Source organism: Rutidosis leptorrhynchoides, chromosome 5 (genome assembly GCF_046630445.1).
Source record: "Rutidosis leptorrhynchoides isolate AG116_Rl617_1_P2 chromosome 5, CSIRO_AGI_Rlap_v1, whole genome shotgun sequence".
Lineage (NCBI taxonomy): Eukaryota > Viridiplantae > Streptophyta > Magnoliopsida > Asterales > Asteraceae > Rutidosis > Rutidosis leptorrhynchoides.
In genome coordinates this window covers 338,963,503-339,107,681 of record NC_092337.1, presented here as the reverse complement: position 1 = coordinate 339,107,681, position 144,179 = coordinate 338,963,503, and the positions used below count along the sequence as shown (strand labels likewise).

General features: G+C 35.6%; 4 protein-coding genes and 3 long non-coding RNA genes across 7 annotated transcripts in view; 6 read left to right on the top strand and 1 right to left on the bottom strand.

Annotated features, from left to right (window-relative positions):
• The window catches only part of LOC139849606 (uncharacterized), a 3,769-nt gene extending 1,207 nt beyond the window's left edge, over positions 1 to 2,562 (bottom strand). Inside the window, exons 1-2 of the mRNA XM_071839242.1 lie at positions 353 to 2,562; positions 1 to 145 (exon numbers count right to left, since the gene is read on the bottom strand). The exon at positions 1 to 145 is cut by the window's left edge and continues 161 nt beyond it. Coding sequence (XP_071695343.1) covers positions 1 to 145; positions 353 to 2,562 — 2,355 coding nt within the window. The remainder of the gene's footprint in view (positions 146 to 352) is intronic.
• Positions 2,563 to 7,350: 4,788 nt separating this feature from the next.
• On the top strand, positions 7,351 to 9,521 carry LOC139849605 (uncharacterized). Its single transcript, XM_071839241.1, has 9 exons — positions 7,351 to 7,525; positions 7,613 to 7,690; positions 7,777 to 8,015; positions 8,091 to 8,294; positions 8,377 to 8,472; positions 8,549 to 8,644; positions 8,779 to 9,018; positions 9,179 to 9,421; positions 9,504 to 9,521. The coding sequence occupies exons 1-9, from the start codon at positions 7,351 to 7,353 to the stop codon at positions 9,519 to 9,521; spliced, it is 1,389 nt and encodes a 462-aa protein (XP_071695342.1).
• A 2,988-nt stretch (positions 9,522 to 12,509) lies between these two features.
• On the top strand, positions 12,510 to 14,874 carry LOC139847020 (U4/U6 small nuclear ribonucleoprotein Prp31 homolog). The gene is made up of 4 exons (XM_071836620.1): positions 12,510 to 12,683; positions 12,988 to 13,994; positions 14,120 to 14,191; positions 14,591 to 14,874. The coding sequence occupies exons 1-4, from the start codon at positions 12,681 to 12,683 to the stop codon at positions 14,673 to 14,675; spliced, it is 1,167 nt and encodes a 388-aa protein (XP_071692721.1). The 5' UTR covers positions 12,510 to 12,680; the 3' UTR covers positions 14,676 to 14,874.
• A 45,842-nt stretch (positions 14,875 to 60,716) lies between these two features.
• LOC139849604 (probable ubiquitin-conjugating enzyme E2 23) lies at positions 60,717 to 81,003 on the top strand. The gene is made up of 16 exons (XM_071839240.1): positions 60,717 to 60,851; positions 66,220 to 66,323; positions 66,696 to 66,836; positions 67,011 to 67,096; positions 67,212 to 67,289; positions 67,729 to 67,852; positions 68,054 to 68,182; positions 68,298 to 69,594; positions 69,916 to 70,059; positions 70,159 to 70,371; positions 78,325 to 78,394; positions 78,460 to 78,599; positions 79,024 to 79,335; positions 80,382 to 80,641; positions 80,738 to 80,775; positions 80,876 to 81,003. Exons 1-16 carry the CDS (start codon positions 60,717 to 60,719, stop codon positions 80,887 to 80,889), a joined length of 3,285 nt encoding a protein of 1,094 aa, XP_071695341.1. The 3' UTR covers positions 80,890 to 81,003.
• Positions 81,004 to 92,950: 11,947 nt separating this feature from the next.
• LOC139846545 (uncharacterized) lies at positions 92,951 to 94,253 on the top strand. The gene is made up of 3 exons (XR_011759087.1): positions 92,951 to 93,070; positions 93,240 to 93,421; positions 93,610 to 94,253. It is a non-coding gene; the product is annotated as an uncharacterized lncRNA (long non-coding RNA).
• An 11,531-nt stretch (positions 94,254 to 105,784) lies between these two features.
• LOC139847571 (uncharacterized) lies at positions 105,785 to 106,325 on the top strand. The gene is made up of 3 exons (XR_011759578.1): positions 105,785 to 105,963; positions 106,060 to 106,097; positions 106,198 to 106,325. It is a non-coding gene; the product is annotated as an uncharacterized lncRNA (long non-coding RNA).
• A 21,140-nt stretch (positions 106,326 to 127,465) lies between these two features.
• Positions 127,466 to 128,767, top strand: LOC139846543 (uncharacterized). Its single transcript, XR_011759086.1, has 3 exons — positions 127,466 to 127,585; positions 127,755 to 127,936; positions 128,125 to 128,767. It is a non-coding gene; the product is annotated as an uncharacterized lncRNA (long non-coding RNA).
• Positions 128,768 to 144,179: the final 15,412 nt, after the last annotated feature.

Genomic DNA, 144,179 nt, shown 5'->3' with positions numbered 1-144,179 from the left:
ACTTTTCTTGTTATGTATAGTCTCGACATTGTCAGCGAAGTATAATGAACAAAATGACAAACACTCATCAGCTAGATATCCTTCTGATATTGAACCCTCCGGTTTGCTCCTGTTTCGCACATAAGATTTTAATGTGGCTAAATACCTGAAGTAAAACCAATTATGAAGATCAAATTCCATGAACCTACTTAATTAAACAATTTACTACAATATTTCTGTTATACAGCCGATATCTTAAACATGTTATATTGTGTGTGAGTTTCCCTTAAAAAGACACAAAATAAATTAAAAACAGCATGTCATATTTTGTACAATTTACTTAACTTAAATGTGGCCAGATGTAATTTACTACCTCTCAATTGGATACATCCAACGATAATGCACTGGTCCTCCAATTCTAGCCTCATACGCAAGGTGAACAGAAAGATGAACCATTACGTCAAAGAATGATGGTGGAAAAATCCTCTCCATATCGCAAAGTATTTTTCCAATATCATTTTCCATTTGAACCAATTCAGTTGGATCGAGAACTTTACAGCATAAGCGTCTATAGTAACGACACAACTTGATCACAACAGAGCGGACATGCTTAGGTAGACTATTTCGTATGTAAATTGGAAGCAACTGTTGCATCAAAATATGATTGTCGTGACTTTTTAGGCCACCAATTTTAGGTGGGTTGAGTTGAACGCATCTTGAAATATTAGCTGAATAACCATCAGGAACTTTCACTGCTTTAAGCATCCGACAAAATCTATCTTTTTCTTTTTTATTCATTGAGAAACACGCAGGTGGCAAATACACTTTGTTGTTTTCTAGAACTTCGGGATGTAGTTCCTTTCGAATTCCCATTTCTTCTAAATCATAACGCCCATTTAAATGATCTTTTGTCTTTCCATCTAAATTCATTAATGTTCCAATGACACTATCACATACATTTTTCTCAATATGCATTACATCTAGATTATGTCGTATCAAGTTGTCTTTCCAGTACGGTAATTTGAAGAATATACTTCTCTTCTTCCAATTATACGGCAATACTGGGTTGTCCTTGACTAGTTTCCCAAATTTAATTTCAATACCATTCAGCTCATTGAGAACATCTGACCCTATCAAGCAGGTTGGTTTACCCTCCAACTCTTCTGTGCCATCAAAATAATTTTTATCCTTCCGATACGCATGCCTCTTTGACAACAATCGACGATGTCCCATAAAAACAAATTTCCTACTACGTTTCAACCGAATCGATTTTGTACGCTTATGGCAGGATGGACATGCAAGTTTACCTTTAGTGCTCCATCCAGATAAGTTGGCATAAGCCGAAAAGTCACTTATTGTCCATACCATACCCGCACGCATTTGAAAATTACTATTTGTTGATGAATCGTATGTCTCTACTCCATGATCCCACGGCAACTTTAGCTCATCCACTAGAGGTTCCAAATATACGTCTATATTATTCCCTGGCGCAGATGGTCCTGGTATTAGTAGAGTAAGCATGAAATAGGGTTTTTTCATGCACATCCAAGGAGGTAGATTATAGGGAATCAATACAACATGCCATGTACTATGGGAATTACTCATATTTCCAAAAGGGTTAAACCCGTCACTCGCTAAACCAAGCCTGACATTACGGGATTCCTTTGCAAATTCAGGATAATTATGATCAAATGTTTGCCAAGCTGGTGAATCTGCAGGATGTCTTAGTTTACCATCTTTCGTGCGACCCTCTTCGTGCCACCTCATTGAGGCAGCAGCTTCAGATGACATATATAACCTTTGCAAACGCGGGATGAGAGGAAAGTAACGCAAAACCTTTGCTGGGACCTTATTATGATCATTGGCTGTTAAGTTTTCCTCATCATCAGAATCATCTTCACTTGTTTTATACCGTGACGTGTGACATACGACACACTCCGTTTTATCCTTGTTTTCTTTCCAATACAACATACAATCGTTAGGGCATGCATCGATTTTTTCATAACCTAGTCCTAAATCTCTTATTAACTTCCGTAGATCATACAATGACTTAGGTATGGCTGCTTCCAGGAAGGCTTCTCTTAAAGTATCAAGGATCATGCTGAAACCCTTGTCATTACATTTGCCAATACACTTGCTATGAAATAGTCTAACTACGAAAGAAAGAACAGAGAACTTTTTACATCCAGGGTATAGTGCTTGCTTTGCACTCTCCAATCCTTTATAAAACTTTTTGGCACTTTTGTTTGGTAAGCCATGATCTTCAGTTTCGAGTATGTTATCATCAAACCAATGATGGGTGTCAGACACCAATCCTATCATGTCATCTTCTGCATCTTCCATAGGAATGTCACATGGTTCGCTGATCGGAGTTTTAATTGTATAGCCTTTAAAAAAACCATCACATAGTAGATGTGTTCTAGCATCATACCGTCCAACCCAATTTAGATTAACACACTTATTGCATGGGCATGCTATCTCACCATTTACACCCTCCTTTTTAAATATATAATCAATAAACTTATCAAGACCTTTCTTATATGCAGATGAATTTCTCGGGCTCCACATCCAATTTGTGTCCATCCTGGATGAAACAATGCTATCATCATCTAATTTATATAAAAATATTGTACATATATTAAAAACGTAATTCTTCTTAAAAATTCAACCTAATATTGATGGGGTTCATCAATTATTACCAAAATTATAGAAGTAAAGAACGACCGAATTATCCTATGGATATTGAAATCAGAATGCGTAAGATCATGAAACACATGAAATTATTAACAAAATTAGTCACGGAAAAGTACCTGTTCAATATGTAGTCGCGATATACAATTGTCAGTTTAACAGGATTGAAGAAACTTGAAGTTTGCAGAGGATACTATAGAAGAAAGTAGAAAACAAGGAGAAGATATGGTCAATAAAACACAATAAATGACGCTAACAAGTAGTTTTATTTGTTTTAGAAACCATAATTATGTCCGTTTATATTAATATATTACACTTACAGTTAATACTCTTTTTTAATTTTGATTTACATAAACTATACTGTATTAATTGATATGATAAAATCATATAGTTTATATAATCATTTACAAATCATAATAATTGCTATATAATTATAATATATAAACTATATTTAGTTTATATTTTAATATTAATAAAATGTAATAATTTTATCAAATTATTTAATTTATATAAAATATATGATATGATAATATCATATATTCACTATTTAATAACATTATTGTTTCTTAAATTTCTAATGTTATTGGGTTATTATTATTTTTTGATTTCTAGTAAATATATGATATGATTGATATGAAATGATCGAAGATATCGATGTCACCAAATATGAAAGGGTTTGTGTTTGTCATAGGCCATCCAGTTGTCGATTTGAACTAAATGATGAACGAATGCCCTCATATTCGTTTGGCTCTCGTTTAGAGCTAATTCGCAAACCTAACTAGTTCTTATGCTTTCCAATGTTGAATGAAGATATCAAATCCCCTCCATGAGAAACTTCATAACTTAAAGAACGCTACCTAAACTATCAGATGAACACGTAATCATCGGAACAACCGGCCATAACAACCAGTTGCCTAGATGTCAACGATGTTTCATATCCATCACCCATACAAAATTTTCATATTACTGCTTTCTCGATCGCTGGTAGATTGACCCATATCGATCCTCATACATACATACATACATACATACATACAAACATACATACATACATACATACATACATACATATACATACTGTGTATCTGTGTATGTATGTACATATATATGTATATATATAGATCGTATGTATGTGTGTATATATGTATGTATGTGTGTATATATGTATATATGTATATATGTATATATGTATGTGTGTATATAATGTATGTATCTATGTATGTATGTTTGTGTATGCATAGAAACATACATACATAGATACACACATACACCCATAACCCCATAACGAATGCCCTCATCTTCGTTTGGCTCTCGTTAGAGCTAATTAGCATACCAAACTATTTCTTAGGCTTTCCAATGTTGAATGAAGATATCAAACCCCCTCCATGAGAAACTTCATAGCTTAAAGAACGCTACGTACCTAAACTATCAGATGAACACGTAATCATCGGAACAACCGGCCATAACAACCAGTTGCCTAGATGTCAACGATGTTTCATATCCATCACCCCTACAAAATTTTCATATTACTAATTTCTCGATCGCTGGTAGATTGACCCATATCGATCCTCATACATACATACATACATACATAGACACATATTGTGTATCTGTGTATGTACGTGTACATATGTATATATAGATCGTATGTATGTGTGTATATATATGTATGTATGTGTGTATATAATGTATGTATCTATGTATGTATATGTGTGTATGCATACAAACATACATACATAGATACACACATACACCCATAACCCCATAACGAATGCCCTCATCTTCGTTTGGCTCTCGTTAGAGCTAATTAGCAAACCTAATTAGTTCTTAGGCTTTCTAATGTTGAATGAAGATATCAAACCCCCCCCCCCCCCCATGAGAAACTTCATAGCTTAAAGAACGCTATCTAAACTACCGGATGAACACGTAATCAGCAGAACAGTCGATCAAACATAACGACTAAAAATCCGGTTGCCTACATGTCAACGCTATTTCATATCCATCACCCCTACAAAATTTTCATAAGTACTTCTATCTCGATCGCTGGTAGATTGACCCATATTGATCCTCGATACATACATACATCAATGTGTATCTGTGTATGTATGTGTGTATATATGTATGTATGTGTGTATGTGTGTTTGTGTGTCTATAATTAATGTATGTATGTATGTGTATGCATACATACATAGAAACATACACACATACACCCATACATACATACATAAATAGTTGCATACATACTTACATACATATATACATATAGATCATACACACATACCTACATACGTATATATACATGTATGCATGCATGCATACATACATACATACATACATACATGCATACATACATACATACATACATACATACATACATACATACGTACATACATACATACATACATACATACATACATACATACATACATACATAGTATTGTAGGGTCAAACACAAGTACTGGCTAGCTAGTGTCCCTAATCCCACTAGCCCGAAACTTTAGTCGTTTACCAAACTCCAACTGAATTTCGAACACTATCAAACAATCGTAGAAACCTCGATTAACTTCAATGAATGTACAAGATCATTGCGATCCATCCGGCCATACTATCTAAGTTAACATTGCAAATAGGTCACCACTAAACATCTGGTATATATTGTTAGACAACCATCTACCATAACTCGACCCCTAATTTGACCGCATTCTGGCTATCCTATACCCTTCAATTCAAACCAATTCCTTTATTGATTGATCGAGCTCTACCCCGGCCTAACCTCTTATCCGGCATACACATTTGTATACCAAAACTTTTTCGTTAGTCATTCCATTTTGATATGATTCATCTAATATCTATGGAACAAATGCGTATGCATAATATTAGTTATAATTCTATTATATCGTCTATGTATCAAATTCTGTCATATCATAAGATACATATTATATATAATTATTAGTAGCATTATTATTATTAATAATATAATTTTATTATTCTAGTCGAATATAAATGTTATCTAATACATATATATTATACAATTCGTAACCTATGTTAAAACAAAAAATCGTATCAATACTTATTACAATTATTATATTAGTCATTATAGTATGCATAGTATAAGTTTTTAATTAAATTAGATAACAAGGTCAAAATAAATTTAATATTCAATAATATTGGTTATACAAGGTAAATATATATATTGTATTTATATAATGATAATAATCTCTATAATTATGGGATATACCCATCATCCGATATACACGCCTCTAACACGTACATCTCTAGCGCCAACAGTTACAACCCAAAATTTTTGAAGCAGGAATTTTTGATCCGAAATTTTTAGATCGCCATTTTGCTTCCCACCAATCCTTTTTTCCCAAAATTTTGAACGTCATTATGCTTCCCACCAATAAACCGATCAATATGTTAACTCTTTTTTGTACTTCTATTGGAGAAGCCCTAGTATCACACATAATATTTTTTCGCAGCAAGGTCATTGAGTTTTTAAAATCAATCGGAGAAAAGGTAATTACTTTGGATCTTGACTTTGTAAATCTGTGATGTTGTTGTAGCATACGGTTTTCATATACTGCAATCAAAGTTAATATTCTGTTTCATACTATGGTGATAACATATTGTTTACGTATTCTATTATCGCGATTATGAAACTGAAACTGATCGATAATGATATGCTCATTTAGTTGTAATAGTTTATGAGATTTATTCTAATATACTTATAGATTTAGGTACATCATCATGTTTACATTCATGTATGTTATATTTTAATCTTTATAAGACAAATAAATGTTTGCTGTCATCGCCATGATTACTAGAAATAGATTTAGGTTTCCAACATGATTGTCTTGTTTTTGTTGTCTTTTACTTGTAACGTCATCGCCATGATTACGCTGATCATCCTTATGGTCTTCTAAACTTATCATTATTCTGTCAGGTAGAAGTAATCAAGGTCATATATCAATGGAACCTGTCAACGCATATGAAAATGAAAGAAATATGACGATGCAGAAGAACACAGAAGTCTTTCAATCCTATGGTCTGCCAAATCTTCTTAATTCTCTGCATACAAAAAAATCTAGAAACAAGCAAACGAAAGCTAAATCAACCCTCAGGTTGATAGATGAGGATGATGATTACATGCCGGATGAGTTGCTTGACAATGATGGTGAGGATAATTGTGTTGAAGCAGATGTAACAACTTCAAAGGTGTATGAAAAGGTAAAAAGAAATTATTCTGACACATTTTATTTCATTATATTTATTTAACAAACTGTTACTTCTTGCAGAAACAGCAAAAAAATTACATTACACCAATGTCGCTAACTAGGGTGGCTAACTTAAGGAAGAAACGTGTGAGTTCTACGACTATGAACCACAATGAGATAGTTACAAAATCTAAAAAGAAAAAGTCACCGATGGCTAGTACAAGGGGTGCACTAACTCGTATGTCACAACAGTCTAGGAAATGCAAGAAGAGAGTTGGTACAACACTGCAAATAGATTCACCAGAACAGCTGAAAGCGACAGGTAGAGTCACCAATGGTGGGTTGATCGTTATTCTATGTTGTGGCAGTCTTATTTTTCAACAAGTTTATTTCTAACATCGACTGATTATTAATCCTAGTTTTAATTTACTATTATGTATAACCTTCTTCACTAACATACGAGATGACTATAGAAGAACGAACTGGCGACTTCAATGCTGACATCGATATTCATGATACCGAGATGGTGTACCCAGATGACCATGAAGTTAATTCTCAAAAAGAATTGGATCATGACACAGAGATTGATCGGGAGCTGAACGCAGACCGTGAATTTACTCAACCTGAGCATGACCAACGTAAAGTTTCTATATTTGCAACACCATTTTTTTGTTTTGTCAATCCTATATACCAACTTTGATAATGACTTTTGTGATAAAAAGCAGAAGAAGATCAAGAAGATCAAGATGGGGAACTTGTCCCAACTGAACAAGAAACTCAAAATGATGTGGATAGTGGATCAGGTATTCTAGTGAATTTGGTTTTATCTGTGTTTAGTTAATGAATTTGATTACACCAAATAAAAATTTATTCACGTTATGTCTTTCAGCGACAACTAAACGATGTGTGCCAAGAGGACGAACTCAAATGAAAAAAACATGGGAACGAACAGAGTTGGAGCGAATAGTTATCGTAGTAAATGAATTTGGACAACCTGTTAATAAAAAAAGTTGTGAGCTTACCCACTTCATGGGTGTGTTAGCTAGGAGTGGGAAGGAATGTCCTCTTTACAAACGTTGGCATAAAGTTCGTAAATCAACAAAGAGGGATTTGCTTGCTACCATAAAGGTCTATACATAAAAAGTGGATGTCATTGATATTTTTTATGTTTTACTAAACTGACAGTTTATATTTAATTTGTAGTCAAAATTTGACATTCGTGGAGATGCTGATAAGTGGATCCTTCAATCTATTGGAAAAAAGGTCAAGAGCTGGAGGAATAGACTTAAGAAGCTTCACTATGATCAAAGTAAATCACGCCGCGAACAATTAAGAGCCAGGCCTAAGGTAGTCCAAAAAAAACACTGGAAAAGGCTTGTTGACTTGTGGAATTGTGACGCATCAAAGGTATGATCCTGTCTCCATATTAAAACAACATTATATTACATTATTGTTTATCTCATTATAATATTTCATTTTCCTAAATTAGAAAATGAGTGATGAAAATAAAAGAAATCGGCAAAAAAGGTCCTTGCACCCATTGATCGGCAAAAAGAGTTATGCACAAATTCGTGAGGAACTGAAGGTATGTTTATTACAAATGCAAATGTTATTATAGTACTATTTTTTTTTTGTTACTCATTTTCTTTTTGTTACAACAGATACAATTGGGAAGAGAGCCGAGTAGGGTGGACATTTTTGAGCGGTCTTTCTCGAAAGCTGACATCACAAACAATTTTGAAGCTGTAAGACAGCTTGTAAGTTACATAATTACTAAACTGAATGTGCTGGCAGAATGATAACTATTTTTGCTTAAATGTAATCATTATTTTATGGCCTCTCTACACGTGGTTTACCGTGGGGATTCTAATGATCATTTTTCTGTTTACAGGAACAAATGAAAGAACTTGCCAAGGAATTACTAGAAGGTTCACTCGATGAGCCTGGACCAGATGATATCTATGCACAAGTCAGGGGTACAGCTAAACATGGACAAGCAGAAATGTATGGGCTCGGTGTTCGTGTATCAGATGTATGGGGTGAAGTCAGGAGTCGTGCCGCTATATGCCAAGAGAACGTCAAGTTGAGAGCAGAACTCCAGGAGTATAAAGAACGTGAAAAACAAAAGAATGTTATCACAGATAACTCCGTTGTTAATCCTCATACATAAACAAATACTGGCATAATCACCAATACGCCACTACAGGTATATTTCTATTGAGTTACTATTGTTATTATCCTCGTTAAAATATTTATTGTTGAATAATTAATAGTTGGAAAGTTAACAATAGGTTGGCAAAGAAGTCCACCTAAAGAGCATTAATAATCCAACCCTGATTGTCGCAAAAGGCAGGCTTCGTAGTTTAGACCCACTAACAGTGGTTGGAGGAGTAGAGATTGGTACAGGCTGGGCTGAAGTACATGTTCAAGTTGCAATAAAAAGTGATGAAACAGTGATAAGACCATTTGAACTTGTTACTACAATGATAGAGGCTACCGGTGTGGCTATTGCGTGGCCAACTTCTTTACTCTCGGTATGCCATTGTTAAATTGTTGATGTAATTCGGTTTAATAACTTTGAATGCTTATGCTTATACATTAATTATTTGTTTGTAGGTTGTGCCACTGGATTAAGCTCGCATGATTGGCAGGGACTAATGCTTGATGACGTTGCTGATTTTTTTTTAAATGTTCAGTTACTTTTCTGTTGGATGTTTTTTGAGTGTGATACTTATTTATCCTTTGTTAAGTTTGCAACAATATTATGTTATCTGGTTTGAATTTTATTAATGGATATTATTAATTGCATGTCCATGTTCATTAAAGAAAGCATAAATATAAATATAATAAATCCATATAGAAATATATAATAAATATAATGAATATAAATATAAATATAAATATAAATATAAATATAAATATAAATATAAATATAAATATAAATATAAATATAAATATAAATATAAATATATATTCCATTGGGATCATTGTGATGATAAGCAAATGATAGAATATTATTTTAGGACCCTTTTTGGATCTATTAAAAAATGTATTCGTCAACATCAGTGCCATTACACGGCTATTACATATTACATTTTATTGGACCCTTTTTGGGTGTACTAATTCCTTCTAAGTATCATGGTTATGACATATTAATTACAAAAAATATTTTAGGACCCTTTCTAGAGGTACTATATTAGTCACATTAGTTCATGGTTTCCTATTGATATCATGGCCATTAATTGATATCTATATTGGGACCCATATCGGACTAAATAAAGTGTCCCAATAATGTTTTTTTGGACCATTTTCCTTCGTAATAAAGGGTGCCAATATGTTTTTATGGACCATTGTCCATCGTAATAAAGGGTCCTAATTAGTCACATTAGTTTAGGGTTTCATAATGATATCATGGCCATTACAGGATACCTATATTGGGACCCTTATCGGTTGTAATATAGGGTCCCAAAAATGTTTTTGCGACCAATTGCCTTCATAATAAAGGGTCCTAATATGTTTTTAAGGACCAGTGCCCATCGTAAAAAAAGGGTCCCATTTAGTTTTTAAGACCTTCAATAAAGCGTCCAAAAATGTTTTTGGGACCTTTAAAAAAGGTTCCCAAAACCCCATTTCTAACGTAGATCGACACATGATTGGACCTTTCTAGGAGTCCTTAGAGGTCATTTTTTTCTGGTACCCTTTTTACCATTTAGGTACGGCTTATCTAGCAACCAACATTCAAAGGGTGCCAAAAGCAAAAGGGTACCAAACAGGCACCTAATGGGAAGCTTTTGGGGGTGCCGTAAGGTCATATTTGTTGTAGTGACAGTAGCTGAGTTCGACACCATGCGCAATCCTTGCGCATAATATCGAACTGTGGGGACTTAATGATACGTATACCCGATTAGCTCGTGTAGCGCATCACACTTACACCATGTGTGCATAGCCCTTGCGCTATGGCACTCTAGGCGCAAGAAAATGAGCGCTGGGTAAGGCCAGAGCGCACTTAATAGAGCCAATGTGTCCTGTACGAACCACGATTCCTACGGCAAAGTAGAAGGTACAGACAACTTGTACAAAAGCTAAAAGTACAGTCCCTGGTCCCCTCCTTCATACGATAAGATAACACAGACAAGAAAGTAGCAAAGAACATGTGGCACCAATGAGCAAAGAGCAATGTAGCTATAAATAAAGGAGTCGAACCAAAGGGCAAGATCCATGATCCATTGGGATTCACACCTATACTATTTTTAGTATTAAGATACGAACTAACTGCGTTGATTACAAAGCGCCATTCTACCCGCGCTACCGGACTCACAACACTTCACTAGACACGATCTACAGGTAACGTTCTATGAACATAAATCTTACAACCCAGCGCGAGCCATCGCAAACTGGGCAACCCGTCGATGGCGGGTCTATGTTTAACCACCCCTGCTGAGATCCTCATTTCGTAAGGGGTTATTCACGGTACTCCGGACTGGAGAATTAAACTCAATTGACCCTTAATTTCCCCCTCATTGATGTCAAACATGAACCGAACCCGACACATTTATTCTATGCTTGATCAATTGGTTTTCAAAATATTCTTAGTTAATGCTAGTGGTGTTTAGTTTTATTAGGTGACTTTTATTACTAAAGGATTTTAAGTGATTATAATCTAAGCATAATTTCAATAGCTTTCTCATGATTCAACTTGATCTTGTAATTCGATGCTTATGTGAGTATCCAAAGTGTAACTCGATTAAGGTTTGGTGGTGATATTAAACGTCTAATAGTTCAACAACAAATGTGATAACAATTGGGATAAAAAGGGCAATCCAAGCATAATGGTGGATTAGACAAGTGGACACTTCTTATTACTTGATTTCTATTTCGATATTTAGTTATTTGCTTGTTAGTGCAAGTTTTAGTTGTTAGTCAAAATCAATCAAAACCTCCCAATCAAACCTAGAACGATTATTAAGTTCGATATTCAATGAACCTAATCTCTTGGGACGAACTTGAATTGAATGCTTACATGCAAAGTGCTATGTTGATCGGGTCCTAGTTGCTCGTTAGTTGTGTGTGCTTATTGTGGTATTTGAATCTAGTTTATAATTAAGAGCTTTTGGTACACGCCATCAGGTGTCGTTAAGATAGCCGGAAGCGGATGGGTAGCGATATGCTTAATGAATTTCTATGACGTCGCTGATAATTCAAAAGGCTTATTCACTTTGTCGCCACGCATCATAGCATATAGTTCGAAAGCATGACGTTAGACTCGAACGACCAAAACACATACATTCATTAGAAAGTCCTTGGAGGTTAATCAACGTAAAATGTGTTAAAAAGAGGGCAAGTTATGTAATTTGTATGTTTTGCGCTATGCGTGACGTGTGGTGTTAGACGCACGTCATCATCAACCTACACAAATATTAATTTACATTTTTAACTTATACCGCCACATCGTAGTCATAAGAGAAGAGGAGAAGGTGAAGAAAAATAGAAAATAAAAAATAAAAATAAAAAAGGGAAAAAGAAAAAGAAAAAACAAACGCGCATCTTTAGAAGATACTAGGTATTTTAGGTATTTATTTATTTGCCTTGGTTTGGTTTTCGTTCAGAAAAAAAAAAAAAAAAAAAAAAAAAAAAAAAAACTGCGAGTAAAAAGAAAGAATAGGGGAAAAAGGTTATTCGCTGGTCTTCGTAATCCTCTAATCGCCGTCAATTATCATAGCCGGGGGGACGATTCAGGGCCGTTATTCCGTCGATAACTCCGTTACCCATCGAATTAGAATTTGGCTGTAGTATATGGTGAGTTTTTTTGGTTGGTATTTTTAATTTGAAGTATGTAATATATAGTAATTCGTTATCGTTAATTAACACCAAGCCCTAGCTAGTAGTTTTGATCAGAAAAACCTGAAATTGTTGTGATTTAAATTGGATATTTAATTAATTTGAAGCGCTTATGGTTTAGGGTTATTTTGTTTAGTTAATTTTGTCATTTCCAAATTCGGAAAAAAGAGTATATGTGTACAAACTTATATTGATTATAGTGACTAGAATCTGTTTAGTGTTTGGAACTTGGATAACCAGTGATGTTCATGTTTTTTTTCAGGAAAATATGAAAGATTCGTTTCATTTGGACAATGATAATGAAAACTTGGATGGGGATACTGAGCACATGGAAGAGGATGTTATGCCTGATATAGAAACTCGGGTCTCAGAGTTGGAAAAAACACAGAGATATAAAGATATAATGAAGAAAGTTGAGGATGCTCTTAAGAAGAAGGGGTCAGACGATCCAGAGTACAACCAGCTGATTGTGGAGTGTAATGCATTGTCAGTTGACATAGAAAATGAGATTGTCATTATCCATAATTCCATTCGTGATAAATACCGGCTCAAGTTTCCTGAGCTCGAGTCTCTTGTGGACCACCCGATTGATTATGCACGTGTGGTTAAGAAGATTGGGAATGAAATTGAAATAAACCCTGTAGATCTTGAAGGGCTGTTGCCTTCGGCTATTATTATGGTTATATCTGTTACAGCATCAACTACAAGTGGCAAACCACTTCCTGAGGATGTTTTTGAAAAGACCATTGAGGGATGTGATCGAGCTCTTACTCTTGATGAATCAAAGAAGAAAGTTGTTGATTTCTTTGAAAGTAGGATGGGGTACATTGCACCTAATCTTTCCGCCATTGTTGGGAATGCAGTTGCTGCAAAACTGATTGTGACAGCTGGTGGAGGTGGTCTATCATCACTAGCAAAGATGCCAGCTTCTAGTGTTCGGCTTTTGGGGGCAAAAAAGAAGAATTTGGCCGGTTTTTCTACTGCTACATTTCAATTTCGTGTCGGTTACATTGAGGAAACAGAGGTTTTTCAGACTACACCTCCTGCTCTCAAGATGCGTGCGTGTCGGCTGCTGGCAGCAAAGTCAACTCTTGCAGCACGTGTTGACTCAATAAGAGGTGATCCATCAGGAAGTCAAGGAAGAAGGTATCGTGAAGAAATTCGTAACAAGATTGAAATGTGGCAAAAGCAACCCAAACCACTCCGTGTCCGTGATTCTGAACCTAAGAAGAAAAGAGGTGGTCGCCGTCTTCGTAAAATGATGGAGAGGTATATGCACCTCACCACTGAGTAACCTTTTTTTTTTTTTTTCTTTTCTTTTTGTGGGAAGCTATATTAATGTGTTTTTGTTTTTAATTAATGTTTTTTTCTTTTTTTTCTGCTTGTTTTATCAGACATGCTATTACAGACATGCGGAAACTCGCTAATACAATGCACTTTGGGATACCTCAAGAAAGCTCCCTTGGGTAAGTAATTTGTTTGTTTCATCCACGTACGTTATTTTCTTCTTAGAGTTTTGGATGCACGCTTGCACTTGTCTTCAGAATACAACATCCTATCACACATTACTTTATCATTGCTTAATTGAACGAACTGAACATGAGACATAATAAATTTATTATTATAATAATTAAATAAAATAGAATAAAAAGCATGTAACTTGGTTGCGTTGCGGTTGTACACATACCACACATATTTAGCAACCTGTGACATTCAGTTCAATTTCGTCTAACGATTATTTACTTTTTCTTTTTTTGGGAGTATTTGGTGACTTAGTAGTCGGATAATTAACACCATAGTTTCGCAAACATTTGTTGATTTATAGTTTTGCCACCACATCAGATGACTTAAGTTTATACTTGCAGAAGCTTTATTGGGGAGCTAGATGAGAAGTTTGATGCAGGCTTGGATTTGTCAGCTCATCCTCTCAAGCCTATTATTACTCACTAATGAACCCCTACCACATGCGATGCTTCTTAATTTAAAGGTTGTCTGTTTCGATCTACCTTATCTACTCGTACCTGTGGCTTTTTTTTTTTTTTTTTTTTTTTTTAGCTTTTCATCGAATGTTGTCGATCCCATCTTTCTAGATCTTTTCATGAATTTATTTATGATGAATGTAATAATAATAATTGTAATCTTTTCTTAATCTTTGTCATCTCTTAATAGGTGTCACTTTCGAATTATCTATCTATATCTATCTTATCTTATAAATGGCTCATTTGAGTCTCTTACACTTTTAAACTAACCGAGTTATAACTTATTATTACTCACAATTATTAAGATTGCATTTATGTAATTTTTTTCTTTTGTCTCACAAAATGTAAATCTATTTCAAACATATTTTTATTTTCTTATGAGAAACAAACTTACCTGTTATCTAACCTTGTTCTCAAAATAAATAAACTTCACTTTACCTATTTCACCAACACTATTTCCGGTTATAAAAATATCATCAACATAGACTAACAACATTATTATCATACCTTCAACATCCCGCCTTTTTCCGTCAACTTTTCCTTTTAACTATTTTAAACTCCGTTATATGTTTATAACATCTCCCGTTAATACGCGTTCCAATTATCTTGTTTAGGTAATTTAACGCACCCGATTGCAAGTTGAGGGACTAGTTTTGCCAAGAGGCTAAAGATTCCCCCCCCCCCCCCCCCCCCTTCTACAAACTAATTATGCACCACTCAGTATGCTTGCTCCCAACAAGACTTTTGGCGAAAGCATCAGCCACTTTTTCGGTTTAAATAACACCGGGTTTTATTTTTTTTCTTTTGTCTCACAAAATGTAAATCTATTTCAAACATATTTTTATTTTCTTATGAGAAACAAACTTACCTGTTATCTAACCTTGTTCTCAAAATAAATAAACTTCACTTTACCTATTTCACCAACACTATTTCCGGTTATAAAAATATCATCAACATAGACTAACAACATTATTATCATACCTTCAACATCCCGCCTTTTTCCGTCAACTTTTCCTTTTAACTATTTTAAACTCCGTTATATGTTTATAACATCTCCCGTTAATACGCGTTCCAATTATCTTGTTTAGGTAATTTAACGCACCCGATTGCAAGTTGAGGGACTAGTTTTGCCAAGAGGCTAAAGATTTGACTAGGTCAACTAGTCAAACCTTCAACCTCATCCACTCATCATTTTCTCATTTTCTTTTCTCTTTTCTTCTTCTACTTTCACATTTTCTTTCAATTCACCACATCAAGGAATCATCATCCATTTAAATTCTAGCAAGCTTCAATTCAAACAAAATACATATTTGGAATCCTTGCAACATCCTCTTCGATTCCATACCGATTTCATCAATTTTGGGTAACTTTCTAAAATCACTAATTTTATGTGTTCTTGAGATTTTTGAGTTAAAAGGTTGTTGATTAGTGTCTATGGCTCAAGTCTAGTATGATTATGTGATTTGTATGCTTGTTCTTGCTATTTTGATGTAACTAGTTCATATTGAAAGATAACATGCTTAATCTTGAGATTTGAGTGTTTATATGTTGTTAGATGCTAAGACTTCATGTTTTAATTATGTTCCTAGTGTTACTAGCTTCATTTTGATGTAAAGTTTGATTAAGGAAACCTCCTAAACTTGATTATGAAATTTGGTGAATTTAGTTTAGGGTTTGAGGAACTTAAAATGAATCTTAGATGCATTGAATTCTTGCCATGTTGTTTTGTTTGTGTTTAGTTGTATTGTATGCTTGATTATCTTCAAAACGGCGTATTACACATGTGCATTAATTTCCCGAATCATAATATGGCATTTATGAACTTGGAGTAATAAATGATGAGCATTAATGGTGTTTTTGATATGAGCTTGTTTGGTTTTGATTGAGTAAATGCGTTTAGTTATTCTCCTTGTCAAATTACCTTTCTAATGATATATGATATGCGTTTTAAGTGTTTTCGGTGCATGAGATGTGTTAAATTGTATTTTGGTTCGTGACTTGGACCATTTTTCTGCAAACTGCATGTTTCCCAGGTATTGCGCGCCGCGCATATACCCGCGCGCCGCGCAGAATTAGAAATCCCAGATGTTTGCCTTCGTGGTTAAGTTCTGACCAGGATTTACACTTGGGTGCGCGCCGCGCAACCCATAGCGCGCCGCGCATACTGCCCAGCTCATTTTGTCTTTGTTTTTCCTGTCACAAAAATGTTTCCTGCTTAACTATAACCCCGTTTACCATGAAACTTGACTATTACGCTCGTATATGACTTCTCATCATGAGAAAATTGTCGGACACCCGACCCGACCCCGTTGACTTTGACCGAGTTTGACTTTTTGTCAAACTTAACCAAGCGTTTATATGATCGTTCTAACATGTTTAACTACTTGTAACGTGCATGAAACTTGACAAATTGTTTTACATGCTATATATAATCGAGTCATATTGAGCCATAGGACTAATTGAACATCTTTGACCCCTCGTGACTATCGTTATTGATACAACCTATTTGTTTAGGTCGAGACTAGCACTGTTCTTTGCACGTTTACTTGTCAAAGTACTATTACACTCTTGCAATCAAAGGTGAGATCATAGCCCACTCTTCAAACACTTTTATACTTTAAAAACCGTGGGATGAGAAAACATATACAATACATACTTACATATACTTTTCATACTTTAATGTTTTGAATACTATACAAAAGCAAAGATACATACGAGTTAGAACGAAAAGCCTCAAGTCCAATTATCATTAGTTACACTTGTAGGGTGTAAGCGAGAAATTATGTTGTGTGGCCATGCGGGTTTAACGAACCCTCATTCGAAGGAATGAAACGTTCTTTCAATGTATAGTGTAGGTTCTAACACTATTATGCAGAGGTAAGATTCAGTTAAGCTTGATAATTGGGTGCTCGTGATACAAACACATCCTTTGAGATGTATACGCTTGATAAACGATTTATACTAAACCTTGTGATACAAATATACTTTATGCATACAACTATGATTTCACCAACGTTTTCGTTGACAGATTCTCTATGTTTTCTCAGGTCCTTGAACTTAGGTGATGCATGCTTCCGCACATACTTTTTGATACTTGTATTGGATGTCGAGTATATTGCATACGTGGAGCGTCTTTTGGCTACTTTAAATTGTGTCGCATGTGTTTCATACAAACTTTAAACATTGTTATGTACTCGTTATGGGAACTTCTTTTGTAAACCTTGAAACATCCTTAATTATGAAATGAATGCGACATATTTTTCGGTCAAACCTTGTTATAAAGACCTATGACCATGTAATGGGACCATACGTAGATGACGCCGTCATTTGACGATTTGTCGGGGTCGCTACAAGTGGTATCAGAGCTTTGGTTTTAGGGATTTAGAGTTCATTGGTGTCGACCCCGAGTCATAGGGTATATTGGTGAGTCTAGACTACAACCGGCATATAGACTTGACATAGGAATTACTTGACTACTTGTGCATTTATACTCGAACTCTCTTACTCGTATCTACTCTTATTCTATCTTACTCTTGCGTTGTATAATTTAATTGACACGCCACCTTGACTATATGTAGTAATGTCGAATGCACATATGAATTAGGGTAATATAATTTCCGGGATTATATTACGGTGACTCATATGAACATGCCGACATCATGACATAAAGAATTTAAGGCGAGTCAAGGATAATTTTCTCTCTATCTTTATTCCATATCACGGTTAGTATTATTTAGAATACTAACCAACGGTATTCTTTTGTTTTGAAGGAACAATGCCTCCTCGCCGTGTACGACGCAATGAAACACCCGAACAAGCCTTACAACGCATGATAGCCACCGCCGTGGATGCGGCCATGGCCGGTCACTCGTCTAACAACAACAATAACAACAACCACAACAACAATAACCAAGGAGCCGGTAACTCTAGCGAAGGGTGCTCCTACAAAGCTTTCATGGGGTGCAAACCCCACACTTATGATGGAACCGAGGGACCGGTTGTGCTTACTCGTTGGTTTGAACAAACCGAGGCCGTCTTTAGCATAAGCGGTTGTCGGGATCAAGACAAGGTCAAATACTCCACCCACACGTTCTTCGGGGTTGCTCTAACATGGTGGAACACCTATGTTCAATCGGTGGGTACCGATGAAGCTCATGCCCTTTCTTGGGCCGATTTGAAAGAAAAGATGGTTGTTGAATACTTCCCGCACGAAGAAACCCGAAAGCTCGAGCAAGAGCTAAGAGCTTTGAAGGCGGTCGGGAACGATCTCAAGGCTTATAATCTACGCTTCGCCGAACTATCCTTGATGTGTCCAAATCTCGTTAACCCCGAATCTCAAAGGGTTGAGCTTTACATGCACGGTCTTCCAAAAAGCATCAAACAAGGGGTGATGTCATCCAAACCCACTACTCATCAAGCCGCTATGAATATGGCCCGCCAATTAATCGAAACGGTTGACGAAATCGTAGTGCCGGCTCCTAAGGCCGAGGACAAGTCGGGTGGCAACAAAAGTAAATGGGAAGCCACTCCATCAACCAACTACAACAACAACACCTCCACCAAGAAGCCTTACAACAACGACAGCAAGAAGGGTTATGCCGGATCTTTACCGTTTTGCAACAAGTGCCACAAACATCATTTGGGTGAGTGTGGAAGGCCATATTGCGTCAAGTGTCAAAAGAGTGGCCATTCGGCCCATGAATGTAGAAACACCGCTCCCGTTGCTCAAAAGGGACCCAATGCACCAAGACCGGGTGTTTGTTATGAATGTGGCCAACCGGGTCACTATAGAAATGCATGCCCAAAGAAGAAAGCCAACCCCAACAACCGAGGCCGAGCCTTCAACATCAACACCGAGGAAGCCCGGGATGACAATGAATTAGTCACGGGTACGTTTCTTCTCAACAATTCTTATGTTACTTGCTTATTCGATTCGGGTGCCGATAAATGTTTCGTGTCTAAGACTTTGGCTCCTACTCTTTGCACTCCACCACACCCCTTAGATACTACTTATTCCATCGAAGTGGCCGACGAAAAACTCTTAAGTGCCGACACATATTACCGGGGGTGTACTTTAAACATTTTGGGTAATGAATTTGAAATTGACTTGATACCCATGGAACTAGGGAGTTTTGATGTAATAATCGGTATGAATTGGATGGTCAAAAATAAATCTCACATTCTTTGCGATCTTCACGCAATCCGAATTCCTATCGAGAATGGTGAACCATTGATTGTCTATGGCGACAAGAATTGCACCGGACTCAATCTCGTTTCGTGCCTTAAAGTTCGAAAGCTACTTCGCAAGGGTTGTTTCGCGATTCTTGCCCACGTTACGAAAGTCAAGGCCGACGAGAAGCGCATCGATGATGTGCCGATTGTTAGTGACTTTTCTGATGTATTTCCCGACGAATTACCGGGTCTTCCACCTCATCGACCGGTTGAATTTCAAATCGATCTTATTCCGGGGGCCGCACCCGTAGCGCATGCACCATATAGACTCGCTCCACCCGAATTGCAAGAATTGCAAAGTCAACTCCAAGAACTACTTGACCGTGGTTTTATCCAACCTAGCCATTCACCATGGGGCGCTCCGATTTTGTTCGTTAAGAAGAAAGACGGATCCCTACGAATGTGCATTGATTATCGTGAACTAAACAAATTGACGGTCAAGAACCGGTATCCTCTTCCTCGCATCGATGACCTCTTCGATCAACTGCAAGGGTCTTGTGTATATTCGAAAATCGATCTCCGTTCGGGTTATCATCAACTAAGGGTTAAGGGGGAAGATGTCTCCAAAACCGCGTTCCGGACTCGTTATGGTAGTTATGAATTTCTCGTCATGCCTTTTGGTCTCACTAACGCACCGGCGGTGTTTATGGATCTCATGAACCGCGTGTGCAAACCGTACCTCGACAAATTCATTATCGTGTTCATCGATGACATTTTGGTCTACTCTAAAAGCGAAGAGGAGCACAAAGAACATCTCCGACTCGTGCTTGAACTCTTAAGAAAAGAACAACTCTATGCCAAGTTCTCCAAGTGTGAATTTTGGTTGAAGGAAGTTCAATTCCTCGGTCACGTTGTAAGTGATCAAGGCATTAAAGTCGATCCCGCGAAAATCGAAGCCATTAGTAAATGGGAGACTCCTACTACTCCCACTCAAATTCGTCAATTCTTGGGTCTCGCCGGATACTATCATAAATTCATCAAGGATTTCTCCTTAATCGCTCGTCCTTTAACCGCGTTAACTCACAAGGACCGAAAGTTCATTTGGACATCCGAACAAGAAACCGCATTCCAAATCTTGAAAACTAAGCTAACCACCGCTCCTATCTTGTCACTTCCCGAAGGCAATGATGATTTTGTTGTATATTGCGATGCCTCGAAAAACGGTTATGGGTGTGTACTAATGCAACGAAAGAAAGTCATTGCTTATGCCTCTCGACAACTCAAGGTTCACGAACGAAACTACACGACACATGATCTTGAACTCGGTGCCGTCATCTTTGCACTTAAGTTATGGAGACATCATCTTCTTGGTACCAAGAGTACTATCTTTACCGATCACAAAAGTCTCCAACATATCTTCGATCAAAAGCAACTAAACATGAGACAATGAAGGTGGATTGAGACCTTGAACGATTACAATTGTGAACTTCGTTACCACCCCGGAAAGGCTAATGTAGTGGCCGATGCCCTAAGTCGAAAGGAAAGAACGGTACCTCTTCGCGTCCGAGCATTAAACATCATCATCCACTCCAACCTTAATAGCCAAATTCGTGTAGCCCAAGAGGAGGCTCTTAAGGACAACCACATCGGACGTGAACTTTTAAACATCCTCGTCTCTCGATTCGAAGTTAAGGAGAATGGACTTCGATATTACGCCGGAAGAATTTGGGTGCCTAGATATGGCGATTTACGAAACCTCATCCTAGACGAAGCCCACAAATCATGATACTCGATTCATCCCGGCGCCAATAAGATGTACCATGACCTTAAAGAACAATATTGGTGGCCGAACATCAAAAAGGAAGTTGCTAGATACGTTGCCAAATGTTTGACTTGCGCTAAAGTCAAAGCCGAACACCAAAGACCGTCCGGGTTACTCCAACAACCCGAGATCCCGCAATGGAAGTGGGAAAGGATCACGATGGATTTTATCACCAAACTACCGAAAACGTCGGGCGGTTATGATACTATTTGGGTCATTGTCGATCGCCTCACCAAATCCGCGCACTTTCTCGCCATGAAAGAAACCGACAAAATGGAGAAACTTGCACGACTTTACATTAAGGAGATTGTAGCCCGACACGGTGTACCTTTATTGATTATCTCCGACCGAGATGGCCGTTTCGTTTCTAGATTTTGGCGTACGTTGCAAGAAGCGTTGGGAACGCGTTTAGACATGAGTACCGCATATCATCCTGAAACCGATGGGCAAAGTGAACGTACGATACAAACTTTGGAGGATATGTTACGAGCTTGCGTTGTTGACTTTGGAAAAGCTTGGGACAAGCACTTACCTCTCGCCGAATTCTCTTACAACAATAGTTATCATGCGAGTATCCAGGCCGCACCTTTTGAAGCGTTATATGGTCGAAAATGTCGCTCTCCTCTTTGTTGGGCCGAAGTGGGTGACGTGCAAATTTCCGGGCCCGAACTCATTCACGAAACCACCGAGAAGATTCTTCAAATCCGAGATAGGCTTCGGACGGCCCGGAGTCGTCAAAAATGCTATACCGACAAAAGACGCAAAGACCTCGAATTTCAAGTCGGTGACCGCGTCATGTTAAAAGTCGCACCTTGAAAAGGTGTCATCCGTTTTGGGAAACGTGGGAAACTAAATCCGCGGTATGTTGGTCCTTTCGAAATCTTAGAGCGTGTTGGAACCGTTGCGTATCGTTTGGACCTTCCGCCTCAACTAAGCTCCGTCCATCCTACATTTCATGTATCTAACTTGAAGAAATGTCTTGCCGAGCCCGATATCGTCGTTCCTCTCGAGGAACTTACCATTAATGACAAACTCCATTTTGTGGAGGAACCGGTCGAAATTGTGGACTACGTCGAGAAGGAATTAAAACAAAGCCGGATCCCGATTGTTAAGGTCCGATGGAACGCCAAAAGAGGACCCGAGTTTACTTGGGAAAGGGAAGATCAAATGCGAAGGAAATACCCTCATCTATTCCCGGTTCCGGAATCGTCGGATTCCGAGGAGGAAACAACGACTACTACGCCTACCTAAATTTCGGGACGAAATTTCTTTTAAGGTGTATGATGTGTGAAAAGTGTCGTATAAAATTGTCTTGTAAATAATATGGAAAAATACCGATTTAAGATTGCTACACACTAACGGGCAGTGTACCCGATCGTGTAGTAGTATAGAAACTGGTTTAGTTCCGTGTATCGTTCCAAGGACAGTTATATCAGTCAAACTAGAATTAGAAACTATATTATGATTAACTAAGTGAATTAAAGTAAAAGTACAAGTTTTATGTTTTGTGGCTGTTTTAACGATTTAGCCAAATCAAAGAAGGTTAAATGTAAAAACAATATTTTTAGTCTTTTGGTTTATAAGATACAAATAAATGCAAATAAAGCAAGTAAGATAGTTTTGAATTAAATCAAAGAGATGAAATGTTTATCTAGATATTTTACCCTCGGTATTGGATGTAAATTAGATATTAAGCCCTGATTGAATAATTATGTGTGTAGTTATCTAATAGGTTCACTAAGAGTTCTCTCGGATAAACACGCAAATACAATAACAAGATCAAGGGTTCCCTTTTCACTATAGTTCTTGTATTTGTAATCAAATAACTATAAGTATGCTAATCACCTAAATCGACTCGCCAAGAGTTCTCTTTAGCAAGTACTCAAACTAGAATTACTAAGCGAGGGTTCCCTATAACTTAGACCTTTTCGTTTGTGACTAGTTGATCAACAAGATCAAAGACTTGAATAACAATTGTCTTTGCGTTCGCTCTACACAATTCATTCCTATTTTGTTTAACCGTTTTAATCTAGTTTACCCCCTTGGTCCGGTTTAGCAAACAATCAATCTAAGACAAGTTGATTGTAAATCAATATGATACATCAACAAGAGTTCTCTTTATCAACAACATATCAATTAACTAGATACAAATGGTTTTAACAACAATAAGCATGGTTCTTAATTCAAGCTTCAATCTATCACGCATAATACATTCAATCAATAAGATTACATCCAATACCTTGGTTATTAATCTAGACAAACATTATAGAAACTAGCCAACAATCATGGTAACAGATAACAATACAATCAAATTATTAACAGAAATCATTGCTGAGAACAAGTAAATAACCTACAAGAACAAGAGTTCTTGGATGAAGAAGATGTTGATGGATGATGCCTTGATGTTGAGCCTCTTCAAAGAGGTTGGAATTCTCCAAATAGCTCCTGAAAATCGCCTCTAAAACTCTCTGGTGCGTAACTCTAATGAAACAGTCCCAAAAATGAGGTTTTAAGGTGGAGAAATTAGGTAAAAAGCAGAAAAGTCGGGTACACCTACTTTGGGACGTCGTCCTAAAAGGCAGGACGGCGTCCCACTTTACAGAGCTAGACGGCGTCCCAAAGGACCGAGACGGCGTCTCGATGTGAAGATCAGGACGTCGTCCTAAGAACCAAGACGGCGTCCTGATGTGCTTTTAGGAACTGTTTCGTTTTCTTTTTAATATTAGTTCATTTGGACGAACCCTAACATATCGGAAGCCTTGTTTTATCATTTTAGAGTGCTATCTTGACCCTAACTCGTATCGGGATCAACCAATGTCATAAATCATCGAAATTCTTTGTAAATCATTCTTCCGATACAAATTTGCGCATCTTGTCTTATCACTTGTAGATTACCTTCATTATCTTCGATTATAGAGCGTTTTAGGTGATATTGCGATAGATAAATATGATGTTATTGAGCAATATCAAAACACCCCACACTTAAACCTTGCTTGTCCTCAAGCAATTCTTTCGTTACAAAGTAGAACAATATCAAACATAATCACACAATATAGATTACAAACATTACATGAATTACCCGAAACACACGAAACACATACGTTGATACAAAACACAACTCACACTATATGAAACACACACTTTAAGTAACACACTCACGCTATATACACTATGGAAACACACGCTTTAAGTATAGTACATTTTTATTGAAATCACACGCACGCTTTATTCACAATGGAAACACACACACACATTTTTAGAATCACACGCACGCTTTATACACAATGGAAACACACACACATTTTTGGTAGATTAGAGCCAAGTATCCGAAAAAATTGATCCTAGGGAAATCAGGACCTTGATGAAAACGTTTTATGGTTTTGAAAATATCATGCTAGTTTTTAATACTAGACACGTTTTTCGATTTTGTCGGATTTTCTGAATTTTTTTTTTAAAAATGAGTGCGGGTTTCCCGCTATTGGTCAAGCCAATCCCTCCCACGGTACCTAACATCATGAGATGTCGGTAGAAAATAATGTGCTTAGGAGGATACACATTACGTCCGGATATCATTGATAATCATGAGGTAATCATCTAATCCGTTAAGTCAATCATAAAGATTGAAGTTTATCAGGCTTAAAAGCTGATATATTACCTTTCCGGAGGTTATCCACTGGGAATCTGATCAATCACTGACAATTTGTGTTTCATGGTGCGCTTCCCATTTGGCTAGCAAATCTCCCTCATTGAGATAAACTTTGACTACCAGTTTCCCTGTTTGATGTTGAGGCCTGGTAGATTTCCAGTCGATTTTAGCAATGACTTTTCAAGACTTTTCGTCACCCTACAACTGGTCTGGACTACAACTTCTGAAATAAATCAGCAAGTGTGTCGTTCGGGAGACTTGACTCCCTTTAGGATGGAATGGATACATCCTGTATGGTCATATAAGTGGTCGGACGCAACATTGTCCTTGTTAGGAGAAACAATGAGGATCGTCCTTAGGGTTTTCGATCTGGCGCGAGATCCGGTTTCCGACCACGCTATACAATCACCGCTCTCTCACGGTTTACACTCGTTTTGGTACAAGTGACCTACAAGTTAGCTTACTAAACTAGTAGGATTTTCATTCAAATAATTGAATGATGGAGCAACTTCAAAGACTATTAATAATTTAAAATGTAAACCAACATTTATTTTCTAGATTTTAAGACCATAATGTGTATAACGTGGTTTTTTTTTTTTTGGGCTTTTAATCGTTTTTAAGGCTACTTGAAAATTTTAAAAATTTTTAAATAAGCTTATAATCAATTAAGTTTATAAAATATCTTTTAAAAATTTATATTTATAACGGAAATTCGGTTGTTAAACCTGATCTTAATCCGTCGATAAATTTTAAAATCAATTTTATAAAATTTAACCTTTTACAAGTTATGTTGCCTTGAACGCCTTAATTTTAGTAAAACGAGTTCCCGATAAATTTCTACTCCCCACCCCACACTTGAGATCATGCAAGGCCCTCATTGCATGAAATCAGAAAAAGGATTAAATTTAGAGGGCAAAGTGATAGGGTGATTGTAGAAATTTCCAATTTTTAACCTGTAAATCGTGGAACAAGTAGACGGATGCCGCTGAACTTACTGCCAGCATAAGAACATCGTCTAGTCCGCGATTATCATCATACACACATCATAATATCAAATGTCGCTGAACTTATTGCCAGTCTTTGAAGTTCAATCATGCTGCACAAAATAAACAAACCACACAAAGCATAATAAAAATAACGGTGTTTTTACAACCACATCCGTTTATCAAACCACACATTAGTATATTATTACAAACCATAATTGTATCAAAATACATCACACAAATAAAATAGTCTCAAAACAAGGTACAAAATGATCAAATAGGCACGTAGGCCTAGTTACCGTATGGCCAGGAATAATTACCCGAACCATCGCGGTACGGGCGCCCATGTGGATATTCTCTCTCAAATCTTTCCCGAGCTTCCTGCATCGCAGCTGAAGAGTTATAAATCGGGTGAGGTGGAGGTGGGTGTTCCGGATCCGTGTAATATTGTGGCGTCAGACGTGTCGTACCGTAGTACTGTTCGGGGTTAGAATAAAATAACTCAGAGTTATGGTTATTCCAATCAATACCATAACTGTTCCACCCCTGATCATGTACTTGAGCGATCTGTCGTCGCTCCATTCTTTCCTGACTATCCCACATTTGTTGGTTGTGCCTCCTTTGTTCGTTCGGGCTCAATCTCATGTTGTTAACACTACCAACCAAACTGTCCCAATTCGCTTGGGACGGATGCCACGGAACCTGTTCACCAACATTAGTTTGTGCCTCCATTTCTGCCTCCTCTTCCTGCTGCTGTTCCTGTTGAACACCACTGCTACTCGCGCCACCTGCACCAGCTGCCACAAAGGGTACCAAATGCCCATTTCTGTCTTTCATAATGATTTCGGCATTAATATAAAAAACCTTTTTCAATGGTTTCATCACACTCGTAAATTCCTGTAATCTGTCAAAATCAATGTTAAAGTGTCGGGCAAATCGGGTTATGTAGTGCCCCCCCAGAAGTGGCTTCTGTAGCCTTGTCTCGGTAGCAATGGAAAGAAAATAGTTACCGATCAACCCAGGAATGTCGGTATAGGCCCCCCGCTTGATTTGATCCATAATCCACAAATCTAATGTTTTCACCTTCTCATGTCCCTCAATCCTTGCATTAAAAGTACATGCGATGAGTCGGTGAAGCAGCTTATCATCCCGGGCTGCGATTTCGTTGTACCGGTGTTTGCTTGATCGAAAATGTGCAGGCGCATTATTTGGTTTACAAATTCTGCGCCAATAAGAAGTGTCATCAAACTGATGTCGGCCAACATAATCAGAAGCCCTCAAGTATTCACCTAACTGTGTGTCGGTGAGTTCCTCAAAAATACCCAGAATTCGACAAAGCTGAAAACTGCTCAAACCCCTGTCTTGGCCTCCTAGACGAAACCGTAGAAACTCAGTTGACAAATAATCATTTACATTGCTAAACCGCATAGTAGAGTAGAATTCTTTAAGAAGCACCGGGTAGATTGGTTCATTGATGCTAAAAACATGTTCCCAGGCGTGGGCTACTACTCTACCGTAAGGAATGGCGAGTAAATTAGTAACATGTCGGCGCATGCCCGCCTCCTCCAATGGCCCCCAAATAAAATACCAAGTAGCATTAATGGGCCTGCGGTTTATTCTCTCAAAAGTTTCGGTGTAGTCTTCGTCATTCTGTACCTGTGTTAACCAAACCCGAGGATCATTTAGATCCTCCTCCTCTTCTTCTCCGGAAGAAGACGATGAATGATGTTGTTGTGGTGGTGGTGGTGGTGGTTGTCTTGGTGGAGCCAAACCTGATGGCCTTCCTCTTTTAGCCGGTCCTCCTCTGCTTGGTTGTCCCTGCAAAACATTATACACAAAACCAAAAGAACATAGAAACCGTTGTGTTAATGTTAGCTAAAACATAACCGAGTAGCAGGAGAACTTAATCATTCAATTCCTAGTTCAAAAGTATTATGATTCATTTACACCAAAGTGCATGTTCACAAGTTTATACCAGAGTCAACCAAAGTCAACTTGAATTCATTAACACACTTTCAAAAAATGAAAATCATAACATCACAAAGTAGCACAAACTTAGGACTTAAAGGATTCAAGTATGTTGTGTCATAGGTCATAACATTTAACTTTGCATTCTAATCATATTCATCACAAATCATAATACAATTTTCACAACTTTTAGCTCAAATGACCTTATAACATCATACATTATGGCATTCCATTCCCTTATTTGATTCAACATGACCTTACAAATGAAAAACAAGCATACACATTTCATAAATTCATTACAATTCACAATATGCTTAGAAATTCACTAACTTTCAAAAACGACCCGGCCAAGTTGACATCAACATCACCAACACAATCAAATACTTCACAAGAATCATAAACATCAAACATAAACCCAACATCATAAATTAAGCACTCAAAATTCGGATTTAAATTCTACAAACCCTAGCATCATGAACAAACCCCTTAAGAACAATTAATCTTTGCAAAATAAACACATAAGGGCAATTTAAACAATCTAAGGTATGTTAATCTTAACAATAATCAAGCAAATCAAACACCCCACACTTATCTTTAACCAATTGATAGATATATACAATTTAAGTAATTGATAAAGAAAAGTGAAGAAATGGAGTATTCATACCCAAAAGTTCATGATTTCAAGCTTGAAATTGAAGAGGAAATCGCGAATTTGAAGTAGAAATTAGGGTTTTTGGAGTGTGGTTCGGGTTAGGGCAGAGAAAAATAGAGAAGAGTGTATTTTGTGGATGAAAAATGAGTGGGTAGGTCTATAAAACGCGTATTATTTTTCTGACTCGGGGTTCGGGACGGCGTCTTGTGAACCTAGACGGCGTCTAGACTTTTAAACCGGGACGACGTCTTGACCAGTGGGACGGCGTCTTGATATGCAATTCGGGACGTCGTCTAGCCTATTTGGGACAGCGTCCCACAACACTAAAACCCACTGATCTGATATTTCGAGTCGTTCGCGTTTAGAGGTCATACGTTAATCATTTTGTACCAAACAAAAATTTATCGCGCACACAATACAAACCTAATTACAAATGTGAACCATTTTTTTACGAGTCGTTCACCAAACTCGTCCCCATTTAGATTTAGGCATTTTTCTTGAAGTTGAGGCTAACCTCATCCTCAATTTCCAGGGGACCATCAACATAGTGTTTGACCCGGTGGCCATTCACTTTAAAAATATCACCTTTCCAGTTTACCATTTCAATCGTACCATAAGGGTACACCCTTCTAACCACAAATGGTCCCGTCCATCGGGACTTAAGCTTTCCGGGTGATAACTTGAAACGGGAGTTGTAAACAAGGACACGATCTCCTTCCATGAATTCTTTTGGATGTTTCAATCTCTTGTCGTGCCATTGTTTAGTTTTTTCCTTGTAAATTAGAGAGTTGTCATAGGCTTCAAGCCTCAACTCGTCTAATTCATTTAGTTGGGTCAAACGTAACCGACCCGCTTCTTGGTAATCCAAATTGCATGCCCTTAGCGCCCAATGTGCTTTATGTTCAATCTCCAACGGGAGATGGCATGCTTTTCCGTATACCATACGGAAAGGATTTGTTCCAATCGGTGTTTTGTAGGCCGTGCGAAATGCCCACAATGCATCATATAACTTGTTTGACCACTCTTTTGGATTAGCACCAACGGTCTTTTCTAGTATGCGTTTTAATGACCGGTTGGTGTTTTCTACTTGCCCACTTGTCTGGGGATGATAGGATGTCGAAATTTTATGGATTACTCCATATCTTGTCAACACCTTTTCCATTTGCTTATTGCAAAAGTGGGTGCCCCGGTCACTTATAAGTGCTTTTGGCGTGCCAAACCTAGAGAAAAGTTCCATCAAAAAGTTTACCACTACTCGGCCATCATTTGTTGGTAGAGGTTTTGCCTCCGCCCATTTAGAAACATAATCTATGGCGACAAGTATGTAGAGGTAAGAGTGAGATTTTGGAAAGGGGCCCATAAAGTCAATTCCCCAAACATCGAACACCTCGCATACTTGGATGCTTTGTTGAGGCATTTCATCCCGTTTAGTTATTTGACCGGCCCGTTGGCACGCGTCACAAGCCTTACAAACAGCGTAGGCATCTTTGAATATTGTAGGCCAATAGAAACCGGCCTCATAAACTTTCCTCCCCGTGATTTGGGGACCAAAGTGCCCACCTGTTGGACCACGGTGACAGTCAAGCAGAATTTCGGTGCATTCCTTCCCCGAAACACACCTGCGAATAATTCCATCCGCACATCGCCTGAATAGATAAGGGTCTTCCCAAAAATAGTACTTTAGGTCACTAAAGAATTTCTTTCTTTTCTGATGTGACCACCCAGTTTCTAGGTACCCCCCAACAATGTAATTGGCGAAGTCAACATACCACGGATCTTCCACCTTCTCTACTCTCATTAGGTATTCACCGGGAAAATCATCTTTAATACTCGATTCATGGAGTACTTCAAGATTGGGATTTTCGAGTCTAGAAAGATGGTCCGCTGCGAGATTTTCTGCACCTTTCTTGTCCTTAATCTCGATATCAAATTCTTGCAAAAGCAAGACCCACCTTAGCAATCGAGGTTTTGCATCCGGCTTAGAGAAAAGGTATTTTAATGCCGAATGATCAGTGAAGACAACTGTCTTTGATAGGACAAGATAAGATCGGAATTTGTCAAAGGAAAAGACGATCGCAAGGAGCTCTTTTTCTGTTGTTGTGTAATTTAATTGGGCTCCTTGTAAAGTCTTGCTCGCATAATAAATGGGTTGAAAATGTTTCTCAACCCGTTGGCCCAAAACTGAACCAACCGCAAAATCCGATGCATCGCACATTAGCTCGAATGGTAATGACCAATTTGGAGCTATGATTATTGGTGCGTTGACAAGTTTTTCTTTTAAAATTTTGAATGCCTTAGTGCATTCACTTGTGAAAACAAAGGGTGCATCTTTTTCAAGAAGTTTATTTAATGGCGTTGCAATTTTTGAAAAATCCTTAACAAATCGCCGGTAAAACCCGGCATGCCCAAGAAAACTTCTCACACCCTTTACGTTTGAAGGAGGTGGAAGGTTGGCGATGACGTCAACCTTTGCTGGATCCACCTGAATACCAACACTTGAGATTTTGTGCCCTAAGACAATGCCTTCTTTAACCATAAAGTGGCATTTCTCCCAATTTAGCACTAAGTTCGACTTCTCACACCTGATTAGCATTTTCTCCAAATTTAGAAGGCATGAATCAAAAGTGTCACCGAAGACTGAAAAATCGTCCATGAACACTTCCATGCAATCCTCAATCATATCGTGGAAAATGGCCATCATACACCTTTGGAATGTCGCAGGAGCATTACATAGACCAAAGGGCATTCGGCGATATGAGAAGGTGCCATAGGGACACGTGAAGGTAGTCTTTTCTTGATCTTCGGGGGAGATGGGAATTTGAAAGTACCCCGAAAAACCATCTAGGAAACAATAAAAGCTATTTCCTGCAAGTCTCTCTAACATTTGATCAATAAATGGTAGAGGAAAATGGTCTTTTCTTGTGGCTTCGTTTAACTTTCGATAATCTATGCAAACCCGCCACCCCGTAACAGTTCGTGTCGTGATAAGCTCGTCCTTATCATTTGTGGTAACAGTTATACCACCCTTTTTTGGAACACAATGAATCGGGCTTATCCACGGACTGTCTGAGATTGGGTAGATTAGACCTGCATCTAGCAATTTAATGATTTCCTTCTTGACTACGTCTTGCATATGAGGATTTAGTCTCCTTTGACGTTGCACCACTGGTTTGGAATTTTCTTCCATTAAGGTCTTGTGTGTGCAATAAGAAGGACTAATTCCTTTTATATCATGAATTTTCCATGCAATGGCCGGTTTGTGGGCCTGTAACAAGGAAACAAGACGTTCTTTCTCATGTTCAGAGAGAAGTGAGGAAATAATTACCGGAAGCTTTGAATCTTCCTGAAGGAAAGCGTACTCAAGATGATCAGGGAGCGGCTTAAGCTCCAAAATGGGAGGTTCCTCAATTGAGGATCGACTCCGGTACTCGCTATCCTTGCTCAGTTTTTCTATTTCCTCTTCAGTAGGTTCACACTCATTTGCCATCAAAAATGTGGCCATCACATCCATTTCTTCTTCAGTGAATTCATCATCTCCATTTGCCAAATCGTATACACCTGTTTCATCCGATTCGGGAGATTCTTGCAAGAACTCATAATGCGAATCTATACTTTGCATAAAATAACAAGTATCATCTGTAGATTCAGGATATTTCAATGACTTGTCAATTGCAAAAGTCGCACTAGCTTCACCAATTCTAAGGGTCAACTGCTGGTCATAAACATCAATGACACATCGAGCAGTATTTAAAAATGGCCTACCCAAAATAATTGGTATTCTTTCATCAACTTCCATGTCTAAAACCACAAAGTCAGCCGGAAAGATCAGATTCCCGGTCTTAACTAACAAATTCTCTATTATTCCTCGAGGGAATTTTATAGAGCGATCAGCTAGTTGAATAGCCATTCGTGTGGTTTTGAGTTCCCCAGGGGCTAATTTAAGGTAAATTGAATAGGGCATTAAATTGATACTAGCCCCCAAATCGGCTAATGCCCTCATGCAATCAAGGTCACCCATTAGACATGGAATAGTAAAACTACCCGGATCTTGAAGCTTTTCAGGAAGTGTGTTAGACACCAGCGCGGAACATCTAGCATTTAAGGTTACTGATGAAACGCTTTCTATCTTCTTTCGGTTAGTAAGTAAGTCTTTTAAAAACTTAGCATACTTTGGCATACCTGAGATAACATCAATAAAAGGCATGTTTATGTTTATTTGTTTAAACATATCTAGAAATTTTAGCCTTTCGGCTTCCAGCCTTTCTTGTTGTTGTTTTCTTGGGAATGGGAGCGGTGGTTGATATGGTTTCACTACGGGTTTTTCCCGTTCTTCCTTTTCAACCACTTTTTCCGGCTCCTTAACCGGTTCATCGTTTTGGTTCAATGGAACTCTGAAATCAGAATTTTCGGGCATTTTTGGAGCATCGTATGCTAAGCCACTCCGTGTGGTGATAACATTGGCGTGCTCATTTCGTGGGTTCTTGTTGGTATCGCCCGGTAAACTACCTGGTTTCCTTTCACTCAGTAAATTGGCTAAACCACTCATTTGTTTTTCCAAATTTTGGATTGAGGCTTGTTGGTTTCGAAACTGGTGTTCGTTTTTCTCGTTGGTTTGGTTTATGTTTGTGACAAGCTGAGTTTGTGATGCTATTAACTTTTCCAACATACTCTCTAAATTTGACTTTTTCTCCTCCTGTTGGGGTTTTTGATAATAACCCGGAGTTTGTTGTTGGAACCCACTACTTGACCCTTGTTGAAAATTAGAATTTTGACCTTGAGGGTTGTAGGGGTTGTTAAAGTTACGGTTAATTTGGGCTCTACCCTGAAACTGGTTATTATTTCTTTGGCTTATAAAAGCCACTTCTTCTTTTTGAGCCATGGTTAACCCGGCATCACAATCTTTACCTAAGTGTAGACCACCACAGTATTCACAACCTACTTTCATACTATGGATTTCTTTTGTGATTTTGTCCATGTTTCGGACAACACCGTCTATTTTTACACCTAGGGAGCTGAAGTCATCATAAGCACCGGCGCTTTGGACTTGAGCATTTCGAGTAATTGGGCATTCTTGATGCCACTCATGAGAATAATCGGCTAGTTTTTCGATTATCTCATAAGCCTCTTGCTCGGTTTTGTCCATAATTGAACCTCCGGATGCTTGATCAATGGAAATTCGGGTTGCGACTTCGCAACCCTTGTAAAAGATTTGAACCTGTTGAAAGGTATCCAAACCATGGTTTGGACAACCTCTAAGCATTTTGGAAAATCTATTCCATGCTTCGTACAAGGTTTCCATAGGCTTTTGACAGAACTGGGTAATCTCCTGTTGGAGTCTCGCTGACTTAGATGCTGGAAAATATTTCTTAAGAAATTTTTCCATCATACTATCCTACGTTCTTATCGTTGCCTCGGCTAATGAATCTAACCAACTTCTCGCTTCCCCGTGGAGTGTCCACGGGAAAAGTCTTAAAAATATGGCCTGGTCAGTTTCTGGTTTAAGTTTGAATAGAAGACATATCTCTTCAAAGAGACGAATATGTTCGTTTGCGTCTTCATTAGGACCGCCACTAAATTGACACCTATTATTAATCATTTGAAGAATAGGTCCTTTAATTTCAAAATTTACCTCACCCGTGAGTGGAGTAATAGCACTACCTTGTCCGGTTCTAGTCGCTTTCATCCTTTCTGCCATTGATTGTCTTGGTACCAACGGTCTTTCTCCTTCCATTTCAAAATTTGGTGGTTGAACTGGTTTACCAAAGTCTGAATATCTAGGCTTGGTGGTACTTGATTCTGAATCAAAAGTTTCCTGCTTTGATGAAGATTCAAAAATATCAAGTACTTCTTTTGGGATCCTACCAAGCTTTCTATCCGGTTCTGTCAATGGTGTAAATAATGGAGATTCTGAACTTCGGGTATGTGGCATATGCAACCTATAATCTGTCAATCACACAACTAACAAAAACTATCACACATACCGATTCTACAAAAATTAAAATCAAAGACTATTAATAATTTAAAAATAATTAAGAAACTACTTAAAATCACAAATTAGTTAATAATCCTATTTTGACACAAAACTGTCCCCGGCAGCGGCGCCAAAAACTTGATGTGTGAAAAGTGTCGTATAAAATTGTCTTGTAAATAATATGGAAAAATACCGATTTAAGATTGCTACACACTAACGGGCAGTGTACCCGATCGTGTAGTAGTATAGAAACTGGTTTAGTTCCGTGTATCGTTCCAAGGACAGTTATATCAGTCAAACTAGAATTAGAAACTATATTATGATTAACTAAGTGAATTAAAGTAAAAGTACAAGTTTTATGTTTTGTGGCTGTTTTAACGATTTAGCCAAATCAAAGAAGGTTAAATGTAAAAACAATATTTTTAGTCTTTTGGTTTATAAGATACAAATAAATGCAAATAAAGCAAGTAAGATAGTTTTGAATTAAATCAAAGAGATGAAATGTTTATCTAGATATTTTACCCTCGGTATTGGATGTAAATTAAATATTAAGCCCTGATTGAATAATTATGTGTGTAGTTATCTAATAGGTTCACTAAGAGTTCTCTCGGATAAACACGCAAATACAATAACAAGATCAAGGGTTCCCTTTTCACTATAGTTCTTGTATTTTTAATCAAATAACTATAAGTATGCTAATCACCTAAATCGACTCGCCAAGAGTTCTCTTTAGCAAGTACTCAAACTAGAATTACTAAGCGAGGGTTCCCTATAACTTAGACCTTTTCGTTTGTGACTAGTTGATCAACAAGATCAAAGACTTGAATAACAATTGTCTTTGCGTTCGCTCTACACAATTCATTCCTATTTTGTTTAACCGTTTTAATCTAGTTTACCCCCTTGGTCCGGTTTAGCAAACAATCAATCTAAGACAAGTTGATTGTAAATCAATATGATACATCAACAAGAGTTCTCTTTATCAACAACATATCAATTAACTAGATACAAATGGTTTTAACAACAATAAGCATGGTTCTTAATTCAAGCTTCAATCTATCACGCATAATACATTCAATCAATAAGATTACATCCAATACCTTGGTTATTAATCTAGACAAACATTATAGAAACTAGCCAACAATCAAGGTAACAGATAACAATACAATCAAATTATTAACTGAAATCATTGCCGAGAACAAGTAAATAACCTACAAGAACAAGAGTTCTTGGATGAAGAAGATGTTGATGGATGATGCCTTGATGTTGAGCCTCTTCAAAGAGGTTGGAATTCTCCAAATAGCTCCTGAAAATCGCCTCTAAAACTCTCTGGTGCGTAACTCTAATGAAACAGTCCCAAAAATGAGGTTTTAAGGTGGAGAAATTAGGTAAAAAGCAGAAAAGTCGGGTACACCTACTTTGGGACGTCGTCCTAAAAGGCAGGACGGCGTCCCACTTTACAGAGCTAGACGGCGTCCCAAAGGACCGAGACGGCGTCTCGATGTGAAGATCAGGACGTCGTCCTAAGAACCAAGACGGCGTCCTGATGTGCTTTTAGGAACTGTTTCGTTTTCTTTTTAATATTAGTTCATTTGGATGAACCCTAACATATCGGAAGCCTTGTTTTATCATTTTAGAGTGCTATCTTGACCCTAACTCGTATCGGGATCAACCAATGTCATAAATCATCGAAATTCTTTGTAAATCATTCTTCCGATACAAATTTGCGCATCTTGTCTTATCACTTGTAGATTACCTTCATTATCTTCGATTATAGAGCGTTTTAGGTGATATTGCGATAGATAAATATGATGTTATTGAGCAATATCAGTGTAGGTAATGTAACATCCCGCCTTTTTCCGTCAACTTTTCCGTTTAACTATTTTAAACTCCGTTATATGTTTATAACATCTCCCGTTAATACGCGTTCCAATTATCTTGTTTAGGTAATTTAACGCACCCGATTGCAAGTTGAGGGACTAGTTTTGCCAAGAGGCCAAAGATTTGACTAGGTCAACTAGTCAAACCTTCAACCTCATCCACTCATCATTTTCTCATTTTCTTTTCTCTTTTCTTCTTCTACTTTCACATTTTCTTTCAATTCACCACATCAAGGAATCATCATCCATTTAAATTCTAGCAAGCTTCAATTCAAACAAAATACATATTTGGAATCCTTGCAACATCCTCTTCGATTCCATACCGATTTCATCAATTTTGGGTAACTTTCTAAAATCACTAATTTTATGTGTTCTTGAGATTTTTGAGTTAAAAGGTTGTTGATTAGTGTCTATGGCTCAAGTCTAGTATGATTATGTGATTTGTATGCTTGTTCTTGCTATTTTGATGTAACTAGTTCATATTGAAAGATAACATGCTTAATCTTGAGATTTGAGTGTTTATATGTTGTTAGATGCTAAGACTTCATATTTTAATTATGTTCCTAGTGTTACTAGCTTCATTTTGATGTAAAGTTTGATTAAGGAAACCTCCTAAACTTGATTATGAAATTTGGTGAATTTAGTTTAGGGTTTGAGGAACTTAAAATGAATCTTAGATGCATTGAATTCTTGCCATGTTGTTTTGTTTGTGTTTAGTTGTATTGTATGCTTGATTATCTTCAAAACGGCGTATTACACATGTGCATTAATTTCCCGAATCATAATATGGCATTTATGAACTTGGAGTAATAAATGATGAGCATTAATGGTGTTTTTGATATGAGCTTGTTTGGTTTTGATTGAGTAAATGCGTTTAGTTATTCTCCTTGTCAAATTACCTTTCTAATGATATATGATATGCGTTTTAAGTGTTTTCGGTGCATGAGATGTGTTAAATTGTATTTTGGTTCGTGACTTGGACCATTTTTCTGCAAACTGCATGTTTCCCAGGTATTGCGCGCCGCGCATATACCCGCGCGCCGCGCAGAATTAGAAATCCCAGATGTTTGCTTTCGTGGTTAAGTTCTGACCAGGATTTACACTTGGGTGCGCGCCGCGCATACTGCCTAGCTCATTTTGTCTTTGTTTTTCATGTCACAAAAATGTTTCCCGCTTAACTATAACCCCGTTTACCATGAAACTTGACTATTACGCTCGTATATGACTTCTCATCATGAGAAAATTGTCGGACACCCGACCCGACCCCGTTGACTTTGACTTTGACCGAGTTTGACTTTTTGTCAAACTTAACCAAGCGTTTATATGATCGTTCTAACATGTTTAACTACTTGTAACGTGCATGAAACTTGACAAATTGTTTTACATGCTATATAATTGAGTCATATTGAGCCATAGGACTAATTGAACATCTTTGACCCCTCGTGACTATCGTTATTGATACAACCTATTTGTTTAGGTCGAGACTAGCACTGTTCTTTGCACGTTTACTTGTCGAAGTACTATTACACTCTTGCAATCAAAGGTGAGATCATAGCCCACTCTTCAAACACTTTTATACTTTAAAAACCGTGGGATGAGAAAACATATACAATACATACTTACATATACTTTTCATACTTTAATGTTTTGAATACTATACAAAAGCAAAGATACATATGAGTTAGAACGAAAAGCCTCAAGTCCAATTATCATTAGTTACACTTGTAGGGTCTAAGCGAGAAATTATGTTGTGTGGCCATGCGGGTTTAACGAACCCTCATTCGAAGGAATGAAACGTTCTTTCAATGTATAGTGTAGGTTCTAACACTATTATGCAGAGGTAAGATTCAGTTAAGCTTGATAATTGGGTGCTCGTGATACAAACACATCCTTTGAGATGTATACGCTTGATAAACGATTTATACTAAACCTTGTGATACAAATATACTTTATGCATACAACTATGATTTCACCAACGTTTTCGTTGACAGATTCTCTATGTTTTCTCAGGTCCTTAAACTTAGGTGATGCATGCTTCCGCACATACTTTTTGATACTTGCATTGGATGTCGAGTATATTGCATACGTGGAGCGTCTTTTGGCTACTTTAAATTGTGTCGCATGTGTTTCATACAAACTTTAAACATTGTTATGTACTCGTTATGGGAACTTCTTTTGTAAACCTTGAAACATCCTTAATTATGAAATGAATGCGACATATTTTTCGGTCAAACCTTGTTATAAAGACCTATGACCATGTAATGGGACCATACGTAGATGACGCCGTCATTTGACGATTTGTCGGGGTCGCTACATGAGATTTGGTCTTATTGCATGAAAGTGACTAATCATTCCAAAAGTGGCAAACCCAACATTCTTGGAGAAGTGTCTTGATTGATATTTAGGGAAATTTCGGACTGGTCAAGACTTAGTTAGTCACTTTAATGCTCTTGGTTCTATTCTAAAGACTAGTCACTATGTCATTAACTTCTTAGTTTCAATTAATCACAAGTCATGTTCCATTTGAGTTTAGTTAGGGATTAATTGAATAATGTCTCTATAAGATAATCATGAAGTATGTAGAGACATTAAGGTTAAGTTATTCTTGAACAAGCAATCACACTTAGTTACTTAGACTAGAACAAATAGGCAATTGACTATAATTTTATTGTAAACCATTTTACACTTAATCTATTGGAGTAGGTTAGTTACTTGAATCCTAACTAATGAGCACATAGCAAACATATTAATCAAGTTGACAAGTTTATGAGTATTAAGCATATTGGCAAGTAGCATGTAATACTCACATAGCAAGAGATAGTTATTCTAAGATCAATCTTATAGATACTTGCACAACTTATAATTCAAGCATTTAATAAGTATAATGTGCAATATAACACATTACATGATTAATGTCTAAGCACACATTAATGTCCAACACATGCACAACGGAAGAGTAATCTCTAGTTGGGACTTGGTGACCATCCTAAATATATCTAAGTTTGTTTTAGGATTACAAGTCATTAATAGTATGCTTGCTCCCAACAAGACTTTTGGCGAAAGCATCAGCCACTTTTTCGGTTTAAATAAAACCGGGTTTTATTTTTTTTATTTTGTCTCACAAAATGTAAATCTGTTTCAAACATATTTTTATTTTCTTATGAGAAACAAACTTACCTGCTATCTAACCTTGTTCTCAAAATAAATAAACTTCACTTTACCTATTTCACCAACACTATTTCCGGTTATAAAAATATCATCAACATAGACTAACAACATTATTATCACACCTTCAACATGTTTTACAAATAAATAATAATAATAACTTTTGTTTTGTTCAACTATAAAACTCGTAAGTTTTTCATTCCATTTTCTTTAAAACCTGTTTAGGCCATAAAGTATATATATATATATATATATATATATATATATATATATATATATATATATATATATATATATATATATATATAGTTTCTATTAAAGTTCTATAATGATGATGTCATATTTGACTACATTTGTTAAGAAAAAATCAAAAAAAAAAAAAAATCTAAGTAATCTTGATGATGTCATTAAAATTAATTAGATATTTTATTTATTTATTTAAGTTAATTAAAATTCCCTTACATATATGTAAAGATTCAGTATACATAGCAATTAATAATAAAGATTTATTGTTATCCATAATTTAATTTGATGTTATATTGTTAGTTAACGATTCATGCCTATAAATTTGGCAACACTCTTAATATTACCATAAAACGATAAGGATAAGCTTTAAAAAATATAAAGTGATTCTCACTATAATCACTATAATCAACTATAATCAGTTTATGCCTATAAACTTGTACTTTATAGAATTTCAGATCTATCTTAGATTAACATCCTGATCCTTGCAACTGATCAAACAAATCATCGATCCTTGGTAACGGATATCTATTCTTAATAGTCAGCTTATTCAGTTCCTTGTAATCGATACAAAGTCTCATAGATCCATCCTTCTTCTTTACAAAAAGAACTGGAGCTCCCCATGGTGAAGAACTTGGTCGAATGAATCCCTTGTCTAAAAGCTCTTGTAACTGACTAGACAACTCTTGCAACTCTGAAGATGCAAGTCTATACGGTGCGCGCGCTACAGGTGCCGCTCCAGACATTTAGTCAATCTGAAATTCTACATCTCTATGCGGTGGCAATCCGGGTAGCTCATTTGGAAATACATCGGGAAAGTCTAACAATCGGCACATCTTCGAGTTTCTTGACTTCAGGTTCAGTTTTGCTCACGTGAACCAACATAGCAAGACAACCCTTTCTTATGTGTTTCTGCGCCTTCAAACAATTAATGAAGTGTAGCGGTGTATTGCTTCGCTCTCCATACACCATCAAGGCTCGTCTTCGTTAACAGGTACGTGAATCGCTTTCTAGTAACAAACGATGTCGGATCTATTCTAAGCCAACCAGTCCATTCCAACCACAAGGTCAAAACTTCCCAGCTTAATCGGTATCACATCTATTGTAAAAGACGTTCCAGCCAAAATCAAAGTACAATCACGATAGACCTTATCAGCTCTCATTAGATTACCATTCCCTAGTTCTATAGAGTACAAGTTTTTTAATGGCGATACAGGATTCTTAAGGTTATGGCAAAAATCTCTAGACACGAAACTCCTATCAGCTCCAGAATTAAAAAGTACATAAGCATGTTAATTGTCAAGTAAAAAACGTACCCGTGACTAACTTGGGATCATCACGAGCTTCACTAGAGTTGATGTTGAAAGCTCTTCTTCTAGCAGGTTCATCATTATTACTTGCAGTCGGAGAATCCTTTCTAAAATGACCAGTTTTCCTGCATCCATAACAAACATTTGTACCAGCTTTACACTCCGCGGCCAAGTGTCCATTCTTCTTACACTTATCACACACCTTCATGCAATTTCCCGGGTGATGCCTATTGCATTTAGCACATAACGGAAACTTTCCCTTATATCCAGAATTGGCATTCGAGGCAGCAGTGTTACCCTTGGCTGTATCCTGTTTCTTGTAAGGCTGCTGGTTGTAGTTCTTTTCAGAGTTGTTGTTATTATTCCACTTTCTCTTTTTGTCAAAAGTCTTAGTCTCAGTTGATGCAGGAGCCTTTCCTCACTGTTCAATTTGATCCATCAACTCATGCGCCATCTCAACGGCCTCTTGAACAGTCCTTGGCTTTGAAGTAGTCACACCACCCTGGATATTCTCAGTTAATCCTTTCACATACAAAGTGATCTTTCGACGCTTAGGGGTAACCATGTTCGGACACATAAGAGCAAGCTCAAAGAATCTCTTATTATAGCTGGCTAAATCAGTACCAACCAGTTTCAAGTTCCGGAGTTCCCGCTCCATCTTAACAATCTCATTATAAGGGCAATACTCTTCGATCATCCTCTGTTTCAAATCCTCCCAAGTAGTTTCAAAAGCCTGATCCATACCTACAGACTTCGCATACGTATTCCACCATGTTAAAGCGCCATTCGATAGCTTACAGGATGCAAACTTCGTTCTATCAGCATCCCTACACCCGCTGATACGAAAAACAGACTCAAGCTTCTCGAACCAACGGGTTAGGCCGACCAGGCCTTCAGTACCAGTGAACGAATGTGGTTCACAGCTCAAGAAGGTCTCATACATGCATCCTCCTTGATTAGTGTCGGTGTTGATAGTGTTGGTTTGCAGGTTGCCGGTGTCGTTAGTAATGTTGGTGGTATCCTGGTTGTTGTTGTTCTAAGTATTGGTGGTGTCCTGATTGTTCTGGTTCTGCTGGTTACCAGTTTTGTTAGTGTTGTTGCTGTTGGTTTCATTCTGGAGTTCAGCCACAGTAGTTCATGCAATCTTGGTCAACATGTCAATCCTTAGTCAACTAATATGTTTTAGCTCACAGTTTGTCAAATACATGTTCACAGTTTATCGTATCGCATAAAATTCATGCACAAGTTGCAAACAACGAACATAATTCATAGCAGATAAATCATGGTGATATGGCAAACTCCATATCACAACTATACTCATAAAAGTTTCCAAAAAGCCTAGTCATGCCCTCATGCGATGTCTAAAAGTCGGGTTTCAGAAAAGGTCCAGTTAAGGTTTACCAAATCAATTTCTGCTCGCGCAACAGTTTTAGAACAATTCACATTTAATATAAAAAATAGCAATTAATGAACGGCCATTTGTAGATGACTCTAGACACTCCAAATTTTCAGTGGTAAAATAATCAAAGCAATCCATGTAGCCATTTTGTACAGTTTTGCATATCTCTACAGACCTTATGATTTAGACAACATCCAGGCATGTCATTTGGTGATGCATATAACACATAGAAAACAATGATTTCAAAAGCTATCATGCAAATGAAATGTATTTAGGAACATCTAAATGACAATATTCCAGAAGATCAAGGTCTCAAACAATTTATAGTTCATGTGAGGTCATTTCGTGTGCATATGAAAACAGTTTCCGAGCAATACAAGACATCATTTTCGTTTAATCATATCGAGAGCTATACATAACCAATTAGCATGATTATTAAGTCTATCTTGAGTGATTTTTAACAAGGAATCCAGTGGTTAGCATTTCAATGACTAATTCATAAAGCATAAATACCAGAAAGTTCGTATTGCATGCAAAACCCTAGCACAAACTTCAATTGATCATAACTAGTGCATCCGGTAACGAAATCATGCAAATCCAAAGTCCAAATTTATTATTTTTTCGAAATCTATCCATCTATATACATTATATTAACAGTAAGTAAACTCATCAAATCAGATTCATAGCAAATCCATTCGTGATTACATCAAAACACATCAATCACGCAAAATAACGACTAACAACGAGTATAAACACGACCAATTGAGCACTAGACTCTTGTACACTATGTAATTGAACAAAAACAGATTTAAATAGATTAGGGTTAGTGGTTTTATACCTCAAAAACACAATTAATTGGTACTAGCGCGTGTAGAACGATCAAAGGAACAATCTTTATGCCAAAGACTTCTTCTATTTTGAGTGATGATGGTGGTTGTGGTGTGGTGATGATCCACGGCCAAAGGAGGGAGGGAGAGGGAGAGATGTCGATTAGGTTTTGAGTGTGGGGAGTGTCTGGAACTTTTATTTACTAGTTAATTAGTTTAGGGCCTCATATAACAAGCACTAGTGACCCATTTAGCAAGTTTATGTCCAAATAAGGGAGAGGGGAGGGGGTTCGACCGATGGGCCCACTTAGGGGGGTCTCGGGCTCATTTTTTCTTAATTACTCGTATGTGCGTGGTCCGTTTCGAGTGCCGTTAACCGTACCGGGTTCCCGGAATGTTAACCGGTCGTTGAAACGCAATCCATCGGGTTTAATTCATTAAATAAATAATAAATTAAATAAGTTTTTCATAAAGCTAATAATTATTAAATATAATTATTTTATTAAAACGTAAGTTCCATAAACTGAAAGGCTTTCTATGCGATTATCGAAATCGTATCTTTTTCTAAGTATTTCGTTATCCGAAACAAGTTCATCAATTAATATAAACATATTAATTCAAGTAATTCACTAGGATCATGTATGCATTTAAATCAGTTAAACACATAAAGTTCTACGTAATCACCATTAAATAATTAACGAACAAGTAACGATAGTAACGGAAAAAGTAGGGTTGTTACAATTATTCTAAAAAAGGGGGGGTTTTTTAGATGAATTATATATAAAAATTAAATGTGTAAAGTGAATAAAATAAGAAAATGAAAGGAACAATGATATCCACATAGAATCTGTTCTCCTGGCTAGGATTGCTTTAATTAAATCCGATTAAACAACTAAAATGTTGTGACACCGTATTTATCCGTCTATTCCTACAACTTCTTAACACGTATTGACCTAGGAAATGCACTTGTAGCGACCCCGACAAATCGTCAAGTGACGGCGTCGGCTACGTGGGTCCCATTACCTGATTATAAGTCTTTAAGATAACGTTTGACCAAAATATGTCGCCTTCATTTCAAAATAAAGATTGTTTCAAAGTTTACAAGAATTGTTCAACCAAAAGTTAAGTTACAACGTTATAAGTACGATTGAAATCTAGGCGACACGGTTTAAAGTAAAGTCAAAAGACGCTCCATGAAATGCATGTATACTCGACATCGGATGCAAGTATCAAATAGTAAGCGGAAGCATGTTTCACATATCGTGCATGACCTGAGAAAAACATAGAAATCTGTCAACGAAAACGTTGGTGAAATCATAGGTTTAAGTAAGTAAGTACAAGTGAACCACAAGATTTGCATCAATGAAATAATAGTAATACATTCCAAAAGTTTGTTTCACGAGCACCCAATTATCAATGCTTAACATTCCTTCCATTGAACCCCATCACTTAGTGCTAGAACATACACTGTTTCTCGAAAATATATTTCATTCGTAAACGGTAGCGAACCGTTTGAATGAGGGTTTGTCAAACCCATATGGATCCATACAACATAAGTTCTCGCTTACACCCTGCAAGTGTAACTAATGATAATCGAATTGAGGATTTCGTTCTAAACTCGTATGTAGAATGTTTGTTTTCCTGTACTTGTGTTCACTTAGTAAAAGAAATGTTTATGTTTTCTCATCCCAAATATAAGTTCAAAAAGAGTAAAAGTGGGACTATGATCTCACCTCGAGTGCACGAGTATAAAGGTACTTCAACAAGTAAACGTGTGCAAAGACAAAGCTAGTCTTGACCTAAACAATAGGTTTATATCAATAACGGTAAACACGATAGGTCAAAGATGTTCAATTAGTCCTATGGCTCGTTACGACTCAATAATGTAGCATGTGAATCAAGTTGTCATGTTTCATGCAAGATACAAGTATAAAAGCATGTTAGAACGATTGCACAACCATTTGGTTAAGTTTGATTAAAAGTCAAACTTGGTCAAAGTCAAAGTCAACGGGGTCGGGTCGGGTATCCGACAATTTTTCTAAGTTATATAATCATATATGAGTATGTTGGCCAAGTTTCATGTTAATCGGAGGTCCGTAGCATAGCAAACATTTTCATGTCAAATGACCAAGTGAACAGCCAGTTTTAGCACAATGGGACGGCGTCCTGAGAAGCTAGACGGCGTCCCTCTTTTAAGGTTGGGACGGCGTCCCTTAGAGCTAGACGGCGTCCCTCTTTTAAGTTTGGGACGGCGTCCCAGAGAGCTAGACGGCGTCCCTCTTTTAAGTTTGGGACGGCGTCCTGCTTTTCTGGACGGCGTCCTGGTTTGTTTCCAGACCCTGTTTGCTGCAACTCTAAGTGCACGAACCAACAATCAAACCAACCCAAATTACAAACCGCAAACAATTAGAACATGTATTTTATATCACTGGAAAGGTAATTTGACGAGGAAAACACCTAGACACATTTCATCAAGCAATTCAACACTTACACATCCCAAAACCGCATTTAAACGTTCATAATCAAGGTTCAAGTTCCAAATATGCATTTCATGATTCGGGCAACCAATTTACATGTATGATATGCCGTTTCGAAGGTAATCATACACACATTGCAACAAAATTCTTATCTATAATATTTCATAACATTTGATGTATCAAAAGTTCATCTAAAGCTTATCAAACCCTAATCCAAGTTCACAAAATCACTAATCATGTTCTTGGAATTTCCTTAATTAACCTATACATCAAAACGAAGCTAATGATACTAGGAACACAATTAGAACATGAACTTTTAACATCTAACAACATATGATCATCCAAAATTCAAGAACAACACACCAAAATTCAAGTTCATGCTAGTTACACTAAAACAACGAGATCGAGCATACAAATTACATACACAAACTAGACTCGAGCCATAGACACTAATTAACAACTTTATAACTCAAAAATCTCAAGAACACATAAAATTAGTGATTTTAGAAAGTTACCCAAATGAGATGAAGTTGGTACCAAAATGAAGAGGATGAAGAGAGGATCACGAATATGTAATTTATTTGGTTGCTAGCTCCCTAATCCGGATTTAGATGATGAATGAATGGATTTGGTTTTTGAGTGTGTGTTCTTGCTAGAGAGAAAGAGAGAGAGATGGAGGTGGAAACGAATGGGTGAAAGGGGTTTGACCCTTTGACCTAGTCAAGGGTTTGATCCCTTGTCAAGTTTAGTCCCTCAACTATGAATCGGGTGAGGGAATTAACCGAACGAATTATTTTAAATTTCACGGGAGTACGGGAGATATTAAATTCCGATAACGAGAATATTTAAAAATGTTACTTAACAAAGGATACGAATCTAGATACGAAGGGTATTATTTAAAAAGAAAAAGACGGGCGTTAAAATAATTTAACGAAAAATGCGGGATGTTACATTATCCACACCTCAAAAGAAATTTCGTCCCGAAATTTAGTTGGAAGTAATAATCGATGCCTCTCACTCGAGGCCGGAGATGTCAATGCTATGAATAAGTGAAGGTAAGTCCTTGAGTGTTCTCATGAATTTGGATTGTCAGGGTTTTACGTTGCATTAAGGTTCGGTTTTTACGATCCCCGGTTTCAACTGGTTTTCCTATGAAGAGAAGTTTGTCATTGATAGTTGATGTATCCAGCAGGATTGCACGTTCCTGTTCCGCAGGACACGTTTCTAAGTTTGTTACACGAAATGTAGGGTAAACGGAAACTTAATTGCATCGGAAGTTCTAAACGGTAGGAAGCGGTTCCAATACGCCCCAAGGTTTCAAAAGGTTCAATATTGCAGATATAGCCTTTCTCGATTTCCTAAAATGGATTTCACCTTTCCAAGGTGCGGTTTCTCAATATTACGCGATTACACACTGGGATTTGTGGGGTTTTCATCTAAGTTTGGTATAACTCTTCTGGCGACGATGGGTTGCCTCGAGCCCTCCTCGAACTTGAACGATCTCAATTGTTGTTTCTTGATGGAGTTCAGATTCGGCGATTTGCTTGCCGCATGCTTTGGTTAAATGAACAGGGGTATGACATTAGCGGTCATATAGGGTTTTGGAAGTGTTGCGTTAATATACGAGTGATAGCTGTCATCGTAAAAGGAACTACTAAAGGTGACAATACCAGTCTGTAACATGTCTTTCCAAGATTGAATCGTACGTTTGCTCGGTTCGTCGGCTGTGGGAGCTACGCGGTACGTATGTCCAAGTGGGTTTCCAAGGTTTCTTGCAAAACTAGAAGCGATACGAGTATTTTGATCCGAGGTAATTGGCAATGGTGCACCGTGTTAGAATAGGATCTCTTAAGATATGTTTGAACAAGTCAGTTAGGGTTCAAAAAAAAAATATGTTCGTTAGGACTATTCACCCTCGCGGCGAATACTAAGGTAATATGAGGAATTTCTCTATCCATGGAGAAATGTTACAAGGAGTTCCCTTAAACGGAAGTGCGAGCGATAAAGATGGGAGTGAAATGAGGACTTAGAATAGGATGAGTTTACATCTCGAGGTTGCCATAACGTGCCTCTAGTTGTCAATAGTTGAAGTCTGAAAGAGAAACGAGGTAGTACACGTAGTTGTACAGTTCGGGGTTGAATAATAGTTGACCGATTATCAGAAACACAAGGGCGTTGAGTCAAAGAAGAGTGAAATATCGTTAGATTGTGTGCTATCTTAAATTCCAGTAATATCAGACGGTGACGGTGAAATAACAGAGGTATGTAGTGTGGTACGTGATGACGAGAAGATTGATCGGATCCACAATTTAGTATTCGAATTCTTCGTGTAAAATAACGAATTTTAGTTATGTTGATTTTTGAGTCGAGAGAGTATGCCTTTCGGCGTTCATGTAGAAATATTCCCATGTTTGAGTTCCATCTGTTGCTATACGATTTTAACTAGAAATGTTGGTGTGAAGAATCACGCTCAAGGTTCGAACACGGAGAGGTTTAGAGTTTTCCTTAGTGAGTTAACGAGTTTAAAAGTCGTGTGACACGAGAAAAGTCGGAAATGAATCTTCGGTAACAATAGACGAGATCTAAGATTTTACGAATACAAGTCTGAGTTGGGAGAGTTTCCTGATTACATGTGGCTCGATTTCGAGATTGATTGTAATGCCTTGACCATTAACATCATGGTCTAGAAAGTTGGACTTCGTTCAACAGAAATTCTCACTCGGAGAATTTGGTATGGAGTTGCTCTTTTCTCAAAAGTTCGAGCTTAAGATGGTGATGTTGTTAGTTTCCCTTCTTTACTTGAATAAGTTAAGATGTCATCTATAAATACGATAACAGATTTGTCTAGATAAGTTGCATACGTGGTTTAGGAGGTTCATGAATACGGACGGAGTCCTAAATAAATCAAACGGTACTAAGAGAGATTTACAACTAACGTTGTGAGTTCGGAAATGGCTTAGGAGACATCGTCTCACTTAACCCCCAATTGATGATAACCGGAACGGAGGTCGTTTTGGAATACACACGGGATTCATGCAAGAAATCATGAGGTCATGGATGCGAGGGAGAGGGTATCGGTTTTCCAACCGAAAATTACTCAGTTCACAATAATCTATACAAGATGATGGGGAAACAAATTTTTTTTTTTTTTTTTTTTTTTTTTTTTTTAACGAATACGTTTCGAGCTCCCTAGTTCTATAGGTGTCAAGTCAAAAGTCTTAACGTACATCCTCCAATAAAATTTATAGGCACACAATATTTTCCGTTGGTCACTTAAATCGCCTAAATAGTATCTAAGGGAAAAGATGGAAAGTAATGAGTACAAGTCAAAGTCTCGGTTGTAGAACGTCTAGCGGTAACTGAATCGAATAAGTATGAAATATACGGTTTGTTGTGAAGAAACGTACCCGTGACTAGCCCATCGTCGTCTCGGGCATTCTAGGTGCCGATGTTGAAAGTTCAATGGCGTGCGTTGGGGTTGATTTTCTTATTTGGGCACACATTCCTAAAATGACCCGGTTGGCCACATTCGAAGCAAGCACCCGTCCTGTGTGCGTTGGGCACCTTTCGAGCGACGGTAGCGGTACTCTTACAGGCATGGGCCACATGTCCACTTATGTGACACTTGATGCAAAATGGTTTGCCACACTCACCAAAATGATGTTTGCGACACTTGTTACAATAAGGTAGATTTCCGGCATACCCTTTCTTGCCGCCGGGGGTGAGAGGCTTCTTGGAGAGGTTGTTATTGTTGTGGTTGCTTGGTTGCGAGGCTCCCCATTTTCTTTTGTTGTTACTCGAGTGGTTCTCGACTATTGGTGCCGGTGCTTCCATTTCATTCACCGTTTCTAAAGTTTGGTGGGCCTTTGTTAAAGCCTCTTGTAGGTTAGTGGGTTGGGATGCCATTACCCCGTGTTGAATGCTCTTAGGGAGGCCATCCATGTAAAGTTCGACTCTTAGGGATTCGGGAGTCATGAGATTCGGACACATTGAGACTAGTTCGGTAAACCGTTGATTATAAGCTCCGAGGTCATTCCCGACCGTTTTTAAATTCCTTAGACCCTGTTCGAGCCTTCGAGTCTCGTCGCGCAGAAAATATTCGGTGATCATTCTTTCTCTTAATTCGGTCCATGAGAGTGTGTGGGCTTCATCGATACCCACCGTTTGTACGTACTTGTTCCACCACGAGAGAGCAATGCCGGTGAAAGTGAGAGTGGAAAACTTGACCTTATCTTGGTCTCGACAACCGCTTGTGTTAAAAACGGTCTCCATTTGTTCAAACCATCGGGTGAGAGTAACCGGTCCTCCGGTTCCATCGAAAGTGGGAGGGTTGTATTTCATGAAGTTCTTGTAGGAGCAACCTTCGCTTGAATTACCGGATCCATGATTGTTGTTGTTAGAAAGGTGATCGGCCACGGCCGTACCCACGGCGGTGGTTATCATTCGTTGAAGAGTTTGTTCCAGAGTTTCGAGAGGAGTATTGTGTTGACCTTGGTAAGCCATTGTTCCTTCATGACACAAGAATATCGTTGGTTAGTATTTTCAACAATACTAACCGGAGTATGGAATAAGGATAGAGAGAAAAATTTTCCTTGACTCGCCTTAAATTCTTTATGTCATAATGTCGGAACGTCCATGTGAATCACCGTAATATAATCCCGGAAATTATATTACCCTGATTCTCATGTGCATTTAACATTACTTCATAAAGTCAAGGTGGCGCATCAACAAAATTTATCAACGTAAGATCAAGATCGAATACAAGTCAGATATGATAGAAGAGTTCGAGTATAAATGCACAATTTGTCAAATAATTCCTACTTCAGTCTATATGCTGGTTGTAGTCTAGATTCACCTATGTACCCTATGACTCGGGGTGGACACAAATGAACTCTAAATCCCTACAACCAAGGCTCTGATACCAACTGTAGCGACCCCGACAAATCGTCAAGTGACGGCGTCGGCTACGTGGGTCCCATTACCTGATTATAAGTCTTTAAGATAACGTTTGACCAAAATATGTCGCCTTCATTTCAAAATAAAGATTGTTTCAAAGTTTACAAGAATTGTTCAACCAAAAGTTAAGTTACAACGTTATAAGTACGATTGAAATCTAGGCGACACGGTTTAAAGTAAAGTCAAAAGACGCTCCATGAAATGCATGTATACTCGACATCGGATGCAAGTATCAAATAGTAAGCGGAAGCATGTTTCACATATCGTGCATGACCTGAGAAAAACATAGAAATCTGTCAACGAAAACGTTGGTGAAATCATAGGTTTAAGTAAGTAAGTACAAGTGAACCACAAGATTTGCATCAATGAAATAATAGTAATACATTCCAAAAGTTTGTTTCACGAGCACCCAATTATCAATGCTTAACATTCCTTCCATTGAACCCCATCACTTAGTGCTAGAACATACACTGTTTCTCGAAAATATATTTCATTCGTAAACGGTAGCGAACCGTTTGAATGAGGGTTTGTCAAACCCATATGGATCCATACAACATAAGTTCTCGCTTACACCCTGCAAGTGTAACTAATGATAATCGAATTGAGGATTTCGTTCTAAACTCGTATGTAGAATGTTTGTTTTCCTGTACTTGTGTTCACTTAGTAAAAGAAATGTTTATGTTTTCTCATCCCAAATATAAGTTCAAAAAGAGTAAAAGTGGGACTATGATCTCACCTCGAGTGCACGAGTATAAAGGTACTTCAACAAGTAAACGTGTGCAAAGACAAAGCTAGTCTTGACCTAAACAATAGGTTTATATCAATAACGGTAAACACGATAGGTCAAAGATGTTCAATTAGTCCTATGGCTCGTTACGACTCAATAATGTAGCATGTGAATCAAGTTGTCATGTTTCATGCAAGATACAAGTATAAAAGCATGTTAGAACGATTGCACAACCATTTGGTTAAGTTTGATTAAAAGTCAAACTTGGTCAAAGTCAAAGTCAACGGGGTCGGGTCGGGTATCCGACAATTTTTCTAAGTTATATAATCATATATGAGTATGTTGGCCAAGTTTCATGTTAATCGGAGGTCCGTAGCATAGCAAACATTTTCATGTCAAATGACCAAGTGAACAGCCAGTTTTAGCACAATGGGACGGCGTCCTGAGAAGCTAGACGGCGTCCCTCTTTTAAGGTTGGGACGGCGTCCCTTAGAGCTAGACGGCGTCCCTCTTTTAAGTTTGGGACGGCGTCCCAGAGAGCTAGACGGCGTCCCTCTTTTAAGTTTGGGACGGCGTCCTGCTTTTCTGGACGGCGTCCTGGTTTGTTTCCAGACCCTGTTTGCTGCAACTCTAAGTGCACGAACCAACAATCAAACCAACCCAAATTACAAACCGCAAACAATTAGAACATGTATTTTATATCACTGGAAAGGTAATTTGACGAGGAAAACACCTAGACACATTTCATCAAGCAATTCAACACTTACACATCCCAAAACCGCATTTAAACGTTCATAATCAAGGTTCAAGTTCCAAATATGCATTTCATGATTCGGGCAACCAATTTACATGTATGATATGCCGTTTCGAAGGTAATCATACACACATTGCAACAAAATTCTTATCTATAATATTTCATAACATTTGATGTATCAAAAGTTCATCTAAAGCTTATCAAACCCTAATCCAAGTTCACAAAATCACTAATCATGTTCTTGGAATTTCCTTAATTAACCTATACATCAAAACGAAGCTAATGATACTAGGAACACAATTAGAACATGAACTTTTAACATCTAACAACATATGATCATCCAAAATTCAAGAACAACACACCAAAATTCAAGTTCATGCTAGTTACACTAAAACAACGAGATCGAGCATACAAATTACATACACAAACTAGACTCGAGCCATAGACACTAATTAACAACTTTATAACTCAAAAATCTCAAGAACACATAAAATTAGTGATTTTAGAAAGTTACCCAAATGAGATGAAGTTGGTACCAAAATGAAGAGGATGAAGAGAGGATCACGAATATGTAATTTATTTGGTTGCTAGCTCCCTAATCCGGATTTAGATGATGAATGAATGGATTTGGTTTTTGAGTGTGTGTTCTTGCTAGAGAGAAAGAGAGAGAGATGGAGGTGGAAACGAATGGGTGAAAGGGGTTTGACCCTTTGACCTAGTCAAGGGTTTGATCCCTTGTCAAGTTTAGTCCCTCAACTATGAATCGGGTGCGGGAATTAACCGAACGAATTATTTTAAATTTCACGGGAGTACGGGAGATATTAAATTCCGATAACGAGAATATTTAAAAATGTTACTTAACAAATGATACGAATCTAGATACGAAGGGTATTATTTAAAAAGAAAAAGACGGGCGTTAAAATAATTTAACGAAAAATGCGGGATGTTACAGCACTAACCTAGATACAAGTTAATTCACCTCTAAATCAATTAACTATGCGACTTAGTCTAGTTTTACTCACATAAAACTTAGGCTACTTCGGTGTCCCTTTGCAAACTCACGACTGCAACAATTAGATGCAAACCAATCACCAATTATGTTCCTACACTGGTGTCTCGCATGTATTCAGACAATTGTCTAAATCACTTAAAGTGTTGAAGCACAAGCTATCTTTGTAGAGTAAGTGTCATTAATTACTAAATAACTTATGTTAATTAGTTGTATAAAATAAAAATAGTAATCCGTCACCAGATTTCAATCATCTATGTAGATACATAAATATTTAGTTAATCATAGTTATATAAGAGAAGAACATGCATAAAGATAAACAATTATTAATCATGATAATAGATAAAGAATAAAAGATAAGAGTTACGACGATTAATTGTTGTCACAATTGCAATCTGTATGTTGAATTTCAATTACAAAAGTGAAAACTCTTGAAAAATAGAAGAAAAACTGCCTTAGAGATTGAAAATCGGAATGTAAAAGTTAACTCTAATGATGGGGTTAGGGGAAATATTTTTAGGGTTTAAAAACTTGTCATGCATGTTCAATTTTTGCGACCGCGAGCCCATATCTCGTGACCGCGAAACAACAAAAATACTTAAACTTGTGACCGGTTTCTTTTTCTTGGCGACCGCGAAACAGCGGAAACAACACAATCTCGCGACCGTGAGTTTCAAGTTGCGATGGCGACTTACTCTGCTCGAAAACCACATGCTTCTTCTGTTTGGCTTTTCACGACCTGCACCATGCTGTTCGCGATCGCTATGTCTTCCCAGCAGAATTTGATTTTTTAATTGTTGTTTTGCTTGCCATTTTGCTTCGGTTTGATGTCGTTTGGTGCAAGACTCGTACGGAATCTTTGTTAAAGTTCATTAGCCACTTTTTGACCATAAATCTTCATTTTAAGCTCGAACTATCTCTGAATCTTCAAAATGCGTTAAATTTATTAATAGTGACCGGTAATGCGTAATAAAATATGTATAGATTTGACATTATCAACCTTTATAATATCAATAATCTCAACATCAACCTTTTAATCCAAGATACCTCATCCATACCAAGTGTAAAATCCAATAACTAGTAGATGTATCATCTTATTAATCAATAGTGAACTCAATATATTCTAAATATGCTATAAGGAATCACAATGTGTATTAAACCATAATCCATGGTTATCTTTTACAATTATTAAAGTACATAAACTCCATCACAATGAATTCCACTAGACAATACTTAATCTTTAAAACACTATGTTATATTGGTCATTGATGTAATTACATACATCATATTACCAATTCCCAAAGCATACCGGTATTTTGATAACAATTAAGCAACATCTAATCCTAATTTCATATTAAAACATATTTGTCTCATTAACTTGTACCATTTTGATAGACCATCAAATGGTTTATGGACATACTTCACCAATAAATAAATATTTTATGGACATTTTATTTGGTAATAAAAAGTCACTTCACAATCATGAAGATTGTTATGTGACCTTTCTATCGGATTATCATCACCCGTTAAATGACATAACAAAATCACAATGTCAATAACAAATAGGGGGTGTCTGTGTCAATTACCAAAGAATACATGTAAACAACCTTCTTTTATTGGCAACACACATCCATATACAAATCCTATTATGATTAATACCATAGTATAATTCTATCCCCTTATCAAGAATTATATATCTGGACATGGAAGATACAATTTCCATTAAAGGGGCACTATGCCACAAAACTAAAATTAGTTTGATACTTTGAATGAAGACAAACACTAAACTCATATGTCCGGTGTGTTTTCCAAAAGTGAAGACCATGAAAATATAATAGCAATAACCGGAACAGTTTCCTTTTTCTCAAATAAAGAAACAATGTGTTCCATAATTTCTTTTTTTTTTAGATATACCGTAACCATTTTCTCCAATTTTAAAATGGAGAATACTAAAGTCACAAAACTTATTTTGGAAACAAATAGAGAGTAGCAAAGAAAATATGAAACATAATTTCGTATCATGTTTTCTTTCCGTAACACAATATCATGTTTTCTTTCAGTAACACAAAAAGTAGTTACGATCGTGATCCTAAATTAAGCGATCATCATGGCAATTTTTAGAAAATAATTATGATCCTTATATTGTCAATCGTCAGTAACAATACATGAATAAATATGGTTTACAATTTAGAGTATTTTATCATTAATAAACCATTTTATTGTGAACATCTTTTCACATGGGATCTTTGGAAGATGCTTTTATTAAATTCTAATGCATACGATGTACAGCAGGAAACCCATGACAAGTTCCTTATATTATTTTTAAATCTAGAAGTGTCATGTATTATGGTTGATCGATAACTGCAAACCATATTACATAATGGAATTTGTTTTCTACATTTTAAATATAATGAAATAAACATTAAAAAGTTACAGCCATATGGAAGAAACGCAAGACATATTCCAATATTGCATACATTCTCATCCAAGTGACACTTGAAGATATTTCTTCATTTGCACAAATTAAATTTGTATGTTTATTTGATCCAACTCATATTTCTTGTTTGAAAATTCCTTCCACGAAGTAAATCAAACTTACACCCATGGCCCATCTATTCCTCTTTTCTTGTAACAATTGCAATACGGTTCACGCCTTTGACTCCGATTAAATCCCAATTTTTCACATAGAATAAATTCCATGCACTATAGTCACCGAAGTTGCCTATGTCCATCAAGGTTCATCCAACGAAAATACTTTATTAGTCTGTAGGAAATAAGGTATAGAGAATGTCCGGATAAACTTTTGAATCATTTGAACACTTTCCTAATAAAGTGTTTCGACCTTACATAAATATATTGTCTTACGAAATTTTTATTGAGATAAGATAAATGCACTACTCCAATATTAACAATTAAAATTTAGAGTCAATAACATAGTTAATTTGTATATTGTAAGTGTTCATGTTTTCATCATCTTTAAATTTAAATATGAGACAAATTCTCTTTGTATATAGAGTATGAAAGGTTACACTTTTTGACTAAAGGGTGCCATGAATGGTTACAACTTCTGAGTAAAAGGTGTCCATGAATACTTATAACTTTTAATCAAAATGTAACATGAATGGTTATACCATTTCATGATTAATTGTCTTTTGAACAAACACAACCTTTCAATTAGATGACTCCACTTAGCTGAAATGAGCGTTTATTCCACATTCTCCAAATTTAAAATAAAGAAACAATGTGTTCCATAATTTCTTTTTTTTTTAGATATACCGTAACCATTTTCTCCAAATTTAAAATGGAGAATACTAAAGTCACAAAACTTATTTTGGAAACAAATAGAGAGTAGCCAAGAAAATATGAAACATATTTTTCATATCATGTTTTCTCTCAGTAACACAATATCATGTTTTCTTTCAGTAACACAAAAAGTAGTTATGATCGTTATCCTAAATTAAGCGATCATCATGGCAATTTTTAGAAAATAATTATGATCCTTATATTGTCAATCGTCAGTAACAATACATGAATAAATATGGTTTACAATTTAGAGTATTTTATCATTAATAAACCACTTTATTGTGAACATCTTTTCACATGGGATCTTTGGAAGATGCTTTTATAAAATTCTAATGCATCGATAACTGCAAACCATATTACACAATGGAATTTGTTTTCTACATTTTAAATATAATGAAATAAACATTAAAAACTTACAGCCATATGGAAGAAACGCAAGACATATTCCAATATTGCATACATTCTCATCCAAGTGACACTTGAAGATATTTCTTCATTTGCACAAATTAAATTTGTATGTTTTTTGATCCAACTCATCTTTCTTGTTTGAAAATTCCTTCCACGAAGTAGACCAAACTTACACCCATGGCCCATCTATTCCTCATTTCTTGTAACAATTGCAAATACGGTTCACGCCTTTGACTCCGGTTAAATCCCAATTTTTTCACATAGAATAAATTCCATTCATTATAGTCACCGAAGTTGCCTATGTCCATCAAGGTTCATCCAACGAGAATACTTTATTAGTTTGTAGGAAATAAGGTATAGAGAATGTCCGGATAAACTTTTGAATCATGTGAACACTTTCCTAATAAAGTATTTCGACCTTATAAAAGTATATTGTCATACGAAATCTTTATTGAGATAAGATAAATGCACAACTCCAACATTAACAATTAAAATTTAGAGTCAATAACATAGTTAATTTGTATATTGTAAGTGTTCATGTTTTCATCATCTTTAAATTTAAATATGAGACAAATTCTCTCTATATATAGAGTATGAAAGGTTACACTTTTTGACTAAAAAGTGTCATGAATGAAATTTGGTATTTTAGACCGGATAAATTGGCTTACGAGTCCTAGGGTCTTCGATGTTAACCCTACAACCAAAATAGAAATAGGCTAAAGGTGCAGGGTTTTTTCATCCTTAGCCTCAATTATATCCTTAGTTGAGCTTAAATGAGAGGATATCGAATGCTTTGTCACTAAGTTTTTAGTACTGTTATTTGATATTTTCTCAGCTTGTTTTCAAGTGAGGCAAGGCTAAGGTTTATCTTTGGGGTTTAGGGGTTTAAGGATTTTTCCCTGCAAAATTTCCTCTAGCTTCTCCTTGTATAATAGTTTAGTGTTACTTGCTTTTTATATAGTTCTCATGTTAGTTTATGTATAGTTCTCGTGCTGCTATTAGTGGCTTAAGCCACTGTCGATGTATTTTTCATTTGTTATTTAATAAAAGTTTAGTTGAGCTTTCAAAAAAAAAAGTGTCATGAATGGTTACAACCTTTGGGTAAAAGGTTCTCATGAATACTTATAACTTTTAATGAAAATGTACCATGAATGTTTACACTATTTCATTAGAGCACTGAGAGTGGTGACTGAGGTCACTTGGCATGTCAGACCTGACTTGCTGAGTCAGAAAAAGTGGGGAGTGGTGACCTCTGTCAGTTAGGCATGTCAGTTTATCTTTTTTATTATTTTTTTTATGATTTTAAATATAACATAAATGAATTTAATTATAAAAATTAACAAAAATAAAAATAACTTCCATTAAAATAAAAATAAAACACTACAATTCCTAAAAAAAACATTACATTTCCTAAAAAAAAACATTACAATTCATAAATAAATAAAAAACATTACAATTCCTATTTATTAAAGACAAATACGAAACGCTTCAATTTCCACTTCGAAGCTTGGCCCGAATCGCCGCTTTCTTCGCTTGAAGAACCTGTGCATCTTCTTCATCCATTCCCGCCGTAGACATTTGTAGTATTTTCAAATCAAAGTAACTAGTCATTGATTCAAAAGTGCCGCTTGCACTTTCATCAAATGAGGATCTTGCGGAAGCGGCGGAGCTTGAAGACGTCTTTTGTGATTTTGATTTTCTTGATTTTCCAGGAGGTCGTGGTGTTGGATCCTCCCCATATAGCTCCGCATTTGGATTCTCTTCCGGTTCTTCCGGTTCCTCATCTAGATCACAATCATCCAAACTAATACAATCACGTTTGGTTGTTTTAAGTGGATTCGGATTGTTCCACTTTTGCTTGTCTTTTAGGAATTCCCAAGCTAGGTAATTGTTAAACTTCTTAAACGTCTCCACCTTGTATTGTGCATCACAACGTTCTTTGAAATTGACATCACCCTCGCCGCTACGTGGAACTCGTTTGAGACGACTCACGATTCCACCATACTTTCTGCAACATTCATTCATTTTTGTCCATTTGGAGGTCAACATATCCTTTGTTCGTTTGTAAGGTGGACCCCTAGAATGGTACTCATTCATAACCACGTTCCAAAACGAAGATGACTTTTGATCAATGCCTTGGTTTGGATCTTCAGAAGCCGCAATCCACGATTGAGCTAAACGTAGCTCATCTTCGGGTTCCCACAAATACTCAGTTCGTCTTCTAGGTTGAGACGAATCGCCCGCAACTTCTTTTCCTTTAGCCTTTGCTCTCGACTTGCGTTTTGGTGCTTGTTGTGTTTGTTGAACTTGTGTTGGTTGTGTTTGTGAAACTTGTGATTGTTGTTGTTGATGTTGTTGCCACAACATAAACGCTTGAATTTGCTCGGGAGACATTTGTGGCATTGTTTGTTGTGGATTGGCAAAATTTGAAAACCCGAGATTAGCCTCACCACCACCACTTGCCGAACCTTGAGCCGATCCGGGTGAATAGGGTGAGAGTGGACTCCGATTTGGATGATAATAATTTGACATTTTTTTTTTTGAATGAAATTTGTGTTTTTGAATGAGATTTGTGTTTGTGAATGTGTTTGTGTTTGGGTTTGGGTTTGTGTATATATAGAAAGTAAAAAAGAAAAAATAATAAAAAAAAATTGAAAAAAAACCTCAACGGATACATGCAACGGCTTTATCCTTTTTTTTTTTTCCGGGTCACACCCGTCGCCACCGAGACTGACATGGGTGCGACGGTCCATGGTGAAGTGGGGAGGGAGTGGGGCGACTTGCGACGCAGGTGGGGACGGAGCAGGTGACTGAGCCCACTCCCGGTGCTCTTAAGGTTTACACCATTTCATGATTAATTGTCTTTTGGCCAAAAAGACGCCAACCAACAAACACAACCTTTCAATTAGATGACTCTACTTAGCTGAAATGAGCGTTTATTTCACATTCTCCTAAAAAGTTAACTCGAAATCCATATGTCTCAAGTAAATCACTTTATCACACAAATGACACTAAAATCACCGATATAAAAAAGATGAGATTCATAAAACAAAATAAAAAAATCGTTTACAATAGAATAGAAATAGGAATAGAAATAGAAATAGAAATAGAATTCATATCAAAGTATTAATTATTCTTCAATATAGCTGGGGGGGCGTGCATATTCACGGCTAAACACACACGAGAACAAATACGGATACTCCGTCGATCCCCATAAACCACTTGTTCAGTATGTGACGCCACTGGAATAACATACATTATTTCTAGTGGATACCTAGAATCAAAATTATATAATCCTTCATACTTCGAATTCAATTCAATACACACGCATTACTACTTAAATATGGCGAGTGATAAAGAAGATTACACGACGTTCGGTACAGCAATTGAACGAGAAGAAGATGATACAAGTCGCAGCACAAAATCGATTGCAGAAGCTTCTGGTCAGTTGCGAACCTTAGGTCCTTGGAAACAAAAGGTCCGATTCGAATTTGTTATTATTTCAGTACATTCACGTTTGTATGGATTCTGTTAAATGAATAGGAATGTTTTATTCGCATTAATTTATGTAGACTCAGCTAGGGTTTAAGAAGTATATTTTGCCGAGTTATTTGCAAACTAGACTGGCCTATATTCATATGTAAAATTCATATGCTTACTTATGAAACTAAATACTGAAATAAATACTAATTGAAAATTTGAATCTATAGTGCTTCTTATCATCATAACTGCATGATCGTGCACTAAATTTTTGATAGATATCATTCAATATTGGTAGCTTAAAGTAATATTACACATGTTAGGCTTCTGGAATTGAGGTAGTCAATTATGATTATGATAGAAGTGTTGGAAGTTAAACTTGATTTTGGGCTATGTGTTTTGGATATGGGCTTGCAAGTATACAAGTATATGGATCAAGATTGTAGTCCAATATCTAGAAACTTCTTGTAATATCTAGTAGTGAAAGTGAGTAGAAACATCTTGTAAAATATCTAAGATAATATTTAGGAAATATCTAGATAATACTTAGAAAATATCTAGATATTAGTAGATGATGGAGAGTTCTAGATTACTCCATTGAGTAGTATAAATAGAGGGCTTCACCCCTCATTTGTAATCAAGCAAAGCAAATCAAGTAATAAGCAATAAAAATATAAGCTTTCAAGATCAATCAAACTTCTAAATTATCAATCCTCTCTTCCCCACAAAATATACCTAGCCTCCTATTTCCAACAAATTGGTATCAGAGCTTGGTTCGACAAGATGATGGCCAACAATGTCATCACGTTTCCTCGCCTCACAAAGGATAATTATGATCGATGGAGCATCCAAATGAAGACCTTCCTAGGTGGACAAGATTTATGGGAGATTGTGGAGGAAGGCTATGAGGAACCTGCAGAAAAAGGTCCTCTCGGCAAGGAGAAAAAATTAATGAAGACGAACGATCAAAAGGCTCTTTCCATCATCCAACAAAGTGTAGATGATGGAGCTTTTGAGAAAATTGCAAGTGCAACCACCGCCAAGAAAGCATGGGAGATCTTGGAGAATTCTTATAAGGGAGTTGATAAGGTGAAAAAGGTTCGACTACAAACACTACGAGGTGAGTTCGAATCCTTAAATAAGAAAGACTCAGAATCAATTTCTGATTATTTTACAAGAGTCTTGGCGGTTGTCAATCAATTAAAGAGGAATGGCGAAACTTTAAGTGATGTGAGGGTCATTGAAAAAATTCTTAGATCATTAGATTCAAAATTCGACTATATAGTCGTAGCCATTGAAGAATCTAAAGATCTAGAATCAATGACTATCGATGAACTCATGGGTTCACTACAAGCCCATGAAGAGAGGTTCAATAAGAAAAATAAGGAGCCTTTGGAGCAAGCTTTACAAGCAAAACTCTCTTTCAAGGAAGAGAACAGTGAAAAGACTCATCAAACGAGTCAACGAGGTCGTGGTCAAGTACGTGGCCGAGGACGAGGGCAAGGATATATCAAACGTGGAGGTTATAGTTCTTACAAAAATGAAGAAAGAAGTCAAGATTTTCACCCGACAAGAGGTCGTGGGAGAGGCTACACAAGTAGAAAGCCAAGGTATGACAATTCTCAAACCAAATGCTATAATTGTCATAAATTTGGCCACTATGCTTCGGAATGCGAGAAGTCAAACAATTACGTGCAAGAAAGAGCAAATTTTGCACAAGAAGATACTGAAGCCGTGGAAAACACTTTGTTACTAGCATGCAAAGGTGAAGATAACGGTGAATCAAATTTGTGGTATCTCGACACGGGTGCAAGCAACCATATGTGCGGTGACAAAAACATGTTTGTGGAGTTAGACGAGGTAATTAGTGGAAATATCACCTTCGGAGATTCCTCTAAAGTCCCGGTTAAAGGCAAAGGTAAGATTCTCATCCGCTTGAAAAATGGAAGGCATCAATTTATCTCTAACGTGTATTATGTGCCCAATATGAAGACGAATATACTGAGTATTGGACAACTCTTGGAGAAAGGCTATGATATTCACATGATAAATCATACCCTTTCTTTAAGAGACCAAAAAGGAGGTTTGATTGCTAAGGTGCCAATGTCAACGAATAGGATGTTCATGCTAAATATTCAACATGACATTCCAAGATGTTTAAAAGCATGTTTCAAAGATAATTCTTGGCTTTGGCACATGAGATACGGGCACTTAAATTTTGGAGGCTTAAAGTTATTATCAAGTAAGAGAATGGTGAAGGGTTTGCCTCCAATTAATCATCCGGATCAAATATGTGAGGGATGCCTTCTAGGAAAGCACTTCCGAAACAGTTTTCCAACAGAAGCTTCTAGTAGAGCGAATAAACCTCTAGAACTTATTCACACGGATGTGTGTGGACCCATAAGCCCACCGTCTTTTGGTAAAAATAGATATTTTCTTCTATTCATTGATGATTTTAGTCGAAAGACATGGGTCTATTTTCTAAAAGAGAAGTCAGAAGTCTTTGGAATGTTCAAGAAGTTTAAAGCGTTTGTGGAGAATCAAAGTGGTCTCACCATAAAGGCGATGAGATCCGATCGTGGAGGAGAGTTCACATCCAAGGAATTCAAAGAATTTTGCGACAACAATGGCTTACGACGTCCTCTAACTCTTCCGTATTCACCTCAGCAAAATGGTGTTGTGGAAAGAAAGAATAGGACCATTCTTGATATGGCTCGGAGTATGTTAAAAAGCAAAAGGATGCCGAAGGAGTTTTGGGCTGAGGCAGTGGACTGTGCGATCTATCTAGCAAATCGCTCGCCCACTAGAAGTGTCAAGAACAAAACTCCCATTGAAGCTTGGAGTGGAAGGAAGCCTGGCATCTCACACCTACGAGTGTTCGGAAGTGTGGCATATGCTCATGTTCCAGATCAGAAGAGGACGAAGCTTGATGATAAAAGCGAGAAGCTCATATTCGTGGGCTATGACTCAAGTTCGAAGGGTTACAAGCTATACAATCCCAAGAATGGTAAAGTAATCTCAAGTCGAGATGTGGTGTTCGATGAAGAAGCAACATGGGATTGGAATGTTCCCGATGAAGAGAACTACGATTTTCTCCCATATCCGTTCGAGAGTACTATAAGGAACGAAGAATATCTAGAAGTTCAAGAACCTTCTAGTACACCATCTCCGCACTCTCCACGTACTCCAACCACTACACCTAATGAAGAGACACCAACATCAGGAGGAGAATCAAGTAGACTACAACATCACACAAGGAGTATTGAGGAGTTGTACGAGGTAACCCAGCCTATGGAGGATCTATCATTGTTCTGCCTTCTAGCTGATTGTGAGCCAATAAGTTATGAAGACGCAGCTGAAAGCCAAAAGTGGAAACGTGCTATGGACGAAGAGATTCAAGCAATCGAGAAGAATAATACGTGGGATCTTGCCACATTACCAAAGGGACATAAGGCTATTGGTGTAAAATGGGTGTACAAGGCCAAGAAGAATTCCAAAGGTGAAGTTGAAAGATACAAGGCGAGGTTGGTGGCGAAGGGATATAGTCAACGAGCCGGCATAGACTATGATGAGGTATTTGCTCCTGTCGCTCGTCTAGAAACTATAAGATTAATAATCTCACTTGCGGCTCAACATAATTGGAAGATTTATCAAATGGATGTCAAATCTGCGTTCCTTAATGGCCACTTAGAAGAAGAAGTCTATATAGAACAACCTTTGGGATACATCGTGAAAGGCCAAGAGAATAAGGTGCTAAAATTGAAAAGGGCCTTATATGGGTTGAAGCAAGCGCCTCGAGCATGGAATAGCAGGATAGACAAGTATTTCCAACAGAATGGCTTCACAAAATGCCCACATGAGCATGCTCTCTACACTAAAGTAAGCAATGATGGAGATGTTATGATTGTGTGCCTATACGTGGATGACTTGATATTCACCGGTAGTAATCCCAAAATGTTCGAGGAGTTCAAGAAAGCTATGGTTCGGGAGTTCGAGATGACCGACATTGGACTTATGGCTTACTATCTTGGGATCGAGGTAAAACAAAAGAAAGAAGGAATATTCATATCCCAAGAAGGTTATGCGAATGAGGTGCTCAATAAGTTTAAGATGAATGACTGCAAGTCAATGAACACACCGGTGGATTGCAATCTCAAATTGTCAAAAGATGATGAAGGATACTTAGTGGACCCAACACAATATAAGAGTTTAGTTGGAAGTCTGAGGTACCTAACTTGCACGAGGCCAGATATTCTCTACGGAGTTGGACTAGTAAGTCGATACATGGAAGCACCTACAATAAATCACTTGAAGGCGGCCAAGAGGATACTTCGCTACATCAAAGGTACCATTGACTATGGCCTGTTTTATTCGCCTTCTGATCACTTCAAGCTAGTTGGATACAGTGATAGTGATTGGGCTGGAGACTTAGATGATCGTAAGAGTACGAGTGGTTTCGTGTTCTATATGGGAGATACAGCGTTCACATGGAGCTCGAAGAAGCAACCCATTGTGACTCTGTCAACGTGTGAAGCCGAGTTTGTAGCAGCAACATCGTGCACTTGTCATGCAATATGGCTCAGGAAGTTACTAAATGAGCTTAAGTTTTTCCAAAAGGAAGCTACGGAGATATATGTGGATAACAAGTCTGCGATTGCTCTAGCAAAGAATCCAGTCTTCCATGATCGAAGCAAGCACATCGATACGAAATACCATTTCATCAGGGAGTGTGTTACAAATAAAGAAGTGCAGATAAAGTACACGAAGTCATTTGACCAAGTTGCTGATATTTTCACAAAGCCTCTAAAACACGAGACGTTTCAGAGATTACGGAATATGCTCGGAGTGACGAAATCAAGTTTAAGGGGGGCTGTTGGAAGTTAAACTTGATTTTGGGCTATGTGTTTTGGATATGGGCTTGCAAGTATACAAGTATATGGATCAAGATTGTAGTCCAATATCTAGAAACTTCTTGTAATATCTAGTAGTGAAAGTGAGTAGAAACATCTTGTAAAATATCTAAGATAATATTTAGGAAATATCTAGATAATACTTAGAAAATATCTAGATATTAGTAGATGATGGAGAGTTCTAGATTACTCCATTGAGTAGTATAAATAGAGGGCTTCACCCCTCATTTGTAATCAAGCAAAGCAAATCAAGTAATAAGCAATAAAAATATAAGCTTTCAAGATCAATCAAACTTCTAAATTATCAATCCTCTCTTCCCCACAAAATATACCTAGCCTCCTATTTCCAACAAGAAGTACATTTAAGAAGTAGAAAACGGAGTAAACTTAGCTGTAAGTTTACTCATTTGTTGAATGTTGTTGATGCATATATGGATTTTTTCTTAAATGGCGTAGGAATTGGAAGACGATTCTTTGGGGACTTCTATGAAGTTTGACAAATTTGGAAATGTTGCAGCAGATTTAGCTAGACAGCAGTCTGATAAGGAGCAAAATGAAAGGTACAATGAGGCATCCATCACTAACATATGCTTGGTTTTTATTAGTAGGTCATTAAATGATTGTTGAGTTTGACTATTTGTCAACATCAACTAGTCAGAAGTTCTAATATGAATTAATGATCAACTTCTTGCTGAACAAATATTGTCGATATGTTTGATACTTAATTTGAAATAAAATTAGCTTACATTATTTCTCATTGTGTGTTCAACACGTGTCTTTAAGTTTTGATCAAAATGAAAATTAGTAAGTAAAAAAGCATTAAAAATTTTGGTTGTTTGTATGTGTTTGTGTAATATGAGCAATGAAATAACAATTTCCTTTTGTTGGTGTGCTTGTAAATATGCTTGTATTGAATGGATGTAAAGATGTAGATATGATACACACATACCTTTAGTTAGAGACGTATGTTGTGTCTGCTTTGGGGATATGGGAATTGGTTGGGAAAAAAAAATTAATGAACTATGTTTGCTTGGTGGGAATGGGCTTCAAATTTCAGTATCAAACCCAAAAAGGTGGGGATTTCTAGACCCATTAATAGTGGTGAGCTTTCCATTCCCATTCGTGTTCCCAGTCATTCATTCACTCTATCATACCCATACCATAGTAAACACGTATGCATATATAACGTCTCTAATTATATACGTGTATCCTTCCTTTTTGATATTCAATATCTTAATATATTGCAGACTGTCAGCTATACCTGGACCTGCTCCTGAGGAACAAGATGTTCCAGACACTGATCCTATTGGTTTACCTCGGAATAAGGAGTCGGGTATGTAATTAATCAGAAGTTAGCTAACTAAAGTACACTCTTTCATTATATATATGCATGGAATGCTGTAAATTTGTCTCTTTAATTTTATTACTTGTTGGCTTAATTTCATCAGCAAGAAACGTTGCACCTGGTTTTGGAATTGGTGCCCTTGAAGAACTTGATGCAGAAGATGAGGATGAATATGCGTCAGGTAGGTTCGTTTTTTGAGTTACTTTTTTTATTTCAAGTGTGATAAATGTATGCTGTTTTGGTTGGTGAATGCAAATGTATTTTTTTGCATGTGTTTCGTTGTCAAATACAAAATACAATAATCAATATTTCTTTGGTTCATAATAGGGGAGAACATGATTAAACTTCAAAAGTGTTTAACTTTTGGTCTTATTTTTAAGTCTTCTTTTTTCCAGTTTTGATGTTGTGATAACTTAAAAATAATTAATTAGATCATTGTATGACACAGGTTCCAAGTACAAATATAGCTCTAGACTAAGTGCTCATTTCTTGTGTATCACTTGTTTTTTTTCTAGGAGATGTTCCAAGTACAAAAGTGTGTTTATTTTGGTCTTATTTACGTCTTCTTTATTTTTTATTTTTTTGCTTCTTCTTCAATCTTCTTTTCTTTTTGGTAATAGGATATGATCATGAACCTTTGGTTGAAGAAATTGAGGAACTGGACAAAAAGAAGTCCAGTGTAAAGCAAAATGATAATCTGCCTGGTTTTAAAGCTGCAACCAATTCCGACAACCAGCTAGAAAGGTGACATTTGTTTGTCATCTTAGCAACCTAAAATGTTGTATTGATTGGCCTTTTAAATTTCCAAAAACTATTTTTCTTACCTAGTTATTGTCCAATAGCCAATACATTGTAACATTTAATGATAAATTAGAGCAATAGGAAATCATAAAGAACAAGTGTGGATTTGTTCATTGTTACCAAGGTTGCAAAAATTGCTACTAGGGGAGTACTCGGTCGGGACTTTTCAGGGAGTACTTTACTTGGCAGCTTGGGGATAAATCCTGAGTTTTGGCTAAGCTTGACTTTGATTTTGACTGATTTTCCTAGTACTCCCCGAGCTGCAATAACCGAGTACTCGTCGAGTAATTACGAGTTTTGCAACACTGGTTATTACTTTATTAGGATCAATTACATTCTTATATCTGTTAACTAACTGCTATATTTACGTGATACATACTGCTCTCAGATTAAATCCTCCGGCTGCTACCCTTGAAGTCAACCAAAAAATAACTGAAAATCCAACAGATGTTCCCCCAGATGAAAATGGAAGGCGTCTTGATGAAGATAATGAAGTGACTGATTTCTATCATGAGGATGTTGCTGGAAATTGTGCTGAACCTGAACGTTATGATTTTCATCATGGAGATTGCGTTGCTGCTGCTTGTAATGCGAAAGGGCAAGTTGGTATGGTTGTGGATGTTAATATATCCGTGGGTTTATTACCTCAAGATGGATGTTTAATAGAAAACGTATCGTCAAAAGATTTGAAGCGTGTGAGGGATTTCAATGTGGGTGATTATGTAATACTGGGCTCATGGGTTGGTATAGTAGGCCATGTACTTCAGACTTTGACAGTCTTGTTTGATGATGGTCATGTTTCTGATATTGACACATATGGGCTTAAACCAATTGGAATGATTGATCCGACAGATACATCTTATCCTTATTATCCCGGCCAAAGGGTCATCGAAACCTCAACCTCTTTTAAAGGAACCATAAGAAAAGTTTCAGTGACATTAACGCAGGTTCGGTGGCTAGGAACTAGAGGTCAGGATCTGGTAAAGCCATCTGACCTTCAGGAACCTAAAAACTTGAAGCTTTTACCATGTTTCCCGCATACCAACTGGGTTGTTGGCGATTGGTGTCTCTATCCATTTGATAAAACATCATCTACTAAGAGTTCGTTGGAGAATGATTCAGACGTGTTGCCTGAGGATTTGACAAAGAACTGCGACCCTTCAACTACTAGCTCATTGCCTGGTTCAAAAGGTCCACAACATTTTGATAAAGCCCTCTTAATTGTTAATAAGGAAACAAGAGTTGATGTAGTCTGGCAGGATGGACAAACAGAACGTGGATTACATTCAACATCTTTGATACACCGTAAAATCCTTGGTGATCACGAGTTTTTGCCCGGCCAATACGTGGAATTCAAACCAACCGATGATGATGATGATGATAACACTAAAATCTATCGTGCGGGAGTTGTGAAAAGTGTTAATGCGAAAGAACAAATTGCTTGCGTGAGGTTATTAAAAGACCCTCAATGGTTAAAGAAGTCTGATAAAGATGAAGACGAAGAGGAATATGTGAGTGTCTATGAGCTTCAACTGCATAAATCTTTGGATTATGATTACGGGGATCCTGTTTTTAGGTTGTATAATGCTACTCTTGGTGAGAATGACCTCTCTTTTGTTGGTATTATTACGGGGCTTGGAATTTGTGATGTGGAAGTTACGTGGGCTAATGGCGTGGTATCAACGGTATGTTATCTCATATGTCTTTCACTTTAGTCCTTCTGAATTTATTTATTCTGACACCACAATGGGCGGGTTCGGGCAAGTTTAATATTGGGATTTGGTGAGTGTTAGAGTACTTTATGGAAGACATGCATATTACAGCAAGACAATAAGATAGATGTCATATTGCAATTTAGAGTATATGATTAAGGGTAAAACATGACATTATGAGTCTATTTGTTACAGTATGTTAAGTGAATTAGGATGTGATAACTGATAGCAAAGATATGATGATCGAGTAAATTATAGATAACAAAGTTCATTTGCTCTTTTGTGCCGGATCAGGTTGATCCGCTACAAATATATGTTGTTGGTTTTGACGAAGATGAAGATGACGATGACGACGAAGATGAAGATGACGATGACGATGACGACGATGATTCAGCTAGTTGGGAAACTGATGAGGTTAATCAAATGACGACATCAGAGGTCTGTTTCCATTCAAATGTCCTAAATAACTGATTTTTTACATCTTATTTACCAAGTTATTGAACACCCCCAATTGCAATACATTCTCTTTCTCTTCAGGATATTGGGACTGTACCCCCAACAAGATTGGCCGGTGGAATTTTATCTAGGTGTCAAAGAAATCCGACTCTTGCTAAAGAAGATGAAAATTTCATCATTGATTCTGATCAAGTAGGTGCCTTGCCAAGATCTGAAGTTGACAATTTCAGATTTAAAAGATTTGATTTTGTTGAAGCTCCTCTTGATCATCATTATCTTGGTGCTAATCCCCAGGTACGTTGCAATATTTTAACACACTTATTTTGCTTGGAAATTGGGTTCAATGTTTTCTAATCCGTCTTTCAGTGGAGGTAGAATAATGGGCGGGTTGATACATTAGTAACATCCACAATCCAAATTTTTTTTATTTTTATTTTTTCCATTGCTAAACAAAGTTAATGACATCCACCATCAGGTTTAATAAATATTTCGTTGATTTATAATTTTGTTTTTACTTAATGGAACAAACAATTGTCTCAACATATTCTTTTTGCTCATTTGCTCGATGCCCCCAGCTTTATGTTCATATCGAAATTTCATGAAATCTACTAAATTGTTCCTATTTGGTTATCCATTGTAGTACTTCTACTACTACTACTACAACAACAACAATCATTCCCATGAGTAGAATGAATGAATTTACTTAATGTTTATCATTATCCTCTTGAAACATTCGTAGACAAAAATTTTAAAACTTTAGGTTATTAAAATCACATTCAGTTTTGGTCTAAATCGTGGCCAAACAGAATTTAACGAAAAAAGATAGACAAGAAATAGCCTACGGCTTCTTTTCTTTTATTCCACCAAAGTATAATAATATCAATCAAAAAACTGAGTTACAATAAGGTCTAAGGTCCTTTATACAGGACTAGGAAACAACTAGATAACGAAACAAAATAACTAATTATATTTGTAGTCAAAATCAAGGAGACTAATTTACCTAATTATAATTTTGTAGTCAAAGTCAATGAGACTAATTTGCTAATTATAATTAAAATCAAAGTCTTTTGACTTTCTCTCCAAGTCACGACCCAAAACATTTATACATACAACTGCAGAACACACAAACACAGTTCTACGGTTGAAAATAATTTACAATATCCTCCACGGTTGAGTCTTCATCCCTACAAACCCTATCTAGTTTTATCAAAGTTGATCCGACGGAGAGCTTCGTGTGCCCGTCACAGGAAGGGCCTATTTCTTTCATCATCCTCTCGGCAACATTCCCAGACGGCATGTGACGGTGCACACGTTTCAACACCTCAAAAGTGGTCAATTTTTTTTACGGCTTCAACAAATGCCTCAAACGGTTGATGTACGACGGGAGACTTTAACAACCGTGCAAAAAGAACGGGTATACCAAACTAGAGACGAGTGAGATTGCCCAAAGTAGTCGAAACCAACTCCGACAACTTTTTGTTGTCGGAAGCAAGATGGTTAACGACCTCTCGCTCCCGGACCAAAGCTTCCTTGGAGGTTTCCAATGCCCCCTTTGCCAGAGCCAGCTCCCTCTCCAGCCGAGCATTTTCAGATGACAACTCGGCGATACGCCGGTTGTCATTGCCAAGCAATACACAATGCTCATGAATACGCCGAGCGTTAGCCTCCTTACGGTCTAGTTCGTCCACTGCCAAATGCTGAGCAAACACAGCAAATTGGGCACGCACACGACGAGCTTGTACCGGCGAAAGAGCAGCAATGCCGCCTTCAGAGAAGGAAAAGACATCACATCCAGGTACTCTTTGAATACCGGATAGTCAGAAACGGCGCAATGGAGAAGTTCATGCAATGGTTTCACGTTCAATTGTGGAAACAAATATATATCCTCTCCTGTTGTTGGTGCTGCGAATTGAGGGCGAGGACCCCCCGACCGCTCTACAGCAGGTTTTTTACCGGGACGATGCTCCCTAACCGACTCACTATCAATAACTGGGACCGCCTCATCTTCTCGGATAATCGCTTCTGCCGGCAACTGTGTCGCAGGAGTAATCGCACGGGCCTCATCGGCAGCAACACTTGCACGTCCTACAAGAAAACCAATAATCAATACGCAAAATAAAAACGTACATGAATCAAAGCAAATATATCAAATGGTATACCTTCGTCAGCGGCTGAAGACTCAATTCGGCGCCTCGTCCGACGAACTAAACCATCATTTGATGACTCCGAATCCTCGGGAGAAGGAAGCAACCGACGGCTAAGAGATGTCGGAACTACTCACTCTACAACTTTATTCGTGAACACCATCCCGTCCAAACTCGCTGACAAGAGGACCTGCGACACAGAATTAGACAATTCTGTAAAACAAAAAGTGTCATTTTCAAATCGTAATAAGTACAACAAAGCCACGCAAAAAATATATACACATTATCTCTCACGCCTCGACGAGCAACGGGTATCTAGTCAGCTCGATTCCAATTATTACTAACATTTGCCATCACAAGCACGTGTTCATTGTATGTCCTCTGAGGAATCTTCAACCCCCTCCCCTCAGCTGATCAACAATCTCACTGGCCAACGACAGTTCTGAAAATATATGCTTGATCGTCCCTCATTGGAAAATCGGAACGGTTGGCAAAAATAAACGTTTGCACCCAATCATCTGCAATCACAGATGGCTGGCCAAGGAACTCGACTTCATCTGTCAACGTATACTACCCAGTGCGATACGACATTAATTGAACGATACTTCTAAATATCTTCAGATATAATGCCATCCCCAAACTGTTTAAATACATCTAAAATAGAACGATGGATCGAATCGCGTTTGGATGCAAACGACCAACGCTGAGACCGTAGAAGTTAAGAACCTTCAAAAAGAACTTAGTAAAAGGATACCGAAGATTCGAAACCTCAAAATGTCTCAAATAAATCGCGCATTGATTATTAGAAGGACCACAAGTGCGTTGGTGAGGCCTAGGTATAACAAGATGCAGCTCCCGTAGCTGAGGACAAAGGTAATAAACCAATCAATATACACACCATCTACAGTACTAGAAGCATATAACACACCATCAAACTCGGAGAACGATTGAACAAACCAGTTCCTCCCGATACAGTCAGGTTTTCCCTCGGCTAAACCTTTGACTAAACCTACAAAGGTCGCCCGGTACCATAAAAACCACGAGCGTATCATAACGGATTTTTTGTTTATTTCACGCAAACAAGCAAAAACAAAAAGTTAAAGGGAATTCACATATAACTCCCCAGTTATAGTTGCAAGAGATTCCTTCAAGACAGAATACGCAAGTATGAAGACGGAAAAATAAAAACGCATATGTCAACAATATACTGTATAAACATTTATATCAAGACGGAAGACAAATACAGTTTATTTCATTGCTAAGCATGAAAGTTACACGTACAAAAGTTGAAACCCTAACAACCTATGGCTTTCAGTACAAAGATATCAAGTCCTATACAAATAAAAGGAAGCTCTCGCATATGGTCTGTCCAAGATCTCCCTGAAAAAGAAGAAACGTGGGCACAGATGTTGAAAGAAATCAAAAGCTCCCTAACGAGCAATCACCAACATGGCCCGGCTGGTATAGGGAAGATCACAGGACAGGCGAATGTCCGACGGTCCCATAAGTCGACATTCTAGTCTTGAAATCGACCGGAAGCACAAGAAACAACTTTCGTTCGCAAGGGATGCGCATAGCACATCGTTACCCAAGCGCGAACGAATCGTATTCCTCGAGCCCGGAAGATTGAACAACCCATAGACCAGTCGGATGACGTAAGACGCATCGAACGACCATCGGCGTCCGGTTGCTGCCAATCTATCCGCAGTTAAAAGCGGAATACGTTCGGAAAAATCCAAGGATTCGAAACAAATCTCTAGACCCAAATCGAAGCCTGAAACAAAACAAAACAACAATAAGAAGATAGAACAAGAAGAGAAAATAGAAGAAGAGAAGCACAAATGCTCACCAATGTCGTGCGTAAAATGGCTCAATAAGTAACGGCAACGCCGTCCTTCGGGCATCAACAACAACAACAACAACATCAAAGATTAACTAAGCAAATAGGTTATTCATAACATTGAAAGGTAACTTTCGAAGACAGAGGATTTATAAAAGTAGTATTGAAGAACAAAAGTGTATAGTAGTTGGAAGCAAAAGTGAAAAACTGAGGAGGAAAGCAAGGCTATTTATAGCCAACAATAAATAAGGAGTAATGACGAAAAAGGGAAAAATCGCTCCTGGGAAAATGTTCCAAGACATCGATAAAAGGAAAAAAAAGCATAAAAAGCAAGCGCGTTTGCAGAAACTGTCTTTTCACGCTGATGAGCATTAAATGCACATCCAATCAGGAAGCATGGCCTTGTCTCGGAAGTTTGTCAACGGTAACCGTTTCGGCTACCCTCATCAAACTGGGGGGACTTAATGATACGCATAATGATCCGTCTCAAAATAGGCAGGCATCTCGGCGAAAACCATACCGGGCACTACGCGTCCCGGGTTGCCAACTTCTCTTCTCGTCATCCGTCTGGCATCTTCTCGGATATCCTACCATCTTGGACAGATGGCAAGACCAAGAACCTGGATGACATATACGTAACCGGCACCATGCAACCGGTCAAGATAATCATAACTAGGCACCATAAAGCCAATCATCATAACCATGACCGTCATTAAACACTTAGAACAAATGCTTGGCAAGACCTACTCGGCTAGACTGAGAGCACCGTGATGCCTTAACCGGAATCAACCCGCCGACACTACCGTATCGGCCTTCTAAACCAACATGAAGACACTCTCGGGACAAGCACGATGCCCCGGGAAAGAATGCATTACCCCGGAGCAGGTACCTTGTCCCGAAATGACCACTTGATCACGGAACAAGCACGCGAGCAAGTCGCGTGCCACGTCAGCCCCCAAATCTAGGGAAGTTCGTTTGGATCTGTTATTCCTCATGAAAGGGACATGTGCCACGTCACCTCTCGGGATTGACAAAGTTCGTTACAACCATGAAAGGGACATATGCCACGTCACCATTCCCCCCATAACATCTATAAATACACAAGTGAAATCATTCATTTAGACAACACTGGATGCATGAACGTTACTCTGCCAAAATCAATTGTGACAACATCACTCCAGTCGTTAACCTAATTCCGATCGGTGCTCCGATCACCATCCGAGTTAATCCACACTAAGATATTAACTTATTCGATTCCGATCGAATAAGGTTAATCCACTTGATTGTTTTACGCCCTTGGAATCCAGATTCCAAATCGGGGTTTGCACAATTATTGGAGTTAAAACAATCAACCTACTCTTTTTCCCAAATTAAGCACTCAAACCCGAAATCTAATCACACTTAACGATTTTGGTTTGATCAATATGCGAATGATCGAAGATGATATCGAAAGAATGGAAAAACCTTGTCTTTTTTCTTTTTATCAGAAAGATGAAGTTATGAAAGCAGCAAATTCATAACAATCTCAAAGATTGTTTATAAAGGAAGATATTTCAAATGGACCCCACCAACAAAACTCAAAAAGTGCCTCGAAGTACGAAAAATATTTTACTTTGATTAAGACAGAATCCAAGACGCATTTAGTGCACGTCAAATCAGCTGTTGGTGGTATATTCTCTTAAATTTTGGCAACACAGCTGTCCCAACTGGCCTCACCAAAATGGGGGGACTTGATGATACACATATTGATCCGTATAAAAAATGTCATATTTCCATAACTTGACGAAGTTCCGTTTGAAAATTAACCGACATAGCGGTCCAAGAAGAAATACCTAAACAAACCGGCCAGAAGATCATTCGAGTACATATGCGGGAAGAAATGTCCCGGATAAGAGACATCCGTGACTTCACATAAGCCCATCCTACCCGGAGAAGTGAGTCGGACACCTGCACCACTCACCCGGGTACAAAGTACCAAGAGTTTACGAACCATATTTTCACATCAAGGTTTACTTGGCTAAACACACTGGTCACCCGACAATCTCTACAAGAATATTAAGAATGAAAATATGAACCGACTGCAATCTTACCCGGTCAGGAGAATACTGTGAAGAAGCACTTGCAATAGACATCAGATAAAATCCTTTACCTAAAGTGAGACATTCATCCGTCACATTGTAGACGAATCCAACACACCATTTCGGAATAACCAAACCATTCCGGAATATCCATACCATTCCAGGGTAATCACATGGTGCAGAACAGGGCACTTGGTCCCGGAACAAACACTTGGTCTCGGAAAAAGCACACGGTATCGAAACAGACATACAAATGGGTCATGTGCTACATCAACCCACAAATCTAAGAAAGTTTGTTAGGATCTGTTTGTTATGCTAATAAAAAGGACAGGTGCCACGTGAGCCCACATATCTTGTAAAGTTTGTTATGATATGAAAGTGACATATGCCACATCATCATTTCCTCAAAACACCTATAAATTCACTCAATGAGTCATTCATTACACGATTCACCCTTATCGGAGTAAACCACCTCTTCAACTTCATCAGCGGGCTGCTCATGCTCAACATCGGTATCATATATTGGTGTTTCAAACTCGTCACAGTAGTTAACAGCTTTGCTCTTTTGACAGTTTAAGCATTATTTGACTTGAACTCGCGACCTTTTCCCTTTTCAAGTGCACTTGGTCTTGTTTTAGCAACAGGTTGTGTGAAACTTCGATTAAATGGAACCTTCACCTTGTTTTTCCCTAGTTGTTTCTCCACTTTGAGAGCTAGGCGACAAACATCCGCATAACTCAAATAAGACTGCAAGGATACTACATTCGAAATCTCAGAATTCAAACCTCCCAAGAACCTTGCTATGGTCTGTTCTTCCTCTTCTTGAACATCACAACGCATACGAGAGCGATCAAACTCTTGTATGAATTCTTCCACACTCTTGGTTCTCTGCCGCAAGTTATGATATTCGAGAAACGCCTCTTGCTATAATTTTCAGGAGAGAATTTAGCGCGCAAGAGTTTCTTCATCTTATCCCATGTTTCTACCTTTGATTTTCGGGCATACGCCCTATTTTTTCGAACATTATCCCACCACAAGGAAGCATGTTTGCGTAATTTGATCGCCGCAAGCTTTACCTTAAGGTGTTCGGGGATATCCTTAATATCAAACACCCGTTCAACGGTGCTTAACCAATCCAGAAAATCGTCGGTGTGCATCGTTCCCGTGAATTCCGGGATATCCACCTTCATTCCAAGATTGCGCAAAGGATCATCATGTCCTCTACGATAACCCCTCGGGTTAGCGAACGAGTTTCTGTCATCCCAACGACCATGGGAAGAGTCGGAACCCATGGTCGATTGATTCATCTCCAATTCAGCGATTCGTCTTTGCAGTCGTTCAATTTCAACATAAGGATCAGGGTCATTGATTCTTACAGATCTGTAAGGACCACGACGAGGTTGTTGTTCAGCCATCTTGGACTCCTGATACCACTTAATGAAGTGGATCGTGCTCAAACCAGACTATGAACGCAATAGGAGCTGCTAACACAAGGCTTAAAGCCGTTTTATTAATTCACGTAAAATATCAAAAAAACAATTATGTTGGAAAAAGAAAACACGCCATCTATTTATACTAAGCTATTGGACTTAGAGTCCTTATTGGATTAAAATAGCTAAACAAATAAGGATAAAGATAAAACTAATTAAATAAAGAGAATTAGGATCTTGGAGGAATTCTAATTCGCTGCTGCAGCTGATTATGTCATGTGCTTCACGTCCAAGTTTCCACCAGCCCAAAGTAATCTTTAAGTCCAATATTCTTCCTGGATCTCCTTTGATACACGTGGCCCAATTTCTACCTCCTGCAGGCCCAATAACAACCTTACCTGCATCAGTCTTCTTCTAGAGTAATTGTTGTTTTTTTTTCCCCTTCATTTCAGACGATACATATACATATATTTTTTAAACCAAGCAAATTTAAACATAATGGAAACCCTCCATTCCACTCCTTTGTTTTGCCAATACTCTTTCCTTTGCCAGTACCTAAAATGACCAAACATCCCTAAATTGAACAAAAGCTGTATGCATGAAAATGTAATTTAGGTGACATCCTACCCATTTGACTTTGAACTGATCCTCTTTACTAGTTTTGACTTTTAGAGATAAGATATAAACCAGATAGAGTCATTCAGTAGTATGATTACTCCTTGTTTTCTGTCATAACTCATCGGGTGTATTTTCAGAAGGCCACTAACAAGATATGGCTTAAGAAAGTCTTAGAAGATTGGAAATCGCTCGAATGTAATTTGCCAGGTATGCAATGAGTTTAATTTTTAATTTACATTTTCAGCTAGTAAACGTTTTGTGGTTGTACGCAGATGGAATTTACGTTAGAGCTTATGAAGATAGGATGGATTTGTTAAGGGCGGCAATTGTTGGGGCGTGTGGGACGCCATACCAAGATGGCCTTTTCATCTTTGACTGTCATCTTCCGCCTGCATACCCTGATGTTCCACCAGTAAGTAACGTGACCACTCCCTCTCCTTCTTTTAGTTTTATCTTCTAGTTTGCAAACTAACCAATTTTTATTTGAAAATGCGAAAAGTATTTGTAGCTATACCTAGCAAACGGGTCAGGTTGGGCCGGTTTGGGTAACGGGTCAAAACGGGTTTTGGTTGAAATGGGTCAAAACAAGTAAAAATTTTAAACGGGTCCAAACGGGGTCAGGTTTGGGTAACAGGTCGAAACGGGTAATGGGTCAAATGGATCAAATAGGTCCAAACAGTTTACATACTTTTACATTTGATTTTTTAACAATTATTATATTGTTTTAGTTATTATTATTTATTTATTATATTATTACTATTTTATTAGATATATAAGAAAATATAAATATACATAAATCCAAACAGCTTGTAATTATATTTGTGAAACGGATGCAGTCAGTGCATTATCGTTCTGGAGGGTTGCAATTAAATCCAAATTTATACGCGGAAGGAAATGTTTGCCTAAGCCTCTTGAATACTTGGACAGGAAGTGGTAGTGAAGTCTGGGTTCCTACCTCATCAACTGTGCTTCAAGTGTTGGTTTCATTGCAGGGTCTCGTACTCAATTCAAAACCGTATTTTAATGAAGCTGGGTATGACACACTCATTGGTACAGCTGAAGGAGAGAAGAATTCACTCTCATACAATGAGAACGCGTTCTTGGTTAGTTGCAGAACAATGGTTTATTCCATGAGAAACCCCCCTAAGGTAACAACGCATCTATTACCTCATATATTTTATCAATCATATTTAATATTTTTTGTTCTAGTATCAATGTTAAGTGATATCTTCAATAATGTGATTTCTTTATATTAAAGTTGAATTTACTCATCCAACAAAAATGTACCCCTATATATGCCTAACATAACAAACAATATATACCTAACATAACAAACAATACAAGAGCCTTAAAATTTTTAATTAAATAACATATTTAAGTATAAATGCTTACTTTCATCTTTAAGCTGATTAGTTGCAATTTGCACATGTTGGGTGATCATGTCTACCAATGCCTCTGCAAACACGTGTAGTTAACTAGAATATCCTCCAGTGCCCTCGCAACCCCTAGAAGTAATTATATGACGATAGCCACAAAAAGTTTTACCTTTTCGTCTGGACTTGATGTAGGATATAACATTTGGCCATACGGTAGGAGCTTTTTACATAAGGAAAAGAGATGGCTGGCTCTCTTTTTAAGTATTTCAAGAAAAAAACTTTATCTTTTGTTTTTAAGCTTTTTGATAGATAGCTAGAATATGAAAGAGTGTCTTCGAAACGGATAAGCCACAAAAGGTGTGTCTAATCAAACGAATCTTTGGGCTTGACCTGTGGTTTCACTGGAATTTGAGGAGTCCTTGTTTGCAATAACGTGATCTTGTTTTCTACGAACACACAACAGGTGGAGTAACATCCTCAACAATTAAGTTATAACTGACAAGAACTATTATAGTTCTGATTTAAGCTGATGCTCACTAACAATCTTAGATCTGTATGCATATGTAATTACTTTATCTAGGCAGCAAACACTAGACCGCCAGTTCAACCAAACTTTAAAGTTGCATAAACTTGAGAATCTCTATCTAGCGGAAACCTCGACTTGATCTTGGCATTTGTTATTATCAAACACTATATGATTTTCGCTGCTTGAACATATATTTAAGCTGATTTTCGTTGCTTGAACATATCTTGCTTCTTATATTAAACATTCATATGTATGTATATAAACTTTTAATATTACAAACTTAATTTTGTAGGACTTCGAACATCTTGTGAAAGAACATTTCACAGAACATGGTTATCACATAATCAAAAGTTGTCATGCATACGGCGAGGGATACCAGATTGGATCACTTTCACAAGACGGCTCCGTATGTGAAACAAGCGTTAAAGATGCAAATTCCGCAGGGTTTAAAGTTACTTTAGCCAAGACTATCCAAATACTTTTAGCAGCCCTCAAAGACCAAGTTGGAGCTGATACTTATGAAAGCTGGAATCTCGACTCTATTCTCTCCAAGTAAGGAGTTTACCATGTTGACCTTTTCATTCTTCCCCATGTTGATCTTTGAAATTCAGTTTTTTAACATTAAGCTCTTTCTTTGTGTTACTACAGTTTATTGAGGTTATTTTGGGTCATCTTTGGACATCTGAGTAAGTTGCTAACTAATCCTACATTTCTTCATTTCGTTGCTTAATGTTTCTTTTGCTAAACCTATGTCATCAGTCATTTTAAACCACAGTATTTTTGCAGTCATTCTCGGATAAGAGCACGGATTGAGTTATTACTTAAAGCCAGCAAAAACTGACTTAAATAGAAAGCAAAAGCTGTCATTTTTCTGTAATGATTTTCCTTTACATGAATTACAATTTTGTATGGCCTTTAAACCTTTGGTAAGCGAGAATATGTACAAAGTTTATTTGATTAGATTTCTGTTATGGCGGAGTCAAGATTTCGTTATTGTCTGTGACATCGATGTCACCTTTTGGTTTATTGATGACGGCTGATTTCTGTACCTTTAAAAATCCAATAGTTTAATATGTCAAGATGAAAAAAAAGAAAAAAGCTCAGTTGATCGATATAATGAAAGAAACGCTTACTCCCAAACGTGTATAACACGAAATTGATATTCCGATTTTTATATTATTTTATTTATCAACACCATAATAGGTTTATATATATATGCGTAAGGTTCAAATAATCGGAACTCGGGGAGTTCTCGGCGGTTGACTTTCGGGATAATTTTTATGATACCCGAGATTTGACCGAGAAACTCCATTTATCGGTCGTTGACCGATTTTTTTTGGCCGATTCCAAAACGAGAACTCGGCATCAACTCCAAAACGATTTCTCGGCGAGAACTCCAAAACAATTTTCCTGAGTTTTGGTTTGTTGAATTTAGGTTATTTCATCTTTTAGTCAACTGAAACCACAACCAGAAAATGCTTCACCCAGTTCAACTTCAATTTTCTGACTCAAATTATTCAGAGGGGACATCAAAATTCGTTAAATACATTGCCGATTTTCTTCACACGTAGCTTTCCTGAGGGGTTCAATATCCAGTTATCGTCTGTTACTATGTTAGGAGTAGTTTACATAATTGAACACATATAATTCATCTGATTGATATGATGAATACTACGTCTGAAATATCAACTTAAAATGTTTATGATTTGATTGTGTTGCTCATGAAATATAATAATCTAACAATAAACGGCTCTTCGATGAATTGGATTAATAAACGGCCTACCGAATCCAATAAGAGAAATACAAGTATGACTCTGTTTAGCTACCTAATCAAGTCTCGGGGTTTGGTTTTACTCATGAATAGAGGTGCCTCAAAAAATTCGATCCGAATCCGATCGAAAATCTGGAACCCGATATTTTGAAAACCGGATTTTAAAAAATTTGGATCCGTATCTGATCCGGATACAACCGGATCCAATGTAGCCGTTGCAACCAAATAAAAACCGGATTTTATCCGGATAAGAAAACTCAGACATAACTGGAACTTTCGCGACCGCGAGATTTGCATCAGTTCAAATTTTTCAAAAAAATAGCCGTTTTCAGCCGTCTTTTATGGAATTTTTCGGGTGTTTTTAGACCATATTACCCCCACCAGTAGTGTAGTATAAATAAATGGTATTGGTTTGGATGAAAACACACCAAATACTCTCTATTACACTATAATTACTTTCTAAACTCTACTTAATAATCTTATAATATATGGATAATTCACAAGTTTCGGCTTCCGGTTCCGCTTCGGTTGGAACATCTTTTCAACATTACACCATGAACGATATTGAGTGCATTAAAAATACAAGTAGAAAAGGTGACGTTTGGTCTAAATTCGAATTGTGCGTAATTAAAGAGCTCATTGTACATAATGTAGTAAGTTCCTAGGTGTTTCAGGTAATACTACTTTAAGAAAATATCTTGAACAAAGTTGTAAAGGAAACGAAGACCCGACACAAGCTAAATTTGTCGGGATGCTTCCCTTTTTGCATAAGATTTCGAAGTTCTTCGGGAAGATATGGTAAAGTTTGTCATTCAACAAGGGCTTCCTTTCAACCACTTCGACAATCCAAAACTTACAACGCTAATTCGAAAACGACTACTACCTCGATATAACAATGTAAGTCATACTACTCTTAGACGTGACACTTTTAAATTATGGAAAAAGCTAAAAATGATATAATTGAAGGTTTTCGGAAATATATACATAGTGTTTCTATAACTTGTGATGTTTGGATCGCACCACACAGAACAAAAACTTCTTATTTAGCCGTTATCGCTCATTGGTTTATGATATTGTGCCAGTTAGTCATATATTTTATACGCAATATTGGGTCCCAACACCTTGCTTCCGAGTTTAATTGAAGACATTTTGTCCGTGTTGTGCTAAAATGATAATATGGGTTCTAAGATATGATTCTAGAGCATGACTTTTTACGGTTTTCCAGCTCAAAAAGTGAGGTTATAAGTGAAAATCCAACCGTGCAACGAGGAAAACATGAAGTGTTGCTGTTTCAGGATAAATTGCAATCTCAATGATCTAGTCGCGATCGTAACGTTTGGTTTATAAAGGAATGATGACCATGATGTGTGGATCATGCTCGCAATATTTGGACAGATCAAGAAATATTTGGGAGAAGCAGAGTTGCGAGCGCAACTTTCAAATCATGCTCGCGACATTATGGTAGCATGGCGAGCGCGACATCATGATCGCGCTCGCGATTTTAAGGCGGTCAACAGATTTTTGTTTAACTATAAATAGATGGGTTTTATCCTAAAATTAGGTTGCGCTTTATTATTTACAAATTTTTACAGGCTTTGGTTATGAATTTTCTGGGTTTCCATCATTATTTTCTTGCTTTCAACACTTTGGATTCAATTGTGGCTAAGTAATTGTGGCTAAGTGTGATTACTCGGTAACTTATACTTCCATTATTTAAATTATTATTATGGTTATGATTGTTCTCTCTTTGTGTTTCATTGTTAATTGCATGATGACAAATAGCTATTTTATTAGTATTCACTTAGATGATGATTGAACTTAGGTGATCGATTGCTATTTTTGGTTTAATACAAATATACAATTAGTAAAATTGCTCAGGATTATGTCTAGCTAAGAACCATTGTTATTAAAGCTTATTAATTGTTTTATCATGGATGTTTTTAATTAAAATTAACGACGGTTAACTTCATTGTTAATTTTTACTAGATTATTGAACTTGAATAATTTAGGAATATATGAGATTGTATGAGGGACAACGATAATATAATTAAACGTATAGTGATTTAACATGATATTTGCTGAGATAATTGTGAGGTTGCAAGGGACACCAAAGTAACCTCAGTTACATTATTTGCTTGATTGATTGTAATTGTGAATCGATTAGTAATTCTAGGTTGACGACAATTATTCTTAGGTTGTTAGTTCTTAAACTGTATGAATCAACATACAAATACAGTGTCACGGTCATTATAATTGTCAATAACAGATTTAACTGAGCAATCCTAACTTAGGGAATTGATTCTGAGTGGATACCTTTTTCTTTACTGGTTTAAGTTCTATTTTATATTACACATTTATTTATTTAGTTAACTAGATTTCAATCTAAAACCCCCGTTTTACATAGTATAATTATTAGTTTATTTTTTATTACAACTGCTTCATATGGAACGAACTAGTCATTTTACTTATTTATTAATATACGATCGGGTTTAGTGGCATGTACCGTGTGTTGGTTTTTGATTCGAATTACCTAGTATTTTTAGGTTACGTTTTAACTCATCAAATTTTTTTGCGTTGCTGCTGGGGAGCAGTAGTTATTAAGAATTTAGTTATTTTTAGGTTAGGTGAAAGTTTATGAACACACGGTCCGACGACTCAGACTTGATGAATCCATTTTCCGATCCTAAAAAGCGTTATCGCCAATGAACTTCAAATAAAAACTTGGTGTATCATGGTTTCATTAAATAATCATGAACTTGAAATAAAAACTATTTATTTTTATGGAGGTTGTTACATAGGAGAAGGGTTAATTAGTTGGTCCGTATCTCACAAGTTACCAAAGGTGTTTACAAAACCTATTTAATCAATAAATTCATTTAAGCAATTTTGCATTTGACTGTTATAATAATAATAATAATATAGATATGGATAGTCAATTTTGGTGTATACATATAGTCAATTTTGGTACACAAAGTATGTATTTTTATATTGAGATTTTAGGCTATAAATACTCATGAATGCAAGCATTAAACTTGCACCATTTCTCACACTTACAAAGTGTTTCTTTCTTTCTCTCCATTATCATCTTTGTTCTTACACTTCATTATTAGTATTCTAAATCAAGAATCAAATCACTAAAGGTAGTTATAAGCCTACTGAATTATAACATCAAGAATCAAACCACTAAAGGTAGTTATAAGCCTACTGAATTATAACATCAAGAATCAAACCACTAAAGGTAGTTATAAGCCTACTGAATTATAACACGTTATCAGCACGATAATCTTAATACTAAATATGGTTGGCTCTACCACCAAAATGATATATGGTCGGTTATACCACCAAAATGATATATGGTCGGTTATACCACCAAAATGATATATGGTCGGTTATACCACCAGAATGATATAGGTCGGTTATACCACCTGAAAAAATATATGGTCGACACTGTCGCCAAATTTTCATTTATGTTTACTAATATTTATATTTTTGTTATATAACATTTATTTATGATTGCTTACACATGGTCGACACTGTCACCTACTTATCATTTATGTTATATTAAATTTATGTTTAATGTTTATATACTTATGAATATAAATTGACTCTAATTTATCATGATGTTTGTTTTAATTTTTGATAATAGAAAATGTCGAATCTGGAAAAGCTTAAATTTACTCCTTTAGAATCAACTGGAAACAACTACATGCCATGGGTTATAAAAGTAAAAATGCATCTTAAATCAATGGGCATTCTTGAAACCATAAATGAAAACAACACTTGTTCTGAAAAAGAACAAGCTACGGCATGTTGCTTTATTCATCAACATATTGATGAATACTTACAAAATAATTATGTGACTGTAGAAGATCCCCATGTTTTATGGGAAGGTCTCAAAAGCAGATTCAATAATCAAAGAGAAATTTTACTTCCAGCTGCAATGGAACAATGGAGAACATTAAGGTTCCAAGACTTTAAGAAAGTAAATGAATACAGCTCAGCTCTGTATAATACATGTTCACAACTTAAATTCTGTGGACATGAAATTAGTGATGCAGACATGATGGAGAAAACTTTCTCCACAATGAATGCTGCAAACATCACAGTGCAAAGAAATTTGAGAATGCTAAAGTTCAAAACATATCCTGAACTTAATTCATATCTCTTAGTTGCAGAGCAAAATGATGAGCTATTAATGAAAAATCAGCAATCCCGTCCTACTGGTACACTTGCAATCCCTGAAGCAAATACTGCAAATAATTATAAACAGGGACAAGGACGCGGGCAAGGTCGTGGTTATAATAACCATCACCATCATCATGCCAAAAGCCATAACTATGGTAGAAACCATCCTTATGGTAATGATAATGGGCGTGGACGTGGTCGTGGTCGTGGCCGTGGTGGTCAAAGAAATAGTAATCCACGAAAATATAAATATCAACCACAAAACAAGCCCATTAAACAAGATGTTGAAGAAAATTCTTCTAAAAATTCTGAAGAATCTTGCTACAGATGTGGTAGAATGGGCCACTGGGCTAATACTTGCCGAACATCTAAACATCTTGTTAAGATGTATCAGGATTCGCTGAAAGGTAAAGAAAAGGAAGTAAATTTTGTGGATAATATTGATCCAACAGTCACTGAGAAACCATCTGATTTATATGAAGATTTCTTGAATGTTTAAGTTGTGTGTCTTTTGAAAAATAAACGATTTAATATCGTCTGTCTTTGTCATTATGTTTGCTAAATGTTTCAGTACTATCTATTTGCGTTTAAAATATTGTGTAATATTAATGTACTCACTATTTATTTCTTATATATGAAGTTCAATATGAATTTTGCTGGAATACAACATCAATCAAGTGGTGGAGATCTCTGTATAGCAGACAGTGGAACTACACACACTATACTTAAATCCGAGAAATATTTTATTGATCTAAAACCAACGGAAGGAACTATACATACAATATCAGGACCTGCTAACTTGATAAAAGGGATAGGAAAGGCAAATTTCATACTACCAAATGGTACAAAATTTTTAATAAATGATGCCTTATTTTCTCCCAAGTCAAGCAGAAATTTATTGAGTTTCTCCGACATATACCTTAACGGGTATGATTATCAGTCAGTGACAACAGAAAATGAGAAATATTTAAGTATCACTGACAAGAGTCATGTGGTTGAAAAACTGCCAAGACTTAGTTCTGGATTACATTATACACATATAAATGTACCAGAAATACATATGGTAGTTAACGAAAAATATATTGATCCTGGTGTATTCAGTTTATGGCATAACAGATTAGGCCATCCAGGATCAACAATGATGAAAAGGATTATTGAATGTACTCATGGACATCCACTAAAGGATAGAAAAATCCATCATGATACAATGGTTCCATGTACATCTTGCTCTCTTGGAAAATTGATAACTAGACCCTCACCACTTAAGGTTGAGAAAGAATCACCAATGTTTCTTGAAAGAATTCAAGGTGATATATGTGGACCAATTCATCCACCATGTGGACCATTTAGATATTTCATGGTTTTAATAGACGCATCTAGCAGATGGTCTCATGTTTGTCTGTTATCAAGCCGTAATGTGGCATTTGCAAAATTTCTTGCCCAAATTATTAAATTGAGAGCTCATTTTCCTGATTACACCATTAAAAGGGTGAGACTTGATAATGCTGGTGAATTTACATCTCAAGCATTTAATGACTATTGCATGTCTATAGGAATTGTTGTTGAACATTCTGTTGCTCATGTGCATACACAAAATGGTTTAGCCGAGTCATTGATTAAACGTTTACAGTTAATCGCTAGACCATTGATAATGAGAACAAAACTCCCTGTATCTATATGGGGTCATGCAATTTTACATGCTGCTGCATTGATTCGCATCAGACCAAGTGCAAGTCATAAATATTCCCCCCTACAACTTGCTTTTGGTCAAGAGCCAAATATTTCCCATCTTAGAACATTTGGTTGTGCAGTGTATGTTCCAATTGCGACACCACAACGTACAAAAATGGGTCCTCAAAGGAGGTTGGGAATATATGTTGGATATGAAACATCTTCAATATTAAGGTATATTGAACCTATGACAGGTGACGTTTTTACAGCACGTTTTGCTGATTGTCATTTTAATGAAACATTGTTCCCTAGATTAGGGGGAGAAATGAAAAATAAAGAAAATGATGTTTCATGGTGTGAACCTCAATTAAAGTATCTTGATCCTCGCACAAAAGAATGCGAGACAGAAGTTCAAAAGATAATGCATATACAAGAACTTGCAAATCAATTGCCTGATGCATTTACAGATACAAAAACGGTGACAAAATCATATATACCAGCAGTAAATACTCCAGCTCGAATTGAAATTCCAAAAGCTGGCAATAACGTCACTCATGAATCTTTGCCACGTCAGAAACGTGGAAGACCAATCGGTTCAAAGGATAAAAATCCTCGAAAAAGAAAATCAGCTGATAATGAAGTAAAAGAAAGTGTTCAAGAAGAACCACAAATCAGTACTCCTACTGCAGAGGAGATTGATGATGTCAATACAGAAATTGCAATCAATTATGCATATTCAAAAATATTATGGAACCGAAATGAAATGAAAAATCTTGATGAGAAATTTTCATTTAATGTTGCATATGACATCATGAATAATGATGATGATCCAGAACCAACATCTATGGTTGAATGTCAAAATAGACATGATTGGGCTCAATGGAAAGAAGCAATACGAGCTGAATTAGAATCACTCAATAAAAGAAAAGTTTTCGGATCCATCATTCTCACTCCTAAAGATGTGAAACCTGTAGGATACAGATGGATTTTTGTCCGAAAAAGAAATGAGAAAAATGAAGTTACAAGGTATAAAGCTAGACTTGTAGCTCAAGGTTTTTCTCAAAGACCGGGAATTGATTATGAAGAAACTTATTCTCCTGTTATGGATGCAATTACTTTTAGGTACTTAATCAGTCTGGCAGTTTCTAAAAATTTAGAAATGCATCTCATGGATGTTGTGACTGCTTATCTATATGGATCACTTGATAGTGATATATATATGAAGATACCTGAAGGATTTAAGGTACCAGAAGCATCAAATGCAAAACCCAAAGAAATGTATTCGATTAAATTACAAAGATCTTTATATGGGTTAAAACAATCGGGACGTATGTTGTATAACCGATTAAGTGATTACTTGATAAGCAAAGGGTATACAAATAATCTTACTTGCCCTTGTGTTTTCATTAAGAAAACAACATCCGGATATGTGATCATAGCTGTTTATGTTGATGATCTTAACATCATAGGTACAAATAAAGAGATCCATGAAGCCATTCAACTTCTAAAGAAAGAATTTGAAATGAAAGATCTCGGAAAAACCAAGTATTGCCTTGGTTTACAAATTGAGCATATGCCTAATGGTTTACTTGTACATCAAACAACATATACTGAAAAGATTTTGAAACGTTTCAATATGGACAAGGCAAAACCATTAAGTACTCCTATGGTTGTTAGATCACTCAATGTTGAAGCTGATCCATTTCGTCCATGTGAAGATCAAGAAGACATTCTTGGACCAGAAGTACCATATCTTAGTGCAATTGGAGCTCTTATGTATCTTACAAATTGTACAAGACCTGACATTTCTTTTGCAGTTAATTTGTTGGCAAGGTTCAGCTCTGCTCCTACCAAAAGACACTGGAATGGGATCAAACACATATTTCGATACCTTCGAGGAACTACTGATTTAGGATTATTTTATTCTAACGAATCAAAACAAGATTTGGTTGGTTATGCAGATGCAGGTTATTTATCTAATCCACATAAAGCTAAATCTCAAACTGGATATGTATTCCTAAATGGAGGTACTGCAATATCATGGCGTTCTCAAAAACAAACACTTGTTGCTACATCGTCGAATCATGCCGAAGTGATTGCATTACATGAAGCTACTCGAGAATGTTTTTGGTTGAGATCAATGACACAACTCATTACTGATTCTTGTGGACTAGAACGCGATAAAAGTCCAACAACTATCTATGAAGATAATGCAGCTTGCATAGCACAGATGAAAGAAGGGTATATCAAAAGTGACCGAACAAAACACATACCACCTAGATTCTTCTCATACACTCAAAATCTCATTAAGGACAACCAGATTGAAATGAGATATGTGCAATCTAGCAAAAACTCTGCTGATCTTTTCACGAAAGCACTTCCAACTGCTATTTTCAGAACACACGTTCATAACATTGGCATGAGACATGTTCAAAAGATGTAACAGCTGAAGCGATGTCTACTTGAGGGGGAGTCAACTCCATGATGCACTCTTTTTCCCTTAGCTAAAGTTTTTTCCCACTGGGTTTTCTTTAGCAAGGTTTTTAACGAGGCAGTAATTTATAGTTGATCTTCAACAAAATAAAATTGCTATCCAAGGGGGAGTGTTATAATAATAATAATAATATAGATATGGATAGTCAATTTTGGTGTATACATATAGTCAATTTTGGTACACAAAGTATGTATTTTTATATTGAGATTTTAGGCTATAAATACTCATGAATGCAAGCATTAAACTTGCACCATTTCTCACACTTACAAAGTGTTTCTTTCTTTCTCTCCATTATCATCTTTGTTCTTACACTTCATTATTAGTATTCTAAATCAAGAATCAAATCACTAAAGGTAGTTATAAGCCTACTGAATTATAACATCAAGAATCAAACCACTAAAGGTAGTTATAAGCCTACTGAATTATAACATCAAGAATCAAACCACTAAAGGTAGTTATAAGCCTACTGAATTATAACATTGACTTAATTGTCCTTTAAGCTACAATTGTTCTCCTAATTTTAAGTGGATATGTATCAATAAATGAGTGGCTTCCTACCTAATGTATTTTTAGGTTCAATGTTGATAAACTAATGCCTATTATGTATTTTATATATATATATATATATATATATATATATATATATATATATATATATATATATATATATATATATATATATATATATATATAAATGTTTATAGCTTGCTTGGACCGTAGATATACAATGATGGATAGGACTGATCATGTTAATAATTAGTAGAATAATATGAACATGGTAAACATTGAGATGAGTCGAAGAAATAGGCTTCACATATAGAAGAGGGCGTGCAACGGTGCAAGGATATTTGTCATGTTTTAGAGTCTTTATTGTTTTGCTGCCCAATCAATCTGTATATGGATTTTATTAATAGCCTTAACTAAAGGTTACCGGACTAACAATTTGAAGTTTCTTATTCAGTTTTACAGGAACGTCTCTCGACTTTGCCACTAAAATGCACCAACCTTTCATTTCGACTTCTGTTGTTTCAGGTGAATTTTTTTGGTTAAATCCCATGTATAATGTTATTTATATTCTTCCAATTATATGTCTTAGATATGCAGTGTGTTTTTTTCTGTTACTCCAATCGATATCACTAAATGCACCATCCATGTATGTTATATATAATATAATATAACATAACAAACAGATATGAATAATATATGCATTTAAGTTATAAGTTATAGTGCTTACTGATGATAATTTTTCTATTATTGCTTTACAGGATGTTTACCGTACTGCACGCGTACGTTGGCTGTTCACAACATTTTGTGTAAAATTCAGTTGTCATGGGATATCCTGTTAAATAACAAGTTAGCAGACGAATTACTAGGATTTAGGGTTTGGGGTTTATGCTTTAGTAACGTTGAGGATTCAGAACTAACAACCGTATTTCATGTAACAACGGTTATCATACGGTACTATCCGGACAATAAGAAACTGTTTCAGCTTGATCTTGATAGAATTAGCCATGGTCAAGGTACTCAAACAACTTCTATTTAAAAAAAAATATTGCAAATAAGTAAAGCCTGTCTCCTTTATTTTCATTGTCAATCAAATCAGTAATTAAAGTGTTACTAACTTATATTTTTTTATAATTTGAATCAGGTATACTTCTAACTAAGAAGTTGCTAGACGCCATTGATGAAAATCATAGTGGTGTGATGGCCCTTACGAACTAATTGCGGAAGATAATTATCTGATTCTTGCCGATGCTATATTTGAATCAGTGATGTTTAGTGTCTACATCTAATATTTTTGATTGGAAATGTTAAGAACATGTGGGTTTAACCCGTGATACACAATTGCTAATGGAACTGCCCGTAGAGTGCACATTTGAGAGCGCACTGCCTGATTTGATTGTGATTGATGACTATTAAACGCGCGTCATTACTCACAATCAAATCAACCAATGCAGTCTCAAATGTCCATTCTTCATGCAGTTCCATTAGTAGTTGTGTATCAAGGGTTAAATCCCACATGTTCTTAATATTATCAATCAAAAAAATTAGATGTAATCAGTACACATCACTGATTGAAATATAGCATCTGCAAGATTTCGATAATTATTTTCCGCATTTAGTTCGATAACCGTTAATCGTTCCTCTAGACAAGAGATTCCCTTTCAAAATCCAAAGTTATATAGTTTACCATTGTCGGGTTGCTTTACAATGACCATACAATCAACGTCAAGGACAATCACGGCTTCATGTCGGTTTATTTGTACCAAAAAATGACTTTAGTCATGTGCACCTATATGTTGCACTTTCACGGGTGACAAATCGTTAAGGTATAAAGATACTCACTATAGAAGTTTTTAATTTTTGCTTAATTTTATACAAAGTTGGTTAATACAAATGTTTGGCATTCATGTAATTATTGAAGTCATTTGGATTATATGTGATATAATAGTTCTATTATAAACGATTTATGCCTTTTTAAGTTTTATAAATCGTTTGCAAAAGTTGATGCTTATTTGATGTTATTTTTATTTTTTAAACTTGGGAAGCAAAAGTTGATGCTTATTACATGATGCTTATTAGAGTATCAAAAGGCTTCAAATGCAGGTATATAGGTGCCTTCCTGATCATTTAATACTTGGCTCTTTCGGTCAATTTGTTTTGTTATCATACGAAGTATTTTAATGTTGTTGTATTCTTCATTTATTGATAATCTGTGTCTTGTGTATGTGTTGCAGAATGTTTATCCTACTGTGGATCAATCGGGTTGAAAATAATTATGTTAGACCAACCCGGTTCAAATGTCAATGTTTGTTTCCAGCAGTTGCGATCCACATTTAATCCTAAATATGACGAAACGGTATGGGAATTTCTATACATGTGATTATAATTTGCATCTTGATTTCTAATAATATATCCGTAGGGAATGGAAACTATAAGATAAGTAATTGTATATATTTCTTCATTTATAAGTTGTTATACATAATTTACAAGTATAATAATAACTGTTTTGTTTTTATTCATATTAGGTGGGAAATGTATATGTGCAACGCATGGGCTCAATGTTCTTTAAATGCATGTTGTTCTTCAAATGCCGGTTGTCATCATCTTTTTTCCAAATACATTGAAAAGAACATTCCACGTGGAGTACTAGATGCTTTTTTCGTGAACAAACCAGTAAATGAAAATGACTAAAACTCGACAAATACAGGTCTTCTTTGCTTTTCTCAGATACTCCCTCCGTCCCACCACAAGTGTCCACATTTCTATTTTGGGATGTCCCATTTCAAGTGTCCACTTTGTATTTCAACCAATGAGAAGAGGTTATTCTGGAGAGAGAAGATTTCTGATTGGTGGAGAATGAAGTTAGTAGGATTTCCTAAAACTATGTGCAAAAAGTAAGTGGACACTTGTGGTGGGACGGAGGTAGTAACTATTATTCAGATTGAATTGATTGGTAATTTGAGGTAGTTAAATGGGTGGGTCTGGTCAACCAAGAATCACGTTTTCTCACTTCAAGGATTTTATACATAAGTAATACATCTTGAATCCACATTTGGGTTACTTTAGGCTGTTTAACCGGTAATAATTTAAGCTAACCTTTTGACTCACTAAAGGCATAGTATTTATCATGCTATTTAACAGTCGTTCGGGTGAATGCTAAGTCGTTCGACATTATGTTTAAACTGTTCCAGATACAGTCTAATGTGTACATAATTTACTTCTTTTGACTAATACTTGTGCTTGAAAATGTTTTCAGGTGTGTTGGAAGCATGATTACGTAGCATTGTTGAATTAAAGAACTCTCTGTAATAGGATGTTGTATTTAAAGGCGCGTGCAGTAAAGTAGACGACTACTCTTTTATTTTCCAAAAGAAAAGGAAGTGACGGGTATTAGTCAAATATCAGCTAAATTTTACCGAGTTTGCAAATACGCACTCAGTCGTTACAGCTCCTATTAATAAAACATCATCCAACTACATTGCAACAATTATTTATTTTTGTATTTAGTATGTAGCTTATGACTGTGTATATTTATCTTTATAGCAACCTATGTTTCTTTTCTATTCTGTTATTTGCATTCTTTTATTGTTTACTTTCCTGTATTGTGCTACTATTATGTTATGCTATTTACCAGTTATGAACGTGTTTGTATCATCTACTTTAACCCAATGTTGACGCAAAATAATCACTTACAAAATTTTATCTTAATATAATTATGCTAAAATAGAATACAATTGCAGTTTAAACATAATATGGCAACTTTAATGGGGCAAATCTTATAACATAGCAGATTACCAGCCCACAAAAAAGCCCAACAAAAATTGCAGTTTAATAGGTCACGTAATTCATATCTTAGTGGAGGGGTATTTTCGGAAATTACTCAATCTTCTTATATAAGACCTACAGATTTTATATTACCCAAAATTCATTGTTTGAGAAACCCGATCACTTTCTTTGGCTCTTTGTCTTCAACGGACACCAGGTAAATTTTGGTGTTTTTTTTTTTAACTTGCATTTTACTATATAACCGTAGATCATTACTCACTTAAGGTATCTTTAATCCTGTATTTTACATACATCTTCTAAAATGTTAACAGCAGATCTGTATTTGCAACTTTAGGTGAGTATACAAATATTAGTAGTTGGCAAAATTACATGCAATGAACTTCGTTGATGTGTACTGATATCCCTAATTTGTTGTTCTGATTTTTTGAAAAAAACTTGTGTTATTCAATTTTGACCGGTGCGAGATAATTAGGGTTTTTTTTTAAACTTCGTGATTCTTGTGTTTTATCTGTAATGTTAGTTGTAAGCTTCACTTTAAATCATTACCTGTTTACATTTAAAGTATTTATATAAGAGTATGCAACTTGCATTCTTTAGTGTTAGAAATTAGTGGTAAGCAAATAACTCTTCTATATTGCTACTCATGCAGAAACTTCTATGTATTACATGATGCCAACTTTTTTATTTTGCCTCATTTAAAGAACTAACAATATTACATGCAGATCATGTTAGATACTATGGATTTAGATATGTAATCTGTTTCAGCAAATTTTTACAGTAGCAAAACATTAGGGCTTTTTAAAATAAATTGTTATTGCTATATCTGCTTTAGCATTTTATTGCTCCTATAGGTAAAAAATACTTTCTTTTAATGTATAAGTAGTTATTCTGCAAAATCAAGACTGCAGTTAGTAGTGCTGTATGCTGATACTGGACAAAGAGATCTTAAATGTGCAACTAATACGTTATTCAACTTTTCTCATACATACTCACTGCCAATTTTGTTCACAAATGGAAAGTGAACAAATAACCTACTTCAAAAACATGGAAATCTATTTTATACAGTGTTGTTAAAGATTTGGAGATTATAGTAACTAACTCTATGTAGAACAAAAACCTAAACAAGTTAAATGCAGTTACGAAAACAAAAATTATTATACTCATCAACAATTGTGTTAAAATAATGAATAGCAAGGTCACTAACACTATGTAAAACAAATAGACAAACAAGTGTTGCACAATTGCAGTATGCTATACATGTAAATATATGCCAATGACTATAGCTTTGAAATTTGTTTCATATTCGCCCACTCTTATGCATACAACAAAATTGATCTATTAACAATCAATAGTAACTTATCTTTATTCTTCTGCAGTTTATAAAAATTTGCACTGCACTTTGTCAATATTATAAAAGTTTAAGATTAATGTTATCTTATAATTCTATTTATACTATGTAATTAAAAGGGATTTGACAATGCATACTTTAGTGACAGGAAAATAAAAAAAAAGGATGTCGAAATACTACTACTATGAACAAAACTCTGCTGGTACAAAACAAGAGCCAATTGATCTGGATCCACCTGTGGAGCCAAACAATACATATAATAACAGCAAGCCTAAGTACTGTAATGTAATCAGGGACGGCAACTATATTTACATCGACTTTTCAATTCCAAGAGCAAACATCTGGGTAAATTTACAGCCTATTATTACTTATTACATTACTCATTGTTCATTACTTATTTAATGCACAATATAAACCAATGTATACAATTAAGTTACTTCCTAAACATTAGTCATTTAATGTAAAATATACATTGATTTATATAATTAAATCGATCTTAATTTCTTTCATATATACTAATTCTTTTAATATTTAGCGTCTTCCGGAGGAGTTCAACGATCTGCCAAATCTGAAAGGTGGAATGAGGTTAAAATGCTACGACCAAGAAATAGATATTTGGGTCTGGAAGCTGATTAATGAAGGAACAAAAAGAAAGAAGAAACTTGCTGTGTCGGGTGGATGGTATCAGTTTCTTAAAGCTCACAACCTCAAAAAAGGTGATGATTGTTCTATGGTTTATGAAGTGAATGAACAGTCCTTCGAGCTTCAGTGATGTGTAAAACAATGCTTTCCTATACTACCTTTTTGTGATTAACAAAACAATGTTTTATGTTATTAACTACTATGTAAGTATGTGAACATAATTTTTTGGATGTTTAACATGTGAAGCTTCAATTTTGTTCATATATAAACCTACCTGTATTTTGCAGTACACAGGTAGTGTTTAGCGAAGCTTCACATAATCAATGGACATGTTGTAATTAACATACGCTAGTAATCAAGTATGTTTGACAAAAACGGTTTTTCTCTTCTTAGCTTCTACTATTATCATTAAACATTCATTTTTCACATGGGTTTCTCTTCAGCCACGAAAACAAAATGCATAATGGTAGCAGAATCTTAATGTTTTGGACTGAAATGAAGTGGTTCTCAACGAACGCAGACTCAGATGGTGATTTTATGGTGTTAACGACCGCATTGATTGATTGTGTAATTTTATTGCAGTTTCAGAAGTTATTCAGAGCAAGTCCAAAGCAGTTTCAAATCTTTTGCAATCCCAGTCCTTCGTTTGTTATCTTTATTTGGCAATTTTACTTTGATAGTCCTTCAGATATAAGATAGAAACTATAGGCTAGGTGTTATGATAATTGTGCAAGTATGGAACTACAATAATGCAAGTATGGATAGTCAATTTTGGTACAATTTTATAGTCAACTTGGGGTCACTTCCATAGTATCTTTTTGTAGTATAAATACCCATGAGTTATGCTTGTAAAGATGCACCATTTCTCACACTTACAAAGTGTTTCTTTCTTTCTCTCCATTATCATCTTTGTTCTTACACTTCATTATTAGTATTCTAAATCAAGAATCAAATCACTAAAGGTAGTTATAAGCCTACTGAATTATAACATCAAGAATCAAACCACTAAAGGTAGTTATAAGCCTACTGAATTATAACATCAAGAATCAAACCACTAAAGGTAGTTATAAGCCTACTGAATTATAACACGTTATCAGCACGAAGTGCTCCGTATAAACAAGGTTTATCTAAGCAAGTACAAGTCACTAATCAAGATAAATATTCAAGTCCAGCAGTACGCTGCTTCGGACCGGTGTACCCTGGGAACAGACGAAGAATATGTTTAAGGGAATTGTGTCAAACACAAGCCCGGTTAAAACCTCCAATTCGGTTAGATCGTTTTAACTTCCTCTGTTTGATTGATTATATACTTGGTTGTTTCAGTTTCGTATACAATTTTCTTACAAACTTAAACAGACTCTTGTTCACGAAATTGATTATTTCATGTACGAAACTGAGATATGATGATAGTTTTATTAGGTGTATATGTCTGCTATGATTTATGAAACTGATCTTCTATCTACAGCTATATATGGACTTACTAATATTAATTTTTTTTTTTTAGTTTTTACGATAATCCATATATCTACAACTTCATACTTACGGTTATGCGTAAATTGCTTTATAACCAAATTGGCTAACCAAAAGGTGATTCAAGTATTTAATTCGGTAAAATAGATTGCCCATTATTTATATATATATAAAATCTTAATATATAGATCATGATGTTGTATCATAATAAACTGATAAAACGGGCTTCGGTGTAAGTGCTAAGATTAATATGTTTGTTCATATACACACATGCCAAGATTTCAACTAAATTTGTTTTGACAGCTACTTGTTAAATTATTCTAATTAAATTTGGTTACTAATTATATGGGTGACTAGGATAATATTTAAATACACTATATTTATCTATTATTAATGAATTAGATGATAATGGGTTGTTTGTTAAATTATCTTTATCTTCATCTTATGAGCTAAATATATTAATATTGAATACTCCGTAACGTGAATGTACCCTATTTAGTGCTATCTTAGTGCAGTTGTTGACATCTTAATTATTGGTAATAATTAAATTCAATATTTAACTGTGATATTGATACAATATAAACTGACCAACTTGCGATTATTATTCGGCATATAATATTGGTGTTGTATAATGTTTATTATAATATTCCCTTTTATTAAGTGGTGGAGTAGTTGGTTAAGATTTGTATATTTGTACATGTAAACTTGAATATCTGTACATATTGTTATATAAATGCCAGCTCGAATGCATAATTGATTCAACCATGTAATGTTTTAATGTTTATTGAACATTAATTATTTTAATTTGTTGAACGATTTGTTATGCATAATTGATAATGATGATGACCTTTTATGACTTCAAATATATTTGGTGTATGCATCAAGTAGTTGTATATCTATATATCCATAGATATTCTATATGTAAGAAGCGATCTCCATGATATTTTACATATTTGATACGAAATCTTATATTTAATTTATTGTGTTAAATAAGATTGAACCTTATTTAATTTACGTTTATATTAATTATTAATTATAAATTTGGCTTTTTAATTGGCTTTGTAATTTATAATGAGCACTCAAGTGATTATGAGATATGCTATTTTCTTATTGACACTTTTGGGACAATACTACGAATGTCGAATGTGGTTTTTACTCATGTTGAACCTTGCGAGGTTCTTGATCGAATCTTGCGAGGTTCTTGGCTGAACCACTCCCCAAATTAATGAAAGGGAAGATGATGCTCAAATTGTGAGCGTGATTAAAGTTTGGAATCATTTGAATTCCTTGTGCGTAACTATTTCTTGAATACATGAACATCTTATTTAGCTCTACAAATAAGTCCCAAAAGAAAAGAAAACGAGAGTGAATCTGTTGAAAAATCTTAATTAAATAAACTATGAGCTACCTTGAGACTTGAATGGTTTGAATTTTCTAAGATTCCTAGCTTGTTATGTATCACTCATAAATAAATGGTTTTAGACCATAACGCATATGATTAAAAGCGCATATGATAAAAAGCACATATGATGATTAATGAAAACCACATATGGTGATTAATGAAAAACCATTAATTAAAAGCACATATGGTGATTAATGAAAAGCACATATGGTGATTAATGAAAAGCACATATGGTGATTAATGAAAAGCACATATGGTGATTAATGAAAAACACATTGAGAAAGAATCACCAATGTTTCTTGAAAGAATTCAAGGTGATATATATGGGGACATGCAAATTTACATGCTGCGATATTATTTCACTTTTGACAAAGTGCAACTCATAAATATTCTCCCCTACAACTTGATTTTGGCCGAGAGCTAAATATTTCCCACCATTAGAACATTTGATTGTGCAGTGTATATTCTAGTTACACAATCACAACGCACTAAAATGGGTCCTCAAAGGAGGATGGGGATATATATATATATGTTAAATATGAAACATCTTCAATTATAAGATATATTGAACCTATAACGGATAATGTTTTTACAGCACGTTTTGCTGATTATCATTGTTCCCTAGATTAGGGAGAGAAATGAAAAATAAAGAAAAGGATGTTTCATGGTGTGAACATAAATTAATGTATCTTGATCATCGCACAAAAGAATGCGAAAAGAAAGTTAAAAAAAATAATGCATATGCAAGAACTTGCAAATAAATTACCTGATGCATTTACAGATACAAAAAGGAGTGACTAAATCATGTATACCAGCAGTAAATGCTTCAGCTAGAATTGAAATTCTAAAAGTTGGAAATGTCACTCATGAGTCTTTGCCACGCCTGAAACGTGGGAGACCAATTGGTTCCAAAGATAAAAATCCTCGAAAAGAAAAATCAGCTGATAATGAGGTAAAAGAAAGTGTTCAAGAAGAACCACAAATCAATATTCCTTCTGCAGAGGGTATTGATAAATGTAAATACATAAATTGCAATAAATTATGCAATAATATGGAATCGAAATGGAATGACAAATATTGATGAGAATTTTTCATATAATGACATCATGAATAAAGATGATGAGCTGAAACCAAAATCTGTCATTGAATGTCAAAATAGACATGACTATATACGAGCTGAATTAGAATTGCTCAATAAAAGAAAAGTTTTCGGATAAATCATTTTCACTTTAAAGATGTGAAACGTATGGGACACAAATGAATTTTTACCCGAAAAGGAAATGAGAAAAATGAAGTTACAAGGTAAAGCTATACTTGTAACTCAAGATTTTTCTCAAAGACCAGGAATTGATTATGAGGAAACTTATTCTCCTGTTATGGATGCAATTACTTTTAGATACTTAATCATCCTGGCAGTTTCTAAAAATTTAGAAATGCATCTCATGGATGTTGTGACTGCTTATCTATATGGATCACTTGATAGTGATATATATATATATATATGAAGATACCTGAAAGATTTAAGGTATCAGAAGCAACCAATGCAAAACTTAAAGAAATGTACTCAATCAAGTTACAAAGGTCTTTATATGGGTTGAAACAATCGGATTGCATGTGGTATAAACGATTAAGTGATTACTTGATAAGCAAAGGGTATACAAATAATTATATTTGCCCATGTGTATTCATTAAGAAAACAACATCCGGATATGTGATCATAGCTGTTTATGTCGATGATCTTAACATCATAGGTACAAATAAAGAGATCCATGAAGCCATTCAACTTCTAAAGAAAGAATTTGAAATGAAAGATCTCGGAAAAACCAAGTATTACCTTGGTTTACAAATTGAGCATATGCCTAATGGTTTACTTGTACATCAAACAACATATACTGAAAAGATTTTGAAACATTTTAATATGGACAAGACAAAACCATTAAGTACTCCTATGGTTGTTAGATCACTCAATGTTGAAGCTGATCCATTTCGTCCATGTGAAGATCATGAAGATATTCTGGGACCAGAAGTACCATAACTTAGGGCAATTGGAGCTCTTATGTATATCTTACAAATTATACAAGACCTGACATTTCTTTTGCAGTTAATTTGTTGGTAAGGTTCAACTCTGCTCCTACCAAAAGACACTGGAATGAGATCAAACACATATTTCGATACCTTCGAGGAACTACCGATTTAGGATTATTTTATTCTAACGAATCAAAACAAGTTTTGGTTGGTTATGCAGATGCAGGTTATTTATCTGATCCACATAAAGCTAAATCTCAAACTGGATATGTATTCCTAAATGGAGGTACTGCAATATCATGGCGTTCTAAAAAACAAACACTTGTTGCAACATCATCAAATCATGCCGAAGTGATTGCATTACATGAAGCTACTTGGGAATGTTTTTGGTTGAGATCAATGACACAACTCATTACTTATTCTTGTGGACTAGAACCCGATAAAAGTCCAACATCTATCTATGAAGATAATGCAGCTTGCATAGCACAAATGAAAGAATGATATATCAAAAGTGACCGAACAAAACACATACCTCCTAGATTCTTCTCATACACTCAAGACATCATTAAGGACAACTAGATTGAAATGATATATGTTCAATCCATCAAAACTCTGCTGATCTTTTCACCAAAGCACTTTCAACTGCTATTTTCAGAACGCATGTTCACAATATTGGCATGAGGCAAGTTCAAAACAGCTCAGCAATGTCTACTTGAGGGGGAGTCAACTATATGCTGCACTCTTTTTCCCTTAGCTAAAGTTTTTATCCCACTGGGTTTTTCTTTGGCCAAGGTTTTTAACGAGGCAGTAACTTACAGTTGATCTTTAACAAACAAAATTGCTATCCAAGGGGGAGTGTTATGATAATTGTGCAAGTATGGAACTACAATAATGCAAGTATGGATAGTCAATTTTGGTACAATTTTATAGTCAACTTGGGGTCACTTCCATAGTATCTTTTTGTAGTATAAATACCCATGAGTTATGCTTGTAAAGATGCACCATTTCTCACACTTACAAAGTGTTTCTTTCTTTCTCTCCATTATCATCTTTGTTCTTACACTTCATTATTAGTATTCTAAATCAAGAATCAAATCACTAAAGGTAGTTATAAGCCTACTGAATTATAACATCAAGAATCAAACCACTAAAGGTAGTTATAAGCCTACTGAATTATAACATCAAGAATCAAACCACTAAAGGTAGTTATAAGCCTACTGAATTATAACACTAGGTTTCTTTTTGTCATCTTTTTGGCATTTGAGTAACTTATTTGGGGATCACTAAAATCTCCACTCATTTATTTTATATATATAATTCGTTTACATGAAAGTATTAAATTTAGCCAAAATAATTAGAGTAAGATTTTAATTTAATTAGTTCATTGAAATATAATGTATGTTTAATGTTTCGTTTGTTAGAAATTAGTACTATATTTCATTTTTATGAGATCATTTAACTCTTAATTACATATCATTACTTCTAAATGTTTGTATTCAAATTTTTAGAAACAACGAACAATTGTGACTCGAATAAATGAACTATATAAAATCATGTATCATATAATAATCAAACAACGCACAAATAAGAATTGTTCGACAAATTAAAATTATTTTATTTTAGATTCAAAAAATATATTTTTTTATATGTTGTTAGTGGATGCTAATTTAATAAAAAATCATTTATTGTATAGTATATTATATCCCCCGTGCATCGCACGGGCTCAAAAATCTAGTATATATATATATATATATATATATATATATATATATATATATATATATATATATATATATATATATATATATATATATAGGTAGGATCAAGAGGGAAGTAATCAATCGGGGGGAAGCGGGGGGAAGCAATATTTTTTTTTCGTTTTCTGAAAAAACTTTGTTTACGAATATTATAGATTGGATGAAAATATGAACATTTAATAAAGACACTTTGTGATAAATGTTTTTATTTTGGCGGAAAAACGCTCGAAGAAGTAATATATAACAATTATCGTGTTTTTCGAGCGTATGTTGAGGTTTTAGATATTAGCGTTTAGATATTAGGGTTTAGATATTAGGGTTTATAGGGTTTAGATATTAAGGTTTAGAAAATTTAGGGTTTAGGGTTTAGATTTAGGATTTAGATTGAGTTTTTAACACGAACGGTTTAGAGTTTAGGGTTTGGGGTTTAAGGTTTGGTGTTTTGGGTTTGGTGTTTTGGGTTTATTATTTTGGGTTTATTCCATAAACCCAAAACACCAAACCCTAAACCCTAAACTCTAAATGGGGCTAAATTTTACTTCACGAAACATGAAAAAAGAACGTTAACATTCTTCACGAACAATATTATCTTGAATGTTATTTTTGTCGATCGTTTTCCCGCCAAAATAATAACATTCATCACGAAGTGTCTTTTTAAATGTTCATATTTTCATTCAATCTATAATGTTCGTGAACAATGTTTTTTCAAAAAACGAAAAAAAAAAAAAATTTTGCTTCCCCCCGCTTCCCCCCGATTGGTTACTTCCCCATTGATCCTGCACACATATATATATATATATATATATATATATATATATATATATATATATATATATATATATATATATATATATATATATATATATATAAATAGGGTTTTAGTGCGTGCAATGCACAACTGTTGAAAATTAGTTAAGATATTTGTTATTGTACATTTAATTTCTAATGTTGTGTTGTTCAAACAAATTGATATGAGCAATTGTATACGACAATAGTATAGTAGTCAACAAAACGAATTACGTTTTCATCGAATTTACTTTCAACTTCATAACTTCGATGCTAAGGTGTTGTTTGACAGTGTAAAGCAGAAAAAATGAAAAATTTAAAAATAACTATAATTATACTTTAATTATGATATAGGTCAATTATTGACTTGTATAATATATATGAAGTAATATTTTTTAAGCCTAGTTGCACATAGTTAGTGTTAGTACGATTTTCCGTATAGCGGCTGTAAGGTACTAGTACAGAGAATAGCTGCCTAGCGTGTGGCGTATAATGTTGATTGTTGTTTGCTCTCGAGAAATTATCTCTGCGGACCCGGAACACGGATTACTAGTCCATGGGGTGGCATCAATCAATCTGAGGATCAATCTGAAATTGGTCCGTGTAGCGCGTTACTGCTAAGCGGCTAGTATATGTTTAGAGTGAGAAAGAACTGTGTGAGAGAGAAAGTGTATTTCTCTCTGACTGAAGTTCAGAATTATGATCTGATAGGTGGTGACCCAGGGGGTCTATTTATAGGCATGGAATGTCCGAAATTCACGGGATACACGTGTCAATCACTGAATGGCTCTGTTACGTGAAGTATCTGAAATGTCGGTGGTGTGCGCTGACTTGGCTGCGTGCCGTTCACGCGCAGAGTTAAAGGGCTTATGCACAGAAGCTGCCTGCAGGGCTTACGCTTAGCGCTGGGCGGCCTGCTAAACGCTGAGCGGCAATTACTGATTGTCGCTATATTTTGTATAAATGCTTACTTTCATCTTTAAGCTGATTAGTTGCAATTTGCACATGTTAGGTGATCATGTCTACCAATGCCTCTGCAAACACGTGTAGTTAACTAGAATATCCTCCAGTGCCCTCGCAACCCCTAGAAGTAATTATATGACGATAGCCACAAAAAGTTTTACCTTTTCGTCTGGACTTGATGTAGGATATAACATTTGGCCATACGGTAGGAGCTTTTTACATAAGGAAAAGAGATGGCTGGCTCTCTTTTTAAGTATTTCAAGAAAAAAACTTTATCTTTTGTTTTTAAGCTTTTTGATAGATAGCTAGAATATGAAAGAGTGTCTTCGAAACGGATAAGCCACAAAAGGTGTGTCTAATCAAACGAATCTTTGGGCTTGACCTGTGGTTTCACTGGAATTTGAGGAGTCCTTGTTTGCAATAACGTGATCTTGTTTTCTACGAACACACAACAGGTGGAGTAACATCCTCAACAATTAAGTTATAACTGACAAGAACTATTATAGTTCTGATTTAAGCTGATGCTCACTAACAATCTTAGATCTGTATGCATATGTAATTACTTTATCTAGGCAGCAAACACTAGACCGCCAGTTCAACCAAACTTTAAAGTTGCATAAACTTGAGAATCTCTATCTAGCGGAAACCTCGACTTGATCTTGGCATTTGTTATTATCAAACACTATATGATTTTCGCTGCTTGAACATATATTTAAGCTGATTTTCGTTGCTTGAACATATCTTGCTTCTTATATTAAACATTCATATGTATGTATATAAACTTTTAATATTACAAACTTAATTTTGTAGGACTTCGAACATCTTGTGAAAGAACATTTCACAGAACATGGTTATCACATAATCAAAAGTTGTCATGCATACGGCGAGGGATACCAGATTGGATCACTTTCACAAGACGGCTCCGTATGTGAAACAAGCGTTAAAGATGCAAATTCCGCAGGGTTTAAAGTTACTTTAGCCAAGACTATCCAAATACTTTTAGCAGCCCTCAAAGACCAAGTTGGAGCTGATACTTATGAAAGCTGGAATCTCGACTCTATTCTCTCCAAGTAAGGAGTTTACCATGTTGACCTTTTCATTCTTCCCCATGTTGATCTTTGAAATTCAGTTTTTTAACATTAAGCTCTTTCTTTGTGTTACTACAGTTTATTGAGGTTATTTTGGGTCATCTTTGGACATCTGAGTAAGTTGCTAACTAATCCTACATTTCTTCATTTCGTTGCTTAATGTTTCTTTTGCTAAACCTATGTCATCAGTCATTTTAAACCACAGTATTTTTGCAGTCATTCTCGGATAAGAGCACGGATTGAGTTATTACTTAAAGCCAGCAAAAACTGACTTAAATAGAAAGCAAAAGCTGTCATTTTTCTGTAATGATTTTCCTTTACATGAATTACAATTTTGTATGGCCTTTAAACCTTTTGTTAAAAATCAGGGTTAGAATTGACTGCCGGATTCGTTCTTGAATCGTGTACTCACTTTCTCTATAAAGTATTTCGACCCTACGATTGCCTCGGTTACACGAAATCTTTACAGGGATAAGACAAGAACGCAATCAGTGTTTTTGGCAATGAAATCACTGATCAAATTGTTAGAGAGTATGTGTGTGTTTTCTGTTAGTTAGAATGAAAGCAAAGTCCTCTATATATAAGAGGTGAAAAGGTGCGACAAAAGGATGTAACCTTTCAATGTAAATATGCAACCTTTCAACGAAAAGATGCAACTCTTCGTTTAAACCTTTTAGAGAATAACATCCCTCTTCATGAAATGATGTAACCATTCATGGTTACCTTTCATCAAAAGATGTAATTTCCAAGACCTTATTGAATTAACTCGAACGAGCGTGCACTCCGCACTCTCCAAACTCGTCATTGAGCTTAATTCGATAAGCCTTTGCTTTCTAGTAAATCTCAATTAACTAAAATGATTGTTGATAACACTAAAATCACCAACAAATCCCCCCCATTTTAGTGTAATCCTTGATTTACTAAATAATTAAACAAACAGAACAAACTAATGCATAAATGGAAATGTTCATGAAGAATTGAATTTCCACTTAGTATAATATTTACGAGAATTCGAAAATCAGGGTGTTCACGAAGAATTGAACCCTTCAATTCATATGAAAACTATAAAATACTATACACATCAGTTTCTTACATATCCCTAAGACAATCTTGACACTATTATAAGCCATGTGTCCCAATCCTTCAGTGAACATATTGGCAGCTAAGTCCAAAGCTCCATTGAAGCGGCAAAACTTCATGTTCACATAGGTAGTTCTTTTACATCTTGCACCCGCATTTGCAATTTTTCAAAAGAACTATTAAGAAGTTAAACTTCAACCTAACTCCACTTACGGGTCTAAACACATACTTTGGGATCAGAATGTTTATGTGTTTCAATCTTCAGAAAGTAAGCTTACCTCATTGAATTCAGCTCCTAGCGTTGTACTAGAAGGGAATTGGGCGTCTCACTTTGGAAGATCTGGTTGGACTTCAATCCCATAACATTAGCCAAATTGCGCGCTTCCGGCAAATGTTTTTATCTAGTGATTTGCCAAAGTTTGTTGTGACCCAACAAAATCCACATATATCACTCCATTCGTGATCACCTCACGAAACACAATTTGTCTAAGGCATAAGTGTCTAGACTTTCACTCGTTCAAATACATGCCTTAGTCACAAGACATCCCATCACTAGGGATCACCATGAACTTTAATCTCATTCATTATGACTTCAATCAATTTTCCTTTACAATCATTTTATCCAAGGATTTATCAAATTCTTACTTACCATAAGAAACACGCGTGTACTCAAAGTTAATTGATTGATCAGTCATTTACATGTACATTTTTCACAAGTCACCAATGTAAACCTATAATTGTACACCCTTGATAATGTATCCCCATTATCATCATGTACACAATTATTCTTATTACATTATATAGTGAGATTATTATTATAAACATACCTTAGTCAATCCACTTCTAAGACCAAGCAGACATGACAACAAATGTTTATAATGTCAATAATCACAACATCAATTCTTTGATCCAAGATACATCATCTATACCAAGTGTAAAATCCAACAACTTGTAGATGTATAATTCCTTGATCAATAGTAAACTGAATACATTTTAATAAACTTTAAGGATTCACATTGTGAATTAAACCATAATCCATGGTTGGCTTCTACAAGTATTAAAATACTTAAGCCGCATCACTATGTATTATTCTAGACCTTGCTTGATCTTTCGAACACCGTGCTATATTGGTCACTTGATGTAATCACATACATCATACCACCAATTTCCATGACATATCGGTACTCGAAAACACTTAAGCAACATCTAATCCACATTTCATATTAAAACATATTAGTTTCACTAACTTGTACCATTTGATAAAAATCAAATTTATGGACATGGCTCACCAATGAATAAAAACTTCATGGATATTTCACTTGGTAACAAAACAATCACTTCACAATTGTGAAGATTATTTTATGAATTGTCCAACGGATTATCACCACCCGTTAAATAGCCTATTAATTAACAATTGTTACCAATTAAACCGTACCAACAATCACAGTTGTCAACTTATGATATACTCCGTATCACAAATCCAAAATTATCAGACTCTTCTTATTTGGTACCATCAACCACACAATATTTAAAATAACTCACAAAGCATGCATGTGAAGTAACTTTATACGTACATGTCATGTATACATACATACATATATTTAACCATTGTAGCCTTTCACCAAATATTGTGAATTTTAATAACCGATAACCACCCTTGGTTAATAACTATATCAACTTACAATAATTAATAAGTTGCCACCATATATCCATTCATGTAGACCACCGTTTGACAAAACGGTTAGTCATTAGGTATCATATCTTATACCATATTCCATGATAGCATAATTTTAAAATCAATACTATACTTGTTCAACTATCAAGCAACATGGGAACTAATTCCATATTACAATTGTGAGAAATATATATCAAATATTCAAATAATTTGTCTGGCTCCAGGCACCTCATGTTAACGAACACAAACCATACCCGTTTGTATATACAATATCACTCCCATGCTTAGATCAATACCAGAGTAACCGACAAAAACAAATTTTTACCCTTTTTGTCAAAAGTATGATATGACCATACAATATTTGTTAAGATAAAAAGGTGCCAAATCGTCTCATTTCTTTCCAAAAGGTAGAAATGGTTCACGTTTAAGATTGTACTGAAACAATCTATATTCCAAAACATATAACGTTGAGTAATGAAATCATCAAACTTGAAACTGAACATATTACGCAACTGCCATGATACAATTCGCTATATGGATGCAGACTGATATGTATAGTCCATGATCTAATTAATAACATTCCCATGGCATAAATCCCATTAAATTAATATTGGGATTCAACAAAACCATATATTATATATTATGATCATAATCCATGTACGCAATTATGAACATAAATTCATCCCTTGCGTTGATCTAACATCTTGAAATAATTGTTTAAAGTTAAACCAGAAAACGCGTACCGTATTTACTTCCATTATTTGAGTGTTAACGCCTTATCGGATGTGACCACTCCTCTTAATCGTTCTAAATCTCCTTCATACAAATCAGCGTTAGTTGTCTCACAATTTGGATCTTCATCCGTCAGAGAAATATAGGAGTTCCACAAAGTTAATCTCATTGATATCTGAGAAAAATCATATAGGCCAATGACCCTCTCAATCCTATTTTTGTTGGAAACTAAACTTGATTTTGGGCTATGTGTTTTAGATTTGGGCTTGCAAGTATACAAATATTTTGGATCAAGATTATAGCCCATTATGTAGAAGCTTCTTGTAATATGTAGTAGTGAAAGTGTGTAGAATGTGTGTAGAATAATCTTGTAAAATATCTAGGTCTAGAAATACTAGGAAATATCTAGATAGTAGTAGATGATGGAGTGATCTAGACTACTCCATTGAGTAGTATAAATAGAGGGCTTCACCCCTCATTTGTAATCAAGCAACAAAGCAAAGCAAGTAAGTAATAAAACAAAGTTTTCAAGATCAATCAAACTTCTAAATTATCAATCCTCTCTTCCACAAATAATATACATAACCTCCTATTTCTAACAAATTGGTATCAAGAGCTTGGTTCGACAAGATGATGGCCAACAATGTCATCACATTTCCTCGCCTCACAAAGGATAATTATGATCGATGGAGCATCCAAATGAAGACCTTCCTAGGTGGACAAGACTTATGGGAGATTGTGGAGGAAGGCTATGAGGAACCTGCAGAAAAAGGTCCTCTCGGCAAGGAGAAAAAATTAATGAAGACGAACGATCAAAAGGCTCTTTCCATCATCCAACAAAGTGTAGATGATGGAGCTTTTGAGAAAATTGCAAGTGCAACCACCGCCAAGAAAGCATGGGAGATCTTGGAGAATTCTCACAAGGGAGTTGAAAAGGTGAAAAAGGTTCGACTACAAACACTACGAGGTGAGTTCGAATCCTTAAATAAGAAAGACTCAGAATCAATTTTTGATTATTTTACAAGAGTCTTGGCGGTTGTCAATCAATTAAAGAGGAATGGTGAAACTCTAAGTGATGTAAGAGTCATTGAGAAGATTCTTAGATCATTAGATTCAAAATTCGATTATATAGTCGTAGCCATCGAAGAATCTAAAGATCTAGAATCAATGACTATGGATGAACTCATGGGTTCACTACAAGCCCATGAAGAGAGGTTCAATAAGAAAAATAAGGAGCCTTTGGAGCAAGCTTTACAAGCAAAACTGTCTTTCAAGGAAGAGAGTAGTGAAAAGACTCTTCAACCGAGTCAACGAGGTCGTGGTCAAGTACGTGGCCGAGGACGAGGGCAAGGATATTCCAAACGTGGAGGTTATAGTTCTTATAAAAATGAAGAAAGAAGTCAAGATTTTCACCCGACAAGAGGTCGCGGGAGAGGCTACACAAGTAGAAGGCCAAGGTATGACAATTCTCAAACCAAATGCTATAATTGTCATAAATTTGGCCACTATGCCTCGGAATGCGAGAAGTCAAACAATTACGTGCAAGAAAGAGCAAATTTTGCACAAGAAGATACTGAAGCCGTGGAAAACACTTTGTTACTAGCATGCAAAGGTGAAGATAACGGAGAATCAAATTTGTGGTATCTCGACACAGGTGCAAGCAACCATATGTGCGGTGACAAAAACATGTTTGTGGAGTTAGACGAGGTAATAAGTGGAAATATCACCTTTGGAGATTCCTCAAAAGTCCCGGTTAAAGGTAAAGGTAAGATCCTCATCCGCTTGAAAAATGGAAGGCATCAATTTATCTCTAACGTGTATTATGTGCCTAATATGAAGACAAATATACTGAGTATTGGACAACTCTTAGAGAAAGGCTATGATATTCACATGATAAATCGTAGTCTTTATTTGAGAGACCAAAAAGGAGGTTTGATTGCTAAGGTGCCAATGTCAACGAATAGGATGTTCTTGCTAAATATTCAACATGACATTCCACGATGTTTAAAAGCATGTTTCAAAGATAATTCTTGGCTTTGGCACATGAGATACGGGCACTTAAATTTTGGAGGCTTAAAATTATTATCAAGTAAAGGAATGGTGAAGGGTTTGCCTCCAATTAATCACCCGGATCAAATTTGTGAGGGATGTCTTCTAGGAAAGCACTTCCGAAACAGTTTTCCAACAGAGGCTTCTAGTAGAGCGAAGAAACCTCTAGAACTTATTCACACGGATGTGTGTGGACCCATAAGCCCACCGTCTTTTGGTAAAAATAGATATTTTCTTCTATTCATTGATGATTTTAGTCGAAAGACATGGGTCTATTTTCTAAAAGAAAAGTCGGAAGCTTTTGGAATGTTCAAGAAGTTTAAAGCGTTTGTTGAGAATCAAAGTGGTCTCACCATAAAGGCGATGAGATCCGATCGTGGAGGAGAGTTTACATCCAAGGAATTCAAGGAATTTTGCGACAACAATGGCTTACGACGTCCTCTAACTCTTCCATATTCACCTCAACAAAATGGTGTTGCGGAAAGAAAAAATAGGACCATTCTTGATATGGCCCGGAGTATGTTAAAGAGCAAAAGGATGCCTAAGGAGTTTTGGGCTGAGGCAGTGGACTGTGCGATCTATCTAGCAAATCGCTCGCCCACTAGAAGCGTCAAGAACAAAACGCCCATTGAAGCTTGGAGTGGAAGGAAGCCCGGCATCTCACACCTTCGAGTGTTCGGAAGTGTGGCATATGCTCATGTGCCAGATCAGAAGAGGACGAAGCTCGATGATAAAAGCGAGAAACTCATATTCGTGGGCTATGACTCAAGTTCGAAGGGTTACAAGTTATACAATCCCAAGACCGGTAAAGTAATCTCAAGTCAAGATGTGGTGTTCGATGAAGAAGCAACATGGGATTGGAATGTTCCCGAAGAGGAGAACTACGACTTTCTCCCTTATCCATTCGAGAGTACTGCAAGGAACGAAGAATATCTAGAAGTTCAAGAACCTTCTAGTACACCATCTCCGCACTCTCCACGTACTCCAACCACTACACCTAATGAAGTGACACCAACATCAGGAGGAGAATCAAGTAGGCTACAACATCACACAAGGAGCATTGAGGAGTTGTACGAGGTAACTCAACCTATGGAGGATCTAACATTGTTCAGCCTTCTTGCCGATTGTGAGCCAATAAGTTACGAAGATGCAGCAAAAAGCCAAAAGTGGAAACGTTCCATGGACGAGGAGATTCAAGCAATCGAGAAGAATGATACGTGGGATCTTGCTACACTTCCAAAAGGGCATAAGGCTATTGGTGTAAAGTGGGTGTACAAGGCCAAGAAGAATTCCAAAGGTGAAGTTGAAAGATACAAGGCAAGGTTGGTGGCGAAGGGATATAGTCAACGAGCTGGCATAGACTATGAAGAAGTATTTGCTCCCGTCGCTCGTCTAGAAACTATAAGATTAATAATCTCACTTGCGGCTCAGCATAATTGGAAGATTTATCAAATGGATGTCAAATCCGCGTTCCTTAATGGCCACTTAGAAGAAGAAGTCTATATAGAACAACCTTTGGGATACATCGTGAAAGGCCAAGAGAATAAGGTGCTGAAATTGAAAAGGGCCTTATATGGGTTGAAGCAAGCGCCTCGAGCATGGAATAGCAGGATAGACAAGTATTTCCAACAGAATGGCTTTACAAAATGCCCACATGAGCATGCTCTCTATACCAAAGTAAGCAAGGAAGGAGATGTTATGATTGTGTGCCTATACGTGGATGACTTGATATTCACCGGTAGTAATCCCAAAATGTTTGAGGAGTTCAAAAAAGCAATGGTTCGGGAGTTCGAGATGACCGACATTGGACTTATGGCTTACTATCTTGGGATCGAGGTAAAACAAAAGAAAGAAGGAATATTCATATCCCAAGAAGGTTATGCGAATGAGGTGCTCAAGAAGTTTAAGATGAATGACTGCAAGTCAATGAATACACCGGTGGATTGCAATCTCAAATTGTCAAAATATGATGAAGGATACTTGGTGGACCCAACACAATACAAGAGTTTGGTTGGAAGTCTGAGGTACCTAACCTGCACGAGGCCAGATATTCTCTACGGAGTTGGACTAGTAAGTCGATACATGGAAGCACCTACAATAAATCACTTGAAGGCGGCCAAGAGGATACTCCGCTACATCAAAGGTACGATTGACTATGGCCTGTTTTATTCACCTTCTGATCACTTCAAGCTAGTTGGATACAGTGATAGTGATTGGGCTGGAGACAAAGATGATCGTAAGAGTACGAGTGGTTTCGTGTTCTATATGGGAGATACGGCGTTCACATGGAGCTCGAAGAAGCAACCCATTGTGACTCTGTCAACGTGTGAAGCCGAGTTTGTTGCAGCAACATCGTGCACCTGTCATGCAATATGGCTCAGGAAGTTACTAAATGAGCTTAAGTTTTTTCAAAAGGAACCTACAGAGATATATGTGGATAACAAGTCTGCGATTGCTCTAGCAAAGAATCCAGTCTTCCATGATCGAAGCAAACACATCGATACAAAATACCATTACATAAGGGAGTGTGTTACAAATAAAGAGGTGCAGATAAAGTACGCGAAGTCACTTGACCAAGTTGCTGATATTTTCACAAAGCCCCTAAAACACGAGACATTTCAGAGATTACGGAATATGCTCGGAGTGACGAAATCAAGTTTAAGGGGGGCTGTTGGAAACTAAACTTGATTTTGGGCTATGTGTTTTAGATTTGGGCTTGCAAGTATACAAATATTTTGGATCAAGATTATAGCCCATTATGTAGAAGCTTCTTGTAATATGTAGTAGTGAAAGTGTGTAGAATGTGTGTAGAATAATCTTGTAAAATATCTAGGTCTAGAAATACTAGGAAATATCTAGATAGTAGTAGATGATGGAGTGATCTAGACTACTCCATTGAGTAGTATAAATAGAGGGCTTCACCCCTCATTTGTAATCAAGCAACAAAGCAAAGCAAGTAAGTAATAAAACAAAGTTTTCAAGATCAATCAAACTTCTAAATTATCAATCCTCTCTTCCACAAATAATATACATAACCTCCTATTTCTAACAATTTTGGTAGGCCAATTAACACGGTTAAATTGTAATATAACCATGCAGGAGACTGTTTTCTCCATTCAAAATTAATTATGACATCATCAAGAAGCCAATAACATGTATTCATGGCATATAACCTTCTGGCTTCTATTATTCAACCACTTCGTTGTGGTATTTGATAATTAAATAATATCATTAATTCATATTATAATCCCATATTATGAATTCCATATGATGTTTGTGCCATGAGGCCACCGACGGAACAATTAAATGAATTCCATAAAGCCATGTACAAAACATATCACCACTGACATCCACAATTAACTTTAACAATGATATCATTAATTCTATCATTGCACCGATCAAAGGTTCATCAACAACAAAATACTTTAATGTTGTTATATCACGTTCTTAGATTCGTCATCCATGATGATCACGAAAATACTTTATAGATTTGTTAAAAATCAGGGTTAGAATTGACTGCCGGATTCGTTCTTGAATCGTGTACTCACTTTCTCTATAAAGTATTTCGACCCTACGATTGCCTCGGTTACACGAAATCTTTACAGGGATAAGACAAGAACGCAATCAGTGTTTTTGGCAATGAAATCACTGATCAAATTGTTAGAGAGTATGTGTGTGTTTTCTGTTAGTTAGAATGAAAGCAAAGTCCTCTATATATAAGAGGTGAAAAGGTGCGACAAAAGGATGTAACCTTTCAATGTAAATATGCAACCTTTCAACGAAAAGATGCAACTCTTCGTTTAAACCTTTTAGAGAATAACATCCCTCTTCATGAAATGATGTAACCATTCATGGTTACCTTTCATCAAAAGATGTAATTTCCAAGACCTTATTGAATTAACTCGAACGAGCGTGCACTCCGCACTCTCCAAACTCGTCATTGAGCTTAATTCGATAAGCCTTTGCTTTCTAGTAAATCTCAATTAACTAAAATGATTGTTGATAACACTAAAATCACCAACACCTTTGGTAAGCGAGAATATGTACAAAGTTTATTTGATTAGATTTCTGTTATGGCGGAGTCAAGATTTCGTTATTGTCTGTGACATCGATGTCACCTTTTGGTTTATTGATGACGGCTGATTTCTGTACCTTTAAAAATCCAATAGTTTAATATGTCAAGATGAAAAAAAAGAAAAAAGCTCAGTTGATCGATATAATGAAAGAAACGCTTACTCCCAAACGTGTATAACACGAAATTGATATTCCGATTTTTATATTATTTTATTTATCAACACCATAATAGGTTTATATATATATGCGTAAGGTTCAAATAATCGGAACTCGGGGAGTTCTCGGCGGTTGACTTTCGGGATAATTTTTATGATACCCGAGATTTGACCGAGAAACTCCATTTATCGGTCGTTGACCGATTTTTTTTGGCCGATTCCAAAACGAGAACTCGGCATCAACTCCAAAACGATTTCTCGGCGAGAACTCCAAAACAATTTTCCTGAGTTTTGGTTTGTTGAATTTAGGTTATTTCATCTTTTAGTCAACTGAAACCACAACCAGAAAATGCTTCACCCAGTTCAACTTCAATTTTCTGACTCAAATTATTCAGAGGGGACATCAAAATTCGTTAAATACATTGCCGATTTTCTTCACACGTAGCTTTCCTGAGGGGTTCAATATCCAGTTATCGTCTGTTACTATGTTAGGAGTAGTTTACATAATTGAACACATATAATTCATCTGATTGATATGATGAATACTACGTCTGAAATATCAACTTAAAATGTTTATGATTTGATTGTGTTGCTCATGAAATATAATAATCTAACAATAAACGGCTCTTCGATGAATTGGATTAATAAACGGCCTACCGAATCCAATAAGAGAAATACAAGTATGACTCTGTTTAGCTACCTAATCAAGTCTCGGGGTTTGGTTTTACTCATGAATAGAGGTGCCTCAAAAAATTCGATCCGAATCCGATCGAAAATCTGGAACCCGATATTTTGAAAACCGGATTTTAAAAAATTTGGATCCGTATCTGATCCGGATACAACCGGATCCAATGTAGCCGTTGCAACCAAATAAAAACCGGATTTTATCCGGATAAGAAAACTCAGACATAACTGGAACTTTCGCGACCGCGAGATTTGCATCAGTTCAAATTTTTCAAAAAAATAGCCGTTTTCAGCCGTCTTTTATGGAATTTTTCGGGTGTTTTTAGACCATATTACCCCCACCAGTAGTGTAGTATAAATAAATGGTATTGGTTTGGATGAAAACACACCAAATACTCTCTATTACACTATAATTACTTTCTAAACTCTACTTAATAATCTTATAATATATGGATAATTCACAAGTTTCGGCTTCCGGTTCCGCTTCGGTTGGAACATCTTTTCAACATTACACCATGAACGATATTGAGTGCATTAAAAATACAAGTAGAAAAGGTGACGTTTGGTCTAAATTCGAATTGTGCGTAATTAAAGAGCTCATTGTACATAATGTAGTAAGTTCCTAGGTGTTTCAGGTAATACTACTTTAAGAAAATATCTTGAACAAAGTTGTAAAGGAAACGAAGACCCGACACAAGCTAAATTTGTCGGGATGCTTCCCTTTTTGCATAAGATTTCGAAGTTCTTCGGGAAGATATGGTAAAGTTTGTCATTCAACAAGGGCTTCCTTTCAACCACTTCGACAATCCAAAACTTACAACGCTAATTCGAAAACGACTACTACCTCGATATAACAATGTAAGTCATACTACTCTTAGACGTGACACTTTTAAATTATGGAAAAAGCTAAAAATGATATAATTGAAGGTTTTCGGAAATATATACATAGTGTTTCTATAACTTGTGATGTTTGGATCGCACCACACAGAACAAAAACTTCTTATTTAGCCGTTATCGCTCATTGGTTTATGATATTGTGCCAGTTAGTCATATATTTTATACGCAATATTGGGTCCCAACACCTTGCTTCCGAGTTTAATTGAAGACATTTTGTCCGTGTTGTGCTAAAATGATAATATGGGTTCTAAGATATGATTCTAGAGCATGACTTTTTACGGTTTTCCAGCTCAAAAAGTGAGGTTATAAGTGAAAATCCAACCGTGCAACGAGGAAAACATGAAGTGTTGCTGTTTCAGGATAAATTGCAATCTCAATGATCTAGTCGCGATCGTAACGTTTGGTTTATAAAGGAATGATGACCATGATGTGTGGATCATGCTCGCAATATTTGGACAGATCAAGAAATATTTGGGAGAAGCAGAGTTGCGAGCGCAACTTTCAAATCATGCTCGCGACATTATGGTAGCATGGCGAGCGCGACATCATGATCGCGCTCGCGATTTTAAGGCGGTCAACAGATTTTTGTTTAACTATAAATAGATGGGTTTTATCCTAAAATTAGGTTGCGCTTTATTATTTACAAATTTTTACAGGCTTTGGTTATGAATTTTCTGGGTTTCCATCATTATTTTCTTGCTTTCAACACTTTGGATTCAATTGTGGCTAAGTAATTGTGGCTAAGTGTGATTACTCGGTAACTTATACTTCCATTATTTAAATTATTATTATGGTTATGATTGTTCTCTCTTTGTGTTTCATTGTTAATTGCATGATGACAAATAGCTATTTTATTAGTATTCACTTAGATGATGATTGAACTTAGGTGATCGATTGCTATTTTTGGTTTAATACAAATATACAATTAGTAAAATTGCTCAGGATTATGTCTAGCTAAGAACCATTGTTATTAAAGCTTATTAATTGTTTTATCATGGATGTTTTTAATTAAAATTAACGACGGTTAACTTCATTGTTAATTTTTACTAGATTATTGAACTTGAATAATTTAGGAATATATGAGATTGTATGAGGGACAACGATAATATAATTAAACGTATAGTGATTTAACATGATATTTGCTGAGATAATTGTGAGGTTGCAAGGGACACCAAAGTAACCTCAGTTACATTATTTGCTTGATTGATTGTAATTGTGAATCGATTAGTAATTCTAGGTTGACGACAATTATTCTTAGGTTGTTAGTTCTTAAACTGTATGAATCAACATACAAATACAGTGTCACGGTCATTATAATTGTCAATAACAGATTTAACTGAGCAATCCTAACTTAGGGAATTGATTCTGAGTGGATACCTTTTTCTTTACTGGTTTAAGTTCTATTTTATATTACACATTTATTTATTTAGTTAACTAGATTTCAATCTAAAACCCCCGTTTTACATAGTATAATTATTAGTTTATTTTTTATTACAACTGCTTCATATGGAACGAACTAGTCATTTTACTTATTTATTAATATACGATCGGGTTTAGTGGCATGTACCGTGTGTTGGTTTTTGATTCGAATTACCTAGTATTTTTAGGTTACGTTTTAACTCATCAAATTTTTTTGCGTTGCTGCTGGGGAGCAGTAGTTATTAAGAATTTAGTTATTTTTAGGTTAGGTGAAAGTTTATGAACACACGGTCCGACGACTCAGACTTGATGAATCCATTTTCCGATCCTAAAAAGCGTTATCGCCAATGAACTTCAAATAAAAACTTGGTGTATCATGGTTTCATTAAATAATCATGAACTTGAAATAAAAACTATTTATTTTTATGGAGGTTGTTACATAGGAGAAGGGTTAATTAGTTGGTCCGTATCTCACAAGTTACCAAAGGTGTTTACAAAACCTATTTAATCAATAAATTCATTTAAGCAATTTTGCATTTGACTGTTATAATAATAATAATAATATAGATATGGATAGTCAATTTTGGTGTATACATATAGTCAATTTTGGTACACAAAGTATGTATTTTTATATTGAGATTTTAGGCTATAAATACTCATGAATGCAAGCATTAAACTTGCACCATTTCTCACACTTACAAAGTGTTTCTTTCTTTCTCTCCATTATCATCTTTGTTCTTACACTTCATTATTAGTATTCTAAATCAAGAATCAAATCACTAAAGGTAGTTATAAGCCTACTGAATTATAACATCAAGAATCAAACCACTAAAGGTAGTTATAAGCCTACTGAATTATAACATCAAGAATCAAACCACTAAAGGTAGTTATAAGCCTACTGAATTATAACACGTTATCAGCACGATAATCTTAATACTAAATATGGTTGGCTCTGCCACCAAAATGATATATGGTCGGTTATACCACCAAAATGATATATGGTCGGTTATACCACCAAAATGATATATGGTCGGTTATACCACCAGAATGATATAGGTCGGTTATACCACCTGAAAAAATATATGGTCGACACTGTCGCCAAATTTTCATTTATGTTTACTAATATTTATATTTTTGTTATATAACATTTATTTATGATTGCTTACACATGGTCGACACTGTCACCTACTTATCATTTATGTTATATTAAATTTATGTTTAATGTTTATATACTTATGAATATAAATTGACTCTAATTTATCATGATGTTTGTTTTAATTTTTGATAATAGAAAATGTCGAATCTGGAAAAGCTTAAATTTACTCCTTTAGAATCAACTGGAAACAACTACATGCCATGGGTTATAAAAGTAAAAATGCATCTTAAATCAATGGGCATTCTTGAAACCATAAATGAAAACAACACTTGTTCTGAAAAAGAACAAGCTACGGCATGTTGCTTTATTCATCAACATATTGATGAATACTTACAAAATAATTATGTGACTGTAGAAGATCCCCATGTTTTATGGGAAGGTCTCAAAAGCAGATTCAATAATCAAAGAGAAATTTTACTTCCAGCTGCAATGGAACAATGGAGAACATTAAGGTTCCAAGACTTTAAGAAAGTAAATGAATACAGCTCAGCTCTGTATAATACATGTTCACAACTTAAATTCTGTGGACATGAAATTAGTGATGCAGACATGATGGAGAAAACTTTCTCCACAATGAATGCTGCAAACATCACAGTGCAAAGAAATTTGAGAATGCTAAAGTTCAAAACATATCCTGAACTTAATTCATATCTCTTAGTTGCAGAGCAAAATGATGAGCTATTAATGAAAAATCAGCAATCCCGTCCTACTGGTACACTTGCAATCCCTGAAGCAAATACTGCAAATAATTATAAACAGGGACAAGGACGCGGGCAAGGTCGTGGTTATAATAACCATCACCATCATCATGCCAAAAGCCATAACTATGGTAGAAACCATCCTTATGGTAATGATAATGGGCGTGGACGTGGTCGTGGTCGTGGCCGTGGTGGTCAAAGAAATAGTAATCCACGAAAATATAAATATCAACCACAAAACAAGCCCATTAAACAAGATGTTGAAGAAAATTCTTCTAAAAATTCTGAAGAATCTTGCTACAGATGTGGTAGAATGGGCCACTGGGCTAATACTTGCCGAACATCTAAACATCTTGTTAAGATGTATCAGGATTCGCTGAAAGGTAAAGAAAAGGAAGTAAATTTTGTGGATAATATTGATCCAACAGTCACTGAGAAACCATCTGATTTATATGAAGATTTCTTGAATGTTTAAGTTGTGTGTCTTTTGAAAAATAAACGATTTAATATCGTCTGTCTTTGTCATTATGTTTGCTAAATGTTTCAGTACTATCTATTTGCGTTTAAAATATTGTGTAATATTAATGTACTCACTATTTATTTCTTATATATGAAGTTCAATATGAATTTTGCTGGAATACAACATCAATCAAGTGGTGGAGATCTCTGTATAGCAGACAGTGGAACTACACACACTATACTTAAATCCGAGAAATATTTTATTGATCTAAAACCAACGGAAGGAACTATACATACAATATCAGGACCTGCTAACTTGATAAAAGGGATAGGAAAGGCAAATTTCATACTACCAAATGGTACAAAATTTTTAATAAATGATGCCTTATTTTCTCCCAAGTCAAGCAGAAATTTATTGAGTTTCTCCGACATATACCTTAACGGGTATGATTATCAGTCAGTGACAACAGAAAATGAGAAATATTTAAGTATCACTGACAAGAGTCATGTGGTTGAAAAACTGCCAAGACTTAGTTCTGGATTACATTATACACATATAAATGTACCAGAAATACATATGGTAGTTAACGAAAAATATATTGATCCTGGTGTATTCAGTTTATGGCATAACAGATTAGGCCATCCAGGATCAACAATGATGAAAAGGATTATTGAATGTACTCATGGACATCCACTAAAGGATAGAAAAATCCATCATGATACAATGGTTCCATGTACATCTTGCTCTCTTGGAAAATTGATAACTAGACCCTCACCACTTAAGGTTGAGAAAGAATCACCAATGTTTCTTGAAAGAATTCAAGGTGATATATGTGGACCAATTCATCCACCATGTGGACCATTTAGATATTTCATGGTTTTAATAGACGCATCTAGCAGATGGTCTCATGTTTGTCTGTTATCAAGCCGTAATGTGGCATTTGCAAAATTTCTTGCCCAAATTATTAAATTGAGAGCTCATTTTCCTGATTACACCATTAAAAGGGTGAGACTTGATAATGCTGGTGAATTTACATCTCAAGCATTTAATGACTATTGCATGTCTATAGGAATTGTTGTTGAACATTCTGTTGCTCATGTGCATACACAAAATGGTTTAGCCGAGTCATTGATTAAACGTTTACAGTTAATCGCTAGACCATTGATAATGAGAACAAAACTCCCTGTATCTATATGGGGTCATGCAATTTTACATGCTGCTGCATTGATTCGCATCAGACCAAGTGCAAGTCATAAATATTCCCCCCTACAACTTGCTTTTGGTCAAGAGCCAAATATTTCCCATCTTAGAACATTTGGTTGTGCAGTGTATGTTCCAATTGCGACACCACAACGTACAAAAATGGGTCCTCAAAGGAGGTTGGGAATATATGTTGGATATGAAACATCTTCAATATTAAGGTATATTGAACCTATGACAGGTGACGTTTTTACAGCACGTTTTGCTGATTGTCATTTTAATGAAACATTGTTCCCTAGATTAGGGGGAGAAATGAAAAATAAAGAAAATGATGTTTCATGGTGTGAACCTCAATTAAAGTATCTTGATCCTCGCACAAAAGAATGCGAGACAGAAGTTCAAAAGATAATGCATATACAAGAACTTGCAAATCAATTGCCTGATGCATTTACAGATACAAAAACGGTGACAAAATCATATATACCAGCAGTAAATACTCCAGCTCGAATTGAAATTCCAAAAGCTGGCAATAACGTCACTCATGAATCTTTGCCACGTCAGAAACGTGGAAGACCAATCGGTTCAAAGGATAAAAATCCTCGAAAAAGAAAATCAGCTGATAATGAAGTAAAAGAAAGTGTTCAAGAAGAACCACAAATCAGTACTCCTACTGCAGAGGAGATTGATGATGTCAATACAGAAATTGCAATCAATTATGCATATTCAAAAATATTATGGAACCGAAATGAAATGAAAAATCTTGATGAGAAATTTTCATTTAATGTTGCATATGACATCATGAATAATGATGATGATCCAGAACCAACATCTATGGTTGAATGTCAAAATAGACATGATTGGGCTCAATGGAAAGAAGCAATACGAGCTGAATTAGAATCACTCAATAAAAGAAAAGTTTTCGGATCCATCATTCTCACTCCTAAAGATGTGAAACCTGTAGGATACAGATGGATTTTTGTCCGAAAAAGAAATGAGAAAAATGAAGTTACAAGGTATAAAGCTAGACTTGTAGCTCAAGGTTTTTCTCAAAGACCGGGAATTGATTATGAAGAAACTTATTCTCCTGTTATGGATGCAATTACTTTTAGGTACTTAATCAGTCTGGCAGTTTCTAAAAATTTAGAAATGCATCTCATGGATGTTGTGACTGCTTATCTATATGGATCACTTGATAGTGATATATATATGAAGATACCTGAAGGATTTAAGGTACCAGAAGCATCAAATGCAAAACCCAAAGAAATGTATTCGATTAAATTACAAAGATCTTTATATGGGTTAAAACAATCGGGACGTATGTTGTATAACCGATTAAGTGATTACTTGATAAGCAAAGGGTATACAAATAATCTTACTTGCCCTTGTGTTTTCATTAAGAAAACAACATCCGGATATGTGATCATAGCTGTTTATGTTGATGATCTTAACATCATAGGTACAAATAAAGAGATCCATGAAGCCATTCAACTTCTAAAGAAAGAATTTGAAATGAAAGATCTCGGAAAAACCAAGTATTGCCTTGGTTTACAAATTGAGCATATGCCTAATGGTTTACTTGTACATCAAACAACATATACTGAAAAGATTTTGAAACGTTTCAATATGGACAAGGCAAAACCATTAAGTACTCCTATGGTTGTTAGATCACTCAATGTTGAAGCTGATCCATTTCGTCCATGTGAAGATCAAGAAGACATTCTTGGACCAGAAGTACCATATCTTAGTGCAATTGGAGCTCTTATGTATCTTACAAATTGTACAAGACCTGACATTTCTTTTGCAGTTAATTTGTTGGCAAGGTTCAGCTCTGCTCCTACCAAAAGACACTGGAATGGGATCAAACACATATTTCGATACCTTCGAGGAACTACTGATTTAGGATTATTTTATTCTAACGAATCAAAACAAGATTTGGTTGGTTATGCAGATGCAGGTTATTTATCTAATCCACATAAAGCTAAATCTCAAACTGGATATGTATTCCTAAATGGAGGTACTGCAATATCATGGCGTTCTCAAAAACAAACACTTGTTGCTACATCGTCGAATCATGCCGAAGTGATTGCATTACATGAAGCTACTCGAGAATGTTTTTGGTTGAGATCAATGACACAACTCATTACTGATTCTTGTGGACTAGAACGCGATAAAAGTCCAACAACTATCTATGAAGATAATGCAGCTTGCATAGCACAGATGAAAGAAGGGTATATCAAAAGTGACCGAACAAAACACATACCACCTAGATTCTTCTCATACACTCAAAATCTCATTAAGGACAACCAGATTGAAATGAGATATGTGCAATCTAGCAAAAACTCTGCTGATCTTTTCACGAAAGCACTTCCAACTGCTATTTTCAGAACACACGTTCATAACATTGGCATGAGACATGTTCAAAAGATGTAACAGCTGAAGCGATGTCTACTTGAGGGGGAGTCAACTCCATGCTGCACTCTTTTTCCCTTAGCTAAAGTTTTTTCCCACTGGGTTTTCTTTAGCAAGGTTTTTAACGAGGCAGTAATTTATAGTTGATCTTCAACAAAATAAAATTGCTATCCAAGGGGGAGTGTTATAATAATAATAATAATATAGATATGGATAGTCAATTTTGGTGTATACATATAGTCAATTTTGGTACACAAAGTATGTATTTTTATATTGAGATTTTAGGCTATAAATACTCATGAATGCAAGCATTAAACTTGCACCATTTCTCACACTTACAAAGTGTTTCTTTCTTTCTCTCCATTATCATCTTTGTTCTTACACTTCATTATTAGTATTCTAAATCAAGAATCAAATCACTAAAGGTAGTTATAAGCCTACTGAATTATAACATCAAGAATCAAACCACTAAAGGTAGTTATAAGCCTACTGAATTATAACATCAAGAATCAAACCACTAAAGGTAGTTATAAGCCTACTGAATTATAACATTGACTTAATTGTCCTTTAAGCTACAATTGTTCTCCTAATTTTAAGTGGATATGTATCAATAAATGAGTGGCTTCCTACCTAATGTATTTTTAGGTTCAATGTTGATAAACTAATGCCTATTATGTATTTTATATATATATATATATATATATATATATATATATATATATATATATATATATATATATATATATATAAATGTTTATAGCTTGCTTGGACCGTAGATATACAATGATGGATAGGACTGATCATGTTAATAATTAGTAGAATAATATGAACATGGTAAACATTGAGATGAGTCGAAGAAATAGGCTTCACATATAGAAGAGGGCGTGCAACGGTGCAAGGATATTTGTCATGTTTTAGAGTCTTTATTGTTTTGCTGCCCAATCAATCTGTATATGGATTTTATTAATAGCCTTAACTAAAGGTTACCGGACTAACAATTTGAAGTTTCTTATTCAGTTTTACAGGAACGTCTCTCGACTTTGCCACTAAAATGCACCAACCTTTCATTTCGACTTCTGTTGTTTCAGGTGAATTTTTTTGGTTAAATCCCATGTATAATGTTATTTATATTCTTCCAATTATATGTCTTAGATATGCAGTGTGTTTTTTTCTGTTACTCCAATCGATATCACTAAATGCACCATCCATGTATGTTATATATAATATAATATAACATAACAAACAGATATGAATAATATATGCATTTAAGTTATAAGTTATAGTGCTTACTGATGATAATTTTTCTATTATTGCTTTACAGGATGTTTACCGTACTGCACGCGTACGTTGGCTGTTCACAACATTTTGTGTAAAATTCAGTTGTCATGGGATATCCTGTTAAATAACAAGTTAGCAGACGAATTACTAGGATTTAGGGTTTGGGGTTTATGCTTTAGTAACGTTGAGGATTCAGAACTAACAACCGTATTTCATGTAACAACGGTTATCATACGGTACTATCCGGACAATAAGAAACTGTTTCAGCTTGATCTTGATAGAATTAGCCATGGTCAAGGTACTCAAACAACTTCTATTTAAAAAAAAATATTGCAAATAAGTAAAGCCTGTCTCCTTTATTTTCATTGTCAATCAAATCAGTAATTAAAGTGTTACTAACTTATATTTTTTTATAATTTGAATCAGGTATACTTCTAACTAAGAAGTTGCTAGACGCCATTGATGAAAATCATAGTGGTGTGATGGCCCTTACGAACTAATTGCGGAAGATAATTATCTGATTCTTGCCGATGCTATATTTGAATCAGTGATGTTTAGTGTCTACATCTAATATTTTTGATTGGAAATGTTAAGAACATGTGGGTTTAACCCGTGATACACAATTGCTAATGGAACTGCCCGTAGAGTGCACATTTGAGAGCGCACTGCCTGATTTGATTGTGATTGATGACTATTAAACGCGCGTCATTACTCACAATCAAATCAACCAATGCAGTCTCAAATGTCCATTCTTCATGCAGTTCCATTAGTAGTTGTGTATCAAGGGTTAAATCCCACATGTTCTTAATATTATCAATCAAAAAAATTAGATGTAATCAGTACACATCACTGATTGAAATATAGCATCTGCAAGATTTCGATAATTATTTTCCGCATTTAGTTCGATAACCGTTAATCGTTCCTCTAGACAAGAGATTCCCTTTCAAAATCCAAAGTTATATAGTTTACCATTGTCGGGTTGCTTTACAATGACCATACAATCAACGTCAAGGACAATCACGGCTTCATGTCGGTTTATTTGTACCAAAAAATGACTTTAGTCATGTGCACCTATATGTTGCACTTTCACGGGTGACAAATCGTTAAGGTATAAAGATACTCACTATAGAAGTTTTTAATTTTTGCTTAATTTTATACAAAGTTGGTTAATACAAATGTTTGGCATTCATGTAATTATTGAAGTCATTTGGATTATATGTGATATAATAGTTCTATTATAAACGATTTATGCCTTTTTAAGTTTTATAAATCGTTTGCAAAAGTTGATGCTTATTTGATGTTATTTTTATTTTTTAAACTTGGGAAGCAAAAGTTGATGCTTATTACATGATGCTTATTAGAGTATCAAAAGGCTTCAAATGCAGGTATATAGGTGCCTTCCTGATCATTTAATACTTGGCTCTTTCGGTCAATTTGTTTTGTTATCATACGAAGTATTTTAATGTTGTTGTATTCTTCATTTATTGATAATCTGTGTCTTGTGTATGTGTTGCAGAATGTTTATCCTACTGTGGATCAATCGGGTTGAAAATAATTATGTTAGACCAACCCGGTTCAAATGTCAATGTTTGTTTCCAGCAGTTGCGATCCACATTTAATCCTAAATATGACGAAACGGTATGGGAATTTCTATACATGTGATTATAATTTGCATCTTGATTTCTAATAATATATCCGTAGGGAATGGAAACTATAAGATAAGTAATTGTATATATTTCTTCATTTATAAGTTGTTATACATAATTTACAAGTATAATAATAACTGTTTTGTTTTTATTCATATTAGGTGGGAAATGTATATGTGCAACGCATGGGCTCAATGTTCTTTAAATGCATGTTGTTCTTCAAATGCCGGTTGTCATCATCTTTTTTCCAAATACATTGAAAAGAACATTCCACGTGGAGTACTAGATGCTTTTTTCGTGAACAAACCAGTAAATGAAAATGACTAAAACTCGACAAATACAGGTCTTCTTTGCTTTTCTCAGATACTCCCTCCGTCCCACCACAAGTGTCCACATTTCTATTTTGGGATGTCCCATTTCAAGTGTCCACTTTGTATTTCAACCAATGAGAAGAGGTTATTCTGGAGAGAGAAGATTTCTGATTGGTGGAGAATGAAGTTAGTAGGATTTCCTAAAACTATGTGCAAAAAGTAAGTGGACACTTGTGGTGGGACGGAGGTAGTAACTATTATTCAGATTGAATTGATTGGTAATTTGAGGTAGTTAAATGGGTGGGTCTGGTCAACCAAGAATCACGTTTTCTCACTTCAAGGATTTTATACATAAGTAATACATCTTGAATCCACATTTGGGTTACTTTAGGCTGTTTAACCGGTAATAATTTAAGCTAACCTTTTGACTCACTAAAGGCATAGTATTTATCATGCTATTTAACAGTCGTTCGGGTGAATGCTAAGTCGTTCGACATTATGTTTAAACTGTTCCAGATACAGTCTAATGTGTACATAATTTACTTCTTTTGACTAATACTTGTGCTTGAAAATGTTTTCAGGTGTGTTGGAAGCATGATTACGTAGCATTGTTGAATTAAAGAACTCTCTGTAATAGGATGTTGTATTTAAAGGCGCGTGCAGTAAAGTAGACGACTACTCTTTTATTTTCCAAAAGAAAAGGAAGTGACGGGTATTAGTCAAATATCAGCTAAATTTTACCGAGTTTGCAAATACGCACTCAGTCGTTACAGCTCCTATTAATAAAACATCATCCAACTACATTGCAACAATTATTTATTTTTGTATTTAGTATGTAGCTTATGACTGTGTATATTTATCTTTATAGCAACCTATGTTTCTTTTCTATTCTGTTATTTGCATTCTTTTATTGTTTACTTTCCTGTATTGTGCTACTATTATGTTATGCTATTTACCAGTTATGAACGTGTTTGTATCATCTACTTTAACCCAATGTTGACGCAAAATAATCACTTACAAAATTTTATCTTAATATAATTATGCTAAAATAGAATACAATTGCAGTTTAAACATAATATGGCAACTTTAATGGGGCAAATCTTATAACATAGCAGATTACCAGCCCACAAAAAAGCCCAACAAAAATTGCAGTTTAATAGGTCACGTAATTCATATCTTAGTGGAGGGGTATTTTCGGAAATTACTCAATCTTCTTATATAAGACCTACAGATTTTATATTACCCAAAATTCATTGTTTGAGAAACCCGATCACTTTCTTTGGCTCTTTGTCTTCAACGGACACCAGGTAAATTTTGGTGTTTTTTTTTTTAACTTGCATTTTACTATATAACCGTAGATCATTACTCACTTAAGGTATCTTTAATCCTGTATTTTACATACATCTTCTAAAATGTTAACAGCAGATCTGTATTTGCAACTTTAGGTGAGTATACAAATATTAGTAGTTGGCAAAATTACATGCAATGAACTTCGTTGATGTGTACTGATATCCCTAATTTGTTGTTCTGATTTTTTGAAAAAAACTTGTGTTATTCAATTTTGACCGGTGCGAGATAATTAGGGTTTTTTTTTAAACTTCGTGATTCTTGTGTTTTATCTGTAATGTTAGTTGTAAGCTTCACTTTAAATCATTACCTGTTTACATTTAAAGTATTTATATAAGAGTATGCAACTTGCATTCTTTAGTGTTAGAAATTAGTGGTAAGCAAATAACTCTTCTATATTGCTACTCATGCAGAAACTTCTATGTATTACATGATGCCAACTTTTTTATTTTGCCTCATTTAAAGAACTAACAATATTACATGCAGATCATGTTAGATACTATGGATTTAGATATGTAATCTGTTTCAGCAAATTTTTACAGTAGCAAAACATTAGGGCTTTTTAAAATAAATTGTTATTGCTATATCTGCTTTAGCATTTTATTGCTCCTATAGGTAAAAAATACTTTCTTTTAATGTATAAGTAGTTATTCTGCAAAATCAAGACTGCAGTTAGTAGTGCTGTATGCTGATACTGGACAAAGAGATCTTAAATGTGCAACTAATACGTTATTCAACTTTTCTCATACATACTCACTGCCAATTTTGTTCACAAATGGAAAGTGAACAAATAACCTACTTCAAAAACATGGAAATCTATTTTATACAGTGTTGTTAAAGATTTGGAGATTATAGTAACTAACTCTATGTAGAACAAAAACCTAAACAAGTTAAATGCAGTTACGAAAACAAAAATTATTATACTCATCAACAATTGTGTTAAAATAATGAATAGCAAGGTCACTAACACTATGTAAAACAAATAGACAAACAAGTGTTGCACAATTGCAGTATGCTATACATGTAAATATATGCCAATGACTATAGCTTTGAAATTTGTTTCATATTCGCCCACTCTTATGCATACAACAAAATTGATCTATTAACAATCAATAGTAACTTATCTTTATTCTTCTGCAGTTTATAAAAATTTGCACTGCACTTTGTCAATATTATAAAAGTTTAAGATTAATGTTATCTTATAATTCTATTTATACTATGTAATTAAAAGGGATTTGACAATGCATACTTTAGTGACAGGAAAATAAAAAAAAAAGGATGTCGAAATACTACTACTATGAACAAAACTCTGCTGGTACAAAACAAGAGCCAATTGATCTGGATCCACCTGTGGAGCCAAACAATACATATAATAACAGCAAGCCTAAGTACTGTAATGTAATCAGGGACGGCAACTATATTTACATCGACTTTTCAATTCCAAGAGCAAACATCTGGGTAAATTTACAGCCTATTATTACTTATTACATTACTCATTGTTCATTACTTATTTAATGCACAATATAAACCAATGTATACAATTAAGTTACTTCCTAAACATTAGTCATTTAATGTAAAATATACATTGATTTATATAATTAAATCGATCTTAATTTCTTTCATATATACTAATTCTTTTAATATTTAGCGTCTTCCGGAGGAGTTCAACGATCTGTCAAATCTGAAAGGTGGAATGAGGTTAAAATGCTACGACCAAGAAATAGATATTTGGGTCTGGAAGCTGATTAATGAAGGAACAAAAAGAAAGAAGAAACTTGCTGTGTCGGGTGGATGGTATCAGTTTCTTAAAGCTCACAACCTCAAAAAAGGTGATGATTGTTCTATGGTTTATGAAGTGAATGAACAGTCCTTCGAGCTTCAGTGATGTGTAAAACAATGCTTTCCTATACTACCTTTTTGTGATTAACAAAACAATGTTTTATGTTATTAACTACTATGTAAGTATGTGAACATAATTTTTTGGATGTTTAACATGTGAAGCTTCAATTTTGTTCATATATAAACCTACCTGTATTTTGCAGTACACAGGTAGTGTTTAGCGAAGCTTCACATAATCAATGGACATGTTGTAATTAACATACGCTAGTAATCAAGTATGTTTGACAAAAACGGTTTTTCTCTTCTTAGCTTCTACTATTATCATTAAACATTCATTTTTCACATGGGTTTCTCTTCAGCCACGAAAACAAAATGCATAATGGTAGCAGAATCTTAATGTTTTGGACTGAAATGAAGTGGTTCTCAACGAACGCAGACTCAGATGGTGATTTTATGGTGTTAACGACCGCATTGATTGATTGTGTAATTTTATTGCAGTTTCAGAAGTTATTCAGAGCAAGTCCAAAGCAGTTTCAAATCTTTTGCAATCCCAGTCCTTCGTTTGTTATCTTTATTTGGCAATTTTACTTTGATAGTCCTTCAGATATAAGATAGAAACTATAGGCTAGGTGTTATGATAATTGTGCAAGTATGGAACTACAATAATGCAAGTATGGATAGTCAATTTTGGTACAATTTTATAGTCAACTTGGGGTCACTTCCATAGTATCTTTTTGTAGTATAAATACCCATGAGTTATGCTTGTAAAGATGCACCATTTCTCACACTTACAAAGTGTTTCTTTCTTTCTCTCCATTATCATCTTTGTTCTTACACTTCATTATTAGTATTCTAAATCAAGAATCAAATCACTAAAGGTAGTTATAAGCCTACTGAATTATAACATCAAGAATCAAACCACTAAAGGTAGTTATAAGCCTACTGAATTATAACATCAAGAATCAAACCACTAAAGGTAGTTATAAGCCTACTGAATTATAACACGTTATCAGCACGAAGTGCTCCGTATAAACAAGGTTTATCTAAGCAAGTACAAGTCACTAATCAAGATAAATATTCAAGTCCAGCAGTACGCTGCTTCGGACCGGTGTACCCTGGGAACAGACGAAGAATATGTTTAAGGGAATTGTGTCAAACACAAGCCCGGTTAAAACCTCCAATTCGGTTAGATCGTTTTAACTTCCTCTGTTTGATTGATTATATACTTGGTTGTTTCAGTTTCGTATACAATTTTCTTACAAACTTAAACAGACTCTTGTTCACGAAATTGATTATTTCATGTACGAAACTGAGATATGATGATAGTTTTATTAGGTGTATATGTCTGCTATGATTTATGAAACTGATCTTCTATCTACAGCTATATATGGACTTACTAATATTAATTTTTTTTTTTTAGTTTTTACGATAATCCATATATCTACAACTTCATACTTACGGTTATGCGTAAATTGCTTTATAACCAAATTGGCTAACCAAAAGGTGATTCAAGTATTTAATTCGGTAAAATAGATTGCCCATTATTTATATATATATAAAATCTTAATATATAGATCATGATGTTGTATCATAATAAACTGATAAAACGGGCTTCGGTGTAAGTGCTAAGATTAATATGTTTGTTCATATACACACATGCCAAGATTTCAACTAAATTTGTTTTGACAGCTACTTGTTAAATTATTCTAATTAAATTTGGTTACTAATTATATGGGTGACTAGGATAATATTTAAATACACTATATTTATCTATTATTAATGAATTAGATGATAATGGGTTGTTTGTTAAATTATCTTTATCTTCATCTTATGAGCTAAATATATTAATATTGAATACTCCGTAACGTGAATGTACCCTATTTAGTGCTATCTTAGTGCAGTTGTTGACATCTTAATTATTGGTAATAATTAAATTCAATATTTAACTGTGATATTGATACAATATAAACTGACCAACTTGCGATTATTATTCGGCATATAATATTGGTGTTGTATAATGTTTATTATAATATTCCCTTTTATTAAGTGGTGGAGTAGTTGGTTAAGATTTGTATATTTGTACATGTAAACTTGAATATCTGTACATATTGTTATATAAATGCCAGCTCGAATGCATAATTGATTCAACCATGTAATGTTTTAATGTTTATTGAACATTAATTATTTTAATTTGTTGAACGATTTGTTATGCATAATTGATAATGATGATGACCTTTTATGACTTCAAATATATTTGGTGTATGCATCAAGTAGTTGTATATCTATATATCCATAGATATTCTATATGTAAGAAGCGATCTCCATGATATTTTACATATTTGATACGAAATCTTATATTTAATTTATTGTGTTAAATAAGATTGAACCTTATTTAATTTACGTTTATATTAATTATTAATTATAAATTTGGCTTTTTAATTGGCTTTGTAATTTATAATGAGCACTCAAGTGATTATGAGATATGCTATTTTCTTATTGACACTTTTGGGACAATACTACGAATGTCGAATGTGGTTTTTACTCATGTTGAACCTTGCGAGGTTCTTGATCGAATCTTGCGAGGTTCTTGGCTGAACCACTCCCCAAATTAATGAAAGGGAAGATGATGCTCAAATTGTGAGCGTGATTAAAGTTTGGAATCATTTGAATTCCTTGTGCGTAACTATTTCTTGAATACATGAACATCTTATTTAGCTCTACAAATAAGTCCCAAAAGAAAAGAAAACGAGAGTGAATCTGTTGAAAAATCTTAATTAAATAAACTATGAGCTACCTTGAGACTTGAATGGTTTGAATTTTCTAAGATTCCTAGCTTGTTATGTATCACTCATAAATAAATGGTTTTAGACCATAACGCATATGATTAAAAGCGCATATGATAAAAAGCACATATGATGATTAATGAAAACCACATATGGTGATTAATGAAAAACCATTAATTAAAAGCACATATGGTGATTAATGAAAAGCACATATGGTGATTAATGAAAAGCACATATGGTGATTAATGAAAAGCACATATGGTGATTAATGAAAAACACATTGAGAAAGAATCACCAATGTTTCTTGAAAGAATTCAAGGTGATATATATGGGGACATGCAAATTTACATGCTGCGATATTATTTCACTTTTGACAAAGTGCAACTCATAAATATTCTCCCCTACAACTTGATTTTGGCCGAGAGCTAAATATTTCCCACCATTAGAACATTTGATTGTGCAGTGTATATTCTAGTTACACAATCACAACGCACTAAAATGGGTCCTCAAAGGAGGATGGGGATATATATATATATGTTAAATATGAAACATCTTCAATTATAAGATATATTGAACCTATAACGGATAATGTTTTTACAGCACGTTTTGCTGATTATCATTGTTCCCTAGATTAGGGAGAGAAATGAAAAATAAAGAAAAGGATGTTTCATGGTGTGAACATAAATTAATGTATCTTGATCATCGCACAAAAGAATGCGAAAAGAAAGTTAAAAAAAATAATGCATATGCAAGAACTTGCAAATAAATTACCTGATGCATTTACAGATACAAAAAGGAGTGACTAAATCATGTATACCAGCAGTAAATGCTTCAGCTAGAATTGAAATTCTAAAAGTTGGAAATGTCACTCATGAGTCTTTGCCACGCCTGAAACGTGGGAGACCAATTGGTTCCAAAGATAAAAATCCTCGAAAAGAAAAATCAGCTGATAATGAGGTAAAAGAAAGTGTTCAAGAAGAACCACAAATCAATATTCCTTCTGCAGAGGGTATTGATAAATGTAAATACATAAATTGCAATAAATTATGCAATAATATGGAATCGAAATGGAATGACAAATATTGATGAGAATTTTTCATATAATGACATCATGAATAAAGATGATGAGCTGAAACCAAAATCTGTCATTGAATGTCAAAATAGACATGACTATATACGAGCTGAATTAGAATTGCTCAATAAAAGAAAAGTTTTCGGATAAATCATTTTCACTTTAAAGATGTGAAACGTATGGGACACAAATGAATTTTTACCCGAAAAGGAAATGAGAAAAATGAAGTTACAAGGTAAAGCTATACTTGTAACTCAAGATTTTTCTCAAAGACCAGGAATTGATTATGAGGAAACTTATTCTCCTGTTATGGATGCAATTACTTTTAGATACTTAATCATCCTGGCAGTTTCTAAAAATTTAGAAATGCATCTCATGGATGTTGTGACTGCTTATCTATATGGATCACTTGATAGTGATATATATATATATATGAAGATACCTGAAAGATTTAAGGTATCAGAAGCAACCAATGCAAAACTTAAAGAAATGTACTCAATCAAGTTACAAAGGTCTTTATATGGGTTGAAACAATCGGGTTGCATGTGGTATAAACGATTAAGTGATTACTTGATAAGCAAAGGGTATACAAATAATTATATTTGCCCATGTGTATTCATTAAGAAAACAACATCCGGATATGTGATCATAGCTGTTTATGTCGATGATCTTAACATCATAGGTACAAATAAAGAGATCCATGAAGCCATTCAACTTCTAAAGAAAGAATTTGAAATGAAAGATCTCGGAAAAACCAAGTATTACCTTGGTTTACAAATTGAGCATATGCCTAATGGTTTACTTGTACATCAAACAACATATACTGAAAAGATTTTGAAACATTTTAATATGGACAAGACAAAACCATTAAGTACTCCTATGGTTGTTAGATCACTCAATGTTGAAGCTGATCCATTTCGTCCATGTGAAGATCATGAAGATATTCTGGGACCAGAAGTACCATAACTTAGGGCAATTGGAGCTCTTATGTATATCTTACAAATTATACAAGACCTGACATTTCTTTTGCAGTTAATTTGTTGGTAAGGTTCAACTCTGCTCCTACCAAAAGACACTGGAATGAGATCAAACACATATTTCGATACCTTCGAGGAACTACCGATTTAGGATTATTTTATTCTAACGAATCAAAACAAGTTTTGGTTGGTTATGCAGATGCAGGTTATTTATCTGATCCACATAAAGCTAAATCTCAAACTGGATATGTATTCCTAAATGGAGGTACTGCAATATCATGGCGTTCTAAAAAACAAACACTTGTTGCAACATCATCAAATCATGCCGAAGTGATTGCATTACATGAAGCTACTTGGGAATGTTTTTGGTTGAGATCAATGACACAACTCATTACTTATTCTTGTGGACTAGAACCCGATAAAAGTCCAACATCTATCTATGAAGATAATGCAGCTTGCATAGCACAAATGAAAGAATGATATATCAAAAGTGACCGAACAAAACACATACCTCCTAGATTCTTCTCATACACTCAAGACATCATTAAGGACAACTAGATTGAAATGATATATGTTCAATCCATCAAAACTCTGCTGATCTTTTCACCAAAGCACTTTCAACTGCTATTTTCAGAACGCATGTTCACAATATTGGCATGAGGCAAGTTCAAAACAGCTCAGCAATGTCTACTTGAGGGGGAGTCAACTATATGCTGCACTCTTTTTCCCTTAGCTAAAGTTTTTATCCCACTGGGTTTTTCTTTGGCCAAGGTTTTTAACGAGGCAGTAACTTACAGTTGATCTTTAACAAACAAAATTGCTATCCAAGGGGGAGTGTTATGATAATTGTGCAAGTATGGAACTACAATAATGCAAGTATGGATAGTCAATTTTGGTACAATTTTATAGTCAACTTGGGGTCACTTCCATAGTATCTTTTTGTAGTATAAATACCCATGAGTTATGCTTGTAAAGATGCACCATTTCTCACACTTACAAAGTGTTTCTTTCTTTCTCTCCATTATCATCTTTGTTCTTACACTTCATTATTAGTATTCTAAATCAAGAATCAAATCACTAAAGGTAGTTATAAGCCTACTGAATTATAACATCAAGAATCAAACCACTAAAGGTAGTTATAAGCCTACTGAATTATAACATCAAGAATCAAACCACTAAAGGTAGTTATAAGCCTACTGAATTATAACACTAGGTTTCTTTTTGTCATCTTTTTGGCATTTGAGTAACTTATTTGGGGATCACTAAAATCTCCACTCATTTATTTTATATATATAATTCGTTTACATGAAAGTATTAAATTTAGCCAAAATAATTAGAGTAAGATTTTAATTTAATTAGTTCATTGAAATATAATGTATGTTTAATGTTTCGTTTGTTAGAAATTAGTACTATATTTCATTTTTATGAGATCATTTAACTCTTAATTACATATCATTACTTCTAAATGTTTGTATTCAAATTTTTAGAAACAACGAACAATTGTGACTCGAATAAATGAACTATATAAAATCATGTATCATATAATAATCAAACAACGCACAAATAAGAATTGTTCGACAAATTAAAATTATTTTATTTTAGATTCAAAAAATATATTTTTTTATATGTTGTTAGTGGATGCTAATTTAATAAAAAATCATTTATTGTATAGTATATTATATCCCCCGTGCATCGCACGGGCTCAAAAATCTAGTATATATATATATATATATATATATATATATATATATATATATATATATATATATATATATATATATATATATATATATATATATATATATATATATATATAGGTAGGATCAAGAGGGAAGTAATCAATCGGGGGGAAGCGGGGGGAAGCAATATTTTTTTTTCGTTTTCTGAAAAAACTTTGTTTACGAATATTATAGATTGGATGAAAATATGAACATTTAATAAAGACACTTTGTGATAAATGTTTTTATTTTGGCGGAAAAACGCTCGAAGAAGTAATATATAACAATTATCGTGTTTTTCGAGCGTATGTTGAGGTTTTAGATATTAGCGTTTAGATATTAGGGTTTAGATATTAGGGTTTATAGGGTTTAGATATTAAGGTTTAGAAAATTTAGGGTTTAGGGTTTAGATTTAGGATTTAGATTGAGTTTTTAACACGAACGGTTTAGAGTTTAGGGTTTGGGGTTTAAGGTTTGGTGTTTTGGGTTTGGTGTTTTGGGTTTATTATTTTGGGTTTATTCCATAAACCCAAAACACCAAACCCTAAACCCTAAACTCTAAATGGGGCTAAATTTTACTTCACGAAACATGAAAAAAGAACGTTAACATTCTTCACGAACAATATTATCTTGAATGTTATTTTTGTCGATCGTTTTCCCGCCAAAATAATAACATTCATCACGAAGTGTCTTTTTAAATGTTCATATTTTCATTCAATCTATAATGTTCGTGAACAATGTTTTTTCAAAAAACGAAAAAAAAAAAAAATTTTGCTTCCCCCCGCTTCCCCCCGATTGGTTACTTCCCCATTGATCCTGCACACATATATATATATATATATATATATATATATATATATATATATATATATATATATATATATATATATATATATATATATATATATATATATATATATATATAAAATAGGGTTTTAGTGCGTGCAATGCACAACTGTTGAAAATTAGTTAAGATATTTGTTATTGTACATTTAATTTCTAATGTTGTGTTGTTCAAACAAATTGATATGAGCAATTGTATACGACAATAGTATAGTAGTCAACAAAACGAATTACGTTTTCATCGAATTTACTTTCAACTTCATAACTTCGATGCTAAGGTGTTGTTTGACAGTGTAAAGCAGAAAAAATGAAAAATTTAAAAATAACTATAATTATACTTTAATTATGATATAGGTCAATTATTGACTTGTATAATATATATGAAGTAATATTTTTTAAGCCTAGTTGCACATAGTTAGTGTTAGTACGATTTTCCGTATAGCGGCTGTAAGGTACTAGTACAGAGAATAGCTGCCTAGCGTGTGGCGTATAATGTTGATTGTTGTTTGCTCTCGAGAAATTATCTCTGCGGACCCGGAACACGGATTACTAGTCCATGGGGTGGCATCAATCAATCTGAGGATCAATCTGAAATTGGTCCGTGTAGCGCGTTACTGCTAAGCGGCTAGTATATGTTTAGAGTGAGAAAGAACTGTGTGAGAGAGAAAGTGTATTTCTCTCTGACTGAAGTTCAGAATTATGATCTGATAGGTGGTGACCCAGGGGGTCTATTTATAGGCATGGAATGTCCGAAATTCACGGGATACACGTGTCAATCACTGAATGGCTCTGTTACGTGAAGTATCTGAAATGTCGGTGGTGTGCGCTGACTTGGCTGCGTGCCGTTCACGCGCAGAGTTAAAGGGCTTATGCACAGAAGCTGCCTGCAGGGCTTACGCTTAGCGCTGGGCGGCCTGCTAAACGCTGAGCGGCAATTACTGATTGTCGCTATATTTTGTGCTCTTTAATCAATTTTTCCGTAACAAATGATATTTTTATGCGTGTATCTCCTAGGATACACCATTAAGTCCCCCCAGTTTAATGTCTTTATTTTTGTAAAAAATAAAGTCATTAAACTAAAAAATAAAAGATGTCTTTTTTCTTGAAAACACAAAACTGCTGTAGCCGCCTGATTTCCTGCTTTGACGTCACACATCTAATTATGAATTTGCCCCCAAAATCTTTTTGATTTATTTAAAAAACTTAATTTCTTTTGTTCACTTTATCTAAGCCATACACGTGTCTCAATCTCATCTTTCCATTACCAAATTGCCCAACTATAAATAGCTTCCTTCCGTTTCCATTTTTCCTTTTCTGAAAATCAAATATTTGCTTGTGAAGATATCGACAATTTCTCTATTGTAATAATCTGTTAATCTCGAGTTCAGTAATTACTCCTCTTTCTTCTTCTGCTTGTTTTAATTTTACGCACTACCATGGCCGAATCCAGCAGCACGTCTTCCCAAAGAGATAATCGCGACGTTAGTACTATTCCTTCTAGTATCTCAGAAGCCGATATTGAACAGTTATGTAAAAAACACAGATATCTTAGATTATTAAACCCTGTTATTCCTTCTCCTATCGATAGGGCAAATAAACCCCCAAAAAAGATGATAACTCTGTACAAATTGCAACTAACTGTAGGAAACTAACGCATTCCCTTTTCTTCCTTTCTGCAACAACTTCTTGCCCATTATGGAATAGGTGTTAGCCAAATTCATCCATTAGGTTTACAGAAAATTATTCTGTTTGAAATGTATTGTAATTCTGTAGGAGAAACGCCCAATGTTAATATCTTCCATGAGTTATTTAGAACTAGATTAGTTAGTAAATGTTGGTACACATTTGATTGTAAGGCCAACAAGTCTTTTACTGGGGTGAAAGAAAGTTCTCTAAAGAACTGGAAAGAACCCTACTTCTATGTTAATGAAAGAGTTGTCCAAGATGCCTGGGCCTGTGTTCGTGGATGGAGAAAAACTAATATTGGAGTTAGCAAGTCCACCACATTATCTGATGATGAAAGCTTTATCCTTGATGCTGTGAAGAATTTTAAATTTCCCCAGAGATCATATGATGATTATGAAGCTATACTGGTTCTTTGTAAAATGAGTGTTAATTGGCGTTCAGGATATACACCGGTGCTGCGCTGGGAAGGCCGTGGTAGGCACTTTTATATGTTGTTACTTGTTATGCTATTCTGAGTTGTGTATGTTCTTATATTTGTTTTCGTTTGTTTGTACACTATCTGATTGCAGAAGGAGAAATGAAGGTCTTCAGAACGTTCAAGAAAACCAACCTTGATCCTTTGATTGTGGCTGAACGACCAAAGACTCCAGCTGAAGTTGAGGCAGAAAAAGCCCAAGATGCTACGTTTGAACAACAATTGAAGAGCCCAGAGCGTTCTACCGAGGGCGGAGATGGTGGTGGTATTCAACCATCATCTGATGTTGAGATCATTGAGTTTACCCCTGAACCGTCTGGCGCCAAGAAGGCTAGTAAAGGTTCAAAGCGTGAGGGGAAACGCCCAATAAGTGAAGCTACTGATCAACCAAGGAAAAGAAGTATGCATTGTTCCTACGTGTAAAATAGGTTGATTTTGAAATTCAATTGTATATATTTAGCTGTTTTTTTTTATTTAGGATTGGTTCTTCAAGATGATGTTGCTGATATTGCTGCTTTAAAGAATCCTGTTGATGTTGAAGATGAGACAGATGAGGAAACTGATGATGTTGATTCTTTTGATACTCCTCCGTTTAGAACTTGTCCCACACCCAAAGGAACTGATACAACAATCTTCTGCTTCCACCCAACCACCATCCATACCATTAAGTGGACTACAAGCTTTTCTTGAGGATCCCAACAATAAATCTGATGATTTTGCTGAATTTTTGAAGGTAAATTGTTTTGAAAATTTATGGTTTATTAACTGTAATTTATTTGTTAATTAAATTCTAAACTTGGTGTTATTATCTTTAATGTAGGCAAACGCTGTCTCTGATTTATCTTCTTCCTTATCCACCATGACCTTCAAGCAAAGTTATCAGTCCACTGTTGCAGCTTTAGTGCTTCTGAATCAGCACATGATTCATGATTTGAAGATGCAGAAGGCCCATGAGACGATCATTGCAAATGCTGTGCATAATGCTACCAAATTGAATAGGTTGGAGCTTGATTTTAAAGATATTAATTTGAAATTAAAAACTGCAACCGAGACTGTGGAGAAAAAGGAAAAGCTTTTGGAGACAGTTGAAGCTAAATGTGTGGTAGAGCGAGTGGAGAAAGAGAAGTGCATGGAAGAGAAGGATAAGGTGGTGAAAGAAAATGAAGAACTGAAGAAGATGTTGGAAGAGAAAAATCGACTGTTGGAGGAGAAGGTTGCTGTTATTGCTGATGTTAAGAAAGATTTTGCTGATTTGAAAGCTGGTATTCCTGGCCTTGTGCAGAGGGTGTTAAGTTCTAAACTTGTGGGTGAAACCTTCAACAGATATTTAGTGGCATCCACAGAATTTGATCTTGCAGATGCAATGGAGGAAATTGTGAATGCTCTGCCCATGAAGCCTGACCCTTTACCGGATGCCATTTCAAAACACATGAAGCCAAAAACTGATGCCAAGCTACAGGAGGCGATTGCTGAAGTAACCTCCTTGAAAATTGATTCTGTGAGTGAGGTTTGTGCCAGGGAAGAAGTGCCAGTGAAGGACATCTTAGATGTACCTATTTGAGAATACACTTGTCTGTAATGATAACAAGTTTATGTGGATGACTTGCTTATATGTACTGTGATGATGCTTTAATGTTATCATATTTTGTCATTCTGATCGTATTATTGTTATATTTGCTTGATGATTGTCAGCCTTCAAAAAGCTTAAGTTTCATATTACATCAAATGGAATGAGTTATTGCTGTAACGTGATTTATGATTATATATTGAACTGTTATTTGTTATCCGTTCTCCGTGATGCATAATTACAACATTCTCTGTTGATGAATTTAAAATATACTGATATTTAAACAATTCCTTCATTTGCCATTCTGTACTTAACTTTCATTTTGTGAAGACAAATTAAGTAACTTGTTGATAACATCTGAGATATGATATGAATAAATCACAATGTTAGTATGCTATCTATAAAAATGTGTTAGAGAAAATTCTGTTTGTGGAACTTAACAATGTTCCGTCTAGCGTGTTGCGCTTAGGTTTTGTGCGGCTTTATAATATATACTTGTATTTAATATTCTTGTTTACAAGTTTCAAGTTATAAATGGATTTATGTCGTTGTGATAAACCATTCTGTATGTCATGACATTATGAGATCTTTAGTTTTGCCTCGGTGCCCTCTAGCGAAGTAACCACTTTACGCTAGCCGGTCCCTTGTGTCTATAATGTTGACACAAGAGCCTCTACCATCGGGGGCATGAAAATGCCTTACCTTATGTGGGTAGGAATGAATGTCATGTTTTACATTCGTAACGCGTAATGCTGTGCGTATGAAAAAGTAAAAATTTATTGATAAAAACTGTCACAAATACATCATTCTTGTGTAATATCTTCACATTGGGTGATCAAGTCCCAATTAGAAAACTACAAAAAGTGTACTGTGTTATTGTCTGAACTGCTGAAAATTAAAAGTGTGATAAAAACTGTTCTGCAAGAATCATGCTCTTATACTGCCTTCCGTGTTGCGTCCTGCTTTCAACGTTGACACATGTTGGGTGGTTTGAAGTACCCGTTTATGTCATTGTTACTGAACAACCGTATTGATGATTCCCCCTGACGAAATTCTCTGGTGCTTCTCGAACAACTGATCTTTCTCTTGCCTGCCTAACGTGTTCAGAGTGTATTACTGCTACACCATTTGGCGTTGGGAACCGCAATTCTGCATGCGGTGTAGAAGTAATTGCCCCAAATTTGCGAAGGGTCCGCCTACCGAACAACGCGTTAAACCGTGATCTGCCCTCAATAACCGTAAAGTCCACAATTTCTGTAAGGACCAAAGGGTGTGTTCCTAGTGTAACATCCAACTTCACTCTACCAACTGCTCTTATTGACTCACCCGAGATACCAGCTATCTTCACATTCGTATAACGTAACCTATCCCTCACGCTGAACGGATACTCCTTAAAACAATGTAGATACAAAAGGTCTGCCTCACTTTCCGTATCAGTATAAATTCGGGTGATATTTCTGTTTGCAATTACAGCTGAAATAACAACGGGTTCCTCTGACAAATGCCAATTTGGAATTGTATGAAAGATGATCGGAGCATACATCCAGCTCTCCGCTCTGCGTTCTCCATCTGAATCATTTTCCTGTTCATCATTCCATATGAACTTAATATGCATTTCTGGAGTTGGATCCCTTTCGTCATTCTGCTCTTCCCTTCTGTTCCAGTCACGTCATCCACCGTGACGCACTTTTCTCTGCCAAGCGAAACGTTTGTTTGGATCATTTCGTCGATACTTTTTTCCTGGTAAAAGATGGTTTAGTTCGCCAGCCTTGATCTTTGCGATGATCTCTCTCATTAATGATTTGCAATTATCTGTTTCATGCACATATGCCTCATGGAAGTCGCACCACTTGTCACTTTGTGGCCCTTGACGTTCTTCCATTGGTGGCGGATGATGAAATGATTCCTTAATTGGTTCTGTGAACAGGATTTTTTTTGGTGTTTTGGTTAATGCCATGATGAGCGGAT

What these genes read in the sequence shown, in the direction of transcription:
- LOC139849604 (XM_071839240.1), top strand. Translation starts at nt 60,717, where the DNA reads ATGGCGAGTGATAAAGAAGATTACACGACGTTCGGTACAGCAATTGAA. An exon ending in CCCCGAGCTGCAATAACCGA is followed by an intron (nt 68,183 to 68,297) that starts GTACTCGTCGAG and finishes TACTGCTCTCAG; the next exon opens with ATTAAATCCTCCGGCTGCTA. An exon ending in CATACCCTGATGTTCCACCA is followed by an intron (nt 78,600 to 79,023) that starts GTAAGTAACGTG and finishes AAACGGATGCAG; the next exon opens with TCAGTGCATTATCGTTCTGG.
- LOC139849605 (XM_071839241.1), top strand. Translation starts at nt 7,351, where the DNA reads ATGACTATAGAAGAACGAACTGGCGACTTCAATGCTGACATCGATATT. An exon ending in TCAACCTGAGCATGACCAAC is followed by an intron (nt 7,526 to 7,612) that starts GTAAAGTTTCTA and finishes GATAAAAAGCAG; the next exon opens with AAGAAGATCAAGAAGATCAA. An exon ending in GGAATTGTGACGCATCAAAG is followed by an intron (nt 8,295 to 8,376) that starts GTATGATCCTGT and finishes TTCCTAAATTAG; the next exon opens with AAAATGAGTGATGAAAATAA.
- LOC139847020 (XM_071836620.1), top strand. An exon ending in CTTCGTAAAATGATGGAGAG is followed by an intron (nt 13,995 to 14,119) that starts GTATATGCACCT and finishes TTGTTTTATCAG; the next exon opens with ACATGCTATTACAGACATGC. An exon ending in CCTCAAGAAAGCTCCCTTGG is followed by an intron (nt 14,192 to 14,590) that starts GTAAGTAATTTG and finishes TTATACTTGCAG; the next exon opens with AAGCTTTATTGGGGAGCTAG.